Genomic DNA, 126,223 nt, shown 5'->3' with positions numbered 1-126,223 from the left:
TGTCTTCACTGTGTTCCATGGTATACCTAATGCCTTGGAAATTCTTTTGGACCCTTCTCCTGACTGATACCTTTTAACAATGATATCCCTCTGATGCTTTGGGAGCTCTCTGTGGACTATGGCTTTTGCTGTGGGATGTGACTAAGAAAATGTCAGGAAAGACCAACTAGAGCAGCTGAACTTTATTTGGGGTTAATCAGAGGCACATTAAATGATGGCAGGTGTATGCTTTTATTTACCGTGATTTTTAAATGTGATTGCTTAATTCTGAACACAGCTACATCCCCAGTTATAAGAGGGTGTGCAGACTTATGCAACCACATTATTTTAGCTTTTTTTGTTTTCTCCCCTCCACCTAAAAGATCAGTTTATAGGTCACATTAAAGGTGGAAAAAGTTCTGAAATGATTTATCTTTCTCATTTTTTTTTTACAGCACAGAAACCTGACATTTTAACAGGGGGGTGTAGACTTTACATCCACTGTATATTGTAGCCAGTTAAACTGGTTCTCACTGTGTTCAAGCATAAAGCACAACCTTTTTGTTTTGTTAAAGGGGTTATCCAAGGCCTATGATGCTCCATCCCATATGCCTGGGCACCTCACACAGATTGTACTTACCTCGCTTCGCGTCACCCACATCGCTTCTCATGGCGCCACGGTTGTAGTGTGGATGAAAACAGCCAATAGTTGGAGGCAGCCAATAGTTGGCCGCGATGGGAATGAATCTCCCCATCATCACCCGCTTTTTTTTAATCCGATTTTCATCTCCACGATGGGGAGATGTAGCGGCAGCTGTGCAGGCATCAGAAGCGACACAGGTGCTGGGGAGCAAGGTAAGTACTATCTGTGTGAGGGGCATTATAGGTCTTGGATAACCCCTTTAAAGGGGTAATCAAGGATTAGAAAACAGTCCATGACTGTATATCAGTTTTGTTATGGTTTCATAATTGTAATGTTTTGAGTGCAAAGCCTGGTAACCCTTTTATTAAAGGGGTTGTCTGTTTTGGACAATGCCTATTTGTTCAAATGGCTGCTGGGCAATAAGCTGTTAACAAAGTGTCCGCCTCAGGGATCAGCTGCAATCGGTGGTGAAACATTACAGCAAGTGTTCAGTTTTCCTATACCTCCTCCACAGGAGAAATTGCGCATTACAGGGTGCCCATTTATATCGATGGGTCATCTGTGTAATACAGGACAGATCCTCCAGAGCGAGACACTTTTTGTAACCGCACTGGATGCTGAACAGAGGATCTTTCCCACTCTAAATCAGTTTCTAGGGCATATGGAAATTGTTTTTCTAAACTAGACAACCCAGTAAAGTTTTTTTTGTTTCACACTGATGTTTTAGATGCTGTTGTGAGTACAGTATGTGTTTTTACACAGTAGTCAACCTGAACAAGCAGAGCTGCAGTTTAAAGTGGGAAGGACAGAGTGGTAACTTTTGCATCAGGTAAAGAGATGGATGAATAAACCAGTGATTTTAGGAACTTTAACATGAGGGTCCCCTACTTGATGTCAATGCGGGCAAATCTTTCAGTAATTTTCACCTATTAGTTTTGACAAGCTGAGATAAGTTTACCGATTCAATTACTGAAGCCAAGAAGGTACATACATGAATGGCATCTGCAGTCATGGACTATTAAAGGGGTTATCCAACCCCTATAATGACAACTCCCCAGTGCCTGGGCCCCTCATACAGATTATACTTACCCCGCCAACTGGCACCTGTGTCGCTTCTGATCCCTGCACAGCCGCCGCGATGCTAGGGAGGTTTGTCCTTGTTGCCAGATGTTTTAATGCGAGCGGCGGCTGTGCAGGGATGAGGAGTGACGCGGGTGCCGTGGTAAGTATAATCTATATGAGGGGCCCGGGCATTGGGGAGGGTCATTATAGGGGTTGGATAACCCCTTTAAAGAGGACATGCCTGTTTTAATATCTGCATGCATTACCCATGTAATAATGATTCTGGAGCATCTATTCTTACGGCTCTAGGTTGTGCCATTCCTTTATTATTTATTCTAAAAGTCATGAATGAATTGCTATTAGCCTTAAGTAAGGGTATAGAGGGGAGGTAACCAGTTGGGGGGGGGTGTCCCTGCACAGACTGACTATCCAATCAGTGCTGTCATTTTCAGACTGTGCAGGTACACCCTCCCCTCTGTACCCTTACTGCAGACTGCTGGCAATTCATTCATAACTTCTAGTAGAAATAATAAAGGAACGGCACAACATGGAGCCATAAGAATAGATGCTCCAGAGATGTGACCACTGTCGCTTATTAAAATGACACATCCTCATTAATGCAATCCACGTCTGATGTGAATGAACTTTTCATTCTTAGGTGTTAAATACATGATTTCACTTGAATAAAGCTACAGCCAACCACAGAAAAAAAATCCCAACTTGTGTTTATTAACTTGACATAACAAGAAGACAAAGTCAGAAAATGGATCACTCTTAAACAGTTTATTGCACAACTAAAAAGTTGAAAATAAAAACCTAAGATTAAAATTCACAAGTAAATAGTACAATAATAAACAATGTATACAATATCCAAAAGGCATTGTTTAATAATACCACATAAATACAGGCTGTAAAAAGCCTTTACATTTCCTATGCCATAAAGAGTAAAATGAAGAACCTTAAAAAGAAATCCAATTCAGCCTCTCCGTGTAAGCTGTTCAGATTGATTGGTTTCCCTATCTAACGAAGGCAACTCCACATCTAAAAAAAATAATTCAATATTTAGACGTAGGTACTACACTTTATATCGTTTGGCACTGGAGGTAATAACAATGTAAGTGGTTATATATATAAAAAAAATGCTCTTCCATTCAGAAATACATACTGGAAACGGGGGAAAGTGCTAATAATACTGTATAGTCCCTAAGACACCTGCAAGCAATGCTTCGCCGGAGGCATTCCAAACCATAGGAGGAAAAATAGATTGAGGTTTAACATTTTTCCACAGTGGTTATGTGTCACGTACCTTATGTATTTGATGCTGAACACTGACCTAAGGAGAGGGAACTAAACTGAAAAAAGTATGCAGCAGTTTGCCAGGGTGGAAGCATATATCTACCACTGATTCAACCAATCACAATGTAATCTACCATGGCCGTGGATGTCTAGAATTGAACTGTTCCTATTATTACCTATTCTTCCTGTTGGAGAAATAAAATCTCTCTGCCTGTATTTGTTGTATGATAATCATCCAGATACCTATAGACTTACATGGTGTTAAGGGAGAATACTCTACAAAATGGGGCAGAAGGGTTTAATAATATTACTAACCTCACCGATCCCTCACCGCTGCTGTGGTCCTTGCTTTTCTGATCCCAGGCTCAACACATAGGCAATGGCTTGGACGACCCTACTCAGCCAATCCAAGGCTGCAGCTCTGACCAAAAAGTAGAGAGCAGGAGCTCTCTACATGAATGCCTATTATATTCCCAAGGAAAATTCCATTAAGAGCCAGCCACTTATCTTTCCACACATCATGCAAGAGGTGTGGAGACCCGCGGCTATGGCTGGTATTATTTAAAAAAAAAACTAAAGTTAATCTTTAGATGGCTGCACATGTTAACGTGTCCATAGTTCTAGCTAGTCATTGAGGTAAAGCATCTACATTCTACAATGAATAGGGGACAGGACATACATATGAGAACCCAGTTTCCCATAAGGGAGACTTTTAGACTCCCTAAGGTGGAATCACTAATGCAATTTTGTGAGCCTACGCCAAGATCCAAAAATAAGCAAAAGTATAAAAGAAAACCTCTCTTTTGTATGTTAAAAACAATGCACCTATGATTCCAGCCTAATGAATATATATGAACCATACTGCTTAGGACAGATTCACATCTGCAGTGGAGGTATAAACAGTAAGCCTCCTTTGTAGATTTCAGCAAAAAATTTGAACAAAATACTACGGTGATGGTAGAATTGTGAAACCCTGTGGACCCCATTATACGCTGCTTGCAGTGGTGTTTGTCCAGGAGAATCCCAGCACTGGATTGGAATGCTGGAAACAGGACAGATCCCATTATAGTCAATGGGGCCAGGCCGTGCTGCATCCTTTTCAGACTATGCCGGATATAGTGTCTTCTGAAGCCTGGCGGAAGGATTTACCACTAGTGTGAAACTAGCCTTATAGTACACATAATGAATTAGCACCTGATCAATAATACTGATAAACCAACTTTCCCTCTGCAAGTGGTCACCTGGCAAAAGTGGTTGTCATCGTAGTGTAATATAATAAAGGGAATTCTATTCACCTCACCAATCCCCCGCCAGTTTCTGGCCTGTCTCTACATGCAGGATATGACCACTTAGGAATCAGTAAGGCGAGTGATTTATTTTAGTATTTTACACTATGTGGAGCCTTCTCTTAAAAAATTTAAGGACAACCACTTATAGGGGTTGGCCCATCTCATATATTGGGGGCATATCGCTAGGATATGCCCCCAATGCGGTTAGGTGCAGGTCCCACTTCTGGGACCTGCACCCATCTCTAGAACAGAAACCACAAAGTGAAGAAGAGCAGACAGGCGCTCCATTCACTTCTAGTCTTAGGCTGGGTTCACACGAGCGTGTCCGGATGCGTCCCGGTGTGTTGCGGCAAACCCGCGCGAGTAGGAATGCAATTGCAATCAGTTTTGACTGCGATTGCGTTCCGATGTTCAGTTTTTATCGCGCGGGTGCAATGTTTTTTGCACGCGCGTGATAAAAAAACCGACTGTGGTACCCAGACCCGAACTTCTTCACAGAAGTTCAGGTTTGGGTTAGTTGTAGTGTAGATTGTATTATTTTCCCTTATAACATGGTTATAAGGGAAAATAATAGCATTCTGAATACAGAATGCATAGTAGGTGATCAATTGAGGGTTAAAAAAATAAAATAAAAAATTAACTCACCTCCTCCGCGTAGTTCCCGGTCTCCTCTTTAATGATGAACTACAGGCTAGGACCTGTGGTGACGTCAGATCACATGCTCCATCACCACGGTGATAGACCATGTGATCTGACGTCACCAAAGGTCCTTTAGCCAACAGCTCATCAGAAGAGACTGGGAACTACGCGATCAAGAGGAGAAGGCGAGTTAATTTGTTTATTTCTTTTTAACCCCTCCAGCGCTATTTTACTAAGCATTCTGTATTCAGAATGCTATTATTTTCCCTTATAACCATGTTATAAGGGAAAATAATACAGTGAATAGACTGTCACCTAGCAACCATGCGTGAAAATCGCACCGCATCCGCACTTGCTTGCGATTTTCACGCAACCCCATTCACTTCTATGGGGCCTGCGTTGCGTGAAAAACGGAGAATATAGAGCATGCTGCGATTTTCACGCAACGCACAAGTGATGCGTGAAAATCATCGCTCATCTGAACAGCTCCATTGAAATGAATGGGTACGGATTCAGTGCGGGTGCAATGCGTTCACCTACCGCATTGCACCCGCGTGAACGCAGCCTTATAGAATAGAAGGGAGGGCGTCCATGCAGGAGCGGACCACTCGCCTTCACTTTGTTAGCTCCATTCTTGCGATAGGTGTGGGTCCCACCTCTGGGACCCGCACCTATAAGACATTGGGGGGCACATCCTAGCGATATGCCCCCCACAATGTATGAGATGGACCAACCCCTTTAAAACATCAAGAATTGATTCCAATTGCTATACAGACAAGTTATGTAAATAATGCAATAAAGCATCTACTAGTGGTTGTGGATACCACATTTATCACGCTTCTAAAATCCCTTTTATATAAATGGAGCAGATTTGCAGTTTCTTACAACCAGAGCTTGTTTTGGAGTTTCACCCTGAATTTGGATATGGGTAATAGTGAACACCGTACAGAAGAATTTTAGCAAGTTGTACTGAAGTAAGTAATGCTGCATTAACACAAGCAAGCAGAGCAAAGCTTATCCTATGGTAAGTAACAGAATGATCATCAGGAAATACTTATGCTCTAACAGGAGTATTTAATACATATTAAAGTGTCAGTCTGTTCAGTTTAAACGTTCATATTTACGGTATTCACCTTTTGTCCAGCCTTATGCTTGTCAGAAATAAACTATTAAAATTTGCTGCTTCACCAGGCACAAGGATGAACGTTTAACACAAATCCCCCAAATAAAATAGTCATTAGGAACAAAACCTAAGATCTATCAGCACCATGTTAATGTTTTTAAAAGCAGTAAAACTGAGTGCAGATATCGTTGATCCTAATTTAAATGGGTTGGCCCATCTCAGGCATTGACAGCATATTGGTAGGATATGCCATCAAAGTCAGAGAGGTGTGGCTCCTATCTCCAGAATGGGCCCCCAAAGTGAAAGAGAACACATCACACATCCGTAGCATGCTCTCCATTAATTTCTATGGGAGTTCCGAAAATAGCCAAAAGGGCAAGCTGAATGGAGAGCAATCGAGAGTGGCCACTGCTCTATTCACCTCTATGGGACTGCTGGAAACAGCCGTGCCAGTGCTTGGCTATTTTTGGGACTCCCATAGCGGTGAATGAAGAGTGGTTACACTTGCATGGTCCGCTCTCCTTCAGATTGGGGGACTTGTTTTGAAGATAGGTGGGTGTCCCTCATTTTAATGGTATATCCTAATGATATACCAGATGAGACAACCCCTTTAAAAAGGACCTGTTACTGTGAAATGCAGTGCAGTTTGCAGGGAGTATGTTATATAGCAGGAGGAGCTGAGCAGATTGATATATAGCTCTGAGGGAAAATATTCAGTAAAACTTAATTTATACAATTAAATATCTGCCATTTCTCATTTCATTGTACATGGAGGAAGTGTTTATCAGTGATTAATAGCATTCTCTGTGTAAAGCCTCATGCAGACATCTGTGGAACACGGTCCGTGAGATACCGGACTGGCATTGCAGGAGCGCACGGCGTTATAGCAACCAATGAGGCTGTGCGCTCCTGCAATGCCAGTCCGGTATCTCAAGGACAGTGTTCCACGGACGTCTGCATGAGGTTTAAGTGTGTATATAGAGATAGCAGTCAGTCACTGATGGCTGTACACAGTGGAGATGCTATTAGTCATTGATAGTATTCTCTGTGTAAGTGTGTATATAGAGATAGCTGTCAGTCACTGATGGCTGTACACAGTGGAGATGCTATCAGTCATTGATAGCATTCTTTGTGTAAGTGTGTATATAGAGATAGCCGTCAGTCACTGATGACTGTACACAGTGGAGATGCTATCAGTCATTGATAGCATTCTTTGTGTAAGTGTGTATATAGAGATAGCCGTCAGTCACTGATGACTGTACACAGTGGAGATGCTATCAGTCATTGATAGCATTCTTTGTGTAAGTGTGTATATAGAGATAGCTGTCAGTCACTGATGGCTGTACACAGTGGAGATGCTATCAGTGATAGTATTCTTTGTGTAAGTGTGTATACAGAGATAGCCGTCAGTCACTGATGACTGTACACAGTGGAGATGCTATCAGTCATTGATAGCATTCTTTGTGTAAGTGTGTATATAGAGATAGCTGTCAGTCACTGATGGCTGTACACAGTGGAGATGCTATTAGTCATTGATAGTATTCTCTGTGTAAGTGTGTATATAGAGATAGCGGTCAGTCACTGATAGCGGTATACAGGGGAGGTCTTATCAGTCACTGATAACACCTCTCCCGTGAAGAATGAAATCAGAAAGATTTAATTGTATAAATGACAAGTTTTACAGAATCTTTTCCTATAAAACGAAATATCGATCTGCTCAGCTCCTCCTGCAGACTGCACTGCATTTTGTGGTGGCAGGTCCTCTTTACGATAACTGAACACAGCTTCTTGGTGTCAGTTTTACACTAGCAATGCAGGTAAATCCTGTTTTAGTAAAGGATTTAATTCACACCTATTCACAGGCACAGTCAGTTCAGATATTAGATTGGTACAAAGTACATACAGCCATTATTTGCTACATTTACACACTAGTATCTGTGGGTGATGTCAAACAGCAGACAGCCATTTATAGGGTAAACTTAGAGGATTACCAGAGATCAACTCCAGACATGTTCCGTTGGAGCTACATTTATGTCCAGCAAAAGTAAATTCACATTATCAGAGTGGATAGTAATAACAGTATATTCAGAATTCATTAATAGTAGAGGAAGAAGTCCTGTGTACAATAGATCATAGAGCTTCCAGCATCTTCAATTCTTTTGCCTAACCTCCTGTAGGTTCACTTACCAGATACTACTCTGACTCAAAGTCCTAACCGCTATTTTGGAAGCAGTCTGCTATCCCATAGCTAAAGGTCCATCTACAACAAAACAGAGGTGACCATGCTAACATTACAGTCAGACTGAAAGCATTGCAAGTCCTTACCTGCGTTGTAGATGATTAATGAATGTACATTAAAAAGCCATGGGTGCTTTTCTCATCAACAGTGCAGATAGGTTAAAGGGCATCGGTCAGCAGTTTTGTACCTATGAAACTGGGTGACCTTCTGTATGTGCACTTGGCAGCTGAAGGCACCTGTGTTGGTCCCATGTGTTCATATGTGCCCGCATTGCTGAGAACAATGATGCTTTAATATATGCAAATGAGCCTCTCGGAGCAACGGGGGCATTGCCATTACACCTAAAGGCTCTGCTTTCTCTGTAACGGCCGTGTCCTCTGACATGGACAGGCGTGAGGACGTTTTCACTGCCTGGCCCTCTCAGTGAAAGCACAGAGGGCGTAGCAGTTGTAGAGTAAGCGGACACAATGATGCAATGCGGGTACATGATTTGGAATAGGCATATCAAGTGTCCACAAAGTTGTTTTTTGTCCTTTACGAAACAGAGTCTAAACCCCACCACTTCTCAACACTCATAAGGGCTCACATACTTCACCTTTGTTTTATAAATGCATTATTCATGCCTTTTTATATATCATCTGTTAAAGTAGCCCAATGGACCAAGACACAGGCTTCTTTTTCCTCTTTCATAGTGATGATTCTTGTAACATTGAACTTCTAGTTGTCATACATACAAAAGGGCTGTAAGAAAATGGCCCTTTTAATGCCTGCAGTACAAATACTGTGATAATCCAGCAGGGGAACTAGGTAGCATGTTTGTAGACGGATCTTATACATCACCTATGCAAAGAAATGACCTATATATTCCATCATCTACATGCACAAGTGCTAAATGAAATGCAGCATGTCCAGGACTTGGGTACCAGGGCTCCACACCACACTACGAACATTTACAATATACTTCAGTACACGTATCACTAGTACATAAATGCTCAGGCTTTCACAATAATTTCCTCTAATCGGAACGTGTAAGCTTACAAGAACAAATCATCGTAATTAGAGATGAGCAAATTTCCTGTTATCAAATTCGTTTGCGCTTCATTTGGTGGTGAAAGCAGAATTGCTTTATGGATTCAGTTACCACGGACCATAACGCAATTCTATGACTGAATGCAGGAGAGGACCCCCGCCTTACGGAAACGGAACATATCCGTTTTGCAGCCCATAGACTCTAAAGGCATTCCATCAAAGAATTGCGTTATGGTCCGTGGTAACGGAATCCATAACGCAATTCTGCTTTTCCCACCAAACGAAGCGTGAACAAATTTCAAAATATGAAATTCGCTCATCTCTAATCGTAATCAGTACAGGCACTTATAGTCAAAGAGAATCTGTCTGCTCTCCTGACATGTCTGTTTTATAAAATACTTATATTACCCATATAATAATAATACTGGAGCATTTTTTATTTTCTATAGAACTCTTTTGTGCTGTTCCTCTAATATTCATCCTGGAAATATATATAAATAAACCACCAACTGGACATTATCATTTCCCTCGTCAATAAGCTGTGTTCTTACACATCTGCACTTGTTGAACAGTCATACTGCATAGGGACACCCAGCTGTCAATTTATTCATACATTTGCAGGGGTAAAAATGCTGAGCTCTAAGACGATGTCCATCATGGTTACATCAAGTACTTATTAAAATAAGACACTTCTGTCATATCACGTGGAGGCAAATCAATGGGAGCAAACGTTACATCCTGTGTGCTTAATGAATATTATTGTGATTAAAACATTACAGCTGGACCTGCAACTGTACAGACAAGTAATACTGGACCCTTTAAAAGACAAAATTGTTAAATTATCAGGGTTACAAAATAGATACTATCTTAATAAATGTCTAGGTTAAATCCCTAATCATAAGAAAGATCACAGAGTCCCAGCAATATTCTGAATAATGTGCAAACTGAGGCATCATTTTGTCACAGTGATAAAAAATATATAACAAAGGAATTTAAAGGGGGTTTCCAGGACTATAATATTGATGGATAGGTCATGGGTATCATATTGGTGATGTATCCTTCTGGCACCCCAGCTGATCAAAGACAGAAGGGGCTGCGGTGCTCACCCTCATTGTTTAAGAGACATGGCTTTGTACTTTTATTAGTAGCAGTACCTGGTATTGTAGCTCACCTCAACTCAGTCCCATTCAGGTGAATGGCACCAAACTGCAGTAGCATACAAAGCCTGTGCCTTGTAAACAACGAAAGAGAGGTGGAGGGTTGGCCCCTTAATTCAGGTTATGTGGGGTTGGACCTCACCAATAAGGATAGGCGTATCAACTTTCTAGTCTAGGATAACCCCTTTAAAGTTTTTTTTTTTTGACAGTCTTAAACTGACTACCTATACTCAGGATAGGTAATTAGTATATGATCGGTTTGAGTCTGACTCCTGGGACCACTACTGATCAGCTGTTTGAGGAGGCCACGGCACTCTGGAGAGTGTCGTGGCCTCCTCACAGCTTACCAAGCACAGCGCCGTACATAGTATAGTGGCTGTGCTTGGTATTGCAACTCAGCCCCGTTCACTTGAATGGGACTGAGCTGCACCTAGGCCATGTGACCACTGACCACGATGTCACTGATCTATGGCAAGCTGCAAGAAGGGTTTCCCCGCTGTTGGACCCCAACCAATCAAATACTGATGACCTACTGTATCTTCAGGACAGGTCATCAGTATAAAACTGTCAGAAAAACCCCTTTAAAGTTCTCTGAGTAATGGATGAAGTACAATGCTTTTTAAACTGGCAGAAAAGTTTACATATAAGGCAGTGGGGTAAATTAAGATAGTCCAGAGAAACACTTAGAAGTAATACATGCAAATAGTAATACTGATACTGAAGTCTTAAGATGAACCTGCCTAATTATCAAATAAAACCTTAAGAAAAATGTAAGTCCCACATGTCCTTCAGGAAAACAAAAGGTGACCACTATTCCTTAGTTTGTGTTTTCTTTGGTTGTAATGGTGACCAATTGTTTGGCAGCCTTAGCGATGTCATAGGCGCACTGAATGACTTGCTGTGTCACCAGCTGAATGTCGGTGCTCGGACTGGACTCGATCGGCAGGGTCTTTTTGCACTCAGTTTGCAGTCGATAAGCACTGGATGTAAGAAGGCGTAGTGATGTTCTCACCATGTCCGACTTGGGTTTCTAATAAGACAAGAAAGGAGCACAACAGATCATCGTAGAGTTACGTCAAACATTTTTTCCAGGAATCCCATTAAGGCCTAGTATCAACCAAAAGCTTGTTGTCTTTAAGACCATGTACTAGGCACAATCCAATGGTCAGATTTGCTGGAAGTGACAACAGCAGGAACACTTGAAGGAGTTGTCCAGGATTAGAAAAATAGGGCTACCTACTTCCAAAAACAGTAACACATGCGTGGTACTACGGTTCAGCCTCATTCACTTCAGTGGAGCTGAACTGCAATAACAGACTAGACCCATGGATGATATCTGGAAGAAAGCAGCCATATTTTCTAATCCTGGACAACCCCTTTAAGGATTGCTTTATGGATTTACTCCCATTGTACACTAGATGTCTGGTGCATAGTGCTTGCATGTGGGAAATACAAATGAGATTCATGTATGTCTTTCACGGACAAACTGTTCAAAAGAGGAGTTATTTTTCACAAAGACCTAGGCTGCTTAGGATCCGGCGATTTAGTAGTCATGCCCGAATGCAGATAATAAAACAATATAAGGAGCTCAGTATACGTTAATCCTTCACCAGGACGGTGGGTCTTTTTTAGACATAGTAACTTTCCAATGACCAATTTATTTTCCTGGGGATCATATGATGCTGCTGATCACTGAAGGAGAACCAGGATGAAGAAGCAGTGCAACCTGCAGAACAATCACTGGAAGCTAGCACAGCGAATGATCAAAGACCAGGAGGGAATCAAACTTGTTCATGCTCTGGGCTATTTGACCAGACAAGGAGTTGGAGGGAATGTATGTGTACACAGCATTCTCTGTAGAACCATCTAAAGAATCACTTCTGTGAAATATTTGTCTTCTCATGTACTTCACTACAGTTGCCTTATTTTGATTTTTTTTTGTGTAATGTGACCTTACAAGGGGGAGCAATATATTCTTTTACCAAAAAATTATAAAGGTACAGACAGTACTGCCTCTCTGAGTCATGAAACTGGAGACTAACAAAAATGCTGTCTTCTGGTTATGTATCCAAGAGTAGTCAGCAACTAGTTACAATCAGTATTCGGTGAGATTATATTAAAGGGGTTTTCCAATGTATAGATATTGATGACCTATCCTCAGCGTAGGTCACCAATATCAGATCGATGGGGGTATGACGCCCCCAACCAATCAGCTGTGTTGGAAACACAGTGGGTGGATCCAGAAGCAGAAAGCTTGGTCCACTGTGTAGTGGCTGTGCTGGGGTATTACAGCTCAGCCCCCAGTCACTATCTATACCAGGGATCAACAACTTTTGGCACTCTAGCTGCTGTGAAACTACAACTCCCAGCATGCACACTTACTCAGCTATTATTGTAACACCCATAGAAGTTAGTAAAGGAGGAGTCTGGGAGCATCTGTAGTGTCCGGGGTTGCTAATCCATGATCTAGCCACTGGAAAACCCCTGAATTGTGTCATTCAAGGATGCCCAAACTGCGGCCCTCCATCTGTTGTAAAACTACAACTCCCACCATGCCCTGCTGTAGGCTGTCCGGGCATGCTGGGAGTTGTAGTTTTGCAACAGATGGAGGGCCGCAGGTTGGGCATTCCTGGTGTAATTCATATCAACACTATCCTGGTTGACGATATGAAGCATTAGAGACTCCAGAGTATAACCTGGTTGCTCTGGGATGATTATAGAGGTAATATGGATATTCAGGTGTAGACAAGGTTTTTGTGTCATGATCAATACTGTGTTACCAACCTGATATTTGCAGTGCACAGCACTGAGCTCACCTTTGGAAAGAGGGCTGCCATTTCTGTCACTGCAACGTGTATTCTTTCCGAACATGGTAAATAGCTGAAAACACAAAGAATGGACTCTATGAAAACTAGGTCTCATTTACATGGGAGATAACCAGTATTGTCTTCACAGCTGTGCCATCTGCCAAGAGTGGCATATTACCTGGCAATCACACTAAACTACCTTTATGACACTGCCCAATCTTTATCCCACACATCGGTGATTGACTATTATAAGAGCCCATTTAATTTTTTGTGTGAGTGAATACAGGTAGTGTAAAAATGGCACCTACATTTTGTAGATCAGCGTTCCTCAACTACAGTCCTCAGGAGACTTCAAAACATGACCGGAGTATGCATGTGTGCGTATGCATATATAATATATATATATACAGTGGGGGAAATAATTATTTGACCCCTCACTGATTTTGTAAGTTTGTCCAATGACAAAGAAATGAAAAGTCTCAGAACAGTATCATTTCAATGGTAGGTTTATTGTAACAGTGGCAGATAGCACATCAAAAGGAAAATCGAAAAAATAACTTTAAATAAAAGATAGCAACTGATTTGCATTTCATTGAGTGAAATAAGTATTTGAACCCTCTAACAAAAAAAGACTTAATACTTGGTGGAAAAACCCTTGTTTGCAAGCACAGAGGTCAAACGTTTCTTGTAATTGATGACCAAGTTTGCGCACATTTTAGGAGGAATGTTGGTCCACTCCTCTTTGCAGATCATCTCTAAATCCCTAAGGTTTCGAGGCTGTCTCTGTGCAACTCTGAGCTTGAGCTCCCTCCATAGGTTTTCGATTGGATTAAGGTCCGGAGACTGACTAGGCCACTCCATGACCTTAATGTGCTTCTTCTTGAGCCACTCCTTTGTTGCCTTTGCTGTATGTTTTGGGTCATTGTCGTGCTGGAACACCCATCCACGACCCATTTTCAGTTTCCTGGCAGAGGGAAGGAGGTTGTCGCTCAGGATTTCACGATACATGGCTCCGTCCATTTTCCCGTTTATGCGAATAAGTTGTCCTGTGCCCTTAGCAGAAAAACACCCCCAAAGCAAAATGTTTCCACCCCCATGCTTGACGGTGGGGACAGTGTTTTGGGGGTCATAGGCAGCATTTTTCTTCCTCCAAACACAGCGAGTTGAGTTAATGCCAAAGAGCTCTATTTTGGTCTCATCAGACCACAGCACCTTCTCCCAGTCACTCTCTGAATCATTCAGGTGTTCATTGGCAAACTTCAGACGGGCCTGCACATGTGCCTTCCTGAGCAGGGGGACCTTGCGAGCCCTGCAGGATTTTAATCCATTGCGGTGTAATGTGTTTCCAATGGTTTTCTTGGTGACTGTGGTCCCTGCTAATTTGAGGTCATTAACTAACTCCTCCCGTGTAGTTCTAGGATGCTTTTTCACCTTTCTCGGAACCATTGACACCCCACGAGGTGAGATCTTGCGTGGAGCCCCAGAGCGAGGTCGATTGATGTTCATTTTGTGCTCCTTCCATTTTCGAACAATCGCACCAACAGTTGTCACCTTCTCTCCCAGCTTCTTGCTAATGGTTTTGTAGCCCATTCCAGCCTTGTGCAGGTCTACAATTTTGTCTCTGACATCCTTGGACAGCTCTTTGGTCTTTCCCATGTTGGAGAGTTTGGAGTCTGCTTGATTGATTGATTCTGTGGACAGGTGTCTTTTATACAGGTGACTAGTTAAGACAGGTGTCCTTAATGAGGGTGACTAATTGAGTAGAAGTGTCTAACCACTCTGTGGGAGCCAGAACTCTTAATGGTTGGTAGGGGTTCAAATACTTATTTCACTCAATGAAATGCAAATCAGTTGCTATCTTTTATTTAAAGTTATTTTTTCGATTTTCCTTTTGATGTGCTATCTGCCACTGTTACAATAAACCTACCATTGAAATGATACTGTTCTGAGACTTTTCATTTCTTTGTCATTGGACAAACTTACAAAATCAGTGAGGGGTCAAATAATTATTTCCCCCACTGTATATATATATATATATATACACACACACACACACACACACACACACACACTGCTCAAAAAAATAAAGGGAACACTTAAACAACACAATGTAACTCCAAGTCAATCACAATTCTGTGAAATCAAACTGTCCACTTAGGAAGCAACACTGAGTGACAATCAATTTCACATGCTGTTGTGAAAATGGGATAGACAACAGGTGGAAATTATAGGCAATTAGCAAGGCACCCCCAATAAAGAAGTGGTTCTGCAGGTGGTGATCACAGACCACTTCTCAGTTCCTATGCTTCCTGGCTGATGTTTTGGTCACTTTTGAATGCTGGCGGTGCTTTCACTCTAGTGGTAGCATGAGACAGAGTCTACAACCCACACAAGTGGCTCAGGTAGTGCAGCTTATCCAGGATGGCACATCAATGCAAGCTGTGGCAAGAAGGTTTGCCTTGTCTGTCAGTGTAGTGTCCAGAGCATGAAGGCGCTACCAGGAGACAGGCCAGTACATCAGAAGACGTGGAGGAGGCTGTAGGAGGGCAACAACCCAGCAGCAGGACCGCTACCTCCGCCTTTGTGCAAGGAGGAGCACTGCCAGAGCCCTGCAAAATGACTTCCAGCAGGCCACAAATGTGCATGTGTCTGCTCAAACGGTCAGAAACAGACTCCATGAGGGCCCGATGTCCACAGGTGGGGGTTGTGCTTACAGCCCAACACCGTGCAGGACGTTTGGCATTTGACAGAGAACACCAAGATTGGCAAATTCGCTACTGGCACCCTGTGCTCTTCACAGATGAAAGCAGGTTCACACTGAGCACATTTGACAGATGTGACAGAGTCTGGAGACGCCGTGGAGAACGTTCTGCTGCCTGCAACATCCTCCAGCATGACCGGTTTGGCATTGGGTCAGTAATGGTGTGGGGTGGCATTTCTTTGGAGGGCCGCACAGCCCTCCATGTGCTCGCCAGAGGTTAGCTGACTGCCATTAGGTACCGAGATGAGATCCTCAGACCCCTTGTGAGACCATATGCTGGTGCAGTTGGCCCTTGGTTCCTCCTAATGCAAGACAATGCTAGACCTCATGTGGCTGAAGTGTGTCAGCAGTTCCTGCAAGACGAAGGCATTGATGCTATGGACTGGCCCGCCCGTTCCCCAGACCTGAATCCAATTGAGCACATCTGGGACATCATGTCTCGCTCTATCCACCAACGTGACGTTGCACCACAGACTGTCCAGGAGTTGGCAGATGCTTTAGTCCAGGTCTGGCAGGAGATCCCTCAGGAGACCATCCGCCACCTCATCAGGAGCATGCACAGGCGTTGTAGGGAGGTCATACAGGCAAGTGGAGGCCACACACACTACTGAGCCTTATTTTGACTTGTTTTAAGGACATTACATCAAAGTTGGATCAGCCTGTAGTGTGTTTTTCCACTTTCATTTTGAGTGTGACTCCAAATCCAGACCTCCATGGGTTTAAAAATTTGATTTCCATTTTTAATTTTTGTGTGATTTTGTTGTCAGCACATTCAACTATGTAAAGAACAAAGTATTTCAGAAGAATATTTAATTAATTCAGATCTAGGATGTGTTATTTTTGTGTTCCCTTTATTTTTTTGAGCAGTGTATATGTATATATATATATATATATATATATATATATATATATTTTTTATTTTTTATTCCACACTGTATTTTTTGCACCATAAGATGCATTTTTCCTCTCCCAAAGTGCAATGGGGTGAATACTAATGAGCGCTTCCATTATGGAAGCGCTCACTAGTACCGGAGGACCGGGAAACGGTGAAGTCTCTGTGCTCAACACTTCCTGGTCCTCGGCTGTGCACAGCGTGAGGATGTTCTGTGACCTCATGCTGTACACACCAAGTCACAGCACAGCCGACGGCAGGAGGGAGCACTGGAGGAGAGGAGCGTGAGTGTCCGGAGAGTTAAGTGTTTTTATTTTTAGGTGATATGGGGCTGATCTGAGGTCTGAAGGGGGACGCGGTTATTTATTTTGGAGCTCTAATATTGATGACCTCTCTTCAGGATAGGTAATCAATATCAGATCAGTGGGGGTCCGACACCCCTGCTGAGCAGCTGGTTGAAAGGAAGGCTGCGCTCCATGTGAGCGCACCCTTCCCTTGTTTGTTTACCTGCACGCCGTCGAGAGTGTAGCGATGAGCAGGTGTAACTACAAGCTGTTCTATTAATTTCAATAGGACGGCTCATTCTTATGTATAGGAACGGCCGTTCCATAGATGTAAATGGGGCAGCTTCTTGTAATTACACCTGCTCACCGCTGCACTGTCGAAGGCGAGTGCATAAACAATGAAGGGAAGGCAGTGCACGCATGGAGCGCTGCATTCCCTTCAACCAGTTGATTGGCAGGGGAACCGGGTGTCAGACCCCACTGATCTGATATTGATGACCTATTAAATAAGATAAAGCTACTTGCTTAAGAGCTTATGCCCATGACGATAATTTTCATCAGTGTGCCATCTGCATTTTTTTTTGCACACTGACCCATTCTTTTCTATGGGGCCATGCACACATCTGTATTTTTGGCTTTGGCTGTTCCACAAATTATAGAGAAGACTTTGCCCATATTTGCAGATGACATCAGCCCTTTCTATTGATGGAAGTGAGAAAAATATGAAGCGTACATGAATGCTATGCGTATTGTGCAGATCTGTTTTATATGGACACGGCTGTGTGCATAAGCCCTTAATCAGGAGAAGAAAAGCTGTGACTGAAGACGTGTTTCATTACAATCATTTATTGAAATAACAAAAGGAAGATTTCAGTATTTGTAGGATATTGAATAAAGAGATTTTTGTCATATTCAATATCCTATGTATTTTAAACATCATGCATAAAAAGGCATCTAAATAAGTAATTCATTAGATGCAAACACCTCAAACGCATACACACAGTATTAATAGCATAGTACCAAGTGGAGAACTCCAGGGCTATAACATCTGTCACACATTATTTACATTAGGAGTATCAGTGAGCCCAAAAATATATTATTAGGTTGTGGGAATAACCTTTGTAAATTCCCTATCACTTGCTATTAGGATGCTGAAAAATGGCTTTAGGTGAAGCTATGGAGGCTCGTCCCCGTCTGCAATTGGGCTGCCCCCAACACCGGATGTTTTCATCGGTGTGCAGGGAGAAGCAGCAGTACCGTCAGGACCAGGAGCGGCGCAGGGAGCAGGGTAAGTATATTACCTGTGAGGGGCCCAGCACATGGGGGAAATGTTTCTGAAATCAGATAACCCCTTTAAAGGGGTTCTCCGGCCTTTTAATATTGAATGACCTATACTCCGGTTAGGACATCAATATCAGACCGGCGGGGACACCAAGCACCCCCGCCGATCAACTGTATGAGGTGATGGCGCGTACAGTGCGCATGTGCCATCTCCCTTCCTGTTCTCTGCTGCTTTGCCACAGACAGCAACTGTGAGCAAGAAGAGAGAAGCGAGTCGGCACGTGCGCCCTGTGCACACAGTCTCCTCATACAGCTGATTGGCAGGGGTGCCGGACCCCTGCCGATCTGATATTGATGCCCTATCCTGAGGATAGGTCATCAATATTAAAAGCCCGGAGAACCCCTTTAAAATAACATGACTTCTATTTAAAGAGGTCTCCAAGAAAAAAAAATGAAAATACTGAAAAAACATGTTATTATAAATAAAATGAATGCCTTTCATTATTTATAGTGGCTCATTTTGTTTAGGGGAAAGATAACGGATGAATTAAAATGGCTGCTATCAGATTCCTAGTCATGGAATCAGTCCTCCTAATGACATTGCAGGACAGCCTGTGTGAGAATGCACAGAATCTGACTTTTAGTTCCTCCACTGATGCCCCATAAATAAAATGAGCCATTATAAATAAAGGCATTTAACAGTTTATTTATAAAATAAACTTTTGTATTTTCATTTTTTTTTTCTTTCCTCTTAAGTATACTGAAAGTAGGTTAAAGCCTAGGGGCCCTTTTACACTGGCCAAGGATCAGGGCAATTATCGGGAACAAATGCTGGTTCCCAATAATTACTAGTTTGTCAGGTGATTGCAACTTTTGTGTGGCACCAAAAATCCTTCTCTGTTGGCAGCACTTCGCCCTATTTAAGTGGAGATGAGCTGCTGACAAATCATCGTAGTAATGATCATTCGTCTCCATACATTAACGATGATTGCTACTGGGCAGTCAATGATCGCCCATTCTTTCAGCCCTTGTAAAAGGGTCCTTAGGGTACTTTCACACATGCGGCAGAGGATTCCGGCAATCCGGGTGCATTTGTGAGACGGATCCTGCATTGCAATACCGGATCAGTCTCTCCGGTGTCATCTAGGAAAACAGATCCGGTATTATTATTTTTTTGCATTTTTAAAGGTCTGAGCATGCGCAGACTGGAAAGCCGGATCCGTTTTGCCGGAACACTTAATGCCGGATTTGGCACTAATACACTTTAATGTAAATGAATGCCAGATCCGGAATTCCGGCAAGTGTTCAGTATTTTTGGCCGGAGAGAAAACTGCAGCATGCTGCAGTATTTTCTCTGTCCAAAAAACCTAAGAGGGACTGAACTGATGCATCCTGAACGGAATGCTCTCCATTCAGAATGCATTAGGATAAAACTGATCAGTTTTGTTCCAGTATTGAGCTCCTGTGACGGAACTCAATACCGGAAAAGAAAACCGCTAGTGTGAAAGTACCGCTTCCTGGATCTCTCGGATTGTAAGGTGTGTGTAAAATACTGGGAATTAGTCGTTAAACTTGAAGTACTGAGAGATGTTAGGCTCTAAACAGCGCTGAAAGTAGCCGCAATTTTTGTGTGTTTGACATCACAAGTAGCACTCTGTATGAGAACCATCCATAGTTCCATTTACTTAAAGGAGCTAGCCACTCTGTTTTTACACATGTGCTGTAAATAGCATTAGGTGACCTGACACATCCATCAGCCTCTTCACACTGAGATTTTCTCAGGCACAGTGTTCACGGGAGGCTGCTGAAGGACGAATCTGGTCACGCCCCTCCATCTGTGGCCATGTTTAGGGCAGGATCACCATCCAGTCTATGGAGCAAACTGTAATGGTATATACAGCACATCTGAGAAAAAAAAAATCCCTTTAGGGCTCATTCAGACGACCGTATCCATTTTTTGCCGATCCACAAAACACTGATACGGCCGTTTGCGGAACGGCCAGCCCTAGGATAGAAATGCCTATTCTTGTCTGCAATTGCGGATGATAATAAGACATGTTCTATTTTTTGTGGGCCCCACTGAATTTAATGAGTCCGCCCCCGTTCCACAAAATTGCGGAAAGCATGTGGACTTAAATATACAGGCGTGTGAAAGGGCCCTTAATCTGAAAATGCATCCGAAGAAATTATTAACTGCTTAGAGATACAGAAGGAAACATGACTATGCCTTCTATAACTGCACTCTGGGACCTGCAAGTTAAAAGCTATTCATTAATATCTATGGTATTGCGCTCCAAACAATGGGAGCACTTCCAATAACTACTAATTATATCTCATTATATAGCAAAACAACGGCCGACAGGAAAAGCCTGCAATTAGTAACCATGGCGAATAGTATGCACCCGTCAGGAAATGCAGTTATAGCATGCAGTGAGTGTTCAGACCAGAGGTAGAAGAAAAAAACAGGACGCGCATTCATTCTGCCGGTGTGAACAGCAAGATGAAATCCACGTCAAACAGGAAAAAGTACAATTGTCATATTACACTTTCATGTAATCGAGTGTATAGAGGACTGGATTTATTGGTCATTAATTTACTTCCACCAATGGGCATGACAGCTTGCAGCAAAGAGAGACAGGCAAAAAAAACAGAAATAGAGAGGTCACTGTGCCTGGGAAACAGGGACAGAGGCCGGAGTACCAGGAGGTAGAGTCTGGCTGCTGGAGGGTCAATGGCTGCAGTGGGGCTTTCTCTGCCCAAGGAACCAATGTGCTAAAACAACCAAGGCTATGCCTCAGCCTGCGCACACTTTCACGTTCAAAGGGCCTGTTTCAGAATAAGCGGAGGACATGACAGAAGAACAAAATGTCAATATAGAAATGATTCTGTGAAATACTTAACAATTGAGTTAGTATAAAAAAAAAAAAGCAAATGGCAATAACATAGGAAAGCAGCACAACACAATAGATTACATGACGTATTTTGTAGTTGCCATCAGATTGAGGAACCATGTTCATACTCTACATCACAATGGCAGAAATCCGACAATATGCTGCTTGTAGATATTGTAGCATAAAATAAGCTTTTAGACTCTAAATTGTTGTATTCTCCTGTGTAGCACCACCATGACTGAAGTGTGCTAAGAGCTACTACAAGCCGAAAAAGACAAACATTAGCCTTCAGAGGGCAACATAGTTGCAGAACGTACTATTTATCTATTAATGTGGATGGCAAATTATGCTATGTAATGCATTCAGTGCACTAATAATTAGCTCTTGCCATGTGGAAATCAGTTCCAGTCACCACACAACTGCATGGAAGAGTTCCAATCATACCTAAAATGATGGAGGCTAATGGTCTAAAGATATGGAAAGCAGGCCAACATATTACATGCTGTAAAAAACAAAACTAATAACATACTAGAAGGATCTTTTGTGATCTGGAATATACTAGAATAACCAGTGTGTGACGATACACGCTCGTATAGTTTTCACTTGGTTGGGGCTAAGCTGCACCAACAAAACCCATGGGCAAGAAAGGTTTTGTTTCCGCAGACTTTTTCTACTCAAGGATGGATGGAGCAGAGTGTACAAGACAGTATTTTTTTTATTTATTTTTTTACAGCATGTAAAGTATTGTAAGAGTATTTTAAAGTACTGATTGGTTCTCCCCTTTAATTCTGTTTAATACTCTGTGTAATAGTTCCCCTTGTAATTAAGTGGGTTAGAGATAATACCCATCCCCCATTGTGCTGATAAGACCACATTCCTGAGTGATCTCAGGGACATGCGTGCTGCACACTGGCGGAGGGGCTAACCGTTTTAAACTCTGTGACACGCATTCCCTCAGGAGACTTCAGGATGCAAGTATGACTTGCCCTATCTCTTCAACACCCTGGGGTGTCGGTCATGTTATAACGTGGTAGACAGCCATGGGTTATAGCATGATCGACGGAGTCTCCACCTCACATTACATGTTGCATATTTAGGCTAGTGATGTTTATTTACTTTTTATTATTCTGTATGTGATTTGTTTGTGTTATTGTGTATTTAATCACACTTAGTAAATATATTTATTTACCAAGCCTGCGTAAGTTTATTCATTGTCAAATCTTTAGAATTCATGTTACGTTACAAATATGTTGTCCTGCTTTCCATATCTTTAGACAGTTAGCTTCCAGCATTTTTAGGTATTATTGGAACTTTTCCATATTGGTGTGAACCACTACAATTCCTAGGAATCTTTAAACCCTCCCTCCAGAAGTGACAGCACAGTGTCACACACAAGACTTCCATGTTGTTCTCTGGAATCAAATCTAGAAGGTCTGCAGCTCTTTTCCACTTTTGGGTAAAATGTGTGGAGGATCAAATGGATATTAAAGCTTTGGTACATTTTGCTCTGTCTCTTGCTCTGCTTGCTGTATCACACTGAATCAATGTCAAGCCTCAGGTATGGAATTGGTAAATCTGACCATTGTGTACACTTCCCTTCACTGCTACATAGCACCAATCTCCAAGAACTTAGCTTAGTTATAAATACTGAAGTCTTAAAGGGGTTGTCTGGGTTCAGAGCTGAACCCGGACATGCCCTTATTTTCACCAAGGCAGCCCCCCTGAGGCTAGCATCGGAGCATCTCATGCTCCGATGCGGTCCCTTGCCCTGCGCTAAATTGTGCAGGGCACACTCTCTTTTGTTTATCATAACACACTGCCGGGCTGAAGCTTCCGCTCGACAGTGTGTTCGGTGACGTCACCGGCTCTGATGGGTGGGCTTTAGTGCTGCCCTAGCCGTTTTACTGGTTAGGGCAGCGCTAAATCCTGCCCATCAGTGTCTGTGACGTCACCGGGCTTCCTGGCAGCCCCATGGAGAGCCCCAGTACGTCACCGGATCTCTAAAAAATGCCTTTGCCCTGCGAGATTTAGCGCAGGGCAAAGGAGAGCATTGGAGCATGCTCAGGTCAGAGGGGCTGCCTGGGTGAAAATGGAGGAATGTCTGGGTTCAGCTCTGAACCCGGACAACCCCTTTAAGGCTGGACAAAGCCCAGTGACCATGTTGCAATGGCGATTGGAAAATCTGCCCTGGTGACCAGTTTTGCTCCCTCCCATTAAAGCATTTGAAGGCAAGGTGCTTCCGCCCCACATATGTATTTGCATGTCAGCAACAACAATGTTCATAGTAAGGTTTCCATTATTTACAGCTTAAACACATTACATTGATGTCTATATAGTACAGTATATGGCTACATTTTATGGTCCTTTCCTACATTAAGGTCCATCTAAACTCAACTTACCTGTCATGTTTGTTTTCCTGTGCTGCCCTAAGCAGCTCTTGGATGTTTTTGGTGATCTGTTCAGTCTTCCGAATTACATCCTCTGTGCTGGGCAGAGTGGAGCTTATATTTACATCAGGGTCATCTATTTCTGGAATGGAGCCTTCTCCATGCCAGGGCAGGCTTCTCTGTCTCCCTTTTCTACTTGAACTGCATAGAAAAAGGAGGCTTAGAAAATGATTACTGTATAATAAGAGCATGCATTGTATTATATTCTGCTGTGCTTTAAATAATAATCATCATTTCCTCTTCATGACTATCTTTCAAAGAAAAGAAAATAAAGTGAGCAAATATTCAGGCCAGATTCATGTTCTAAATGAAGAACGATTACTTTGGACAACCGTGATTTTTAAATTACATTACTCATTTCCTGTGCACAACTGGATTAGCCACATACACGATGTTCTGAAGCTTCACAGAAGCAGCTTGTAAATGGAATTTGCAAACTTTTGTAATAGATTCACTGCTTCTACAAAGACAAAAACCATCACAATGCCATAATATGGTTCTAGATGACTAAGGGCCCTTTAACACATGCAGATAATGAGGCCAATTATCGGGTACAAACACTCATTCTCAATAATTGGCCTGTGTACGGTAAATGTTCCACCAATCACTCGAAAAATGAGAAAATGCAATGAAGGATGATTTATCCCCTATTCACTTTCCATATGATGTAAAGAAAATACATTTATGTGTATGAGCCCTAAGAATGAGCGAAGCGAGCTTCGAATCCTAGATCCGAAGTCGCTTCGCTAAAAACTTTGGTTTAATGCTGTACAGAGAACAGTCGCCATACAGCATTAAAATGTATGGCCTCCGACGAGGCGAAGTGAGTTATTCTGTGAATAAGTTCGGTATTTGATTTTTAAACTGAAAAACCATTTTAAAACTTGGACCCAAACTTGTGTTGGGTTCCGGGGTACTAGTCGGAACCGAAGCAGAGTTCAGATCCAAGTTTTAAAATGGATTTTCATTTTAAAAATCAAATACCCAAGTTATTCACCAAAGTCTCATGACACTTCGGGGATAACTGACTTGGCTTCGTTGGAGGCAATACATTTTAATGCTGTATGGCAACGGATCTCTGTACAGCATTAAACTGAAGTTTTGAACGAAGCGACCTCGGATCTAGGATCCGAAGCTCGTTTAACTCATTCCTGGGTACGACCATATGGCACGGTTGTGTCACGGCCATGGTGCAGTCGAGTACTGTGCAGTGATCTCCAGTTAATCTAATGAAGACATGACAGTTGGTCTGTATTGTTAATTGTCATCGAGCCGTGCCATGTGGTCATACCCTAAGGCCTCTTTCAAATGAGCGTGTCCTGTGCATAAATCATGGCACATGCATAAGTGTGATTTCTCCTTATGGACACTGCTTGTTTTGCAAGAGTGCACAACATTATAATGCTGTATGTCTTTGCATGACCTTACATCTACAGAATTATACTGACATAATGCTATTAGTATAAGCCCTTATTCACACAGTCCGTGTTCGGGCAGTGATTTCCCATCAGTGATTTTGAGCCAAAACCAGGTACGGCTCTAAACACAGAACAGGAGCAGATCTTTATACCTGGTCTCTCTGTGTAGGCTCCAACCCTGGTTTTGGCTCACAATCACTGATGGAAATCACTGACGTGTGAATAAGGCCTCATGCACAATGCCGTCGTTTGCATCCGCATCAGAGCCGCCGTTTTTGCGGCTTGGATGCGGACCCATTCACTTCAACGGGGCCGCAAAAGATGCGGACAGCACTCCGTGTGCTGTCCGCATCTGTGGCCCCGCTAAAAAATAATAACATGTCCTATTCTTGTCCGCGCTTTGCGGACAAGAATAGGCATTTATATTGCCGGCGCCCATTCCGTTCCGCAAATTGCGAAAAGGCAACACGGGCGGCTTTCGTTTTTTTGCGGATCCGCGGTTTGCGGACCGCAAAAAACGGCACGGCCGTGTGCATGAGGCCTTAGGCGTCACTCTTTAGTAGTAAGGTTATGCAGAGAGACATAGCATTATAGGATCAGAATAATGCTAAGTGCTCCTGCAAAACAAGCAGTGTCCATAACGGGAAATCGCGCTCACACACAGCGTGATCTCCGCACAGGACATGCTTGTCTGAAAGAGTCCTAAGGGCTCTTTCACACGAGTGTGTGCCTTGCAGGAGTCACACTCTCTGTGAGAGAGGGATTGTGCAATCTGGATTTAGGAAGCGCAAGGGACACGCTCAATTGAAAGAGCCCTAAACCTAAGTTACCTATAACTCCAAGTATGCTTTTGGACTGTAGCTGTAGTTCGAATTTGTCAGTAGCACTACAAAAAGTGTCAGTGCAGCCCTAGACTAAAGGGGTTACTATGCTGGTGGCAGAGTTCTTTATTGCTTCTTTTAGGCTAACATATGTTTGCACTACATACCTGTATGCAAAACTGATGTTTAGAGCATAGTGGTCCACATTTACTAAGGGAGAATTCACATCTCTGTTTCATTTTCTGTTCTTCAGTCAGAACAGGGGGAAAAAAACAGATCCTGTGCATCCGTTATGCAGACTTGGCATCCGTTTGAGCCAGTTTCATCAGAGATCCATTATTTTAGATGGAAAAAAGTGTCCTGCATGCAGTACTTTTTTTTTATGGATCTCTGACTGATATGGCTCAAATGGTTGCAGAATGTGCAACATTATAAATTTTTTAAAGGATTCTGTTAAAAAAATTGATTCTGTGCATAATTGATGCGCAGGATCTGTTGTTTTTACATTTTTTTTTACCGTTTTATTTCTTCTGACAGATCAGAAGAATGGAAAATGAAACAGAGATAGGAACTCTACCCTAATATGTGTGCACCTAGATTCTGGCTTAAATTGTGCCAAAAAGTTTTGTAATTTGGTCCATCTAGAGCTAGAGAAATGATCTGTGTATAGCCCAAGAGGAGGTGGCATAATTCACAACATTTTCTGCCAAAACGGTGTGCAAACTAAGGGTACTCTCACACTTGTGTTGTGAAGATCCGGTAGGCAGTTCCATCGCCGGAACTGCCTGCCGGATCCGAAAATCCGTTTGCAAACGGATAGCCTTAGTAGACAGATTCGAATGCGGAACAGTCTAACAAATACATTGAAACACCGGATCCGTCGCTCAGGATCCGGTATTTATTTTTTTGCATTTTTAAAAAGGTCTGCACATGCACAGACCGGAAAACTGGATCCGTTTTGCCGGAACACTTGGTTCTGGATCCGGCATTAATGCATTTCAATGGAAAATAATGTGTTCCGGAATTTTGGATGGAGAAAATACCGCAGCATGCTGCAGTATTTTCTCTGGCCAAATACCGTAAGAGGGACTGAACTGAAGACATCCTGATGCATCCTGAACGGATTGTTCTCCATTCAGAATGCATTAGGATAAAACTGATCAGTTCTTTTCCGGTATTGAGCCCCTGTGACGGAACTCTATGCCGGAGAACTTTAACGCTAGTGTGAAAGTACCCTAAGCCAACCAATAGTTTGTATAAAGTTAGACAAAGGTATCTATCCCTGCATTACATTCATCATCCGGTCTGTGCCACTGAGATAGATCTGGTGCAGGTCTAGCCTGCCTGTATAATTTACACCATCTATAGGATTAATTTAGTGAGTGCTTCCTTTGAACTACAGTATGAATCCCCATTTGGATCACTGTTTTACAGTGGCAGATTTTAAACCTAATCTCCTAACCTTTTTTTAATTTAGGCTCAATAAATGGCTGCAAAGCTACACATAATCTTAAAAATATGTAATAACTACATTTCAGACTTACCTCGTTTCTTCCAGCTCTGCATCATGAAGGGTATTATCATAGTCGCTTTCTTGTACACTGGTTTGCTTTTCTACTTTTGACCCCTGTGAGTGAGTGAGCAGATACTTCGCATAATTATAGATTTCAATAGCTGCTGAAAAATAGCTTCCCCCTATGCTCCGGATACCTAGACAATCAGCTGAGCAAAGTTCTCCAGACCTGCAGGATTACAATAGGCAGCACATACAAATGGCGTAACTTGTATCCATGATCACAATTACTACCTGTACAAAAGGGAGCAATTCAAATGTTCTGTGGCTAGGATTCAAATCTGCTTTTGTGGTGTAAAAATGTCGCAACTGATGCCAGTGTTACATGTTTTTGCAACATTTGGTGAGCCTTGCCGCTTTTAGAAGTGAGGTAAAAAAGTAGGTCAGGATTTCAGGATTAGAACACCTTTAAGTCTCAATTTATGATGTGTAATTTTTAAAAGGTGGCAAAACGTCCCATTTCCATGCCAGGCAACCCCCTGGTGTACTTTTTCAGACATAGGCCTCATGCACACGACCGTTGTTGTGTTCCGTTCCGCAAAATGGGGTTCCGTTGTTCTGTGATCCGTTTTTGTTTCCGTGTGTCTTCCTTTATTTTTGGAGGATCACCAGACATGAAGGAAAGTAAAAAAAAAAGTCAAGTTTGCCATGCAAAAGGATAGGAAAAAAATGGATGCGGATGACAATCTTGTGTGCCTCCGTGTTTTTTCACGGTCCCATTGACTTGAATGGGTCCGCGAACCGTTTTCCGTGAAAAAAATAGGACAGGTTATATTTTTTTTGACGGACTGGAACCACGGACGACAAACTGTGCATTAGCCGAGTTTTCAACGGACCCATTGAAAGTCAATGGGTCCACAGAAAATCACGAAAAACGGAACAACGGACACGGAATGAAACAACGGTCGTGTGCATGAGGCCATAGGCGTACACCACATTGCACTTGCAGCAAATATATTATTAAAAGGGAGCCATTTGATAAATTTGGCACAACCTTACAAAGCAAAGACTTAAAACTGACCCCAAAACCACCGCAAATGATAAATTTCCCCAAAGTTTTGTACATGTCACATACATAGTGGAGGTAATTGTATTCCTAGAGTAAGTTATTAAAACGTGTAACACTAGTGATGCGTCTCCATTTCTAGGATGTTTATAATTAGAACGCACCTATATTAAAATCTAAAAAATCTGGTTTTAAATAGTCCAACTCACGTCACATCAAGAAGCTGAGATCTCTGCCTAAGGCCTCCTGCACACGGCTGTTTTTTTCCCCGTTTACTGGCCGTTTTTTGCGTTCCGTATATGGAACCATTTATTTCAATGGTTCCGCAAAAAAAACGGAATGTACTCCGTATGCATTCCGTTTCCGTATTTCCGTTTTAACATAGAACATGTCTTATTATTGCCTGCAAATCACATTCAGTGGCTCCATTCAAGTCAATGGGTCCGCAAAAAAAACGGAACACATACGGAAATGCATCCGTATGTCTTCCGTTTACGTTCCGTTTTTTGCTGAACCATCTATTGAAAATGTTATGCCCAGCCCAATTTTATCTATGTAATTACTGTATACTGTATATGCCATACGGAAAAACGGAAACAAAAAACGGAACAACGTATCCGTAAAAAACGGACCGCAAAACATTGAAAAAGCCATACGGTTGTGTGCAATAGGCCTAAGGCCTCGTCCACATTTCTGTTTTTCACTGACGTGTGCTGTCCGCATTTTCCACGGACAGCACACGTACCCAAAAATATTTAAATGTGTCTGTTCACATTTCAGTATTTTTTTACTGACCGTGGGTCAGTAAAAGAAAAAAATTAAATCACGGAGACATGCAGTACTTTGATCTGTGATGTGGACCAATCACACACATTGAAGTCTATGGGTCTGTAAAAAATCATGCACACAACACTGATGGCATCCGTGGTGCGTCCGTTTTTCACTGAAGACTAAACAGGAGATTCTTTTGAAATCCATTTTCAGCTGAGCAACGTCAGTGAATTATGGATTACACACGGATGGTAACATGGACCAACCACGGATCCTTCACGGACATCTTCACAGATGAAACACCTACGCTTTTTTTTCACGGACGTGTCACTGACACAGAATGTGGACGAGGCCTAAGGTCCGTTTCAGACGGACGTGTGCGGCCCAGGAAAAACAGTCCGTGTGATGGGCACATTTCCCAGAAAGACTGAGGCTGGTCTAAAACCAAACTGACAGCATCATTTTGATTCATGATGCTCTGATCTCCTGTTTGACCATGTACAGTACAATAGACTTGCGGTCGCGCAGGAACTCACAGCATCATAAGTCACTATAATGCTGTAAGTGCAGGTCAGACGAGCCTTGGTTGGTCACGAAAATGTGGCCATCGCGCAGACTGTTTTTCCGGACTGCACACATTTGTCTGAAACTGGCCTAAAGAAATGACACAGATGAAGCTATGTGGCTTTCAGCTCATTTCTTCTGAAGAGTGGAAAAGTAGCAGCTCTGGAGAGAGATTTATTGATAAATCCTAACAGGTAAAGTCGCTTTCTAGTGCGAGGGGATCATACACTACCTCCTGTCAGCATTCTATAGCCTAAAGCCAGGACTGCTTAAAAATTATTTAACATTTTATTCTTAAATAGGTTGTCCAGGATTTTGATATTGATGGCCATCGATATCTGATCTGCACCATGCACCTCCACAGATCAGCTGTCGCTGACCAGCTGCAGTAACCAGCTCCGTCCACTAAGCTGTGTACTTCCACCGCTACTCTGGAACAGCTGATCAGCATGAGTGGGGGGTGACACGGCACTGCCAGGCAATATAAAAATCCTGGACAACCCTTTTAATGATCGTAGCATCTTGAAGTTCAATACTTAGAATTAATGTTTACAGCTGAGCACCATTTAGGCTACTTTCACACTAGCGTTTAGGTCGGATCCGTCTGGTATGTGCCCAGACGGATCCGCACCTATAATGCAAACGCTTAGATCCGTTCAGAACGGATCCGTTTGCATTACCATGAAAAAAAAAAAAAAAAAAAAAAAAAAAAAAATTATTTTTTTTTTGTTCATGATAATGCAAACGGATCCGTTTTGACTTTACATTGAAAGTCAATGGGAGACGGATCAGTTGGAAAATTGAGCCATACTGTGTCAACTTCAAACGGATCCGTCCCCATTGACTTACATTGTATGTCTGGACGGATCCGTTTGCCTCCGCACGGCCAGGCGGACACCCGAACGCTGCAAGCTGCGTTCAGGTGTCCGCCTGCTGAGCGGAGCGGAGGACAAACGGAGCCAGACTGATGCATTCTGAGCGGATCCGCATCCATTCAGAATGCATTAGGGCTGGACGGATCCGTTCGGGGCCGCTTGTGAGCCCCTTCAAACGGAACTCACAAGCGGAGCCCCGAACGCTAGTGTGAAAGTAGCCTTAGTAAGAGGGTTAACTTTTAGGCCTCATGCACACGACCGTTGTGTGCACCCGTGGCCGTTGTGCCGTTTTCCGTTTTTTTTTTCGCGGACCCATTGACTTTCAATGGGTCCGTGGAAAAATCGGAAAATGCACCGTTTTGCAGCCGCATCCGAAGATCCGTCTGCATAAAAACTTTTTCAAAGCTGAGTTTTCACTTCGTGAAAACTCAGAACCGACAGTATATTCTAACACAGAGGCGTTCCCATGGTGATGGGGACGCTTCAGGTTAGAATATACTAACAGAACTGTGTACATGACTGCTGCCTGGAAGGTGCTGCCAGGCAGCAGGGGGCAGCCCCCCCCCTGTAGTTAACTCATTGGTAGCCAGTGGGCCCCCCCCCCTCCCCTGTAGTTAACTCATTGGTAGCCAGTGGGCCCCCCCCTCCCCTGTAGTTAACTCATTGGTGGCCAGTGGGCCCCCCCCTCCCCTGTAGTTAACTCATTGGTGGCCAGTGGCCCCCCTCCCCCGTAGTTAACTCATTGGTAGCCAGTGGGCCCCCCCCCTCCCCTGTAGTTAACTCATTGGTGGCCAGTGCGGCCGGCCCCCCTCCCTCCCCTGTAGTTAACTCGTTGGTGGCCAGTGGGCCCCCCCCTCCCTCCCCTGTAGTTAACTCGTTGGTGGCCAGTGGGCCTTCTCCCCTCCCTCCCCCTCCTAATTAAAATCTCCCCCCTATCATTGGTGGCAGCGGAGTGTACCGATCGGAGTCCCAGTTTAATCGCAGCTCGCAGGTAAGTATAATGGTTCTACAAATTGCTAAGTAACCATGGCAACCGGGACTGCAGTAGCGTCCTGGTTGCCATGGTTACCGATCGGAGCCCCAGCGATTAAACTGGGACTCCGATCGGTACACTCCGCTGCCACCAATGATAGGGGGGAGATTTTAATTAGGAGGGGGAGGGAGGGGAGAAGGCCCACTGGCCACCAACGAGTTAACTACAGGGGAGGGAGGGGGGGGCCCACTGGCCACCAACGAGTTAACTACAGGGGAGGGAGGGAGGGGGGCCGGCCGCACTGGCCACCAACGAGTTAACTACAGGGGAGGGGCCGGCCGCACTGGCCACCAATGAGTTAACTACAGGGGAGGGAGGGGGGGCCGGCCACACTGGCCACCAATGTGTTAACTACAGGGGGGGCTGCCCCCTGCTGCCTGGCAGCACCTGCCAGGCAGCAGGGGGCAGTCATGTACACAGTTCTATTAGTATATTCGAACCTGAAGCGTCCCCATCACCATGGGAACGCCTCTGTGTTAGAATATACTGTCGGATTTGAGTTTCACGATGTAACTCAAATCCGACGGTATATTCTAACATAGAGGCGTTCCCATGGTGATGGGGATGCTTCAAGTTAAAATATACCATCGGATTGGAGAAAACTCCGATCCGATAGTATATTAACTCCTGACTTTACATTGAAAGTCAATGGGGGACGGATCCGTTTGAAATTGCACCATATTGTGTCAACGTCAAACGGATCCGTCCCCATTGACTTGCATTGTAATTCAGGACGGATCCGTTTGGCTCCGCACGGCCAGGCGGACACCAAAACGACTTTTTTTTCATGTCCGTGGATCCTCCAAAAATCAAGGAAGACCCACGGACGAAAAAACGGTCACGGATCACGGAAAAACGGAACCCCGTTTTGCGGACCGCAAAAAAAATACGGTCGTGTGCATGAGGCCTTATACTGTAAAGTTAAATGAAAAAAAAAAAAAAAAAAAAGCTATTTAAGAGGTTCCAACTTTTCACTCAGGCAACAGTATTTGGACACGAGCTTAGTTTAGGGTAGATTCACATGGACTTCTGCGTTTTTATTGGCATTTTTTGCAGCATTTGTGTGGTGAAAACGTCAGCTCCTGATGTTAGCTGAAGGTATATGGGAAAATATTAAACACAAGCGGTTTGGCCACCGGTGGTTTTGTTAATTAGGTAGGTTTTCTTTGTCTTTCTGGCTTCTTTTCAAAAATGCAGCATGCTGTAGCTCTGTGGTAAGACGCACTTGAAGTCGGAAGCCAGAAAGATCGCCACAAAAAATAAAAAATAAAATAAATAATAATAATTAAAATAGCAGGTGGCCAAAAAAATTGAAGTGTTTAGGCTACGTTTACATTCTCCATTGTGTGGCAACTTTCTGCTTCAGAAATATCAGTATTTGTCTGGCAGGAGCCCATTCATACAGATCCGATTATAGTAATTGGGGAGCCAGCGGTATACGGCTATGCTGGACATGGTGTACTTCAGTAGTCTGTTCCCCTGCCGAAACAGCCTACCGGAGTACACGTCAGAGACGTGAATGTAGCCTTATTCTGGCATTTTTAAGGGGTAGAAAAACCTGTGTCAAATTTATTTGTGTAGGGACTTCTAGGGCTTCAACATATTCTCCAAATCTCTGGCAAATGATCCCATGATTTAATCAGTAATAACCGAATAGCAACTGATATCTCAGGCTCTCTCTGGGAGTGCAGTCGGCGTTCCCATCAAGCTTTCCAGTAATTTGAATAGCCTGAACAGCAAAATCTGCAGGGCTGTTGCTTGGGGTCAGATATAAAGGAACCCCGAAAGCGGTCATGGCCAAGTGCATGGATAGGTAACAGAAACAGCATTTTTTTTTTCTAATGGAAGACATAGAGACTTACCATATGGGGCTTTTCTAAAAATTCAAAAATTATAACAAGAGTGTTGACAAGAGCATCTGTTGACAACCTAGCATTAATCTACTGGTTGTTAAATTCCTGTTGATCCAGAGAGCCAATGGTCATTCCGCAATGTTCTTGAGTAACTCACATCAGGTTTCTGAACTATCAGACCACACTTCAGGTCAGCAACTTTACTGAGAAAGTCTCGCAAAATGTAAGATAGGTGTGATCACTAGCTTACTTTCTTTGATGGGAACCTTCATGCAGAATAATACAAAAAGATGAAAACTGGCCATAGACATGAGGTACATGATGTCCAACATGAAGTAAAGTGCCCATACAACTTCAAATGTGGTCAGCCAAATAACAGCTATTCTTTTAAACACACATTTTCAATGGGGAGAGGTGAATAAGCATCTGGCAGCGGACTATCTCCTTCAAGAGGGATCAGGCATGTTGACATCCCAGACAGATTTCGAGGGACAGTCAGAATAATAGTCGGATGTGTTTAATGTTCATGGACATCTTTAGTAACATCCTTTCTTTGATCTGCTGAAAACGTCATGTGAAATGTTGGAATATCCAGGCATTAATCTTCACTTAAAGGAATATCATTACAACCTGATACATTTTAAGATGTTGGATGCTGGGCTGATGGTGGTGGATGACAAGGGTATTCTCACGTTGGTGATCTATGAATCCCCATGTCATGCATCACTTTCTAAAGGCCCTGCACTAGGGAGAACAGTAAAAGCTTTGCTGGGACTGTTCGTACTAACAGTTGATTGCCGTTTTATTGGACATCATGATTGAAAGTGCTTTAAACAGCCTTCAATATACTGATGCTACTGTTCTTGAGATAAAACTTTTATTTACACTGTTTTGAAAGATGAAAGTGATGGCTGCACAAAATACTGAAAACAAGCATTTTGGTGATAGATCCTTTTTAAAAGGGGTTTTCTAGGACTTCAAACATTGAGGGCCTATCTTTAGGTGGCCCACCGTTCAGAATAGAGAATGGTCACAGATAGGATGAGCTCCAAATCCAGGTACAGCAAGACGAAAAGCACTCCAGACCCTTCACTGCACTTACCAATAGGGTCCCAGATGTTGGCTCTCTACTGATCAAACATTGATTTATTATTCTAGACAACGTGACAACGTTTATATCTTGGAGTCTCTCAATATCATTTTAATTTCTTCAGGGTCCACACAGGAAGGGGAAATCTGCAGCAAAATCATCATTTGTCACAGACTGCTGTGGATTCCAACCTTTGCATTACAAAAGGGTGAATTCCAGTGTGCTAATCTGTACAAATAATTGACATGCTGCAGATTACCTTGTGATTACTTGAAATAATGAAATGTATTAAATAGTAATTGGCAAGATGTGGTTTTAAAACATTGAGGGAGATTTATCAAAACTGGTGCAAGGCAAAAGTAGAGTGGTTGTCTACATCAATCATCCCACCTTTCACTTTTCAGAGGCCCTTTGGCAAACATGGGCAATTGTTCTACTTTTCCATTGCACCACTGTATTTTCAGGCATATCTAAAAAGAGTGGATCCCCCGATGGAGGAGAGATCAATTTCTACCTTGTACTAAAGTGAAAAAAACCCTGCAATTCAAGATTGTGATTAAAGCAAATCTGTCAGCTCCGAAACACTCCCCAAACTAGAGTTCGCGGTGTATAGTGTAGGTGGCTCTAAGGCCTCTTTCACACTACTGTTTTTTTTTTTTCTGTTTTGCGGGCCGTTTTTTGCGTTCCGTATACGGAACTATTCATTTCAATGGGTCCGCAAAAAAAAAAAAACCTGAATGTACTCTGTATGCATTCCGTTTCCGTATCTCCGTTCCGTGCAAAGATAGAACATGTCCTATATTTGGCCGCAAATCACGTTCCGTGGCTCCATTAAAGTCAACGGGTCTGCAAAAAAAACTGAATGCATACGGAAATGCATCCGTATGTCTTCCGTATCCGTTCCGTTTTTTGCGGAACCATCTATTGAAAATGTTATGCCCAGCCTAATTTGTTCTATGTAATTACTGTATACTGTATATGCCATACGGAAAAACGGAACCGAAACACAACGGGGAAAAAAAATAAAAAAACGGATCCGTGAAAAACGGACAGCAAAATACTGAAATAGCCATACGGTGTGAAAGAGGCCTAATTATGTAATCTTTATCTTTATACTCACTTGAATTCCAAAGCTGTGCTCCAACAAACCAGCAGTAAAATGCATTGAGAGGACTCTTCTACGAGTCCTCTCAATTATGTTCGTGAGCTCAGGAGTCCTCTCAATGCACTTTGCGTCCGGTTTGTTGGAGCACAGCGTTGGAACGCAAGTTAGAATGAAGATAAAAAAAAAATATTACATAATTAAACTCAGCACCACTTACACTATACACGCCTTAGTCTACTTTCACACTGGCGTTTTGGCTTTCCGTTTGCGAGATCCGTTCAGGGCTCTCAGTGGCGGTCCAAAACGGATCAGTTTGCATTCTAATGCATTCTGAATGGAAAAGGATCCGCTCAGAATGCATCAGTTTGCCTCCGTTCCGTCTCTATTCCGCTGTGGAGACAGACACCAAAACACTGCTTGCAGCGTTTTGGTGTTCGTCTCACGAAACGGATCCGTCCTGCTCACAATGTAAGTCAATGGGGACGGATCCGTTTTCACTGACACAATCTGGCACAATAGAAAACGAATCCGTTCAGAATGGATGTATTATCTGAACGGATCCCTCCATGACGGATCAGCACAAAACACGAGTGTGAAAGTAGCCTTACTCTAGTTTGGGGGTGTTTCGGAGCTGACCGACTCCCTTAATACAGGATATCTGAAGGAGGCCTTGCAGCCACAGCTACAGTTAAAATATCAAACAGTGTACATGAGTTAAATCTTGCAAGTGAATGGATGCACGACCTTGTGGTGCGAGGATTAATTATACAGAGCATCGTGCCAGTAGCATTACATGGTTGTGAACTGTACATGGGTAGAGGTGAATGAGGTTACAATGAGGCATTGTTGCTTCATGCAGAGAAAGGGCTGTTAGCAAAAAATGGCAAAGGGAGAGAGATGTGGAGCTCTCATGGAGAAAGTAAGGTCTCCACTGAGCAGTGCTAACATAGAAGGTACTTAACCCTTCGTGTGCTTTCATCTCTTGACCAGGAAAGCGTGGAGGGGAAGGAAGGCAGGGATGAAGAGGAGGTCACATATGCACTCCTCCCGATCTGAAGGGAAAAAGAGAAACACTCGAGATACCCAAAATTAATAATAAAAGGAGTAATCAAAATGAATGGGAGTGTGTGTTGTGTGTATAGTACTGTGAATAAGTGAAGAGGTTTTGTTTAATCAATTAACAAAATGCAAAGTGAATCAATGAAAGAGAAATCTAAATCAAATCGACATTTGGTGTGACAACCATTTGCCTTCAAAGCAGCATAAATTCTTCCAGGTCCACATGCACACAATTTTTGAAGAAACTCTGCAGGGAGATTGTTCTAAACATCTTGGAGAACTTCAGATCTTCTGTGGATGTAGGCTTGTTTAAATCCTTTTGTTTCTACATGTAATCCAAGACCAACTTGATGTTGAGATCAGGGCTATGTAGAGCGTCATATCACTTCCGGGACTCCTTGTTCTTCCTTATGATGAAGATAATTCTTAATGGCATTGGGTATGTGTTTGGGGTGGTTGTCCTGCTGCAGAAAAAATTGGAGCTAGTCAGACGCCTCCCTGATGGTATTGCATGATGGATAAGTATCTGCCTGTATTTCTCAGGATTGAGGACACCAAATCCTCAACTCCATTTGTTGAAATGCGTCCCCAAACTTGCAAAGAACCTGCAGCAGGCTTCATTGTTGGATGCAGACACTAATTATTGTACTGCTCTCCAAACCTTTGATGAACAAGCTGCCTTCTGTTTCAGCCAAAGATTTCAAATTTTTAGTCACTTGGCCTTGTTTCCACGTTGAAAGTATGGCTTTTTGGCTGCCATTCTTCCATAAAGACCACTTTTGGTCAGACTTCTCCGAACAGTAGATGGGTTTACCTGGATCACACTGGTTTCTTGCCGGTTCTGAGCTGATGGCACTGCTGGACATCATCTTCTGATTTTGAAGAAAACTAAGCATGATGTGTCTTTTATCTGCTGCACTGAGTTTCCTTAACAGACCACTGCATGTACAGTCCTCAACGTGGTCAGGATTAAAGAGGTTTTCTGTGATTTTACCACTGATGACCTATCCTCAGGATAGTTCAACAGTATCTGATTAGTGGGGGTCCAACACCCGGGACCCCCGCCAATCAGTTGTTGGCAAAAGCAATGGCACTCCAGTCAGCGGCGCAGCCTTCTCCGTGCTTACTAAGCACAGCATCGTACATTGTATAGCAGCTGTGCTTAGTATCGCGCTCAGCTCCATTCACTTCAATGGGGCTTAGCTGCGATACCAAGCACAGCAGCTATAAAATATGTGGGGCTGTTCTTGGTAAGCACGGAGAAGGATCCAGCACTCACAGGAGCATCGGTGGCTTCTTAAATAGCCGATTGGCGGGGGAAAAACCCTTTTAATGGTGTCCTCAATTCTGAGAAATACAGGCAGATACTTCATCATGTAATACCATCAGGGAGGCGTCAGCTTCGCTCCAAATTTATTATGCAGCATGACAATGCCAAGCATACAGCCAATGTCATATCTTTAGCATAAAGAAGAACAAGGAGTCCTGTAAGTGATGATATGGCCTCCACAGAACGCTGATCTCATTATCATCAGTCTCTCTAGAATTACCTGAAGACACAGAAGGATCTGAGCAAGTTTACATCCACAGAAGATCTGTGGTTAGTTCTCCAACTGCCCTGCCGAGTTCCTTCAAAAACGGTGCTGATTTCAAGGCTAAGGATTTTTCTCTTTTGTCCATGCACTTTGTATTTTGTTAACTGATAAAAACTATTAACACTTATTTCTGAAAGTATTCTTACTATGCAGCATTTTTTTTCCACATTGGTCTAAAACTTTTGCACAGTACTGTATATCTATAAAGCTTACAAGCAGTGTGACTGTACCTATTATGTGATAAAACACTTCTGGAATTTGGCATTAAAACATTTGCACCGCTTTGCATATGCAGCTTGCATGTATTACAAGACATAGCAACCTGCTCTATGCCATTCACAGTCTGTTACCTACAGATGGACTCTTTGGTGGCTAGTCTCCAGCTCCTCTCCTGAATGCTCATTTAAGCTTTATTCTGATCAAAACTGAATGATTTGATCTGCATTCAGTTTAGATGAGCAAGAAGCATTGCACAAAAAGATAATAAAAAATTATAGCCCCTAATGTATTATTGGGTATACTTCTCTTATCAGAATCTCTGTGGTGAACCAATAATAGAGTAAGCCATGGGGGAATCAAACTCCCACAGCTTTGTTATCGGTCATTTAGTAGATATCCAGGCTAGACTAGACATCTTGCTGAAAATGGTCTGAGAGGGAGGAACATCATTTCCAGTTGCAGCCGTCTTCTACCATCAAATGGCTTCTTTTCCAGAAGTGGAGGCATATTAAAAGAATTGCTCTACTTGCAATTTCCTAATATACAAGTTCAAAAGAGATATCTTTGCCAGTTTAAGTTCCCTTCTAAAGTTCACTTTTTGCAGTACTGCAAATAAAATGTGTTCACTCATTTCAAGTGTAAAAAGGAAGATTTTAATGAAAACATCTTGTAATGTTTCTAAGGTTGAAGATAATTTGAGGTACATCTCCAAGTACATGATGTCCATGAGTGTTCTACGCAGCAGTATCTACATCTGTAGCTTACCTGCATTACTTTATCATTCTTTAATAAAGAGTATAAAAGTAAAAAAAATACATATATAGAGACATGTACAAGGTCATTTACACAGAAAGGAAAGGCATGCAGAGAGCAAGAGAAGCAATGAATTTACTTACATGGGGTGGGAAAGGCTGTAGTCTTTTAATACCTTCTTCTGGGTAAGTAACTTCTCCCATAGGGAGGTAAGGCTTCTGGGCAGATCCCGTCTCATACATAGACATGGGCCTGCTACCTCGTCCTGAAGGCCGCCTCTTTAATGAAGGTGGGTTGGCGAGGTCTGTGTATTCTGACCCAGTTGGGACCTGATACAGGTTAGTTGTGGCCTGTCTCCTGAGGTTGGTATTCTCACATTGCAGTGTTTGGAGCTGAAAGAAAGTTTGTAGTGGGACTTTGCTTTGAAATTTTGTTGCAGGGAAAGTAGGGTGACAAACAATCAGCTCTTGTACAGTAGATGACATGTGCACAGTACTAGTAACCAAACAGGGCTGTACTTCTCTACACTAACTTATCATGTTCAACAGCTTTGATGGGTAGACCACTGAGGCAGGGGATTGTTAGGGGAGTACAAAATTCCACGTTCAAATTCTCTCATCTAACTGACCTGGGAAATGAAACTATTTACTTATATAGGGCCAACCTATACTGCAGTGCTCTACAGAAGAGACTGCCATCCCTCACACTGGGGAGTACCCTATTGATGTAGAATTATCCAAAGCTACATCCTCAGTCTTTTACGAACCTTATTTCCAAGTCTGCCAAGCAAGCAAAGCATATTTAATTAATGCAAAAAATATACATAGTGCTACATGAAATATTGCTGAAGCCCCCTAGAATCTTGGCAATACAACTACAGCTGAGCATTTGACTTTGTATGAAATGCGAGGACAACATGGCGTAGAAATGCAAAGCAACAAAAGATGGTGCAAATGGAAAGGACGGTTTAACTGCAATTCAGGCATAAATCTTTCAAATATGTTTATTAAAATGTATACAGTTTGTACATAAAAAAGAGAAGTTGTAATTTTCTACCGAAATATACTTTTATGTTCAAGTCCCCATAAGGCAAGGAAAAATGACCACCAAAATGCCTGTACTGTCTGATAGTAGTAAAGTTTTACAAAGTAGTTCCACTTATTTTCACTCTAACATGCCTAACAAACAATGTCCTTCTATACTATTATCATTGGTAACTTCCTCCTGTAGAATTTCAGAACACTAAGAGTGGTCTCAGACTAGCGTGAAACACTCAGTGAACATGCTCGTCTGAAACTACCCTTACAGATTCAGGGCTGTAAACTAGTAAAAAACAAGAGCTCCAAAGTAGAGTCCTCTTTAAGGTTAAAGGGGTATTCCCACATGGGACATTTATGGCAGATTGATAGGATATGCCATAAATGTTGACAGGTGCGGGTCCCACACCTCTGCTAGTGCTTGGCACCACACGTCCCATAGTGGTGAACGGAAGGTGCTCGTGCATGCGCCACTTTCTCTTCATTCACTTGGGGGCTTCATTCTGGAGATAGAGGTGGGAGTCTGTGGGACTGGCACCTGTTGAGGCACATCCTATAGATACATACAGATGTGAATACCCCTTTAAAGCAATCTCCTTTTATAGGTCAACATATGTTCTTTTTAAGCCAATGGTGCGCCAGCATACTTATTGTAGGATTTTTTTCATTAGTACATGCATGAAACTTTGTAAAGTGAGTTATTATAGGAAAGAGGCAGCTTCCCCAATTTCAGCAGCCCGTCGCTCCCTTTAATTGGCTGTATGTAAACAATCAAAAAGCTCCTTAGTAATATAGTGAATAGCAGACAAGGAGAGGAAGAGAGGACAGAGTGGGTTTGCAGCTGCAGCTTCTCTTAGGCCTCTTTTACACAGGCGAGATTTCCGCGCGGGTGCAATGCGTGAGTTTAACGCATTGCACCCGCACTGAATCCGGACCCATTTTTTTCTACGGGGCTGTGCACATGAGCGGTGATTTTCACGCATCACTTGTGCGTTGCGTGAAAATCACAGCATGCTGTACTTTGTGCGTTTTTCACGCAACGTAGGCCCCATAGAAGTGAATGGGGCTGCGTGAAAATCGCAAGCATCCGCAAGCAAGTGCGGATGCGGTGCGATTTTCATGCACGGTTGCTAGGAGACTATCGGGATGGGGACCCGATCTTTATTATTTTCCCTTATAACATGGTTATAAGGGGAAAATAATAGCATTCTTAATACAGAATGCTTAGAAAAATAGGGCTGGAGGGGTCTTCATCTTTGCTTTGCACAGGAAAAGGACCTGTGGTGAGGTCACTGCACTCATCACATGGTCTGTCACATGATCCATCACCTCGGTGGTGGATCATGTGATGGACCGTGTGATGAGCACAGTGATGTCATCAAAGGTCCTTTACCCAGGTCCTGAAGAAAGAAGAGAAGTCGGGCGGCACGAACATGTGGATTAAGGCGAGGTATATATATTTTAATTTTAACTCGCCTTAATCCACATGTTCGTGCCGCCCAACTTCTCTTCTTTCTTCAGGACCTGGGTAAAGGACCTTTGATGACATCACTGTGCTCATCACATAAGCATTCTGTATTAAGAATGCTATTATTTTCCCTTATAACTATGTTATAAGGGAAAATAATTACATCTACACAACCTTGAACCCAAACCTGAACTTCAGTGAAGAGGTTCGGGTCTGGGTACCACAGTCAGTTTTTTATCACGCGCGTGCAAAACGCATTGCACCCGCGCAATAAAAACTGAACAACGGAATGCAATCGCAGTCAAAACTGACTGAAATTGTGTACCTACTCGCGCGGGTTTGCCGCAATGCACCCGGGACGCCTCCAGCCCAAATCCGTGACGCCCGTGTGAAAGAGGCCTTAGGTGTTTTTGTGAAACTGCATGCTGTGAGAGGAAGGAGGGAGCAAGCGTGGAGAAACATCCGCCTGTCTCAGGATGTTGTGCACAGTACTATGCGATTTGGACAAACATCCCACAAGAAGGAGCCTAATCACATGTAACGAGATGAAAAAGAATGCAAACATCCACAGGCTACAGTATGTCCACAATGTTTGGTGTATGCGCTGGGAAGGCATCCAGTAAATAAACTGTATACCAATGTGTGTGCAACTTTTCTCCAACAGAAACCTATGCAGAATGCATGCCACTGGCTGTGAATACAGGCATATTCCTGCGGGAGATGTGAACATAGCCTTAGTTTAGAAGTTTCTGTCTGTGCTGTATCTGATGCACATCTAGGAGTTGTGTAAGCAGGGATTGCAGTTTTGCTTTTGTGACAATTGGTGGGCTTTAAGCAGCAAATCAAACCCAAAGGCCAGCAGGTAGAAACACTAAGGCCTCTTTCACACGGGCGTTGCGGGAAAAGGTGCGGGTGCGTTGCGGGAACATGCGCGATTTTTCCGCGCGAGTGCAAAACATTGTAATTGTAACATTGAGTGTTTTGCACTCGCGTGAGAAAAATCAACATGTTTGGTACCCAAACCCGAACTTCTTCACAGAAGTTCGGGTTTGGGTTTGGTGCTGGGTAGATTGTATTATTTTCCCTTATAACATGGTTATAAGGGAAAATAATAGCATTCTGAATATAGAATGCAAAGTACAATAGGGCTGGAGGGGTTAAAAAAAAAAAAAAAATGTAACTCACCTTAATCCACTTGCTCGCGCAGCCCGGCTTCTCTTCTGTCTTCTTTTTTGCTGTGTGCAGGAACAGGACCTGTGGTGACGTCACTCCGGTCATCACATGATCCATCACCATGGTAAAAGATCATGTGACGGACCATGTGATGACCGGAGTGACGTCACCACAGGTCTTGTTCCTGCACACAGCAAAAAAGAAGACAGAAGAGAAGTCGGGCTGCGCGAGCAAATGGCTTAAGGTGAGTTTAATAAAAATAAAACCCCTCCAGTGCTATTGTACTATGCATTCTGTATTCAGAATGCTATTATTTTCCCTTATAACCATGTTATAAGGGAAAATAATAATGATCGGGTCTCCATCCCGATCGTCTCCTAGCAACCGTGCGTGAAAATCGCACCGCATCCGCACTTGCTTGCGGATGCTTGCGATTTTCACGCAACCCCATTCATTTCTATGGGGCCTGCGTTACGTGAAAAACGCACAAAGAGGAGCATGCTGCGATTTTCACGCAACGCACAAGTGATGCGTGAAAATCACCGCTCATGTGAACAGCCCCATAGAAATGAATGGGTCAGGATTCAGTGCGGGTGCAATGCATTCAACTCGCGCATCGCATCCGCGCGGAATACTCGCCCATGTGAAAGGGGCCTAAGAATCTTGCATTTACATGTATAGCAGATTGTCATTGGCAAGTATAATGCAAGCCATTCGTGTATACATTTTTACAAGCACAAATGGTTGATGTTGAATTGTATGTAAGAAAATTACAAAGGCCAACGTAACCAACATAGGTCATCAACGAATGTCTTGTAGGGTATCCAGTGACTGTATGAAAATATAAGTATGGAAAATTAGCCAAGATTGTCCACTTGTGCTTTTCAATGCTGCGTCATCAAAAATCTTTCCAGGTTAAAAAAAAATATTTAAAATTAAAAAAAAAAATTGTCAAGCTTCATAAGCAATTGAAAACATTCATGTCACTCATGCAAATGGCAAACGGAGTAAAAAAAAAAAAAAAACTGCAAATGTGCAAATTACAAAGTGTTAATTTTCTCTCCTTTTTTTGTTTAGTGACAATAGGACTACATTAGTTGCTTTGGCATTTCTTCTTCCATCCCAATAAAACTGTAAAAAGTGAGAACTGATGGCACTAACTCCAGGCTCTATACATTCCTTTGTGAGGGATCAGTCTTATTTTTCCCCAAACGGAACCACCATTTAATAATTAGATAAGACTCATCCATTGCAGATTATTCTGGCAGCAGGAAAAGCGCCTCATCTTCTTCACTTAGTCTCGTTTGCCAGTAACTGTGAAAGATTAGATACAGATCATGCTACCAGTACATCTACGGAGGAGTATGGCTGAACATTCTCATACAAATCACAGTCAAACGTGTTCTAGTGCTTTTCTGCTATGGAGGTCCATTAATAGATCGTTAATTTACCTTTTAGTAGATCTGTCAGGTCTCCTATGCTTATCTATCTTATGGTAGCATAGGCTAGAGCAGGGGTGCACAATCTTTTCTGGTTGGGGGCCACATTGTCAGCCTGAACCAATTCCAAGGGCTGAAAATAAAACTTAAAGGGGTATTACCAGCTGAACTACTATATTTATGGAATATTAAACATACAGTATATGTCATAAATGTCTAGTTACACTCTAGTACGCCCATGTAATGGGGGAATACATGAGATACATGTGAGCAGCCACAAGACATAGACAGACATGTCTGTTACCTGATGGTTGGGGCCGCACAGTATGGTATTGAGGGATGCATGTGGCCCCCAGGCCGTAAGTTGCGCACCCCTGCGCTAGAGGGAAATATACTGCGCTTAAGAATACCGTTTTCTATCATGATTCAGTATTTTCAAGAAAAAGGTTGTTTTCATGCTGCAAGGATTCAAGTCTAGCTTCCCCACCCACATGGAGCAAATGACAATATTCCCTGTTGATTTGTTTTCTGTATAGGCTCTGGTAGTATGTAAAAGGAGTGTATCGCCCAGATTTGGTTTTCTAGTTTTAGAACCAATTGAAGTCAATGGGCTATTCTCATGACAAGTTTTTTTTTTTTTTTTTTAACAGCTAGCGAATAGTGTCCTTCAAAAAATAGGACATGTCCTATGTTTGGCCGTTTTTACAGCTAGATGTACCCCATTGACATTATTAGGATTGTTTCTAACTGCTGACAGGGGTGCACCCATATAACAGCAGTTACAAATGGGGGCTGAAAAGAAATGAATAAAAATTATATCTCATCCACTTGCACGAGCAGAGGCAGTTGGTCCTCTCTTGATGCTGAAGAATCTGCGATCATGCTGGGAGAGCATGGTATCATCATCCTGGCAGCACTGTGCAAGTGGATGAGGTGAGTAATTATTTTTTTTTGTTGCCATACAAAATGCTAATTATCACTGCTGGGGGGCACTATGGGGTACATTATCTATAGCAAGTTGGGATATAAATAAAAAATATAAAAAATTAAATTAAAAAAAACATAAAAAATTAAAATTAAAATCAGCCATTTTTAACAGCCAGAAAATGGATGCAAGAATGGCTGAAAAATGGGCATGAAAGACTGAAACTGTCAGTTTTCACGGCCATTTCTTGTGTGTGTTTTGTGCATGTGGCCTAAGTGTTTGATCACTGGGGGTGGTGCGCATGCACTTCTATGGGACTGCTGTGAGCACTGTTCTCGGCAGGCCCCATAAAAGTGAAAGAAGCGGTCGACGTGCATGCGCACTATCACTCAATTCTCACCAGGCAGTTTAGTAGCACTTGTGGACCCTGGTTCTCGTGTTTGCTGGGGGCACCAGGGGTGGGTGATCAAACATTTATTCCCTATTCACTGAGCAGGGGGTGTGTTCTTATTGGCACAATCCCTCTAAGGGTACTTTCACACTTGCGGCAGGACGGATCCGACATGCTGTTCACCATGTCGGATCCGTCCTGCGGCTATTTCGCCGTGCCGCCGCTCCGTCCCGAGCTCCGGCGCAGCACGGCGAAAGGCCGCCGGACTAAAATTACTGCATGTCAGGCTTTTTAGTCCGGCGGAGCGGCGAAATAGCCGCAGGACGGATCCGACATGGTGAACAGCATGTCGGATCCGTCCTGCCACAAGTGTGAAAGTAGCCTAATAAAACCAATCATTAAAACATTTTTCTAATTTGTTTTTGTTTTCTCATGGTATTTTTTTTTTTTTTCTGTCTGCTTTCAGGACATGATCATGGGGGCAGCCATCTTGCCTGACTTGCTGCTCTGCTTTCCTTAACAGCATTCAGAGATTTTGTGACAAGGACACAGGAACCTGTATTCTGGAGATGGCTCATTGACCTCTACGTTTTTTTTTTTGCATATGCCCTCTGACCTGTGGGGATAGCGAGGTTGTGTGCATCATGTATATGAACAGCGTTATATTGGGTATATATATATATATATATATATATATATATATATATATACATATATATACATATATACACATATACATATACATATATACACACACACACCGGTATATGTTACCTTTCAATGTAGTCCTGCCTGTAATGATAATAAGTTCACTGCCAAGGTCTAGGGTGATGTTTGCTGCTCTTTTTTTTTTAGCTCTTCTCCAGTCATTGGAGCTAGAATGGTCAGCACTACTGATTGCAGGACAGTCACTGACTCCACAAGCACTGCCTACACGTTCTTTTCCCAAGTGGCCTCAGTGCATCAGATGGCCTCTCTCTTTAAGACTATATCAAATACTCACATGGTTTGACTGTTCAGTATGGCATAGGATCAACACATTCTTTTTATGGAATCTATCATTACAATAAAACCAACACAAAACAAGCAAAAAAAAAAAAAAAAAAAGTTTTTTTTTATAAAAACAAACCCAATCCCTATTCTTGTGGTGCGTTTTAACAATTTGTACCAACAGTGTCTTGAAATGCAGCACATTAAGCGGATTATAGACAGAATCAATGACTGTGCCGCCCCCCTGCCCTCCTAAGTCTGAGCAATGGCAGCTTTTGTATGTGCTTGTATAGAGAAGCTACTGTCACTCAGCACTGGGAAGGGTGGAGGGACCGACACGCTCAAGAACATGGTGACTAGCATGCTAGCACTGCTTAGGAGGCTGAGAAAATATGTCCAACTCTACAGATTGCAGGCAGTGGTTGTCCCTGAACAAATGCAGTTATCGACAGCTCATACAGGAGAAGCGGTCAGTTACCATGTGTGGCATCCTGTATAAATCTGACATTTAGGCCTCATGCACACGACCGTTTTTTTTTGCGGTCCGCAAAACGGATTTCCGTTGTTCCATGATCCGTGACCGTTTTTTCTTCCGTGGGTCTTCCTTGATTTTTGGAGGATCCACGGACATGAAAAGTGAAAAAAAAAAACTAAGTCAAGTTTCCATTGAAAATGATAGTCATCCGTGTCCGTTTTTCCTATCTTGTGTGCATCCGTCATTTTTCACGAACCCATTGACTTGAATGGGTCCGTGAACAGTTGTCCGTAAGGACAGGTCTTATTTTTTTCACAGACTGGAAAAACGGATCACGGACACGGAAGCCAAACGGTGCATTTTCCGATTTTTCCACTGACCTATTGAAAGTCAATGGGTCCGCGAAAAAAAAAACGGAAAACGGAACAACGGCCGCGGATGCACACAACGGTCGTGTGCATGAGGCCTTAAAGTTGTTGTATATGCCAAACTAGGCAAAAAGAAGTTCCATTAGTTATTTCTCTAGTTTTATGTAACAAAAGCTAACTTCCATAGGGCTGAATGGAGTGGCAGTGACACATGCAGACCACAACTTCATGCATACCTGTGGACTGGGAACCCACCTCATGATCAGTGGGGGTCCCAGCAGTCTGAGCCCCTGTGTTCATACATTAGCTATCATGCAAATCACTGATAATCCCTTTAAACAGATACTATTTTTTTCATTAAGTTATGCTATAAAAACTTCATAGTTTATCATTTATAAGGATTTTCCAGGTTTTATAAAAATAAAGGTCTGGCTCCTAGCAGCCAACACCACTTACTGAAGATGGATTTTTGGTGGTGGTGGTTGCAGGCTTTTAATTTTACTGGCTCATACAATGGCCAAAATACACTTCTGTATAAGCTCTAAGACCTACTGAGAGATCATACAGCACTCAAACTTCTATGGACCTTAATGTACATCTCTGTAGCTCTCCTACAGAATCCAACAAAAAACGGGAATTTTTATGGCATCCTTCAGACACTACCTTATGGATCCAGAATAGGTACCGTTTAAGCCATAAAAAAAATGATCTGATGATCTGTCAGGTTTTCTATGCCACCCAATCAGATGGCAGCACTGGATAAAAGTGTAGATCAGAGATGCCCAACCTGCGGCCCTCCGGCTGTTGTAAAACTACAACTCCCACAATGCCCTGGCTGTTTAGGCATGCTGGGAGTTGTAGTTTTGCAACAGCTGGAGGGCCGCAGGTTGGGCATGCCTGGTGTAGATGCTAGTTCTGAAAAAACAATGCTGTCACAACTCAAGGCCTGCTTCTCATCGCCCACACAGGGTAAGGCTAAGTTCACACGAACGTGTGTGATCTGTGGCCGTATTGCGGCCCGCAAATCGCGGGCCGCAATACACGGCCACAGTTCTGTGTGAATTCCGCATCACGGATGCGGACCCATTCACTTCAATGGGTCCGCAAATCCGGAATCGCGGAACGGCCGCACGGGACGGGACCCCTCGGAAGCACTTTGGAGTGCCTCCGTGGGGTTACGTCCCGTACTTCCGTTCCGCTAAAAGATAGAACAAGTCCTATCTTTTTGCGGAACGGCCGGATCGCGGACCCATTAAAGTGAATGGGTCCGCGATCCGATGCGGCTGACCTACGGCCGGCGATCGTGTATTGCGGCCCGCTATTTGCGGCCGCAGCACAGGCACGGGTCACACACGTTCGTGTGAACTCGGCCTAATACTTGCATACACACTCCTGCAGGAATACCCATCACTCTGTGTGGGGCTCAGGACTCAAAGGCTCCGAGTCTTGGCAGCATTTAAATAACTGTTTACTTAAAGAGGTTGTCCAAGACAATAAACAATCTTGGACAAGACCCTGACTGGCATAAAATACTAAATAATGCTATATTTACCTCTTTCTTTGGCGTCATATTCTGTACTGCCGGTCCTGCCACTGCTTGCTTACAGACCGCCCCGCCCCAGTGACATGCAGGTATACAGCGGTAGACTGCTGAGGACAGCAAGGGTCCATTCAGACGTCCGCAAAATGGGTCCGCATCCGTTCCGCAAAAAAATAGAACATGTCCTATTCTTGTACGCAATTGCGGACAAGAAAAAGCATCTTCTATAAGAGTGCCGGCGGCTGTGCGGTCTGCAAAATGTGGAATGCACATTGCCGGTGTGCGTGTTTTGCGAGTCCGCAAGACACATACGGACGTGTGAATGGATCTTTATTGGCAGCTTTGATGTGCTGCGTGTCAGTTTCAGTGGCATTTTTTTTTATTCTACACCAATCAGGGACTTTTTATCTCGGACAACCCCATTAAAATATGGAAGTAACATTTTTTTTCCAGCCCCAAATGTCAGGACCATGATGCTTTTCACCAAGGTGTCCATGATACTTATTGTAGCCTAGAAGATTTCTATTACCCATCAGAGCTTTACAGAGGAATTGAAGTAACAACAAAGGAAAACTCCCATCAACCTGATCTTCAGATGTGTGACAGAACAAAAAATAAAAATAAATCACATAACAAAAGTTTAATCTCAGACTACCCCAGATTTCCAGAACAAAAAGGCTCTATAAAAACCTTAAACACTTTTGGTTCTGGTCTAAATTCTCTACACTGGAAATCTCATAAAATTCTGGGTACGTGGTCACTGATCTGAAGGGTCTTATACTTAAAATATTATGGCACAGGTTTTCTGGATTTCCCCTTATATATTGTAGTTTTTTCAAATAAACTTTAACATCTCTATCATATCTGACAAAGTTTGTTAAAATTTAAAGTGTACCTAAACTTTTAAATATAAGAAAAAAAAAGGGATTTCAGCTCACCCACCGTCCTCCTTCGCCGTGCACAGATCCTGGACCAGGAATCAATCAAAAAGTAGAAAAAAAATCCAGCAGCAGGCTCAGGATAAAATCCAATTTCTTTATTTCTTCATTGTAAAATTCATAGGCTGACCAGACAGGCAAGGTCTACACGTTTCGACTGTACGTCTTAGTCATGACCACATTGTGTTAACACATACTCTGGTTTAAAAATCCTCTATTGCGATGAGGCACGCTCCCAGCCTGGTGCCGAATAATAATCAGCTCCAAGCTAGAGCTGCCTCCAATGGCTTTCTTAATCCTTTCCCGACATATAACGTAATAGTACGTCATGGCGGCAAGTGACTTGCCACATTTTGACGTACTATTAAGTCATGGTAATCGGGCAGGCACCAGAGTGGTGTGCGCCTGATCACTGCAGGGGCCCAGCAATCCCCGATAGCCGGGCCCCTGCTGTATCTGCCGGCATCACTGTAAAAACCGATGCCGGCGGATTAACCCCTTCTATGCCACGGTCAGCACTGAGGCATAGGAGGTACATGTGGCAGATAATTAAAACTGCAGTAGCGTCTTGGCTGCCATGGTAACAGATCGGAGCCACAGCGATTAAACTGGGACTCCGATCGGAACTCTCCGCTGCCAGCAATGATTGGGGGGGGGGGGGGGTGATTTTAATTGGGGGGGGGGGGGGGGGAGGGGAGGCCGCACTGGCCACCAATGAATTTAAAACTGGGGAGGGTGGGGGATCTGGCCCCTGCTGCCTGGCAGCACCTGATCTCTTACAGGGGGCTATGATACGCACAATTAACCCCTCAGGTGCGGCATCTGAGGGGTTAAATGTACGGATCACAGCCCCTTGTAAGAGATCGAGCGCTGCCAGGCAGCAGGGGGCAGTTATGTACACAGTTCTTAGTATATTCTAAATTAAAGCGTCCCCATCACCATGGGAACGCCTCTGTGTTAGAATATACTGTTGGATCTGAGTTTTCACGATGTGAAAACTCAGATCGGAAAAAGCTTTTTATGCAGACCGATCCGTTCTGAACGGAAGCAAGCGTTTGCATTATAGGTGCGGATCCGTCTGTGCAGATACCAGACGGATCCGCACCGAACGCAAGTGTGAAAGTAGCCTTACATCCCACGTATTGAACGCTGCAGGCAGCCAAATAAATGCCATTATTTGTGTTACAGTTGATATATGATCTGATATTAAAAGCACTTGTCGGATATCAACTGTAACACGAATAATGTCATTTATTTGGCGACCTGCAATGCCTGCAGCGTTCAATACGTGGGATGTAAGTCTGAAAGTGAGAATAAGAAAGCACTTGTTGGATGTCTTCAATCTCAAACTGCTGAACATCTCTGTGCTATCTAGACATTTTAGAGATATTCATCAGGGTGACCTGAAAAGCCTGAGTGTCATGGGTATAGAAAGGCTATTTAAATCCGCACGAGGAGGAGACAAACAGGCGATTGCTGAATAGAGAATCCTTTTTGGATTTTTACACTGAACACGCGAAATCCGAAGGGTATGAATAATCGATATGATTTGATTTAGGAGTACTGACTCGCTCCAGTTTTGTTTGGTTATAATTGAGTAGCATTTTGCATGCATTTTAAGAAAGCTATTGGAGGCAGCTCTAGCTTGGAGCGGATTATTATTCGGCACCAGGCTGCGAGCGTGCCTCATGGCAAGAGAGGATTTTTAAACCAGAGTATGTGATAACACAATGTGGTCATGATTAACCACCTCAGCCCCCATGGCTTAAACACCCTGAAAGACCAGGCCACTTTTTACACTTCTGACCTACACTACTTTCACCGTTTATTGTTCGGTCATGCAACTTACCACCCAAATGAATTTTACCTCCTTTTCTTCTCACTAATAGAGCTTTCATTTGGTGGTATTTCATTGCTGCTGACATTTTTACTTTTTTTGTTATTAATCGAAATTTAACGATTTTTTTGCAAACAAATGACATTTTTCACTTTCAGTTGTAAAATTTTGCAAAAAAAAACGAGATCCAAATATAAATTTTGCTCTAAATTTATTGTTCTACATGTCTTTGATAAAAAAAAAATGTTTGGGTAAAAAAAAAAATGGTTTGGGTAAAAGTTATAGCGTTTACAAACTATGGTACAAAAATGTGAATTTCCGCTTTTTGAAGCAGCTCTGACTTTCTGAGCACCTGTCATGTTTCCTGAGGTTCTACAATGCCCAGACAGTACAAACACCCCACAAATGACCCCATTTCGGAAAGTAGACACCCTAAGGTATTCGCTGATGGGCATAGTGAGTTCATAGAACTTTTTATTTTTTGTCACAAGTTAGCGGAAAATGATGATTTTTATTTTTTTTTCTTACAAAGTCTCATATTCCACTAACTTGTGACAAAAAATAAAAACTTCCATGAACTCACTATGCCCATCAGCGAATACCTTGGGGTGTCTTCTTTCCAAAATGGGGTCACTTGTGGGGTAGTTATACTGCCCTGGCATTCTAGGGGCCCAAATGTGTGGTAAGGAGTTTGAAATCAAATTCTGTAATAAATGGCCGGTGAAATCCGAAAGATGCTCTTTGGAATGTGGGCCCCTTTGCCCACCTAGGCTGCAAAAAAGTGTCACACATGTGGTATCTCTGTATTCAGGAGAAGTTGGGGAATGTGTTTTGGGGTGTCATTTTACATATACCCATGCTGGGTGAGATAAATATCTTGGTCAAATGCCAACTTTGTATAAAAAAATGGGAAAAGTTGTCTTTTGCCAAGATATTTCTCTCACCCAGCATGGGTATATGTAAAATGACACCCCAAAACACATTCCCCAACTTCTCCTGAATACTGAGATACCAGATGTGTGACACTTTTTTGCAGCCTAGGTGGGCAAATGGGCCCACATTCCAAAGAGCACCTTTCGGATTTCACTGGTCATTTTTTACAGAATTTGATTTCAAACTCCTTACCACACATTTGGGCCCCTAGAATGCCAGGGCAGTATAACTACCCCACAAGTGACCCCATTTTGGAAAGAAGACACCCCAAGGTATTCGCTGATGGGCATAGTGAGTTCATGGAAGTTTTTATTTTTTGTCACAAGTTAGTGGAATATAAGACTTTGTAAGGAAAAAAAAAAAGAAAAAATAATCATCATTTTCCACTAACTTGTGACAAAAAATAAAAAATTCTAGGAACTCGCCATGCCCCTCACGGAATACCTTGGGGTGTCTTCTTTCCAAAATGGGGTCACTTGTGGGGTAGTTATACTGCCCTGGCATTTTCCAGGGGCCCTAATGTGTGGTAAGTAGGTAAATGACCTGTGAAATCCTAAAGGTGCTCTTTGGAATGTGGGCCCCTTTGCCCACCTAGGCTGCAAAAAAGTGTCACACATGTGGTATCCCCGTATTCAGGAGAAGTTGGGCAATGTGTTTTGGGGTGTCTTTTTACATATACCCATGCTGGGTGAAAGAAATATCTCGGCAAAAGACAACTTTTCCCATTTTTTTTATACAAAGTTGGCATTTGACCAAGATATTTATCTCACCCAGCATGGGTATATGTAAAATGACACCCCAAAACACATTGCCCAACTTCTCCTGAATACGGCGATACCACATGTGTGACACTTTTTTGCAGCCTAGATGCGCAAAGGGGCCCACATAATTGATCACGCCCCTGTAAGGCTCCATTCAGACGTCCGTATGCGTTTTGCGGATCCGATCCATCTATCAGTGGATCCGTAAAAATCATGCGGACATCTGAATGGAGCTTTACAGGGGTGTGATCAATGACAGGGGGGTAATCAATGACAGGGGGGTGATCAGGGAGTCTATATGGGGTGATCAGGGGTGATCAAGGGGTTAATAAGTGACAGGGGGGGGTGTAGTGTAGTGGTGCTTGGTGCAACATATTACTGAGCTACCTGTGTCCTCTGGTGGTCGATAAAAACAAAGGGGACCACCAGAGGACCAGGTAGCAGGTATATTAGACGCTGTTATCAAAACAGCGTCTAATATACCTGTTAGGGGTTAAAAAAATCACATCTCCAGCCTGCCATCGAACGATCGCCGCTGGCAGGCTGGAGATCCACTCTCTTACCTTCTGTTCCTGTGAACGCGCGCGCCTGTGTGCGCGCTCTCACAGGAAATCTCGCGTCTCGCGAGAGGACGCGCCGGCGCGTCCACCCAGAAGAGCAGGGCCGCCGCAAAGACGCAATCCTGCGTACGGCGGTCCTGAGAAGGTTAAGACGTATAGTCGAAACGCGTAGACCTTGCCTGTCTGGTCAGCCTATGAATTTTACAATGCAGAAATAAAGAAGCCTGCTGCTGGATTTTTTTCTACTGTTTTGATTTATACCTAAACTTTTAAGTACACTATATTAAAACTTATAGCATATGGTAAAAAAGAATATTTGTACTTCCCTTTGATTATTTTGGGCCTTTTTCAGGTGCCTATTTGCTGTGCATGGGAGTACAGGCTCTCTCCCTGCGGCCGTACTGTAAGCGGTACACAGGCAGGGAGATGCTCCATAACACAGCGCTGCTCCTGTTTGTACCAGCGTTGCTCACTAAAGCCTAGCATACAAGTGCTATGTCAGACTTCAGCAGAGCAATAACAGACAGCAGGAGCGATGTCTTATATCAGCTTCTGCCCTGCGCTCGCTCAGCTCTGCTAATTATTACAGTCCCAAAACACTGCAGAGGGAGAGTAGTAACTTGTACTACTGTAGTGAATGGGTCAATACAAACCTCAGAAACTATTCAAGCATTCTAAAAAGGGAAAAAATTTATATATATCCATGTACCAATGCACATATGTCAACAACTTTAGAGCATTTGCAACTGGATCAATATAATATAGAACAACTGAAGGCCAGGGACCAGAAGTGAACGGAGAGCACACTGCACATTGTCCTCTTCATTCACTGCTATGGTACCTATGAAAATAGTTGAGCGAACAAGCTTGGCTATTTTAAGAAGACCCAAAGCAGGGAATGGAGAGCAAGCTGCACAAGTGCAGCCACACCTCCATTCACCAAAAAAGTCAAAATGGATCCAGCGAATTAAATCTATGAATCTTTATTTCTTCATTTAAAAAATAAAAAAATATGTATAAAACAAGTAATCATCCTGCATAAAATTAACGCGTTTCAACCATAAGACAGGTCTTCTTCATGGATTCATAGTATAAAGTATTCAGATACAGGCATATATACAGTTGCAAGAAAAAGTATGTGAACCCTTTGGAATGATATGGATTTCTGCACAAATTAGTCATAAAATGTGATCTGATCTTCATCTAAGTCAGAACAATAGACAATCACAGTCTGCTTAAACTAATAACACACAAAGAATTAAATGTTACTATGTTTTTATTTTAAAAATGGAAAGATAGACCAGGCACTCTATATATGTAGCCAAAAATCGAGATATTTATTGGATATACATATAATCAATTATTAAAAAATATCTATTGTGACATAGCAGCATATAAAGTAGCACAAAGTAAATTGCAACAGTATCCAATGTGACATAAAAATGTAGCAGCAATGGGTAAATAGTGCAACAATATATCAAATAGCAGCAGTAGTTAAAGTCCAGCCATAAAAAAACTCAATCTAATTGTGCGTTTTTAAATCCAGTATTCCTCCTAAATACGGCAGGGAATGTGGGAGTGTGACTAATAGCAGCACTAATTAAAATCCAACCATGGGGAAACCGCAAAAGTCTTTGCATATAGTGATCTTCCTATGTTCCGGATCCAAATGTCTTAATATTCACAGTTCCACTCCTGGCTCACTGTACTAGCGCATGCATATAAGTCACCAATCTTTTCAATATGACAGGAGAGACCAGCAGGTACAATGCGGTAAGCACCCGCGGTGGTGTCCCATCAACTTGTAATTGCTGATTCAATGTTACCTTAATCTGGTCGCTTCACCTTTCTAAATGCGGACTCGGTGATTTGTAATAGAGCAGATGTCAGCTGACTCTGTGTCCAGTATCGTCGGCGGGTTATGCGCTCAGTGAAGACAAACATCGCCGGAGCTTTCGTTTCAGAAACTTAGTTCTAATCCAGGGGAGACTCTTTGCCAGCATGCCGGTGCAAGGTGTAGCCCATACGCGTTTCGGGGATGTGGCCCCTTCCTCAGTGGTAACTTTGCAGTGTTTCCCCTCCTCCTTTTAGATTCTAATCCAAGTGAGTATAAAAAGCTGTACCGGAATCACACAGTGTCCCACAGGTAAAATGTAAAACCCGGGTTTACCATGGTGCAGCTCCTATGCGTTTCCTATGCGTTTTTTATTATCAAGTTGCGTTTTTTATATACCATAACTGCTTAAATACAATATAAAACACAATGGATATTAGATAAATGTCAAATATATTCAATTTCACTAAAATATACAATAAAATCGTCATTTATTGCCCAATGCAGCCAAAAACGTTGAAAAGGCTGTACCGGAATGTATTCAATTTCACTAAAATACACATTTAATCCTCAATACAGCCACAGACGTAGAAAAACTGTACTGGAATCACACTCGTCGAACAGGTAAATGTAAAACCCAGATTTCCCATGATGCAGCTCCTATGCGTTTCCTATACAGTTTTTATTATCAAATTACGTTTTTTATACCAAAGAGTCCGGCGATGTTTGTCTTCACTGAGCGCATAACCCGCTGACGATACTGGACACAGAGTCAGCTGACATCTGCTCTATTACAAATCACTGAGTCCGCATTCAGAAAGGTGAAGCGACCAGATTAAGGTAACATTGAATCAGCAATTACAAGTTGGTGGGACGCCACCGCGGGTGCTTACCGCATTGTACCTGCTGGTCTCTCCTGTCATATTGAAAAGATTGGTGACTTATATGCATGCGCTAGTACAGTGAGCCAGGAGTGGAACTGTGAATATTAAGACATTTGGATCCGGAACATAGGAAGATCACTATATGCAAAGACTTTTGCGGTTTCCCCATGGTTGGATTTTAATTAGTGCTGCTATTAGTCACACTCCCACATTCCCTGCCGTATTTAGGAGGAATACTGGATTTAAAAACGCACAATTAGGCTACTTTCACACTTGCGTTAGGAGCGGATCCGTCTGGTGTCTGCACAGACGGATCCGCTCCTATAATGCAAACGCTTGCATCCGTTCAGAACGGATCCGTTTGCATAACCATGAACAAAAAAAAATAATTTTTTTTTATGATAATGCAAACGGATCCGTTCAGACTTTACATTGAAAGTCAATGGGGGACGGATCCGTTTGAAAATTGAGCCATACTGTGTCATCTTCAAACGGATCCGTCCCCATTGACTTCCATTATAAGTCTGGACGGATCCGCTCGCCTCCGCACGGCCAGGCGGACACCCGAACGCTGCAAGCAGCGTTCAGGTGTCCGCTCACTGAGCGGAGCGGGGGCTGAGCGCTGGCAGGCGGATGCATTCTCAGTGGATCCGCCTCCATTGAGAATGCATCAGGGCTGGACGGCTGCGTTCGGGACCGCTCGTGAGCTCCTTCAAACGGAGCTCACGAGCGGACACCTGAACGCAGGTGTGAAAGTAGCCTTAGATTGCGTTTTTTTATGGCTGAACTTTAACTACTGCTGCCATTTGATATATTGTTGCACTATTTACCCATTGCTGCTACATTTTTATGTCACATTGGATACTGTTGCAATTTACTTTGTGCTACTTTTTATGCTGCTATGTCACAATAGATATTTTTAAATAATTGATTATATGTATATCCAATAAATATCTCGATTTTTGGCTACATACACTGCGTGCAGAATTATTAGGCAAATGAGTATTTTGACCACATCATCCTCTTTATGCATGTTGTCTTACTCCAAGCTGTATAGGCTCGAAAGCCTACTACCAATTAAGCATATTAGGTGATGTGCATCTCTGTAATGAGAAGGGGTGTGGTCTAATGACATCAACACCCTATATTTGGTGTGCATAATTATTAGGCAACTTCCTTTCCTTTGGCAAAATGGGTCAAAAGAAGGACTTGACAGGCTCAGAAAAGTCAAAAATAGTGAGATATCTTGCAGAGGGATGCAGCACTCTTAAAATTGCAAAGCTTCTGAAGCGTGATCATCGAACAATCAAGCGTTTCATTCAAAATAGTCAACAGGGTCGCAAGAAGCGTGTGGAAAAACCAAGGCGCAAAATAACTGCCCATGAACTGAGAAAAGTCAAGCGTGCAGCTGCCAAGATGCCACTTGCAACCAGTTTGGCCATATTTCAGAGCTGCAACATCACTGGAGTGCCCAAAAGCACAAGGTGTGCAATACTCAGAGACATGGCCAAGGTAAGAAAGGCTGAAAGATGACAACCACTGAACAAGACACACAAGCTGAAACGTCAAGACTGGGCCAAGAAATATCTCAAGACTGATTTTTCTAAGGTTTTATGGACTGATGAAATGAGAGTGAGTCTTGATGGGCCAGATGGATGGGCCCGTGGCTGGATTGGTAAAGGGCAGAGAGCTCCAGTCCGACTCAGACGCCAGCAAGGTGGAGGTGGAGTACTGGTTTGGGCTGGTATCATCAAAGATGAGCTTGTGGGGCCTTTTCGGGTTGAGGATGGAGTCAAGCTCAACTCCCAGTCCTACTGCCAGTTTCTGGAAGACACCTTCTTCAAGCAGTGGTACAGGAAGAAGTCTGCATCCTTCAAGAAAAACATGATTTTCATGCAGGACAATGCTCCATCACACGCGTCCAAGTACTCCACAGCGTGGCTGGCAAGAAAGGGTATAAAAGAAGAAAATCTAATGACATGGCCTCCTTGTTCACCTGATCTGAACCCCATTGAGAACCTGTGGTCCATCATCAAATGTGAGATTTACAAGGAGGGAAAACAGTACACCTCTCTGAACAGTGTCTGGGAGGCTGTGGTTGCTGCTGCACGCAATGTTGATGGTGAACAGATCAAAACACTGACAGAATCCATGGATGGCAGGCTTTTGAGTGTCCTTGCAAAGAAAGGTGGCTATATTGGTCACTGATTTGTTTTTGTTTTGTTTTTGAATGTCAGAAATGTATATTTGTGAATGTTGAGATGTTATATTGGTTTCACTGGTAAAAATAAATAATTGAAATGGGTATATATTTGTTTTTTGTTGAGTTGCCTAATAATTATGCACAGTAATAGTCACCTGCACACACAGATATCCCCCTAAAATAGCTAAAACTAAAAACAAACTAAAAACTACTTCCAAAAATATTCAGCTTTGATATTAATGAGTTTTTTGGGTTCATTGAGAACATGGTTGTTGTTCAATAATAAAATTAATCCTCAAAAATACAACTTGCCTAATAATTCTGCACTCCCTGTATATAGAGTGCCTGGTCTATCTTTCCATTTTTCTATCATTTGCCTGTGGCTGGGTGGGCCACTAAGACCAAGAGCACCTGTTCCATATTGTCCAGCTGGAGTGATCCAGAGATATTTTATCTATGTTTTTATTTTAACACACCATGTAAACATTCACAGTGCAGGTGGAAAAAGTATGTGAACCCCTGGATTTAATAACTGGTTTAACCTCCTTTAGCAGCAATAACTTCAACCAAACGTTTCCTGTAGTTGCAGATCAGACGTGCACAACGGTCAGGAGTAATTCTTGACCATTCCTCTTTACAGAAATGTTTCAGTTCAGCAATATTCTTGGGATGTCTAGTGTGAATCGCTTTCTTGAGGTCATGCCACAGCATCTCATTCGGGTTGAGGTCAGGACTCTGACTGGGCCACTCCAGAAGGCGTATTTTCTTCTGTTTAAGCCATTCTGTTGTTGATTTACTTCTATGCTTTGGGTCGTTGTCCTGTTGCAACACCCATCTTCTGTTGAGCTTCAGCTGGTGGACAGATGGCCTTAAGTTCTCCTGCAAAATGTCTTGATAAACTTGGGAATTCATTTTTCCTTCGAGGATAGCAATCCGTCCAGGCCCTGACACAGCAATGCAGCCCCAAACCATGATGCCCCCACCACCATACTTCACAGTTGGGATGAGGTTTTGATGTTGGTGTGCTGTGCCTTTTTTTCTCCACACATAGTGTTGTGTGTTTCTTCCAAACAACTCAACTTTGGTTTCATCTGTCCACAGAATATTTTGCCAGTACTGCTGTGCAACATCCAGGTGCTCTTGTGCAAACTGTAAACGTGCAGCAATGTTTTTTTTGGACAGCAGTGGCTTCCTCTGTGGTATCCTTCCATGAAATCCATTCTTGTTTAGTGTTTTACATATCGTAGATTCGCTAACAGGGATGTTAGCATATGCCAGAGACTTTTGTAAGTCTTTAGCTGACACTCTAGGATTTTTCTTCACCTCATTGAGCAGTCTGCGCTGTGCTCTTGCAGTCATCTTTACAGGACGGCAACTCCTAGGGAGAGTAGCAGCAGTGCTGAACTTTCTCCATTTATAGACAATTTGTCTTTCCGTGGACTGATGAACAGCAAGGCTTTTGGAGATACTTTTATAACCCTTTCCAGCTTTATGCAAGTCAACAATTCTTAATCGTAGGTCTTCTGAGAGCTCTTTTGTGCGAGGCATCATTCACATCAAGCAATGCTTCTTGTGAAAAGCAAACCCAGAACTGGTGTGTGTTTTTTTTATAGGGCAGGGTAGCTGTAACAAACACTTTCAATCTCATCTCATTGATTGGACTCCAGTTGGCTGACACCTCACTCCAATTAGCTCTTGGAGATGTCATTAGTCTAGGGGTTCACATACTTTTTCCACCTGCAATGTGAATGTTTACATGGCGTGTTCAATAAAAACATGGTAACATTTCATTCTTTGTGTGTTATTAGTTTAAGCAGACTGTGATGGTCTATTGTTGTGACTTAGATGAATATCAGATCACATTTTATAACCAATTTGTGCAGAAATCCATATCATTCCAAAGGGTTCACATACTTTTTCTTGCAACTGTATGCCTGTATCTGAATACTTTATACTATGAATCCATTGATTTTACTCGCTGGATCCATTTGGACTTTTTTGCTCCATCTACGTTGGGTGTGAACACAGCCCGGATCCGTGCAGAGCAGGTCACAGCACCTTTACCACTTGAGAGCTGGACTTTGTTCTATCTACAACCCCTCCATTCACCACTGTGGGAATTCCAAAAATATATGCAAATGAGCCTCTAGGAGCAACAGGGGCGTTGTCGTTACTCCTAGAGGCACAGCTCTCTCTGCAACTGCTGCATCCTCTGCACTTTAATTGACAGCACCAGGCAGTATAAACGTGATAACGTCTTGCTGCTTTCAGCTGAAGGTAGCAAGAAAACTAAGATAAAAAAAAAATACAAGAATACATTCTCCAGTTAGTATGTATTCCAGGAACTAACGGCAATGGAAATTTAATGTCCATACACATTAGTAAATGTCATGTTACAAACCTGAAATAAATGGTGCTGTGCATATGCATTGGATACACACTGGTAGGATACTATGCTTCTATGTATACTTGTATGCAGCAGTAGTACATAATAAACCAGTTACCTTTTTCCGCATTATCCGAAGCTCATCGCTGAGATTGTTATTCACTTTCATTAACTGTTGTATTTTTGCTTCCGATGCAGTCAGGGCATTTTTAACTTCAAGAAACTCTTGTACTGTAAATGTACCATCAGATAACTCGGATTCCAAGCTCTAGAGGCAAAATACATATATAGAAATAGGGTTATATATCATAGGAGTTGTAAATGGCAAAATATGGTTCATTCCAAGAGAGTATTAAAATGAGACACACAATTTCTTAGAAGTGAAAAATGAAATGTAGTGGGGTCTAAGTAAAAGTTAGATCTTCTCCTGGCTTCTCCCTTACCTACCATAGGCCCGAGAACCGACCCTTCCTTCTAGATCTCTTGCTTCCTAGTGAAAGATCATACTATAAAGGAGGGGGGGAGTGAAGGATGAGTAAACCAGGCAAAATTATCTATTCCTTCTAACAAGAATCCACCTAAACTGTTATTTCCACCTGATGGAAGCGATTCCTATCTCTTCGTAAAGCTGCCACACACACACAATACAAAATTAAATACCATAAGCTACATGTAGTTGTAGATCTGTTCATTTAAACATCTAGGCGTGACATTTACTGTGTAGGGGAATTTGCCTCCAATGACTAAGAATAGTTGCCCCATCCACAACATAGGTGACGAAAGTATGTTTGCTGGGGACCCAACCATTCACTAGAAAGGGTGTCCCAAATTTCCATTTCATCCTCAATGCATGACCACGGTGAGGTGGAGTTTAAATGGAGCAGTGTTTGAGTATGTGTGTTTTCTCTATTCAAAGTCTAGTTTGACTTTGAGGTTGGGCGCCTGACAGAGAAAGATAAGTACAGTGATTGGCTGTTAAACATTGTAGTGCCCTGGAGAAGGGATACTTTGAAGTCTGGACGTTTGTGGACATTTGCCCCCGTTTCCCTTATGCAAAGTCATCAACTCCCTACTTTACTTTTACAGGGTTAACTTGCATTAAAGGGAGTCTGTCACCACAATTTGCCCTTATAGACCACTTACATAGCACTATAGCATAACTATAGATCAGTCAAATGGTACCTTTGTCTTTTTGTTTGGATGTTCACCAGGGGCAAAAAACGGAGTTTTATTCATATGTAAATGAGGGCTCGCAAGTGCCCAGGGGCGGCGTTCGGGCTGTAAGTGCCCAGGCCGCTCTGCCTTCTTCTCACATAACCCCTCCCCAGCCTGTTGCTTGGCCCACCCTGTAAGCCTCTTACGTCATCCAGTGTACTGGCCGATATCCCGCATGCGCACTTCATGGAATGATGCTGCTGCCCACAATGGTCATCACAGTGCGCATGCGCGGGCGGGATATCGGCCAGTACACTGGATGACGTAAGAGGCTTACAGGGCGGGCCAAGCAACAGGCTGGGGAGGGGTTATGTGAGAAGAAGGAAGAGCAGCCTGGGCACTTACAGCCCAAACGCCGCCCCTGGGCACTTGCGAGCCCTCATTTACATATGAATAAAACTCAGTTTTTGCCCCTGGTGAACATCCAAACAAAAGGATCATTTCACTGATCTATAGTTATGCTACAATATTATGTAAGTGGTCTATAAGGGCAAATTGTGGTGACAGACTCCCTTTAACTTATACTGTTTAATACTGTGCAACTGCATGTAATTTCATTTATATGTATGTTGTCATATATATATCCTGCTCATTTGCACTATATTTGCACAGCACTGAGGAAAGAGTTAATGAATATTTTTGGAACTTTCTAGATAATAATTAGGAGCTGGTAATTTTCTATATCTACCATAAGGTTTAAAGGGGTTATCCAAGACCTATAATGCCCCCCCATACGCCTGGGCCCCTTACAGCGGTTGTACTTACCTCGCTCCCCGACACCCATGTCACTTCTGATGCCAGCACGGCCGCCGCTGCGCGGGGTTTGGGGGGTTAATAGCAGGCCGTGAAGGGGACTAGCCTCACTAGCATCACCCGCAAATACTTTATCATGAGGATAATATTTGAAGTCGGTTTTGCTTTAGTCTGCGTTGGAGTACTTTATGCCACATTTATCAAATATCGTATGATGTTTGATAAATGCGTCTCATCCTTAAACCTAACACTTTTGTCTAGAAAAGCCAATCCAGTTTTCCTACTCCATCCTCCTCCTGGAGTTAGGAGTTAAACTTTTAAAAAAAGCCAGAATAATTATTTAGAATTATTTTGGGCTACAAACATTTTACAATAGGTTTTTTGAAAATATTTTGCTTCATTTTGGCTTCAACAGCTTCTGTATTACACAACACTCACGCTGCAAAGTGCCATTGAAGTTTGATTTGTTCATAAATAAGCTTAGAAGACTGATCAGTAAGGCGATCGTGTTATGTCCGTATCTGGATGCTTCTGGGTCCGTGGGACTGTACAACAAAATAAAAATAAAAAAAAATAAAAAAAAAACACAGGACATATGCTATCTTTGTCCGCAACATGTGGATCTCAGGCTCATTGAAGTCAATGGGTCCACACTGCGATGTAGGGTGCACACGGCCGGCACCCATGTTCTGCGGATCCATACATAGCCTTTAATCGTGAACATAGTTATTATTAGTGTGTACAATTCTTTGCCATTTTCAGTGGCTTGAATTTGGAATCTGAACATTCTTTTCTACACCAAGAGGCAGAAACCACATCCAACTTAAAAGGATGGTCATGGAGTAATTAAAAAGAACAAAAAAAACAGCTGACACTCACCTGGGCAATCCTCCACCCTGACGTTCCGACGGTGCCCAAGTCCCGGTTGTGCTCCACTTCTTGCTGGCGTATCAGCATAACAGAAAATGTCAGGGAATGCTACTCTGCCTAATCAGCCTTCACAGCCATTTCCCGATGTGTAGAGACAGGAGCAGGAAGTGGAGTGCAGTGACCCGGTCCCTGTCCAGGGGATTGGTGAGGTGAATATAATATTTTTTATTTTTTAACCATTTCGTTGCCATTCAAGATCTTATTTTTATTTCTACTGGAATACTCCTTAAACTGTTTCTTATAATACATCCAGCCTATACATCCCTCTGGAAGCAAAACACACGGGCAACACAACTCACAGTCCTGACAATTTGTTTTAGTGTGTAACTGTGCCCTCTCCATTATTTGTCTTTCACAGTCAAATACTGTATAATATTAAGATGAATATACATAAAATATACCTTTTCCCTATTAGAATTGGGTGGAACATTCTCCAGATCTGTTTCTTCATCAGATGCGACACTATCATAGTCAGGCTGGTCGTTATCTTGGCTTTCGTTGCTATGTTGATTGCTTATACTTTTTAAGACCAATTCCACATTATCTATAATTGATGACATACAAGATAATATTAAGAATCATTGAGCTCGAGAAAAAATATAGAAAAAATATTCACTTCCCCTGGATGAAGACAATCTTAATGTTAATTATATATAGCACACATTTCAGGCAATTCAATGCTATGTTCAGAATTCACACCAAAGGAGTTTGATAAAAAGTGCAAGTCCACCCAGGAATAGCCTAGTTGTCACAAAAATCTAGTATTTATAAATGTCATTTTTAGGTCTTCTGCAGATACCACAGCATGGATTGACCAAGGTTTGTGCTGCATGCCAATCAAATAGGGAAGGATAACCAGAACGTAACCGTCTGCTCGGCTCCCGTAGACCATACAGGATCGACTTGTAATCAATAGGAGCCGCAGTCCGAGCCTCAACAGATCTTATTGATTTACATTAAGAGCGTTGCAACAGTCGATTCTGTGCAGTGCACTAGAGTCTAGGAGAAAGGACACGGTTTCCTCTCCATTATGTAAGCGCCGTACAGACTGGGCTGCAATATCTGCGGAAGACAGGTAAATAAATGAATTGTACTACGAAAATATTCAGCATGGCATATTTTTTTAATACACTTACAGGTATGCCTTGAAGTTCTCTAGTTACATTTATAGAGATTGAGAAGTTCTGGCAGGAGCCGCCATCACAGATTCCAAAAAAAAAAAAAAAGGGACAAAATACCACTGCAGGCAGAGGTATTTTTTCTTGGAAAATGCTGGTATCCATGCTAGAAACTTGATGGATCCCATTATAGTGAATAGGATCCGTCAAGCACTAGCAATGTCTGGCATATGCCGGATTGTGCACTTAGCCTAAAAATCTTATTTTACATTGTTGGATCTTAACAAGGTTCCAAGTAGAGCTTCAACATGCAATAAGAAGAAATGAGAGCGAGACAAAAAAATTTTGAGCATTCAATTAATTAAAAAGAACTATTAAACTGAAACAGGTTGTTTTTCAGCTGATCCAAATTTTAGGACCACATGCCTTTAAAAAGGCCAAATCTGTGTAAAGATGTGAATTCATTGTCATTTTCTGTCAGGTAGTCACACGTTGTGATGGCAAAGGCAAAAAAACTCTCCCTTTTTGAACGTGGTCGGGTTGTTGAACTGCATAAGCAGGGTCTCTCACAGGGCGCCATCGCTGCTGAGGTGGGACGCAGTAAGACAGTCATTTGGAATTTCTTAAATAATCCTGAGGGTTATGGAACAAAAAATTTCATCAGCACTGAGCCGGAGGATCCAATTGGCTCTCCGTCAAGACACTGGACGATCCTCGACCCAAATTAAGGCCCTTACTGGTGCTGACTGCAGCCCCATAACCATCAGCCGGCATCTGAGACTGAAGGGCTTCAAAAACAAAAAACGTCTTCAAAGACCTCGTCTCCTTGAACGCCATAGAACTGCTCGTTTGGACTTTGCAAGAGAGCACCAAACATGGGACATTCAAAGGTGGAAGAAGGTTTATTCTGATGAGAAAAAATGTAACCTTGATGGTCCTGATGGTTTCCAACGTTACTGGCATGACAAGCAGATCCCACCTGAGATGTTTTCTACACGCCACAGTGGAGGGGGCGCCATAATGGTCTGGGGTGCTTTTTCCTTCAGTGGAACAATGGAGCTTCAGGAAGTGCAGGGGCGTCAAACGTCCGCTGGCTATGTCCAGATGTTGCAGAAAGCATTCCTCATGACTGAGGGCCCTCGTCTGTGTGGTAACGACTGGGTTTTTCAACAGGACAATGCTACAGTACACAATGCCCGCAGGACAAGGGGCTTCTTCCAGGAGAATAACATCACTCTTTTGGCCCATCCTGCATGTTCCCCTGATCTAAAGCCAATTGAGAACCTTTGGGGATGGATGGCAAGGGAAGTTTACAAAAATGGACAACAGTTCCAGACAGTAGATGGCCTTCGTGCGGCCGTCTTCACCACTTGTTCCCACTCACCTCATGGAAACGCTTGCATCAAACAAATTTTTGAAGTGATAAACAATAACGGCCGAGCTACTCATTACAGAGTTCATGTTTGGAAGTTGGATTTCTGTTTTTTGGGGGGGGGTTAGTTTTTTTTTTGGAGGTGTGGTCCTAAACTTTTGATCAGCTGTTTCAGTTTATTCGTTGTTTTCATTAAATTGAATGCTCAAAAAATGTTTTGTCTCACTCCCATTTCTTCTTGTTGCATGTTGAAGCTCTACTTGGAACCTTGTTAAGATCCAGCTATATAATATTATATAATAATATATATATATATATATATATATATATATATACATATACACACACATACACACACACACACATATATATACACACACACACACACACTCACCTAAAGAATTATTAGGAACACCTGTTCTATTTCTCATTAATGCAATTATCTAGTCAACCAATCACATGGCAGTTGCTTCAATGCATGTAGGGTTGTGGTCCTGGTCAAGACAATCTCCTGAACTCCAAACTGAATGTCAGAATGGGAAAGAAAGGTGATTTAAGCAATTTTGAGCGTGGCATGGTTGTTGGTGCCAGACGGGCCGGTCTGAGTATTTCACAATTTGCTCAGTTACTGGGATTTTCACGCACAACCATTTCTAGGGTTTACAAAGAATGGTGTGAAAAGGGAAAAACATCCAGTATGCGGCAGTCCTGTGGGCGAAAATGCCTTGTGGATGCTAGAGGTCAGAGGAGAATGGGCCGACTGATTTAAGCTGATAGAAGAGCAACGTTGACTGAAATAACCACTCGTTACAACCGAGGTATGCAGCAAAGCATTTGTGAAGCCACAACACGCACAACCTTTAGGTGGATGGGCTACAACAGCAGAAGACCCCACCGGGTACCACTCATCTCCACTACAAATAGGAAAAAGAGGCTACAATTTGCACGAGCTCACCAAAATTGGACTGTTGAAGACTGGAAAAATGTTGCCTGGTCTGATGAGTCTCGATTTCTGTTGAGACATTCAAATGATAGAGTCCGAATTTGGCGTAAACAGAATGAGAACATGTATCCATCCTCTGATGGCTACTTCCAGCAGGAAAATGCACCATGTCACAAAGCTCGAATCATTTCAAATTGGTTTCTTGAACATGACAATGAGTTCACTGTACTAAAATGGCCCCCACAGTCACCAGATCTCAACCCAATAGAGCATCTTTGGGATGTGGTGGAACGGGAGCTTCGTGCCCTGGATGTGCATCCCTCAAATCTCCATCAACTGCAAGATGCTATCCTATCAATATGGGCCAACATTTCTAAAGAATGCTATCAGCACCTTGTTGAATCAATGCCACGTAGAATTAAGGCAGTTCTGAAGGCAAAAGGGGGTCCAACACCGTATTAGTATGGTGTTCCTAATAATTCTTTAGGTGAGTGTATATAATAAATATATATGCAGTTTGCTCCACAGCTTTAGGCCTCATTCAGACTTGCATGTTTTGGCCAGTGTTTTTCAACAGCAAGAAGCAAAAGCAAATAAACAGGAGAGGTGCAAATCTTTGCCTTATACTTTGTGTTTGGGTCCCACTTCTGGTTTTGGCTGACAAATACTGACCAAAATACAGACCACGTGAGAGTGGCCTTACACAGATTTTATATGTTTTAAAACCAAACACATTCAAGCGAGTACTTTTTTCGAATTACCTTTGGGTGCTACGACTGAATTTCCTTGTTGTCGCCTTTTGGCGTCACTTAAAATGTCGATTACCAGGGTGGCAAATTCATGGGCATTGAAACGGGCCAATTTCTGCCTTCCCTAAAATACACAACGGGGTCCGATAGTAAAAACTACAATGAGCGAGTAGGTGTTTTAAAAATAGCTTGAAACCTGTGATATGTCATTTGGCTGTCAAACTACAAGCGAGGAGCACAAGCAAGATGTTAATATCAAACGTTACCTGGTTACGCGTCGAGGAATACTCAGGATTCACAGGAAGGAAAGGTACTACAGTGGTCTCTGTGACAAGTGTGCTATGGTTCTGAGTAGCTATCCAAACTGTAAGAAAATTAGGCAAATTTCAATCGAAGAAGAAGGTGGAATTTGCTATATCCTACTATCACATGTATACATGCACTTTCAGGTTTATTTTGGTGGAACAAAAGAAAAAAACATTAATTCTTTAATGTTTAAAAAAAAAAAAAAAAAACACCCACAAAGGGCCAGAAGCACTGCTTTGAGCACTCTGCACCTTAAGCTTTCATCAACTCTGTTCTGCTGTCCAAGCGCGTGGCGTACAGATCCATAAAGTATCCGGGATCCGTACTCCATGCGCTCAGACAACCAAGCAGAGGGTGATGAAAGCCTACAGTGCACAGTGCTCAGGGCAGTGCTTCTGCTGGTCCAGGTACCCTTTAAGAGGATCCACATTCTGTATTTTTGTTTAAAGCGGTTTTCTGAGATTATGATATCACTTACTTATCCTCAGGAATCAGCGGTTTGAGGTGGCTATGCTTGGTATTGCAATGCAGCCTCATTCACTGCATCCAGACCATGCGACTGATTAATAAGAAGTCACTGGCCTAGGAAGAGGTTGCAGCTGATCTGCTCCAACTCCCAGCACCCCTGCCGATCCGATATTGACAACCTATCCCGAGGATAGTTCATCAATCTCAAAATCTCAGACAAACGCTTTATTTGCCTTTTTCTTGATAAACAATGTGAAAACTACATTGGTCGAACTGATAATGGACATTGTTAATCAACTTAAAAGTGTCAATAGAATATGGGGAGTGTTGAACCACTGAGACCCCATACAGATCAAGAGAATGTTTCCCCAAAATCAAGCCAGTGTCTATAGAGAGTGACAAAAACAGAAAGCTTTGCTTATTCTTTTAATCTCCATAAACTTTTCTGGCCATCTCCTCCTACTTGACCTGGCTTTAGGCCTCTTTCACACTTGCGTTGTCCGGATCCGGCGTGTACTCCACTTGCCGGAATTACACGCCGGATCCGGAAAAACGCAAGTGTACTGAAAGCATTTGAAGACGGAACCGTCTTCCAAATGCGTTCAGTGTTACTATGGCACCCAGGACGCTATTAAAGTCCTGGTTGCCATAGTAGTAGCGGGGAGCGGGGGAGCGGTATACTTACAGTCCGTGCGGCTCCTGGGGCGCTCCAGAATGACGTCAGAGCGCCCCATGCGCATGGATGACGTGATCCATGTGATCACATGATCCATGCGCTTGGGGCGCCCTGACGTCACTCTGGAGCGCCCGGGGAGCCGCACGGACGGTAAGTACACTGCTCCCCCGCTCCCCGCTACACTTTACCATGGCTGCCAGGACTTTAGCGTCCCGGCAGCCATGGTAACCACTCTGAAAAAGCTAAATGTCGGCTCCGGCAATGCGCCGAAACGACGTTTAGCTTAAGGCCGGATCCGGATCAATGCCTTTCAATGGGCATTAATTCCGGATCCGGCCTTGCGGCAAGTGTTCCGGATTTTTGGCCGGAGCAAAAAGCGCAGCATGCTGCGGTATTTTCTCCGGCCAAAAAACGTTCCGTTCCGGAACTGAAGACATCCTGATGCATCCTGAACGGATTACTCTCCATTCAGAATGCATTAGGATAATCCTGATCAGGATTCTTCCGGCATAGAGCCCCGACGACGGAACTCTATGCCGGAAGACAAGAACGCAGATGTGAAAGAGCCCTTAGAGGAGCAGCTGAAAACAACGGACCACATATGCTTACATGTGTTGAATGAAATTCCCCTTTAACTGTAAAATTTGACAACCTAAAAGGAATTAATCATAAAAAAAATTAAAAAAAAATAAAAATAAAAAATCTAATTAATCTAAATCAATGAATCTATTTTGTTTCACATTACGATAAAAAAAAAAAATAAAAAAAAAAGGTTCTGGCTGTAAGACAGCCACGTGTAGCCTGTCTGCAGTAGAGCACAGAGACTGTTAAACCATGTCACTTTGCCAAGTCATGCCATCTCAGCTGTTCCCCAGCTAAAGCTAGTTTCACACCTGTGGCGGACAATGCCAGGAATCGACTGGACCTAAACTGCAGCAGTTTGTGTCCGGCTAATTCTCTGCACTGGAATGTGTCCGGATCTCCGCCGGGTCGCAATTATAGTTAATGGGTCCGATGGGCATTCCATCTGCATCCAGCAAACTCTTCTCTGTCTGAACAGCATGCCGGAATGTACACCGCAGGTGTGAAACTAAGGCTGCATTCACATCAGGTTTTTGTCCCACGTTTAATGTATACACATGACATGTGTTCAACGGATGCCATACAGTGCCATCTGTCACCATAACTTTACAAAAAAAAACAAAAAACCAAAAGTACCTGTAACCTGCAGGAGTCTCCAAGATGGAAAAGCATAGTATGCTACACTTTTGCATCCCCCCCGATGTATGTGTTAAAAATGGGACAAAAATGTCATGTGAACACAGTCTTTCTGAAATCCTGCAGACGTTACCTCTGCTGACCAATTTTTAGATTGTCAGTAATTAACCTGTACCTGCACTTAAACTTAAGAGATAAACAAGTCCAGTTATCTTTCATTTCTAGGTTTACTATTCCTTTAAGAGGCCATTGTTACACAGTTCTTCAAGTTCAGTTATTTGTATATATCTGGTGTTCCTCAAAATATAAGGTCACCTTTGCTTCCAATAATAACCTGCAGAACTGTGAATTCTCTACAAAACAACCTCCACACCACTTTAAGGCTACTTTTACATTAGCGGCAGCCTTCTCCAGCAAGGCTGTTCACCCGCCGGATCCGTGCTGCTGCTAGTGCACGTGTGCCGCCGGAAGTCAGCTCTGGCCCCATTCACTATAATAGGGGCGGTCCGGAGGTCCACCTCAGCATGGCAAACATGCCGGGAGGCAGTCGGAATAAAATTACAACATGTCCCTGCCCTCCTTAAAAGGTAGTGTGGTCTCCTTAGTGCCCCCTTACAGTAGTAAAGCACCTGCACTGTTAATATAAAAAAAAAAAAAAAGAGCAATACTCACCTAGCCCTGATCCTCCAATCAACGAAGCACATCATGCTCTCTCCAACAACAGGCATGATGCAGTTACATCATCGTGCTTGCATGCCAAAGGGATGATCCTGGCCTATGTGCTCTACTATAGCAGTGGTATATATATTATTCTATTATATATATATATATTAGAATATCTGCTAGAAACTTAAAATTAGTTACTAATGAGGTGTCTAAAGATTCAAACCATACAATTACATGATTATACTGTATCGTTCTTTCTGATTTCACTTACCTGCATCTGTTTCTCGTCTGTCAACTTCATCATAGACATCCATTGCCAGTTCTTCAAATAAGTGATTGCTTAACTGCAAAGAACGCATACTTTAGAAATCTCCTATGAAACCCCTGTACATGGTGCTAGTTGACACTACCTATACTCACAGATTGCAGTTTTTTCTTGGCAGCTTTAGCCAGTTCTGATAAGTCCAAACTGCTGAACACAGTAAAAAGAACTGTCATGAGTAACTTTAAAGACAAGCATTCTTTGTTATTTTCCAAATCTGTCTAAAATTAAAAATGAAGTAACACTGCAATATTAATTAAAATGTCCTACTGTTTTGGGTCTACAGCTCTATGCAGACCTATTCATCTCATGGTAACAGACAACAAACCCTGTGTAGTCTGAGCATGCCGTTATACTTTGTTCCATCTGTTCTAAATGCAACTTACACAGGTCTTGTTTGTAGCAAAGAAGATGCATAGGTCTGCATAAAGCTGTAGGCTAAGGTGGACATAGATATGCACAAGGAGTATTCCTATCCAAACATTTATAACATATCCAAAGGATATGCCAAAAAATGTCCAATCAAAGGGTGTTTCAGCAGTGGGATCCACACCTATATCAACAATGGGATCCCACTGGGCGCTGCAGTGAATGGAGAGGTGGCTAGAAGTAGAATGCAATAGTGGCTCTCTCCAGTCACTGCTAAGGGACTTCTGAAAGTAGCCGCCTCTATAGCAGTGAATAGAGAGAGCCACACATGCGAGTCCACTGCTCCATTTGCTACAGCGAGTAACAGGGTTCTGTTCTTGAGATAGTAGCAGGTCCCCGAGGTGGGATCCCACACCTATCGGACATTTACAGCATATCCTAAAGATATGCTGTGAATGTCCAAATGTACACATGAAACCAAAGTGGAAAATGTATTGTAAACAATCTTCTTATATATCATATGTACATATTGGTACAGTCTGTGATTCTGGTATCACCATCAATTTTGGTATCCAATCCATTTCCGTATGGATCATACATTTCCGGAAATCTGACATGAGATTCTAAAACAATGGCCTATCCAATTTAACCACTGTGTGCATAAAATGTTATGTCAGACCAATAACAAAAATCAGGTGCTGTCAGAGCTTTGAGCTCTCCACAGAGCCCCTTCATTTAGTACTGGCCTGAGATTACAGACTTCACCAAAATGATTTTCAAAAGATCTTTTGACTAGATTTCTCATTCAAAGGGGCTGTGCCAAGATAGCAATTTATCTCTTATTCACAGGTCGGATCCCCACTGATCAGATGCGTATCTCCCCTTCCCTATGGATGAAGAATAAATTGATATGTTCTCACAACTCTATTGTACAGGTGCATAGGACCCTCGTTCTCATGATCAGCAGTTGCCTAGGGAAAGCTGTGAGAAGGCTGCGGCGCCACTGTTAGTGCCGCTACCTTCTCAAACAGCTGATCGCAGGGGTCCCAGATGTCACAGTAGGTCATCAGTTTTAGGATCTCGGAAAACCCTTTTAACAGCTCATATATTGGGTACTCTATGAAGGAGTCCCCAACTTTACTAAAACAATATCAAACACTCAGAAAACTGAAATCCACCTACATAACCTATACCTGTCAGATCACTAGGATGTAGAACCAATTAAAAACCCCTAGGAACCCCATCTATCCTGAATTACTGCTGTGGACCATTTTTCTTGCACAACGGTGTTCCCGGTCACCCAAGGCCCAGGCAACATGTTGTGAAGATGTTACCACAAGCAATGTGGGGCCCATGCCTTCCATATTGTTCGATAAAAGAATCGGTTCACACTTTGGTTACTGTACACCATAAAATGAACTGCTACAATAAAGGGCTGTCCACCTTTTATTAAGTTAGGGTCAATCCAGAGACCACATCACCCCCCCACCAATCAGCTGTTTGGCAATAGCTATGGCATGGGAAGCATACAGCTCCATCTACTTAAAAGTGGGCTAAACTTGTCATTCTAGCACTGCTCCCATAAAAGTCAGCTGATTGGTGTGGGTGCGGGGTGTCAGACCCCAATTGATCAGGTAGTAATGGACTATCCTGAACATAGTAGACCATCACTTAATAAAAGGTGGACCACTCCTTAAGACTGATAATTTTACAAGACAGGCAAAAGATTGCCTTTAATTAAAGGCACATTTTTTTATGATTGCATTTTACTCATTTTGGGCTAAAAATCATTTTTTCAATTGGTCTTTATTAAAAATATTGAGCCTGTGTGTCACAAAGGGTTAACTGTGTCTCGCTGTGTGAATGGTACTTTCAACTTGTGCTGGTCATCTAATAAACCTCATCTCTAAATTACTAAAGGTCATAAACACTTATTTAAGCCACTTTCTTATCAGCAAGATAAGGATTGAGCTATAATGAGCATTTATAAAGGTCAGAAATCAGAGATAAGGAGCCTGTCAGCAGAGCTGCCTGACAGAACAGAGTGAAAATTCAGATCTTCCTACTAGAGAAACTCAAGGCTGCACAAAGACAGTGGTTCAAAATTTTTAATTTAAAGACTACGGTAAATGGAAAAAAATAATTTTTACCTCAAAATGAGTACAACGCAATAATAAAAAAATTGGTGTACATATCCTTTAATGACCTATCCTTAGGGTAATGTCATCAATATCAGATCAGTGGGGTTCTAGTCCCAGCACCCCCACCAATCAGCTAAAAGAAGATGCTGCAGCGTGCTGGATCTAGCAAAGCTCCATACACCATGTCGTGGCCTGCAAATATACTGGCCCCTACAGTACTTGAATGTGACGATCTGATCTTGATCACCTGTCCTAAGGAAAGGTGATCAATATTTAACTCAAGGAAAACTATTTTAAATAAAAGGTTTATCAACACACTGACAAGAAGAAACTACAGCAATAACTGTGTATTATAACATAATCAGAAAAGATTCTTTACTTACAGCCTCCTTTTTCCAAATGAACAGCCACGGAACAAAAAGGAAAATTAACATTATGGAGGCATATTAACCACCTCAGCCCCCAGTGCTTAAACACCCTGAAAGACCAGGCCACTTTTTACACTTCTGCACTACACTACTTTCACCGTTTATTGCTCGGTCATGCAACTTACCACCCAAATGAATTTTACCTCCTTTTCTTCTCACTAATAGAGCTTTCATTTGGTGGTATTTCATTGCTGCTGACATTTTTACTTTTTTTGTTATTAATCGAAATTTAACGATTTTTTTGCAAAAAAATGACATTTTTCACTTTCAGTAGTAAAATTTTGCAAAAAAAACGACATCCATATAGAAATTTTGCTCTAAATTTATAGTTCTACATGTCTTTGATAAAAAAAAAATGTTTGGGTAAAAAAAAAAATGGTTTGGGTAAAAGTTATAGCGTTTACAAACTATGGTACAAAAATGTGAATTTCCGCTTTTTGAAGCAGCTCTGACTTTCTGAGCACCTGTCATGTTTCCTGAGGTTCTACAATGCCCAGACAGTACAAACACCCCACAAATGACCCCATTTCTGAAAGTACACACCCTAAGGTATTCGCTGATGGGCATAGTGAGTTCATAGAACTTTTTATTTTTTGTCACAAGTTAGCGGAAAATTATGATTTTTTTTTTTTTTTTTTTTTTTCTTACAAAGTCTCATATTCCACTAACTTGTGACAAAAAATAAAAAGTTCTATGAACTCACTATGCCCATCAGCGAATACCTTGGGGTCTCTTCTTTCCAAAATGGGGTCACTTGTGGGGTAGTTATACTGCCCTGGCATTCTAGGGGCCCAAATGTGTGGTAAGGAGTTTGAAATCAAATTCTGTAAAAAATGACCTGTGAAATCCGAAAGGTGCTCTTTGGAATATGGGCCCCTTTGCCCACCTAGGCTGCAAAAAAGTGTCACACATCTGGTATCTCCGTACTCAGGAGAAGGTGGGGAATGTGTTTTGGGGTGTCATTTTATATATACCCATGCTGGGTGAGAGAAATATCTTGGCAAAAGACAACTTTTCCCATTTTTTTATACAAAGTTGTCATTTGACCAAGATATTTATCTCACCCAGCATGGGTATATGTAAAAAGACACCCCAAAACACATTCCTCAACTTCTCCTGAGTACGGGGATACCAGATGTGTGACACTTTTTTGCAGCCTAGGTGGGCAAAGGGGCCCATATTCCAAAGAGCACCTTTCGGATTTCACTCCTCATTTTTTCCTGAATTTGATTTCAAACTCCTTACCACACATTTGGGCCCCTAGAATACCAGGGCAGTATAACTACCCCACAAGTGACCCCATTTTGGAAAGAAGACACCCCAAGGTATGCCGTGAGGGGCATGGCGAGTTCCTAGAATTTTTTATTTTTTGTCACAAGTTAGTGGAAAATGATGATTTTTTTTTTTATTTTTTTTTTCATACAAAGTCTCATATTCCACTAACTTGTGACAAAAAATAAAAAATTCTAGGAACTCGCCATGCCCCTCACGGAATACCTTGGGGTGTCTTCTTTCCAAAATGGGGTCACTTGTGGGGTAGTTATACTGCCCTGGCATTTTCCAGGGGCCCTAATGTGTGGTAAGTAGGTAAATGACCTGTGAAATCCTAAAGGTGCTCTTTGGAATATGGGCCCCTTTGCCCACCTAGGCTGCAAAAAAGTGTCACACATGTGGTATCGCCGTATTCAGGAGAAGTTGGGGAATGTGTTTTGGGGTGTCATTTTACATATACCCATGCTGGGTGAGAGAAATATCTTGGCAAAAGACAACTTTTCCCATTTTTTTATACAAAGTTGGCATTTGACCAAGATATTTCTCTCACCCAGCATGGGTATATGTAAAATGACACCCCAAAACACATTCCCCAACTTCTCCTGAGTACGGCGATACCAGATGTGTGACACTTTTTTGCAGCCTAGATGCGCAAAGGTGCCCAAATTCCTTTTAGGAGGGCATTTTTAGACATTTGGATACCAGACTTCTTCTCACGCTTTGGGGCCCCTAGAATGCCAGAGCAGTATAAATACCCCACATGTGACCCCATTTTGGAAAGAAGACACCCCAAGGTATTCAATGAGGGGCATGGCGAGTTCATAGAAATTTTTTTTTTTTGGCACAAGTTAGCGGAATTTGATATTTTTAATTTTCTCACAAAGTCTCCCGTTCCGCTAACTTGGGACAAAAAATTCAATCTTTCATGGACTCAATATGCCCCTCACGGAATACCTGGGGGTGTCTTCTTTCCGAAATGGGGTCACATGTGGGGTATTTATACTGCCCTGGCATTCTAGGGGCCCTAAAGCGTGAGAAGAAGTCTGGAATATAAATGTCTAAAAAATTTTACGCATTTGGATTCCGTGAGGGGTATGGTGAGTTCATGTGAGATTTTATTTTTTGACACAAGTTAGTGGAATATGAGACTTTGTAAGAAAAAAAAAAAAAAATTCTGCTAACTTGGGCCAAAAAAATATCTGAATGGAGCCTTACAGAGGGGGGGGGGGGGGGATCAATGACAGGGGGGTGATCAATGACAGGGGGGTGATCAATGACAGGGGGGTGATCAATGACAGGGGGGTTGATCAATGACAGGGGGGTTGATCAATGACAGGGGGGTTGATCAATGACAGGGGGGTTGATCAATGACAGGGGGGTTGATCAATGACAGGGGGGTTGATCAATGACAGGGGGGTGATCAGGGAGTCTATATGGGGTGATCACCACAGTCATTGATCACGCCCCTGTAAGGCTTCATTCAGACGTCCGGATGCGTTTTGCGGATCCGATCCATCTATCAGTGCATCCGTAAAAATCATGCGGACATCTGAATGGAGCTTTACAGGGGGGTAATCAATGACAGGGGGGTGATCAGGGAGTCTATATGGGGTGATCACCACAGTCATTGATCATGCCCCTGTAAGGCTTCATTCAGACGTCCGGATGCGTTTTGCGGATCGGATCCATCTATCAGTGCATCCGTAAAAATCATGCGGACATCTGAATGGAGCTTTACAGGGGGGTGATCAATGACAGGGGGGTGATCAGGGAGTCTATATGGGGTGATCACCACAGTCATTGATCATGCCCCTGTAAGGCTTCATTCGGACGTCCGGATGCGTTTTGAGGATCGGATCCATCTATCAGTGCATCCGTAAAAATCATGCGGACGTCTGAATGGAGCTTTACAGGGGGTTGATCAATGACAGGGGTGTAATCAATGACAGGGGGGGTGATCAGGGAGTCTATATGGGGTGATAACCACAGTCATTGATCACGCCCCTGTAAGGCTTCATTCAGACGTCCGGATGCGTTTTGCGGATCTGATCCATCTATCAGTGGATCCGTAAAAATCATGCGGACATCTGAATGGAGCTTTACAGGGGGGTAATCAATGACAGGGGGGTGATCAATGACAGGGGGGTGATCAGGGAGTCTATATGGGGTGATCAGGGGTGATCAGGGGCTAATAAGGGGTTAATAAGTGACGGGGGGGGGGGGTGTAGTGTAGTGTAGTGGTGCTTGGTGGGACTTTACTGAGCTACCTGTGTCCTCTGGTGGTCGATCCAAACAAATGGGACCACCAGAGGACCAGGTAGCAGGTATATTAGACGCTGTTATCAAAACAGCGTCTAATATACCTGTTAGGGGTTAAAAAAAACACATCTCCAGCCTGCCAGCGAACGATCGCCGCTGGCAGGCTGGAGATCAACTCTCTTACCTTCCGTTCCTGTGAGCGCGCGCGCCTGTGTGCGCGCGTTCACAGGAAATCTCGCCCATCGCGAGATGACGCATATATGCGTGACTCTGCGCAGGGCTGCCACCTCCGGAACGCGATCCTGCGTTAGGCGGTCCGGAGGTGGTTAAAAATGTAGAGAAAAAAATATAAAAATAAAAACCTTCCACATTACCATAAAAGCAGTCTACACAACAAAGATGCCATTTACAGGGCTCTCCGCAGCTGCCTTGCAGCTGTCTGCCTCTTGTACAACATTAGAAAAAATTAATAAAAAATAACAGCTGAACTTATTGCTTACAAGGACAGCCGCTTGAGGCGCTTTGAAGTTAAACGGTTGCTCATAATTCTGCATATTATTCAAAGGCAAGTATTTTGTCACCTCAAATGATTGGTAAAAGATAATGTAGACACTGACAGATCTTTTCTTTCAACGTGTAATTTGTGATCTATATGTGGAAGTTACATATTAACTAAATCTAAGGCTAGTTTCACACTAGCGGCAGCCTTCTCCGCCAGGCTGTTCCAAAGGGACAGGTCATAGTTTTATTCCGGCCACCTCTCGGCATGCTTGCCGTGCTGCAGTCGGCGGCACGCGTGCACCGTCGGAACAGCCTGCCGGAGAAGGCTGCCGCTAGTGTGAAAGTAGCCTAAAACAGGTCCTTACTTAATTATGCATTTTCATTTCAATGTATGCTTGGGGGATATATAGTTAACGCATATATAAAGTTGCAAGTTTTCTGTCTGCTGAGAATTGTTTTTAATTGGTAAAAGATAATAACCTAGCCTTACCTATCTGCCATGTGTGGTATAATGAAGTGCTGTCCGTTTCTGTGCTCTGGAATTAAGAGAAGGAAAAAATTGCACATTTTGATACCTTAATTAATAAAAGGTGTTTTTGTTTTAACTGATGACCTATCCCCTTGGCATCAGTATCTGATCATTGGGGGTCTGACACCCAGGACCCCAGCAGATCAGAAACTGATGAACTATCCAGAGGTTAGGTCAGTTAAAGAATCCTGGAAAACTTATCAAAATTCCTAATTTTTGCTTCCTTTGCTGCTTACCTGGTTTCCTTCCACAAAGGTAGAATGCTAACCGGTCTGTCAATTCATGTTGAATTTCTACAAGACGATCTGCCAATTCGTGGTGGCCACCTTGCCTGTTGAAAGGAAAACACAGCTATAATAATGTGGGGGTGGGGTGACTGTCTGGCTGATTTTTTGTTTTCTTATAAATCATAGGATTAGAATAGTGTAAAATAATAAAATAAGTCATACTCGACTCACCAATCCCCTGCTGCTCTCTCATTCTTAGACAGGAAGTGACTGCTCAGGCAATCACTGCAGGCAGCGCCTTCCTGTATGCTGACAGGGACCAGGAAGTGTCGGATTAGAAGTGGCAGGGGTGCGGGTCAGCCTTTTCTATTTGACACCATTCTGAGCCTTTCTTTTTTTTTTTTTTTTTTATAAAAATGGAATCTGCTGTACAACCCCTTTAAATGTTGCAAAAAAGCAGCCCAATTGACAAGATATGTACACTGCTTTGTGGCAATAATCAACACAATAAGAACAGGAGAGGTAGGTAGACAAATGATCCTCTGTGCTTTCCTCCAAACTTCAAAGCAGTTTTACTAAGCCTGTAGAAGATGGAGCTATGCACCAGATTTATCACAGTGGGTCAGGCTGGGTGATCGTCTGACTTTATACCAACTACTGGTTGGCTTATTTTGTGACTGAATTTTATGTTAGCATTGTGGTGCAATTTTGATGCAAAATGGCTTATACCGGTAAGCCCTGCACCTCGGGATAGGCACAGATAAAACTAGATTTGCCAAATTGTGCCACATTTTGGAACAATCTATGCCAAAATCTGGGAGCACTCACTGAAATAAATGTGGAGGTATGTTCAGACTGCTGCTGGCCCTTCTGCAGCACAATCAAAACAGAAACCCCAACGGAACCCATTATAAGATGCCCGAGTCAATCAGGTGCAATTTGGATCCATCCAACTATGGGTGCAGCTGAGCATTATGATGTCAGTTCTAAAAGTTGTGAACAGAGTCATACACATGCGGCAACTACAGTCCTGATCAAAAGTTTAAGACCACTTGAAAAAGGCAAAAAAAAAAAAATAATATTTAGCATGGCTGGATCTTAACAAGGTTCCAAGTAGAGCTTCAACATGCAACAAGAAGAAATGGGAGTGAGACAAAACATTTTTTGAGCATTCAATTTAATGAAAACAACGAATAAACTGAAACAGGCTGATCAAAAGTTTAAGACCACACCTCCAAAAAAAACGAAACCCCCCCCCAAAAACAGAAATCCAACTTCCAAACATGAACTCAGTAATGAGTAGCTCCGCCGTTATTGTTTATCACTTCAAAAATTCGTTTCGGCATGCTTGATGCAAGCGTTTCCATGAGGTGAGTGGGGACATTTCTCCAAGTGGTGAAGACAGCCGCACGAAGGCTATCTACTGTCTGGAACTGTTGTCCATTTTTGTAAATTTCCCTTGCCATCCGTCCCCAAAGGTTCTCAATTGGATTTAGATCAGGGGAACACGCAGGATGGGCCAAAAGAGTGATGTTATTCTCCTGGAAGAAGCCACTTGTCCTGCGGGCATTGTGTACTGTAGCGTTGTCCTGTTGAAAAACCCAGTCGTTACCACAAAGACTAGGGCCCTCAGTCATGAGGAATGCTCTCTGCAACATCTGGACATAGCCAGCGGCCGTTTGACGCCCCTGCACTTCCTGAAGCTCCATTGTTCCACTGAAGGAAAAAGCACCCCAGACCATTATGGCGCCCCCTCCACTGTGGCGCGTAGAAAACATCTCAGGTGGGATCTGCTTGTCATGCCAGTAACGTTGGAAACCATCAGGACCATCAAGGTTAAATTTTTTCTCATCAGAGAATAAAACTTTCTTCCACCTTTGAATGTCCCATGTTTGGTGCTCTCTTGAAAAGTACAAACGAGCAGTTCTGTGGCGTTCAAGGAGACGAGGTCTTTGAAGATGTTTTTTGTTTTTGAAGCCCTTCAGTCTCAGATGCCATCTGATGGTTATAGGGCTGCAGTCAGCACCAGTAAGGACCTTAATTTGGGTCGAGGATCGTCCAGTGTCTTGACGGAGAGCCAATTGGATCCTCCGGCTCAGTGCTGATGAAATTTTTGTTGGGTCTTCCACTTCACTGTTTTGTTCCATAACCCTCAGGATCATTTAAGAAATTCCAAATGACTGTCTTACTGCATCCCACCTCAGCAGCGATGGTGCGCTGTGAGAGACCCTGCTTATGCAGTTCAACAACCCGACCACGTTCAAAAAGGGAGAGTTTTTTTGCCTTTGCCATCACAACGTGTGACTACCTGACAGAAAAAGACAATGAATCCACATCTTTGCACAGATTTGGCCTTTTAAAGGCATGTGGTCCTAAAATTTTGATCATTAAATTGAATGCTCAAAAAATGTTTTGTCTCACTCCCATTTCTTCTTGTTGCATGTTGAAGCTCTACTTGGAACCTTGTTAAGATCCAGCCATGCTAAACATGATTTTTTGCCATTTTTTAAGTGGTCTTAAAGCGAACCTTTCACCTCATTTTCACTTTTTAAACTAGCCACAGTACCTTATAGATTATATTGAATGTGTTGTTATCCATGTTAGTGCCGCTTTCCTGCGCTTTTTATTCATTAAAAAACAGTCTTATAAAGTTCTGATTTCTGCTCCAACAGTCAGGCAACAAGTCAAGGGGGTAGCCCTTCCCTCTCCTCTGGCCGTACCTCCCCTGCCCTAACGCCGCCTCTATGCTTTGTGATTGACAGCCGGCTCAGTCGCCGGGACGGCGCTTCTGAATCCTGCGCATGCGCCGTCCTCCTCATTCGCCGCGCGATCCCGTCTTTCTGGCACTCGCGATGATCACTGGCTTGCAATCTGCGGCAAGTCTACAGTGATCACGTGGGGCACTTGGAGCCTGAAGATAGTGGAGCGCGCGCACGGGAGGGAGAGCAGACAGGCAGGCATCGCGTACGGCGCATGCGCGATCCTGTTACATGGTCGCGCTTCTGTCCGCCAGAAAGACGGGATCGCGCGGCGAATGAGGAGGACGGCGCATGCGCAGGATTCAGAAGCGCCGTCCCGGCGACTGAGCCGGCTGTCAATCACAAAGCATAGAGGCGGCGTTAGGGCAGGGGAGGTACGGCCAGAGGAGAGGGAAGGGCTACCCCCTTGACTTGTTGCCTGACTGTTGGAGCAGAAATCAGAACTTTATAAGACGTTTTTTTTATGAATAAAAAGCGCAGGAAAGCGGCACTAACATGGATAACAACACATTCAATATAATCTATAAGGTACTGTGGCTAGTTTATAAAGTGAAAATGAGGTGAAAGGTTCGCTTTAAACTTTTGATCACGACTGTATTTCAAATGCCATTTGGAGGTTGCTGATGCATTTATGTACATGTTCTGCTGATGCGGTATGCCAGATCAGCGAACAGACAAAGAAGTAATAAAAATATCTTTAAAAAGAAACCCATCGCATTGAACATGGTATCTGAACTGCAGGCAGCATGTTATAGAGCAGGAGGAGCGGAGCAGATTTAGATATAATTTTGTTGAAAGATTCAGTAAAACTTGTAATTTATACTTTTATATTCCTGCTCATTCTGGGCTTTAAAGTCAAGCAGACGGTCCTATCAGTGACTGACAGCCTCACCGCTATGATTGTGTATACAGAGATAGCTGTCATCACAGATAGGACCGCCTTCTTGACTTCAAAGCCCAGAATGATCAGGAATATAATTGAATGAAATACAAGTTTTACTGAAACTTTTTCCCATAAAACTATATATCAATCTGCTCAGCTCCCCCTGCTCTATAATATGATGCCTGTATCTTACATTGTAATTTCATGGTGACAGGTGCCCATTAACCAGCTCAGGACCGCCGTACGCAGGATTTCGTCCTGGCGGCAGCCCTGTTATTCTGGGTGGACGCATATACGCGTCCTCTCGCGAGAGGCGAGATTTCCTGTGAACGCGCGCACACAGGCGCGCGCGTTCACAGGAACCGAAGGTAAGCGAGTGGATCTGCAGCCTGCCAGCGGCGATCGTTCGCTGGCAGGCTGTAGATGCGATTTTTTTAACCCCTAAAAGGTATATTAGATGCTGTTTTGATAACAGCGTCTAATATACCTGCTACCTGGTCCTCTGGTGGTCCCTTTTGCTTGGATCGACCAACAGAGGACACAGGCAGCTCTGTAATAAGTAGCACCAAACACCACTACACTACACCGCCCCCCCCCTGACACTTATTAACCCCTTATTAACCGTTGATCACCCCATATTAGACTCCCTGATCACCCCCCTGTCATTGATCACCCACCTGTAAGGCTTCATTCAGACGTCCGTATGTGTTTTGCAGATCCAATCCATGGATTCGTGGATCCGCAAAACACATACGGACATCTGAATGGAGCCTTACAGGGGGGTGATCAATGACAGGGGGGTGATCACCCCATATAGACTCCCTGATCACCCCCCTGTCATTGATCACCCCCCTGTAAGGCTCCATTCAGACGTCCGTATGTGTTTTGCGGATCCGATCCATGGATCCGCAAAACACATACGGACCTCTGAATGGAGCCTTACAGGGGGGTGATCAATGAAAGGGGGGTGATCAGGGAGTCTATATGGGGTGATCACCCCCCTGTCATTGATCACCCCCCTGTAAGGCTCCATTCAGACGTCCGTATGTGTTTTGCGGATCCGATCCATGGATCCGTGGATCCGCAAAACACATACGGACTTCTGAATGGAGACTTACAGGGGGGTGATCAATGACAGGGGGGTGATCAATGACAGGGTGGTGTATTCAAAGGAGAGACGAAAGGAGACAGCGGCACTCACCAATTCCAAGATAAAACGTCCAGTTTATTATGCTTCCATAAAATAGGGTACAGGCAGGTCTGTGCACATAGATCAAATTGAGGTACAGCCGTTTCACGCTAAACGCGCTTCATCATGCCTTTGCGCACCTAGGCTGCAAAAAAGTGTCACACATGTGGTATTGTTGTACTCAGGAGAAATTGGACATTGTGTTTTGGGGTGTCTTTTTACATATACCCATGCTGGGTGAGAGAAATCTCTCTATAAATACAACTTTTTATAAAAAAAAAAAATGGGAAAAGTTGACTTTTAGAGAGATATTTCTCTCACCAAGCATGGGTATATGTACAAATACACCCCAAAACACATTGCCCTACTTCTCCTGAGTACGGCAATACCACATGTGTGACACTTTTTTGCAGCCTAGGTGGGCAAAGGGGCCCAAATTCCAATGAGTACTTTTAGGATTTTACAGGGCATTTTTTACACATTTTGATTTCAAACTACTTCTCACACATTAGAGCCCCTAAAATGCCAGGGCAGTATAACTACCCCACAAATGACCCCATTTTGGAAAGAAGACACCCCAAGGTATTCCATGAGGGGCATGGCGAGTTCCTAGAATTTTTTATTTTTTTAAGTTAGCGGAAAACTATGATTTTTTTTTTTTCTTACAAAGTCTCATATTCCACTAACTTGTGACAAAAAAAAAAAAAAACTTCCATGAACTCACTATGCCCATCACGAAATACCTGGGGGTGTCTCCTTTCCAAAATGGGGTCACTTGTGGGGTAGTTATACTGCCCTGGCATTTTAGGGGCCCTAATGTGTGAGAAGTAGTTTGAAATCAAAATGTGTAAAAAATGCCCTGTGAAATCCGAAAGGTGCTCTTTGGAATGTGGGCCCATTTGCCCACCTAGACTGCAAAAAAGTGTCACACATGTGGTATCGCCGTACTCAGGAGAAGTAGGGCAATATGTTTTGGGGTGTATTTTTACATATACCCATGCTTAGTGAGAGAAATACCTCTCTAAAAGTCAACTTTTCCCATTTTTTTTTATACAAAGTTGTCATTATAGAGAGATATTTATCTCACCCAGCATGGGTATATGTAAAATGACACCCCAAAACACATTGCCCAACTTCTCCCGAGTACGGCGATACCACATGTGTGACACTTTTTTGCAGCCTAGGTGGGCAAAGAGGCCCACATTCTAAAGAGCACCTTTAGGATTTCACAGGGCATTTTTTACACATTTTGATTTCAAACTACTTCCCACACATTAGGGCCCCTAAAATGCCAGGGCAGTATAACTACCCCACAAGTGACCCCATTTTGGAAAGAAGACACCTCAAGGTATTTCGTGATGGGCATAGTGAGTTCATGGAAGTTTTTATTTTTTGTCACAAGTTAGTGGAATATGAGACTTTGTAAGAAAAAAAAAAGAAAAAATCATCATTTTCCACTAACTTGTAACAAAAAATAAAAAGTTCTATGAACTCACTATGCCCATCAGCGAATACCTTAGGGTTTCTACTTTCCGAAATGGGGTTATTCGTGGGGTTTTTCTACTGTCTGGGCATTGTAGAACCTCAGGAAACATGACAGGATCTCAGAAAGTCAGAGCTGCTTCAAAAAGCGGAAATTCACATTTTTGTACCATAGTTTGTTAACTAGTTTGTTAACGCTATAACTTTTACCCAAACCATTTTTTTTACCCAAACATTTTTTTTTTTATCAAAGACATGTAGAACAATAAATTTAGAGAAAAATTTATATATAGATGTCGTTTTTTTAAAAAATTTTACAACTGAAAGTGAAAAATGTCATTTTTTTGCAAAAATTTAGTTAAATTTCGATTAATAACAAAAAATTTAAAAATGTCAGCAGCAATGAAATACAACCAAATGAAAGCTCTATTAGTGAGAAGAAAAGGAGGTAAAATTCATTTGGGTGGTAAGTTGCATGACCGAGCAATAAACGGTGAAAGTAGTGTAGTGCAGAAGTGTAAAAAGTGGCCTGGTCATTAAGGGTGTTTAAGCTAGGGGGGCTGAGGTGGTTAAAGAGCACTGGTCAGCAGGATCAACCCTATTAAACAAGGCATGTTGGCTACTAGGGTTGATTGTGCTGATGTCAGTCTTGGCTACTAGGGTTGATTGTGCCGACGTTACTGAGAAGAATATGAGGGCTTTAGTGCACTGGCGCAGGCTCTAGCCCCTCAGTGCACTTCAGTTCCTCAGCTTTCCAGTGCTGGCCACACCTAGCTTTCCTTTGCATATAGCATAAAAGTATTATTTCTCAGGGGCACCACAACAGATTTTTACATATGGATGATGCTGCTGACAGGTGCTCTTTAAAAGGGCCTTTGAAGTCAAGGGAGAGCAGACGTGCCGGCAGTCATCCTCCATTTACTGCTATGGGAGTTCCAAAAAGAGCCAAGCTCTGCCAGTGCCATACCAGTGAATGAAGCGGTGACCAAGGTTGTGCAGCTTGCTCTTCATCCACTCCAATGGGACCTCCATATGACTGGTTTAATAGCCGAGTGCAGCTATTATATAAGTCTCACAGCAGTTAAAGGAGAAAACACTGCAGTCCCAGTGGTGGGACCCGCACCTGACATTTGTATAATATCCTAGCCATATAACAGGGCGCATTCTAGGCCTGTCACTCCACCAGAACATGGGACCCCTGTTCTCGGGATCGGTGGGGGTCCCAGTGGTCGGATCTCCATCGATCAGGTTAGTTATCCCTTATCCCATAGGGGATAACTTTCATACTTGGCACAACCTCTTTTACTCACAGGGCGCAAAAGAAAATGTGCAGCATAAGTAGACCTCTGTTGTGGATTTTAAACCTGCAACCTGTGAATTTATGCTGCATATGTCACCCAAGGTTTCCACCCTTTGCAATGCATAGAGTGAAATACACAGCAAAATCCGCCCTATGTGGCCATACCGTGTACAGTGAAGAGTTTTTGATCTGCTATATCAATAAGAAAATGCTTTATTCCGTTTTACAAAAAGCACATTAAATCCTGCATGCGTGATAGTGCTTTGCTGCATAGTCAAACCCTATTAGCGAATTCAAGGTTAATAGACATGGGTCCTTATTGCATCTACTAGATTGAGCAGAAAAAGTGCCAGAAATTCTCCCACTCTGGACCCCTTAATTTGTACATACAGCCCCTACAATTAATTTGTACACACAGACATATCATGTATGAATATACCCTTAGACAATATAGCAATAATTCAGATAACACTGACGATAACAAATAGCAGGTATTTCTCACAGATGTCAACATATAATTACCGAACATCCACTTCAACCACATGAAGTACTATTGAATTTTGCCTCCAATCGCACACCGGCATTCAGCCATCCATCTTGCACACATTTCTGGCATTCATCTCATTTGTCATCAATCCAACATACAAGCATGAGAGGAATGTGGAACCTGATATGTTTGGCATGGAGAAACACACAATGGCGCCTCCCTATTAACGACACTTGCTATACATGTAATAATAATAATAATAATAATAATAATAATAATAATAATATTCCCCACTGCAGGAATACAAGGAAATTAAAGAATGGAGATTACGAGCCAATAATTTGGTCCTGGTCAGAAAAAAAGTTGCTAGTGATATTTATTTTATGAAACTCAATTTGTCTGACTGAAGATTTGCACTGGGGACAGTGCCTTCAAGCACCACTGTATACGGTGATTATACAGGGTGGCCCACAATAAAGTAGCCCACCTCCAGCATTAGTACGACAAGATGAACAAGCAAGTGGAGTTTTTTTTTTTTTTTTTATTACCCACAAGTCACAAAAGATGCCGAAAGTGGTCCCCGTTCACCTCTATGCATCTTCGGGCACGTCGGATTACGTTGGCCGATGCTGCAGACAGTGTTTGTGATGTTTTCCTTGACTTCATCCAGAGTATGTGGATTGTTAGCGGACACGTCCTGTCCACAGATAAAAATCGTATGTGGACCAGTCTGGGGAACGTGATGGCAATAACCCCTTGCTCCCAGTTCACTCCTCTGTAATCAGTTCATGGAACTCACTGGCACGGGTTCATGAGGTGCGGCACGTTGCCCCATCTTGTTGGAAAAACCAGGACAGTTTTTCTTCTGCAGCATCACTGTTGAAGAGCTGCAAGCAGCATCAGCCAACATAATCCGACGTTCCTAAAGATGCATAAATGTGAACGAGGACCACTTTTACCATCTTTTGTGTCTTGTGGGCAATAAAAAAAATCCACTTGCTCGTTCATCTTGTCATACTATCGCTGGAGGCACGCTACTTTTTTCTGGGCCACCCTGTAGAATTACATGTTGATAACATACACATGGCTTAGTCAAAGATATAAAACTTTAAAAGGGGTTTCAAGACAGAAAAAATATACTGCAAATGATGGAATAATATATAGGAATGTACCCTGTTGTATGCCGTACATACAGTAATGTGCACATTGTAATGTACCCTGTTCAGAAATTTCAAAGCCTTCCACCAGTTCTTGACCTGTTCTTGAAAAGTTCTTCTTTTTGGACCAGAAGTTCTACAGGTCTTTTTGTCCAGGGATCCGGAGCTGTGGTCATGTGACTATGTAACAAAGGTAGAGGACAATAGCAGGCTCGTGGGGAGGAAGACCCTACTGAGGGGCAGGACCCAAGGGGGTGCAGCTTGGAACCCTGAAAGGAACCATTTTCGCCACATGGTATGCTCACTTCTTAACACAGAAAGGAGGAAGGAGCAGTTTATCGAGAAGGCCTACAGGATTACTGATTCAAAAACAAGGGGGCCCAAGAACTGATGGAAGGTTACGGAATTTACATAGAAACATAGAATGTGTCGGCAGATAAGAACCATTTGGCCCATCTAGTCTGCCCAATATACTGAATACTATGGATAGCCCCCGGCCCTATCTTATATGAAGGATGGCCTTATGCCTATCCCATGCATGCTTAAACCCCTTTACTGTATTTGCAGCTACCACTTCTGCAGGAAGGCTATTCCATGCATCCACTACTCTCTCAGTAAAGTAATACTTCCTTATATTACTTTTAAACCTTTGCCCCTCTAATTTAAAACTGTGTCCTCTTGTAGCAGTTTTTCTTCTTTTAAATATGCTCTCTTCCTTTACCGAGTTGATTCCCTTTATGTATTTAAAAGTTTCTATCATATCCCCTCTGTCTCTTCTTTCTTCCAAGCTATACATATTAAGGTCCTTTTAATCTTTCCTGGTAAGTTTTATCCTGCAATCCATGTACTAGTTTAGTAGCTCTTCTCTGAACTCTCTCTAGAGTATCTATATCCAAACAATGTACATGACAAACCTGTATATTGTGCTAGAGGCATCACTTGCAACACATTTTTTCTAGTGGACAAGCTCTGTAAAATCACACTCCCCACAGTTAATATTTTGAGAATGTTTAAAATGTACAATGATATAATTATGAAAATACAGAAATTACAGCCTTTGTGCTAGACTTTGTTCACACCACATTTGTGATGCTTGCTTCAGGTGTATGCTGTATACATTTAACATGTCCACAGGCCAGGGGTCAGCACCTTCCAGCATGCAAGCTGTTGTGAACTACAACTCCCAGTATGCTTCATTTACTTCTACAGGAGTTCCCAAGTGCAGCCAGGAGCGCCACGGCCTTCTCACTGTTTACCGCAGGCCAAGTGACGTAACGACTAGCATCAACTGGCCTGGGCGCGGCTAAGCTCCATTCAAGTGAACAGAGCTTAGCCGCGCCCAGGCCAGTTGATACTAGTTGTGACGTCACTGGGCCTGCGGTAAACAGTGAGAAGGCCGCTGCATTCTCAAACAGCTGATCGGCGGGGGTCCCGGGTGTCGGACCCCCGCTGATCAGATGCTGATGATCTATCCAGAGGATAGATCATCAGTTTAAACAAACTGCAGAACCCCTTTAAAGATAATACAACCGGATCCGTTAATAACGGAAGCGTTTTTGATGAACCCTGCCGGATCCAGCAAAAACGCTAGTGCGAAAGTAGCCTTATGCTGTTTTGACTGGTGGACCTGCATTTTTTGATAAAATGGGAAAGACAATGTAGTAATTAAGATGAAAGGCCAATATGAATTTCAGGAAAAATGTGGGAGCCGGTCGGAGGACAACCTTGTCTTGGTAAAGCACCAAGAAGGGCGATTTACACGAAATGACCGCCAGTTCTGGAACTCTACCGATAAATGTGATGGCGACAAAGAAAGTTACTTTGAATGAGAGAAAGTAAAATATCCTGTAAGAGTTCAAAAGGAGACCTCTGCAGAACGCCTAGGACAAGGCTGAAGTCCCATGGAGGTAAGGGACATCAGTAAGGGGGTGCTGCATGTAAAAAGGTTCAAACCGCCAAATTGGACGTTAGAGGCCATTGAAACACAATAGACAACACAGTGACTTGTCCCGTGAGGGAACGGAGTCCGAGACTCAGATCCAAACCAGCCTAAAGGAAGGATGGTTTGATAGGCAGGGAAAAAAAGCATGGAAGAATGGTGCATTTGTTTGCACCATTTAAAAAAAGGACTTCCACGTGGTAGATATGGGACGAAGCAGGTTTCCTAGCTTATATCATGGTCTGGATGACAGCCTCTGAGAATCCCCTGGCTCTAAAAAACAGTGATTTCAACAGTTATGCTGTTAAAGGCAGAGAAAGTAAGTTCGGGTGATTCAAAAGGACCATGGGAAAGAAAATCCTCCCGTAGCAGATTGGTGAAAAAGCTAATCATACCACAATGGGAATGAGATAAAAGTGAAAAAAATGCCTAGAGTCAACATTTCATGGACATACGAAAGGTGTTGTCTAGCTAGTATTTTTTATTTTAGCAAGAAATGGTTAGAATGACATAAAAAAGCAACTTAAGTGATACATTACAGATTCCATGGCGCTCCTGTTCAAATGATTCCCAGTCCCCATCAGTCTCTGCTTTCTGGTCCCTCTTGACACAATGGAAATGACAGCTCAAACGAACCTCAGTCACAACAGTGACCAGCCTCAGCCAGAGATTGGCTAAGCAGTCATATCCTGTGTGTCAAGCGGGAACAGGAACTAGAGACTAGTGGGGACCCAGGAAGTTTCAGAACGGGAGCAGTGAACCAGTGTGATGAGGATTACCTCTTTTTCTTTACTTTTTTTATTTTATTTATTTTTTAATACTGCCCAGAACTAGGGGTGTTTTCAATTTCGGAGTACAGGGTTCGCGTTATCTAAGAATTCAGTTATGGATTCCGCTACCACGGGCCATAACTTATGGCCCGTGGTAGCAGAATCCATAACGGAATTCTTAGATAACGCGAACCTTGTACGCCAAACTTGAAACCACAAGTTTGCTCAACACTACCCAGAACATGAAAGCTCTGAACATGAAAGAACTATGTTATCCCTACCTTGCATAGTCAATAGGCGTTTTCCCAGCAGAATCAGGTGTGCCTGGGTCTGCACCATAGACCGTGAGGAGCTCAGCCTGTAATATCTGTCCTGCTTTTGCTGCCACATGAAGAGGTGTACTTCCCTTTTCCTGAATAAAAAAACATTATCAAAATTATACATTATCTGTTCAATAAGTAGGTTAAATATAGAAGATAGACTTATTGAGGAAGAGAGAGGGCAGTTTTCAGAACAAACAACAAAACTACAAAGTGCTACCTCTGCCTCAAATCTTATATCTCCACACCCAATTACTGCCTACAAACTTATCAAAACTATCACAGAGAAAAAGTGGTCTTGCAGCGCTTGGTCTTCAATCACAGCTTCCATTACATTAACAACAGGTTTCAAAGATAACATGCTGAATGTCTTCAGAGAGCTACTGGGAACTTATTTTAGTCATGTGCTATTGAGACACCAACAGTGGGATATGTTGAACATGCAGAGTATCCCTGGTTGTACAACAGGACCACACAAATGTCACACTATGGCAAGGGGTGGACTGAGAACTTAATGTACCCCTGAAAAAAATAAAATAAAAGTGGCACCATATTTTAGGCGGGTCCAAAAAGAATGAAGGCGGGACAACACAAGTAGGTAGGGACAACAGAAGTAACCAAGCCCAGCAATAACATAGTGCAGCACAAAATACTGCATCAGCAGAACCAAATTCCAGCGCCATACAAAATATTGCCGCCCACGCTATGAAACTGTATCATGCTCCTGAGGACAGCAATACAGCTAAATTCAGAAGGGCACCTGCGGCCACTGGCCTGGTGCATAATCAAAAAATATATAACATACTATAGAACATATACTAGTGCTAATTCTATGCTAATTATATAAATGGGAGATTCTTGGCAAATACATTTTGTACAAAATCATTTGTGCCTGTCCGCCCCAGGAAGGCGATCTCTATAGGACAGGAACCTACGCTAAATGCTACCTTTTTTGTTGCCAATTGGCCCCTATTAAATTCAGGGGATGCAGGTTCCACATGCATGCTGAGCCCACTCTATATTTTACCTCTCCCGGTACCAAATGGCCTCCAATGAATACAGGGAGAGCCTACCCCAAATGTTACCTATTTTGGTGCCAAATGGCACCCCCCTTCTTTTTTTCTTTGTATTGATGATGCCCTTGATTAGTATTGTGGGTTTGGGATTGTCACACCACATACCAACATAACTACCTGGCCCAGTTTGGCATGAGCAGTAAAGATCAGAGATGGGACATTTACAGTTATATGAAAAAAGTTCTAATAAAATGTGCTTTGTTATTTAGGCTGCTTTCACACAGTGAGATTTTCTCAGTTTCGTAAATAATTTGTCCAACCCAGGATTCATGTACACCCAAGTATTTAGCAATGCTTCTGGAGCATTTTAAAACCTAGGTAGTCACTTACTATGTTGAAATTCAGGCACAGATAGTTGCGCCACTATCTGCGACTTGACTCCGCTCACACCAGGTCTAAAATTATGGGCGTAGCGTGTGCGGGGAGGGATACGGGCCAGCAGGTCCATCTCATTCACCATTTTCTACACCTGTTTTAGGCGTGGAAAAAAGTCTAAATGTAAGACAGCTCAGAAGCGGTCTTACACTTAGAACTGGCGCTGAATGTGCCGAAGTTATGGAGAGGCCCGCGCCTCTTCATAACTTCGGTGGATCCACCTCCAGTTTAGGGCTTTATTAAGACTGGCATCTAAAACACCAGTCTTAATAAATGCGCCCCTTAGTGTGTCTCTATAGCAAATATTCTGATATCCTCAAAGTTGTTTGCATGGGGGCATTTTGTACAAAATCATTTGTGCCTGTCCATCCCAGGAAGGCGATCTCTGTAGGACAGAAACCTACGCTAAATGCTACCTTTTTTGTTGCCAATTGGCCCCCCATTAAATTCAGGGGATGCAGGTTCCACATGCATGCTGAGCCCACTCTATATTTTACCTCTCCCAGTACCAAATGGCCTCCAATGAATACAGGGAGAGCTGGCTTCGTTTTTTTACTGGAACCTACACCAAATGTTACCTATTTTGGTACCAAATGGGCCCCCCCCCTTTTTTTTTTCCCCTTTGTATTCTATGGATGATGCCCTTGATGAGTATTGTGGGTTTGGGATTGTCACCACGTATACGGATATCCTCAAAGTTGTTTGCATGGGGGCATGGTTTACACTAACCAAGATTTCTTGAAAAGATCAGCTTTGTCAATAACCAGGCTTTATGTGCCTGGTCACAAAGAGTTTGTGAAACTTTACACTTACAATCTCATCTCCTTAACTGGCACACCTTTTGCCAATTAGCTTTTGGAGAAGTACAGTATTTTCTGCTTTATAAAACACTCTTTTTCCCCAAAACTGCGGGGAAAATGGCAGTGCATCTTTTAAAGCAAATACTAGTGAGCACTTTCATTATGAAAGCACTAGTCTGCAGGAGGCACAGGGAGCAGTGACTGTAGCTCTGTATTCATCGCTCCCTGGTCTTCCTCTGGGCACCACGCTACACGGTCCTGACTATGTACAGTGTCAGGACCTACTGCAGCACGGGCCCAGAGAAGACCAGAGAGCGGTGACTGCCCAATCTGCAGAGTGGCGGCCGGGCAGGTGAGGTAAGTTAATGTATTTCATCTCTGATGGGGGTCTGATCTGAGATCTAACATGGTGTTCTGATCTTAGGTTTGATATGGGCATCTGATTTGAGGTCTGATACAGGGGGTTGATCTGAAGTCTGATCAAGATTAGGGGTCTGTTCTGAGGGAAATATTTTTTTCTTATTTTCCTCCTCTAAAACCTATGTAAGTCTTATCAGGTGGGTCTTATAAACACAGCAGTTTACTTACTTTGTCGCCCTGCACTGTGGATATTTAACTAATATGCTCCATACAAGAGACACCACTGACATAACTGTCTGTGTGTTATTAGTTTAGTTAAGATTGTTTGCCCATAATTGTGACTTGGATAAATCAGACCACATTTTATTAGTAATTAATGCAGAAATCCAGGTAATTTCCTTATTCTTTTTTTGCAAATGTATCTTCAGATCAGCACCATAAATCATACGTTCCGACCCAGACTGCCACACACTGATATAACCAACAGGAACACTATAGCAGCAGTGGATAATAATTCCTTAACGTCGATTATGCAGATTACTAAAAGCATTAGCTGCCAGTGCGCATAATCCTATTTGAGTGGCTTCAGTCCAAAATTGCTTAAACACTAGCACTTAATATACAAGCAGGAACTTACCGGATTAAAAAAATTTGCTTGTGCTCCTAGGGATAAGAGCCGCAGACAGGTCTCTAGGTTACCAGTCCTAACACTTGAATGAAGTTGCTGGATAAAAAGGGGGAAAAAAAGGGAATTGAAGAGATAATCAAAATGATATGTAGACAGTTAATCTTAAAGGGGTTTTTTCGGGTTCTAAATACTGATGACTTATGTTCAAACCAGAAAGGATTCCACAACCAGCAATCAGCGGTTCCCCGATCGGCACCAGAAAAAAATTAAATAAACTGTGGATGGAGTCGGAACGCTCAGTCCACTGTGTAGCTGCGGTGCCAGAGTACTAAAGCTCAGCTCTAATTCAAGTAATAGAGGGTTGCTTGGGAGTTGTGATTCAAGAAGAAAATGCAGCTCAAAACTTAGTACAAGATATGTCAAGACAAGTATTTCTGGAGTTTCCTAAACATTGTACATAGATAAAATAGGGAACGGAGTAGCTTGTTCTTCAAGAGTGAACTTTTCCCTTTACAGTGCATTCAGAAGGTGCAATTAAAACTGCACCACAAAAATGCATTAAAATTTTTTGCTGGAGTTTTTGATGTGGTTGTAGCTTTACGGTCCATTCACACGTCCGCAGTGTTTTCCGGTCCTGCAAAACACCTGGCCGGCACCCCAATAGAAATGCCTATTCTTGTCCGAGTATAGGACATGTTCTTTTTTTTTTGCGGAGCTGCGGACCGAAAGTTCGGGGCTGCGGACCAGAAATGCGGATGTGGACAGCACACTGTGTGCTGTCTGCATCTTTTCCGTTCCCATTGAAAATGAATTGGTCCGCACCTGAATGGAACTTTTACAGGTGAAACACATTTAACATGTTTCAGTTTTTTTTATGCGGTAAAACTGACCTGTTACCTTTATTCTCTGGGTCAGTAAGATGACAACAATACCACATTTATATAATTTTTCTTGTGTTTTAATACTGAAAAAAAAAAAACTTTTGATGTTTTTTTCCCATTACGCCATTATGTTTTGGTTTTTTTAATTGCTTTATTATTTTTATTTTGGGGAAAGGGAGGCGATTTAATTATTATTATTTTTTTTTTTAAAGCTCCCTAGGGAACTTAAACATGCGATCATTAGATTGCTTCTCTTATAGACTCCAATGCATTAGCATTGGAGTCTATCAATATTTCACCATGTTCCTATAGAGCCTTGCCACAGGCAGGGTCTCCATAGGAACATAGCTGAGACAGCCTCGGATCCTTCAGGGAGACCGATACTGCCGCAGCGAATGAATGTCTCCCCCGATCGCCACTAGGGGGAGCCGTTCCAGCCCCTGAAGCGTTGCGCTTTCGGGTTTTTGGCTCTCATATTTTACCACTGCATCTAAAGGGTTAAATGTCTGCAACTGGCTTTATGGCAAGTCAGAGACATTAGCCCTGGGTGTCGGCTGTTTAAAAGAGCAGGCACCCGGTGGCTGTGAAGCCCACTGCGCTTGTGAGCAGGAACCGTATTTAAATACCCGACTTCCTCTGTGAATTTACAGTGGGCAGTCGGGAAGGGGTAAAAGAGGACCTGTAACCTCTCCTGATATGTGTTTTAGCAACTACTTATATCCTCCTTGGAATTCTGAAGCATCTATTCTTATGACTATAATGTGCCGTTCCTTTATCTTTCCTACTGGAAGTTATGAAGGAAATTCTAGCAGTTTGCAATGAAGGTCCAGCTGGATGTTACCAGTTGGGGGGCGTGTCCCATCTGAACCTTCATACCAAACTGCTGGTTAATCATTGATAATTTCTAGCAGGAATGATACAAGAATGGCACATCTTAGAGTCATAATAGATGCTCCAGAACTGTTATTACGTAGGGCATGCAAATAGTTACTAAAATAGACATGTCAGGAGAAGTTACGGGCTCTCTTTAAAGAATACCAGCCTCATGTAAAACCTGAATGTGCAATATTCGGCAATGTAAATGCAGCAGATATTCAGAACACATCTTGTAGCGTACATTATGCTAAACATATCCTTTCTTCACAGATCACTGAGCAAGAGATCAGGATATTTGCGATAACAAGACCGAACTGGCCAACCGATTTTTTTTTTCTTTTTTTGCAAGACAGAAGAATGCTGAATGAGGAAGAAAATGTTTACCTTACTAAGATCTTTGGCTGTGACACTATCATCATCTCGACATGGTAAACGGTGAACAAATGCCAGCATTTGATATTTCGCTCTTATAAACTCAGCTTTGTTTGGGCTGTAAGCAAAAATTACAAGTTTAGGGACTTCTTCCCAAAGAAACAAGCACAATGACATTACTGTCCTCTGAATTCTTACTTCCTTTCTGAGAAGTACAAAGTTCTAGCATTATAAAATGACATGCAACAAATCTACTTTCATCACTGTACACATAGAAATCAATGGTCTTCTGCACAACTGCAAAGGAAACCAGTCATTTTATGCCATAGATATCTATTTCCAATATACAAGAACAGCTTGTAGTAATTCCAGGAATGTGTACAGGTATTTGCCTCGGAGGTTCAATACATACAAGATACAGTATATGCGTAGCTGTATCATGGAAAAGGATACAACTGAATGCAATATATACCTATGGCGTTGTCAATATGTAACAAGCATATGTCACCAGTATTCGAGTTGCAAGCGAGGGGTTGTGTCTGGCAAGGCAGGTATTTTCCTCCCAGCATGTGCGGCTGGGCTGGTTTCCAGCCAGGTGAGGTCAAATACCGGACCGGAGTTTAAGTGCCAGTCCGGGTTTTGGCAGCACCTGGCTGTCCTTAAATAGGCAGCTGGGCTCAGCAGAGAGTTTTTGGAACCTGAGGCTTTGTGCCGTGCTGGAGAGCTGAGAGACGCATGCTGTGGAAACAGGCCCCCGAAAGCCTGCTGTGGACTACTGGAGGCAGAACTGCCAGCAAGGTGACTTGTGTTATATGAACTTTCCATTGTGTGTGAATGAACACCAAGACTGCAAAGTTACGTGCTGTTTTGTGCAATTGCCTCAAGTGAGAATAAACACTGACGTTTTGAGTTAAGAACTTGTATTTTGCCTCTGTACTGCGCCCGCTTACCCTATCTACCAGAGTGAAACCCCACAATATAGTATGGCCTACTAAAGGGAATGTCTCACCACATATTAATTTAAATGCCTTTACAGATGTGTGCTTGCCTGCTGACTCCAACATACTTTGCCCCATCTGGATTGGTGGCCCCATTGCAAAGAAATTCATGTTTTTATTTTACACAAATTACCTGTTCGGTGCAAAGAGGGAAACGCCATTGCACCTAAAGCTCCACTCCCTTTCCATGTTGGCCGCGCCTCCCAGCTTCTAGTGACATTGCCATGCGGTGTTGATGTAATCATACCTGGCTCTGAACTTTCATACCTATGCATTTGCCTCGGGAATCAGTGCATGAGCAGTACAGACCAGAAGCTTGCAGAAGGAATCTGTACTGTGCCCGTGCTGAGGATGTTTGTGTTTTCAGGCAATATCACTGGCCACACCTAAGTAAGAAACCACTCTAAAGCAGCGGTGGACTGGCCATAGACCATACAGGGAAATTTCCTAGTGGACCCATACCCAGGGGGCCACCCAAGGCTCATGGCTGTAGCCAGGTACATAAAGATGCTCTCAGTACTAATTAATGTAGGAGCATCAGGTGCTTATGCCCCTGACCAGCGTCCACAGTTGCCCTTCTGGATTCAACTGTATTGCTGCCCTCAGGACAATGATACAGTTTCATACTGTGGTGCAGGTGGCAGTATTTTATGCTGCACTGAGGTATTTAGTTCTGCTGGGGCGGTATCTTGTGCTGCGCTGTGGTATCTGGTTCTGCTGGGGCAGTATTTTGTGCTGCGCTGTGGTATCTGGTTCTGCTGGGGCAGTATTTTGTGCTGCACTGTGGTATCTGGTTCTGCTGGGGCAGTATTTTGTGCTGCACTGTGGTATCTGGTTCTGCTGGGCCAGTATTTTGTGCTGCACTGTGGTATCTGGTTCTGCTGGGGCAGTATTTTGTGCTGCACTGCGGTATCTGGTTCTGCTGGGGCAGTATTTTGTGCTTCACTGCAGTATTTGGTTCTGCTGGGACAATATCTTGGGCTGCACTGTGATATTTGGTTCTGCTGGGGCAGTATTTTGTGCTGCACTGTGGTATCTGGTTCTGCTGGGGCAGTATTTTGTGCTTCACTGCAGTATTTGGTTCTGCTGGGACAATATCTTGGGCTGCACTGCGGTATCTGGTTCTGCTGGGGCAGTATTTTGTGCTGCACTGCGGTATCTGGTTCTGCTGGGACAATATCTTGGGTTGCACTGTGATATTTGGTTCTTCTGGGGCAGTATTTTGTTCAGCACTATAGTACTGCAGGCCCTATCTACACGTGCTGCCTACTTGTGTTGCCCTGATCTCTGTCAGTTTGGACCCACTTACAACAGAGCCACTTTTAGTTTTTTCCAGGGTCACTTTAGGGCAGAGGCAGACTGGGAACTTAAAGGGGGTGTTCAGGACTTAAAGCAGTATACTCCAGGACTATAATCTTTTCTCTATGTAACCGGAGGTATACTAACCTACAGAATACAAACATCAAAGAAGTGGAGTTAGAAACAAAGTAGAAAACAACTTTGACTTACTGCAACTTATCCTGGGGATTGGCTTTCCGTTTTCCACTCATTATGGATGCCGGGTCCAGCAAAGAATGTTCCCATATTGAATTCGCTCCATTACTATACAAGGTCTGTACCATCTATATGCCAACATAGAACACCATATAAGCATACATTAGTGCAACATAATCTAGTTGTCAATTATGGACAAGTAAATAGTTAACTCTATTACTTGCTACAGACGTCCTGAAGAAGGGATCTCCCAAAAGTAATATAAAAAGGTGCCTTAAAGGGGTTCTCCAGGAATTAAGAAAATGAAAATACTTAAATATTACTTTACAATAAATATATTCCCAAATACCTTTCATTAGTTAGAGTGGCTAGTTTGCTCCGTAGACAAATCACTAGGAGAAATAAAATGGCCGCCATCCTACCAGTACACACATAACCTGTCCTAATCACACAGGAGGACAAATTACTTCACAACACTGAGCTGAAGAGCTGCCTCATCCTTCTCTCTCCTCTGTGGGAATGGAAATGATGAGGAGACATGAAGTACAGAGAGGAGGGTGGGGGTAATGAGCAGCAGCACTTGTATGCAGTCTCCATTACCACAGCTCCATATCCCCACAGCCTGTCCTGTCCGTCCTCTCTGTACTTCATGTCTCCTCTGAACTAAAATTCCCCAGATATTCAGCTAAAGATATTATCAGCTGTATTCAGGATTATAATCACTGACAAGTAGAGCAGAGAGGAGTTGTGAAGTAACTCGTCCTCCTGTATGATTAGGACAGGTTCTGTATGTACTAGCAGGACAGCGGCCGTTTTGTTTCCCCTGATGACTGCTCCCCCGACAAAACAAGCCATTATAACTAATGAAAGGTATTTGGAAATATATTTATTATAAAGTAATATTTAAGTATTTTCATTTTCTTTTTCTATTTATGCAAATTTTAAGCATCATATAATAAAAGTTTAGCAACTTACTAAGGCTACTTTCACACTAGCGTTCGGAGCGGATCCGTCTGATGTTTCATCAGACGGATCCGCTCCGATAATGCAGACGTTCGCATCCGTTCAGAACGGATCCGTCTGCATTAAAACTTAGAAAATTTTCTAAGTGTGAAAGTAGCCTGAGCGGATCCGTTCAGACTTTACATTGAAAGTCAATGGGGAACGGATCCGCTTGAAGATTGAGCCACATTGTGTCATCTTCAAGCGGATCCGTCCCCATTGACTTACATTGTAAGTGTGGACGGATCCGCTCGCCTCCGCACGGCCAGGCGGACACCCGAACGCTGCAAGCAGCGTTCAGCTGTCCGCCTGGCCGTGCGGAGGCGAGCGGAGCGGAGGCTGAACGCCGCCAGACTGATGCAGTCTGAGCGGATCCGCATCCATTCAGACTGCATCAGGGCTGGACGGAAGCGTTCTGCTCCGCTCGTGAGCCCCTTCAAACGGAGCTCACGAGCGGACAGCAGAACGCTAGTGTGAAAGTAGCCTTAAAGGGGTTGTCTCACTTCAGTAAGTGGCATTTATCATGTAGAGAAAGTTAATACAAGCCACTTCCTAATGTATAGCGATTGTCCATATTGCGTCCTTTGCTTGCTGGATTCATTTTTCCATCTTATTATACACTGCTCGTTTCCATGGTTACAGACCACCCTGCAATACATCAGTGGTGGCCGTACTTGCACACTATAGGAAAAAGCATCAGCCTCTCTGGTGGCCAGGACCATGGGAGCTCACATAGGATAGTGTTTTTTCCTATATTAAGCAAGCACGACCACCACTGCTGGATTGCAGGGTGGTCTATGACCATGGAAACGAGCAGTGTATAATGTGATAGAAAAAGGAATCCAGCCAGCAACGGAAGCAATATGGACAATCACAATACATTAGGAAGTGGCTTGTATTAACTTTCTCTGCATGATAAATGCCACTTACTGAAGAGAGACAAACCCTTTAAAGGGGTTGGCTCATAGTCTGCCAGAGTGAGAGCCCTTCTTTGTTCTCTCCGGCTCCCAGAGACTGGTCTATAAATAGGCCGTGTCTGATTTAAGCTTATGTTCAAATGTGTTGGATTTGCCTATGGCAAAACAGACATGTATTTACAGGATTCACGCAGAAATCTGAGGCGGACACTCTCATTTCGGCTGCAGACGTGCAACAGCTGAGCTGGCAGGTGTGCATGAGAATTGGCCCCACTGAATGAGGTGAATCCATGGCTTTTCTGTGCAGAATACTTAAGATGAGTGAACATGATCATCCTTTTCGCAGATAATTTTTTCCATGGTTCAGATCTTTTCTGCTGCAGGTTAATGGGATATAAAATACCCTATTCACTAGCATTCGATGTAGAGTGTAAGCAGATCTGACAAAAGGTTAGGCACAGAAGCTTAGAATTTGTTACAACTATACCTAGTTAAAGCAACCCATTGTGGGCTAAATACACATTAAAGAGGACCTTTCATGTATTTTTTTTGTTTAAAGAGGACCTTTCATGGGTCCAGACGTTATGAAATAACTAGCAGGTTATATAGGGCATAGTGCAGGGATGTAATATCGCTTACTAGTTTGTCTGGGCGCTGTGTCCCTCATTCACTTTTGTGGCCTGGTATGCTAATGAATAGCATCGGTGCAGGGAGGAGGAGATGCCAGGGTTTCTCAATGGGCATCTCTTTCTCCCTGGCTGTAGCGCGGTCCAATCGCAGTGTACAGCGTCACAGCCAGGGAGAAAAAAATCTCACCTTCTGCCTGGCTGTGACACTCTCCTCTGTGATTGGACAGCGCTACAGCCGAGGAGAAGGAGACGCCCACTGAGAATCAGGGCATTCCCCTCCTCCCTGTACCGATGCTATTCATTAGCATACCAGGCCACAAAAGTGAACGGGGGGCACAGCGGGCAAACGGAGCGGCGCTCAGACAAACTAGTAAGCGATATTAAATCCCTGCACTATGCCCTACATAACCTGCTAGTTATTTCATAACGTCTGGACCCATGAAAGGTCCTCTTTTATTAAATACCTTTACTTGCAGGGTACGCTCCGCTGATGCTGCCATCATTGGTCTTTTTTTCCAAATACCCCTCTCTCGCCCAGTCGCAGTTTTCGCGCTCAGTATGTCAATACTGAGCATCGATACAGGGAAGAGGAGACGCCAGGGTTTCTCAACGGGCGTCTCCTTCTCCCTGGCTGTGCCGCTTTCTACTGTGATTGGACCGCGCCACAGCCTGGGAGAAGGAGACGCCCATTGAGAAACCCTGGCGTCTCCTCTTCCCTGTACCGATGCTCAGTATTAGCATACTGGGCGTGAAAAACTGCAGGGGGGCACAGCGGGGCATGCGAGATGTATTTGAAAAAAAGAGCATACCCTGCAAGTAAAGATACAGTACTTAAAGAATATATATATACATGAAAGGTCCTCTTTAAAGCGTTGTGCAGTATTAGGTTACTGATGACTTCTCAGGATAGATCATCAGTATAAGATTGGTGGTGGCCTGGCTCCTGGCGTCACGGCACTTGTGCAACCTTTAAAAATATTTATTAGCAATTAGTAATTACACCTTACTGTACCAGTCAAATGAACTGGAGAGGAATGTGTAATTTCACTGCAAAGCCACGACAATGTTGATAAAGTGCAGGTAGACCTTCAAGAGGATGCAGCACTTGCACAAGCGCCACAGCCTCTTCAGCCAGCTTATTGACAGGGGGTCCCGGGAGCCAGACCCCCACCGATCTGATATTGATGACCTGAGGATATGTCATGAATAGCCTGACACTGCATAACCTCTTTGAAGGAAGTGTTTACAACAACTTATCCTCTATGGACAGGATAGTGGGCAAGTGCCCGATTGACTGGTGTTCGACCAATGGAGCCTCTGTAGATCACTAGAATAAGGGCTCATTTGAATGGAGCGACAGACATGCATGTGCCACTCCATTAAACTATACAGTATGCGACTACCAGAGATAGTCAAGTACAAGCACTCAGCTATACAGAATCTCAGAAAATCCCTTTAAAAAGGTGAGTGACCCCCTGCGCTTACTGTGTGGTAAACAATGTCACTGCAGTCCCATTTTAATGGGCAGGGGTGCAAAACAGTAAGGACCATACTTCCCCATAGCGAGCGTCATTCACCACCATAGGAAGCAGGTGTGCAGACCTTGATGTACAGTCTCTATGCTCCAGTCATGTTATCACATGAAGGTCAAAGATCTCCAGTCCAGACGGGTGTTTGTCCCTACGAGTGTTTACATGTCTTAACGCCAAACTGTACATTTTATTTATTTTGGCAGTCGCTAAAGGGCTTTATTCCGCTACATATGTCTTTTTATGGTTCTGCTACAAAAGTCTAGTATGGGTGTCACATGGGGGGGTGTAGCGGATGCTTGGCTATCTAATATCAGGTTTTCAAAGGTAGGGGCTCGCTCTGTCACCAGATCACACTCCCCCGTGTGGCACGAGGGGCTAACTGTGACATCCAGATCTGCTAATTACATGAGCCTCAAGCAGGAGGCAGGTTCTAATGGGGTTTATTGCCATGTATTACTGAAGAGATCAGAGGATTGCCTATTTATGACTCCTACTCGGGCTGAAAAAAAAAAAATACAGAACAGTACAGTTTTGAAAAAAGTTAAAAAGAAGAAATACAAGAAACTACATATCAGTTACAACAACTAGGGATGAAACGTCCGAAGTCGATTCACATAAAACTCTGTTAGAATACTGTACGAAGCGAGCGCTCCGTACAGTATTAGAATGTATTGGCTCCCATGAGCCGAAGTTATTGTTTCGGGTAATAACTTAAAAAATTAATTTGTACTGTAAAAAAAAAAAAAAATTTTATTCTCCGAACTCTGGTTCGGTTCCAAGTGGAAGTTGTAACTTACAACACGAGCCATACAAAGTTATATTATTTATCAAATATGCCAGAATTGCTGCTCATTGTTTATTCTCCTCCTAAAAATGGTATAAACTGCAATCAAAATTGGAATCAATAAAGATACAGTGCAAAAGTTGTAAAGCATTGCATTAAAAAAAACTGTACACATTAGGAATTGCTAGAATTCTACTGACCTGCACAATACATCAATTATACCATTAAGTCAATGGCAAAAAATAAAAATCGCAAGAAAAAAAAAAAAAAAGCGAAATAACCCATTCGCTGTTGATCACATGAACAAGGACTACCTAGCCAGACCATAACACCTCTCTGTAGTAAGCTTGAACCATTACCTGTAGTAAGGTAGGAGGCCATGGCGTGTGTTTAAGATGTCTCACTTGTGAGATATGTCGCCCCAGGCTCCGGTGTACACTACAGCATTCGTCACATATCAGTACACCTCTGTTAATAGATGCCCAGCGAGGATCTGCAAAGAAAAACATAATATGCAGTAGTACAGAATTTCCATTAAAGGGGTTGTCTCACTTCAAGTGGCATTTATCATGTAGACAAAGTTAATACAGGGCACTTACTAATGTATTGTGATTGTCCATATTCAGTGTCAGACTGGGGTGCCTAGGGCCCACCAGTAAAATTTATTTTTGGGGTCCACCGTATGGATACATTCAAATATTACCGGCTCACACAGGTACCAGATGATTAAATATGGGGGTCCCTGCAGAAACTTTGAGAAGGTAGGTCTTGGGGAAAAGAGGACACTGGTGGCTTTCCTCTATACCTAGAAGTCATCTCAGCTCTGATCGGGTCTATAATAATATACTGGTAAGTTTCTTTAACCCCTTAGGGACTCAGCCCTATATCACCTTAAGGACTTGGCCATTTTTTGCAAATCTGACCAGTGTCACTTTATGTGGTGATAACTTTACGCTTTTACTTATCCAGGCCATTCTGAGATAGTTTTTTTGTCACATATTGTACTTCATAACACTGGTAAAATGGAGTAAAAAAAAAATTCATTTTTATTTATACAAAAATACCAAATTTACCAAAATTTGGGAAAAATTTGCACATTTCCAAGTTTCAATTTCTCTACTTATATAATAAATAGTAATACCTCCAAAAATAGCTATCAGTTTACATTCCCCATATGTCTACTTCATGTTTTGATTATTTTGGGAATGCCATTTTATTTTTTGGGGACGTTACAAGGCTTAGAAGTTTAGATGCAAATCTTGAAAATTTTCAAGGGCTCCCTCCCTCTGTCACCCCATCCTGTCCGGGGGCTGCAAAAGCACAGCAGCCCCCCGATGGGAGAGGGAGGGAGCTCCCTTCCTCTTCACCTCTTCCATACAGCGGTCCCTACGGACCGCGGCATGGACGAGGTTAAAACGGCGGACATCTGCACAGATGTCAGCCGTTTGAATCGGAGTATCAGCAATGAGCTGACACTCTGATTCAACCGCTCGGCCATCCTGAAAACTGCCGCCCGCCTCTCGCAACGCCCGAAACTTAAAAAATATGGGCACTTTGAGGTTTCTGATCCCTACGGTCACGGACCACAGGGATCAGAAACTTGCATAAGCGCTAAAAATCGCAGGTCTGAATTGACCTGCGGTTTGTAGCGATCGACAATGCGGGGGGGGGGGGGGGGGGGGGGGGGTCACAGGACCCCCCTAGGCATTGTCACAGGGTGCCTGCTGAATGATTTCAACAGGCACCCTGTTTCGATCACTGCCAGCCGTGCGGCAGTGATCAAAACTACACAGGACGTACCGGTACGTCCTGGGTCCTTAAGGACTCGGGAAACAGGGCATACCGGTATGTCCTAAGTCCTTAAGGGGTTAATAATCTATCAAGTGTTTTCTATGAACATAGGCTGGTTGAGGTGCTGTACATTGTATATATGTATGTAGTGCAGTAAATCTAATGTGTTCTGTGCCACTTGTGCAGGCGGTGGGAGAATAGGGGCCCACCTTACTCAGGGGCCCAGCCTGTCCATATTGCCTCCTTTGCTGGTTTGATGCATTTTTCCATCACATTATACACTGCTCGTATCCAGGGGTTACGACCACGTTGTAGTCCAGCAGCGGTGGCCGTGCTTGCACACTATAGGAAAAAGCGCCGGCCTCTCTGGTGGCCAGGACCGTGGAAGCACACATAGGATGGTGCTTTTTCCTATAGTGTGCAAGCATGGCCACCATTGCTGGACTGCAGGGTGGTCGTAACCCCAGGATAGGAGTAGTGTATAATGTGACGGAAAAATTAATCCAGCCAGCAACGGAAGCAATATGGACAATCACAATACATTAGTAAGTGCCTTGTATTTACTTTCTCTACATGATAAAAAGCCATTTGCTGACGTGACACAACCCCTTTAACGGAAAAGTGTCCATATTTTTTTTTAAAAATCCTAAAATCCCTCAGTTTTCACACCAGTCACTAATAATATATCAAGAATCCATGTTGTGAACAGATTCCTTTTTCAGCAGCCTTTTCATTTTCATCACAGGAATGATAACAATGACAGGCAACACGTATACACAGATAACTCAGGATTCACAATTTGCAATATGTGATGTCACAACTTATCTATCCCCTTGCCAACCCTCAGACCATAGGTGACACATTTACTTTGAAGAGAACCTTCCTCTACTTAGGAGTCCAGTAGGTGGTCCTACCCTGTGACTGACAGCTCTGTATAAAGGCTACCAATCACTGATAAGACTGCCCACATGACTAGTAAGCTCAGAATGAGCACAGATTTATCCAGGAGCCGTCACCTCTCCTGACATGTCTGTGATATTAACTACTAGTATTCCCCATGTAATAATTCAGAAGGATTGATTCTTATGGCTCTGTGTTTCTCCATTATTTCTTTTAGAATTTATTAAAGTTATCTGGCCTTGAAATTGACAACCCCTAGGGTCCTCCTCTGTCCACCTGAACATAAAAACTCCACCCGCCTGTCTGTGGTCCCGCCGCAGCTCTATTCCAGTGATGCACTGGACAATTTCAGACTATGCAGGTGCACACTCCCAACTGGTAACGCCCAGATGGAGTTTTACTGAAGACTGTTGGCAATTCATACATAACTTCAAGAAGGAATAACAGTCATAAAAATACACGTGGCCTGAACTGTTAATACATAGGCAATGCCAATGGTTACTAAAAAGGCAGCAGAGGTCCAAAAAAAAACAACGTATTCGCTAAACAGATGATGTCATGCAGTGGTCTCCGTTCACCATAGAGTTCCATTGTATCCTTTTTTCTTTTCCCTAACGTAAACGTCAAACGGAGGAATAAAAAGTGATGTGAACCCTCCCTAAGGCTACTTTCACATTGGCGTTTCTGGTTCCGCCTGTGAGATCCGTTTCAAGGCTCTCACAAACAGCCCAAAACGGATCAGTTCAGCTTCAATGCATTCTGAATGGATAAGGATCCGTTCAGAATGCATCAATTTGGCTGCGTTTGATCTCCGTTGCGTTTTTTTAGACGGTCACTAAAACACAGCTTGCAGCGTTTTGGTGACCGTCTGACGATGCAGAGCCAAACGGATCCGTCCTAACTTACAATGTAAGTCAATGAGGACGGATCCGTTTTTCACTGACACAATATAGTGCAATTGAAAACGGATCCGCCCCCCATTGACTTTCAATGTAAGTCAAGATGGATCCGTTTTGACCACGACTTTTTTTTTATGAATAATGCAAACGGATCCGTTATGAATGGATGCAAGCGTCCGCATTATTGGTGCGGATCCGTCTGTGCAGATACAAGACAGATCCGCACCAAACGCAAGTGTGAAAGTACTCTAAATGACCATATTAAATCTTTTCCCACAATACTCCCGCTCTATAACATGCTGCCTGCAGGTCAGACACCAGGCTCAATGCGACATGATTCTTCCAGTTACACTACATACGGGAAGTTTACGCCTGCAATTGTACTGCTCTGGTTTATTCAAATATACATCTTTGTTGTAATTTGTGCATTTAACCCACACTACACACAGATACCATCATAAAACACGACCACAGCGCCAACAAATTTTAAGCAACTCCTCCACGCAAAACATACAATTTGCTCATGAATTTGGGCTCCAGAGCTGCTCTTAATAGAGTTAGTGATTTTTTTATTTTTAAACCTCGACAAAAATGCTGAGGTTTTAAGACAAAAAATAAATAAAAAATACATAAGGCCACACATTCCCTTTTGTGCTCATGCACATGGCTGTGTCTGTATTTCGGTGTGAAAAAAAATACAGATCCGCAAAATATGGACATTTTTCTCACTCCCATCAATGGAACGGGCTAATACAGACAGGAATAGAACCTGCTCCTATGGCCATATAGGAATGGGCGAGTTGGCTAGCCAAAAAAATTAATTAAAAAAACTAGACTAGCACATGGCTGCTGAATGTGCATGAGCCCTTAATGCAGGAAATCAAGGACCAGTTTCGTGAACCCTTATTAGTAACTGTACACTTGCACGTGTTTCCCCTAACCATTGAGATTATGTAGCAAGATGTGAAGAACAGAGGAAGTTGATGCATTCAGGGACACTGCAAAGAATAAAAAAGGGTAACATGAGAAAAACATTAAATAAAACTGTAATAAAAAGGTGGAGATTCAGGGGACTGCACAGAGCAAAGCTCGCAGTGGACTTCACAGCAATACACTGGTTATCCTTTCACCGGGATTTTGGGTATAGAGCTGAGGACAAGGGTTGCTAGATGGCCGCTAGCACATCCACAATACCCAGTCCCCATAGCTCTGTGTGCTTTTATTGTGTAAAAAAACAACAACGATTTGATACATATGCAAATTAACCTGAGATGAGTCCTGTATGTGAGATTAATTTGCATATGTATCAAATTATTGTTGTTTTTTAGACAATAAAAGCACACAGAGCTATGGGGACTGGGTATTGCGGATGTGCTAGCGGCCATGTCCTCAGCTCTATACACAAAATCCCGGTGACAGGTTCCCTTTAAAGGGGTTGTCCAGGAATACATCATTTCCACCAGCTGCCTTCAGCCTGCTTCCCATACTTGCCTCTCTGGTCCTCCACTCTGGCTGAAGAGGATCAGGTGACTAGTCCCATGTCAGGGAGGAAAACAAACCACGGACCAGAAGATGGATACGAGGGAGCCAGCGCAGAGAACCACAGTAGAGTGGAGCAGCCAAGTATGATCCTTTCAGTACGGGAGGCAAGCAGACAGCACCTGTTAGAAATTATGTATCCCCGGACAATCCCTTTAAGCTTCTTTCACACTAGCGTTAAACTGTTCCTGCCAGAGATCATCGTATCTGGCACAGACGGATACTACCTTTCCCCGTCGGAGCCCATTGACTATAATGGGACCCGACGGGGATCTGGCCAGTTTCCAGCATTAGTGGCAGGATTCCACTGAAAAAAATAAAAAGCCTTTGCCCGGCCGAACCTCAACACTAATGCTGGAAACAGGCTACTCCCCATCCCACCCCCGGTCCCATAGTCAATGGGGCCTGACGGTGCTGTGGAACAGTTTAGCACTAGTGTGAAACTAGCCTTAGAAGGATAAAGATTTGTAATAAATGTATAATAAAGATCTAACGTGTCTACAGAAATGAGATCTTGGTGCATTACAATCTGTCATGGCTGGGGCGGATCACAAGTCTAGCCACTTTATAAAGGATGTACTGGTTAGTGTCGCTGCCACATATTCCATACAGACATACCCTGGTATTTATGATCAGCTGGTGCTCTTATATAAGAGGACTATGGGAAGACGGAAGGGACAGTGGTTTCCCTGCTGAATCGACTGCCTTGCACAAGAGGAGGACTTCATCAAGTGGATTCAGGCAGAATGGCTGAGCGCCAAAAAAACAGCACAGAAGGATACAAAGCCCACAGGGTACAACACACAACAAACGTCATTGCTTTGGACTGTCCAAGGACAACAACAATGTTGACAAGGACAATGGATGAGTCACATCACCGTCCTCCACTACCACGATGGCAAGATGCCTAAGACAAACAAAATGAGAGTGCCTGTTCTCTTACTGAAGGCTATTTTCTTCCCATGTAAGGCTCCTGATCTTGTATTTTTGCTGCTATTTCCATAAAGGAGACACGTTATAGCTGCCACGTTTCACTATTGTTGAGGCATGACTGTCACAATGTCACATTCTCTTTACAACTGAAAGGAGAACACACTCTCCTCTACAGGACCCAAGATCACCTCTACATGCATTTAAAATCAGTGTTGTGTGGATCCCTATGAATGAGCTGAAGGAGAGCGGAGCCGTAGCACTATCCAGGAGGTCCCAACCAATGAACAAGCTCTTTACTTTGGAGTGCACAAACAGCTGAGTGCCGATTCTGAACAAACTGCGGGAATGACTGCTAGTTAACAATGGCGCAATAAGCATCATTTCTCAGTTAATAGACAGAGAGGGAGATTTACCAAACTGGTGTAAAGTAGAACTGGTTTAGTTGCCCACAGCAACCAATCAGATTCCACCTTTCATTTTCCAAAGGCGCTCTGAAAAATGAAAGGTAGAAACAGATTGGTTGCTACTCCCCCAGAGTGTGTCACTGTGCATTCCTGTACCAGGGTCCCAGTGAGACAGAGAATTACTTTAAAGGGAACCTGTCACCGGGATTTTGTGTATAAAGCTGAGGACATGGGCTGCTAGATGGCCGCTAGCACATCCGCAATACCCAGTCCCCATAGCTCTGTGTGCTTTTATTGTGTAAAAAAAAAAAAAATTGATACATATGCAAATTAACCTGAGATGAGTGCATCGCAAGATTACAGCGCTCTAGCTATGTGACGTCGGGTAGCAAGGAGGAGATTCGGAGGATGGGGGCGGTGCTGGGCTCCTTCACGCTGGACTCATCTTAGGCACAGGACTCATCTCAGGTTTATTTGCATATGGATCAAATCATTTTTTTTTTCACACAATAAAAGCACACAGAGCTATGGGGACTGGGTATTGCGGATGTGCTAGTGGTCATCTAGCAACCCATGTCCTCAGCTCTATACACAAAATCCTGGTGACAGGTTCCCTTTAACATTGCATAAACATGTGTAATATTGAGGACAAGTTCACACTTCAGTTATTTCATTTTGGCTAACAACCACACAACCACGGTGGTGCCCCCTTCATTTTGGGTTCTTCAGCAGGGTATATGAGCAGGGTCACAGTAATACTGGGTGGCATCTCCCCTTGCTGTGATACAGGCTGCCCCTCTGACATGGTAACAGTCATACAGATACTGGATGTCCTCCTTTGCTATGTCATTCCAAGCTCTTTCATCTAGGACCCATAGTTCAGGTCATTGTTGTCCACTGTGCATGGGAGATCCGTCACCCCATCCAGTCTCAGACATTCTCAATAGGGAAGTGGTCTGGCAATCAAGCTGGCCAGGGGACCCGATGGATACCCTGAAGAAAACATTGTGTAGCACAGGCAGGGTGTGCGCAGTCATTATCTTGTTGGAACACCACGTCGCCCGAGTCAAAAAAGGCAGCAGAACTGGTTCTACGATGTCCTGGACATACTGAAGGCTGGTCAATGTTCCCTCCACAAATACCAGATGGGAATGGACATAAGATCTAATGGCGCCTCACACCCTGAAACCTGGCATTAGTCCTGTGTGTCTCTGCCCTATGCAAGATGGCTGTAGGCCAGGGATCAGCAACCTTCGGCACTCCAGCTGCGGTGAAACTACAACTCCCAGCATGCAAACGTTCTTGGCTGTTCTTCTAACTCCTACAGAAGTGAATGAAGCATTCTGGGAGTTGTAGTTCCTGAACAGCTGGAGTGCCGGAGGTTGCTGATTTCTGCTGTAGGCGCTCTCCAGTCCTCCTGTCCGTGGTGATCAAGGGCAAACAATAGTGTTCAGTGATGAAAGCAAGTTTTGTCTTGGTACTGATGACGACCACATCTGAGCGGGTCCCACCTTGAGAAGGAAGTTCCCCAACCCCTGCCTCACAGCTGCTGTGGATGGAGAGGTAAAAGCACATTCATGGGTCTCCAATCACTTCGATGGCAGTTGCGAAAAAAACCAAGCATGCTTCATCAGTTATCTTCATAACTGCCATATAAGTGAAAGGAGACAGCAGTGCACGAGCAGCTACCCCTCCATTCACAGCAGCTGCCAGATGGAATGTTATGTGATCTTTGTTCTTCTCTATTAATAAAGCTGATCAAGATGAACCCCAACGTTTTATCCAAACTTAGGCCACTAGATTTCCTCACAGACCAACAGCCCTCATTTCGTACTCAGATTTCCATCTTAGCTAGAAACAGTTCTAAGATCTGCTGACTTTTAGCTGATACGGCACATCAGTTGTAGATATGTACCCATATGATGCACTGTAAGTGTGCCAAGAGACATTTCTCAAAAACACACTCTTGTCTACGGTTTCCATCTGCCAGTTATATAAAGTCTTTGCCTGTCAACTCCTAGACAATGGGGCACATTTATTAAGACTGGCGTTCTAGACGCGGGCCTTAAAGGGGTTGTCCGGGTTCAGAACTCCGATGCGCTCCCATGCCCTGCGCTAAAATCGCACAGGGCACGGGCTTTTTTGTTTTCAATAACACACTGCTGGGCGGTAACTTCCGCCTGGCAGTGTGTTCAGTGACGTCACCGGCTCTGAGGGGCGGGCTTTAGCTCTGCCCTAGCCGTTTTACTGGCTAGGGCAGAGCTAAATCCCGCCCATCAGTGCCGGTGACGTCACCGGGGTTCCTGTCAGCCCCATGGAGAGCCCCGGTACGTCACCGGAACTCCTAAAAATGCCTTTGCCCTGTGCAATTTAGCGCAGGGCAAAGGAGAGCATCAGAGCATGAACTGCTCCGATGCTCATGTCAGGGGGGCTGCCGGGGTGAAAATGGAGGGATGTCCGGGTTCAGCTCTGAACCCGGACAACCCCTTTAATAAAGCCCTGCACTGACGGTGGATCCGCCGCAGTTATGTTGAGGCGCAGGGCTCTCCATAACTTTGGCTTACCCAGCACCAGTTCTAAATGTAAGACCGCTTTCTTGCTGCCTTACATTTAGACCATTTCCTACACCTAAAACAGGCTTAAAAAAAATAATTATATGTAAATGAGACAGACCGCTTCCCCGCCACATCCACTTTTTTCGACCTGGCGTGAGCAGAGAAAAGTCGCAGATTGGCTGATCGCATACATCGCCGCAGGTCTCTGCTGTTTGAAGCCGCAGAAACCCCTCGTCTATGGATTCCACTGCACGTGCCATCTTTAAAGTGCAGACTTCTGCCATACATGGACGGCGGAGGTCATGAAGGGGATAAACGAAACCTGCCACCACAAAAATTCTATATAAGCTACAGGTACCATGTTATAGAGCAGGAGGAGCTGAGCAGACTGATAGAAGGTTTTACGGGAAAACATTCACTAAAACTTGTAGTTTAGGCTAGGGCTACACAGCGACAATAAGTCATGCAACAAAAAGGATACAACCACACTGCAACATTCATGTCATGAGACATTTGTTGTAATGACATAGTTACATAGTTGATACGGTTGAAAAAAAAGACAAGTCCATCAGGTTCAGCCAATGGATTCGTACTGCGACATGCCAGTCGCAAAAAAAATAAAAAATCCAACTCGGATGGATTTTTTGCAACTGTCATGTCGCAGTGAGAAACCATTGCCTATCATTATAAAAAATGTTGCAGAAAAGTCACGCGTCAAATGTCGGCAATGTAGCCTTAGCCATTTACAATCTTGTTCATTCTGGGCTTTGAAGTCAAGAAGGTGGTCCTATCAGTGACTGCCTTCCCTCTATGACTGTGTATACAGATATAGCTGTCAGTCACTGACTGAAGACAAGCAGGAGGTCCTATTAGTGACTGCCTTCCCTCTATGACTGTGTATACAGATATAGCTGTCAGTCACTGACTGAAGACAAGCAGGCGGTCCTATCAGTGATTGACAGCCTTCCCTCTATGACTGTGTATACAGATATAGCGGTCAGTCACTGACTGAAGACAAGCAGACGGTCCTATCAGTGACTGACAGCCTTCCCTCTATGACTGTGTATACAGATATAGCTGTCAGTCACTGACTGAAGACAAGCAGATGGTCCTATCAGTGACTGACAGCCTTCCCTCTATGACTGTGTATACAGATATAGCTGTCAGTCACTGACTGAAGACAAGCAGATGGTCCTATCAGTGATTGACAGCCTTCCCTCTATGACTGTGTATACAGATATAGCTGTCAGTCACTGACTGAAGACAAGCAGACGGTCCTATCAGTGACTGACAGCCTTCCCTCTATGACTGTGTATACAGATATAGATGTCAGTCACTGACTGAAGACAAGAAGGCGGTCCTATCAGTGACTGACAGCCTTCCCTCTATGTGTATACAGATATAGCTGTCAGTCACTGACTGAAGACAAGCAGGCGGTCCTATCAGTGACTGCCTTCCCTCTATGACTGTGTATACAGATATAGCTGTCAGTCACTGACTGAAGACAAGCAGACGGTCCTATCAGTGACTGACAGCCTTCCCTCTATGTGTATACAGATATAGCTGTCAGTCACTGACTGAAGACAAGCAGGCGGTCCTATCAGTGACTGCCTTCCCTCTATGACTGTGTATACAGATATAGCTGTCAGTCACTGACTGAAGACAAGCAGACGGTCCTATCAGTGACTGACAGCCTTCCCTCTATGTGTATACAGATATAGCTGTCAGTCACTGACTGAAGACAAGCAGGCGGTCCTATCAGTGACTGCCTTCCCTCTATGACTGTGTATACAGATATAGCTGTCAGTCACTGACTGAAGACAAGCAGACGGTCCTATCAGTGACTGACAGCCTTCCCTCTATGACTGTGTATACAGATATAGCTGTCAGTCACTGACTGAAGACAAGCAGGCGGTCCTATCAGTGATTGACAGCCTTCCCTCTATGACTGTGTATACAGAGATAGCTGTCAGTCACTGACTGAAGATAAGCAGGCGGTCCTATCAGTGACTGACAGCTATCTCTGTATACACATTCATAGCTGTCAGTCACTGACTGAAGACAAGCAGACGGTCCTATCAGTGATTGACAGCCTTCCCTCTATGACTCTGTATACAGATATAGCTGTCAGTCACTGACTGAAGACAAGCAGGCGGTCCTATCAGTGACTGACAGCCTTCCCTCTATGACTGTGTATACAGATATAGCTGTCAGTCACTGACTGAAGACAAGCAGGCGGTCCTATCAGTGAGTGACAGCCTTCCCTCTATGACTGTGTATACAGATATAGCTGTCAGTCACTGACTGAAGACAAGCAGACGGTCCTATCAGTGATTGAGAGCCTTCCCTCTATGACTGTGTATACAGAGATAGCTGTCAGTCACTGACTGAAGACAAGCAGACGGTCCTATCAGTGATTGACAGCCTTCCCTCTATGACTGTGTATACAGATATAGCTGTCAGTTACTGACTGAAGACAAGCAGGCGGTCCTATCAGTGACTGACAGCCTTCCCTCTATGACTGTGTATACAGATATAGCTGTCAGTCACTGACTGAAGACAAGCAGACGGTCCTATCAGTGACTGACAGCCTTCCCTCTATGACTGTGTATACAGAGATAGCTGTCAGTCACTGACTGAAGACAAGCAGACGGTCCTATCAGTGATTGAGAGCCTTCCCTCTATGACTGTGTATACAGATATAGCTGTCAGTCACTGACTGAAGACAAGCAGACGGTCCTATCAGTGACTGACAGCCTTCCCTCTATGACTGTGTATACAGAGATAGCTGTCAGTCACTGACTGAAGACAAGCAGGCGGTCCTATCAGTGACTGACAGCCTTCCCTCTATGACTGTGTATACAGAGATAGCTGTCTCTGGATCAGGAATCCTCTGTTCTCAGGATCGTGAGGGATCCCAGCAGTTGGACTCCCCCCGATTTATTCTTCATCACTTATCCTGTTGATAGATGATCAATCATTTTCATGATATAACCCCTTTCAAAATTGGGGCCCAGTTGATTGTCCTGGGTCCCACTCCTAGTTACCCCAGTTGCAGCCAGTCAGGCTGCAGGGGAAACGCAGTACTAGCGGGCAGTGTAATCTAGGGACAGCTGAAGTCCGCCAGAATGGCAGCCACTCGTACAGATCAGCTCTCTCTTCTGCTTCCTTGGGACAGGGATTATTTTTCAGGAGAAATTTCCACATACAACATAAAATCACAGCAGCAATAAATATATTACAGATCTACGTATAGTTCCCTTCCACCAAGACCACAGTCTTCAGGCTGTGATTAATAAAATTACATTCTACAAATCTGGCGTTGAGCCGGGACCCAGAGAGCACCAGAAAGTGAGTTGTTTTTTGTTTGTTTTTTTAACTCTTTAAAAAGGCCTAGCTATGTGACCAATTCCCTAAAATTCTTATAAAAGAGAATATCAATAAATCAAGATATGCTTATCCAATAACTGTACAACTCCTTTATGTGGCAAACAGATTTCTGAACTTCTAAGGATTGTCCTTAGCCTATCCTTACTACCCCCCCTCTTTCGATCTAATATTGAGATTCCTCAGGAATGTTAAAGTCCCGGATAACCCCTTTAATTTATTTCTGACCGACCGATACCATTTGACGGATCTGGCAGGCTGTTCCGGCACAGAACAGAATGCTGGACTTCACAGGATCCGGCCCAGTTGACCCTATTGACTATAATGGGATTCAGACACGTTCCAGCATGAGCGCCGGGTTTCTGCTAGATAAAAAATGCTGCATGCACCCTTAGGCCACCTGCCCACGTTGCGGAATACGTAATAGAGGATAAACTGTGCATGGGGTGATGAAAAAAAGAGTGACCAGACCCAACCAAAGGAAAATATGCAACACTTTTTTCACACAACTACAGTAAAAAATTATATTTTTATGGCCACGGGAAACACTAAACTGTATACAATAAAAAGTACACAATGTAAACTTGTTTGATGACTGAACAGGAACTTTACGGAAGAATATAACAATAACTTTAACCAGGCCTACCTGCAAAAAAGAAGCAGCATCCAAGGATGGGTAAGATACAATTTAGTGGCAAACACTAATATTTCACAGACAAAGGCTACCTGCACATAACGCGCACTAGCATGAAATGCTGTGGATTATAAACTCCGCATGGCAGGTCAATTGCCGCACATAAATATGCAACGTCTACACGAAATTTGTCAATGCTCCAGTCCAGCAGCCATCACCTGTACATCAAGAGCAGCAAAAAAAAATAAAAAAATGTTAATGCTCCTCATTAAATACCCATTTGTATTGTATTGCCTGTTCCAAACTAGACTGAAGTCTAAGGCCTCTTTCACACGAGCGAGTATTCCACGCGGGTGCAATGTGTGATGTGAACGCATTGCGCCCGCACGGAATCCGGACCCATTCATTTTCTGTGTACATGTGCGTTGGTTTTCACGCATCATTTGTGCGTTGCATCAAAATCGCAATTTTCACGCAACGCTGGCCCCATAGAAGTGAATGGGGCTGCGTGAAAATCGCATCGCATCAACAAGCAAGTGCGGATGCGATGCGTTTTTCACGGATGGTTGCTAAGAGATGTTGTTTGTATACCTTCAGTTTTTTATCATGCGCATGCAAAACGCATTAAAATCGCATTGCACCCGCGCAGAAAAAACTGAATGCCCTTGCTTGCGAAGTCGCACATTTTTCATTGAAGGCATTCGCAACGCATCTGGACCTAATCCGCTCACGCTCGTCTGCAAGGGGCCTAAGTGTGGGTTCACACTTCCGTTTCACTGATCCGGTACAGAACAGAATGCCGGAGTTCACTGTATCCGGCCCAGCAGGATTCTACCATTCACAGCCTGACCCTATTGACTATAATGGGATTTGGACGGTTTCCAGCATGAGTGCCGGCTTTCTGCCAGACAAAAAGCGTTGCGTGCACCCTTGGGGCTCATTCATGAGGTCGTTGTTCGGTCGTTCCAGGCATTAGGGGACACAATTTGAGGTCCCCAATTCACGGGCACCATCTTTGGCTCTGGATCCGTCACGGCAGCCACATTCAACTTGAATGGGTCCGTGATCTGTCTGAACCGCAAAAAAAATAAAAAAATTTTTTGCTCCTGCTCTATGTTTTTGACGCATACCTGGTTTTGGATCACAAAGGCCTCATGCACGCGACCGTTGTTCTGGACTGCATCGGAGCCACAGTTTTTGCGGCTTGGATGTGGACCCATTCACTTCAATGGGGTCGCAAAAGATGCGGACAGCACTCCGTTTGCTGTCCGCATCTGTTGCTCCGTTCCGTGGTCCGCAAAAAAAAAATAATATAACCTGTCCTATTCTTTTGCGGACAACAATAGGCAGTTATATCAATGGCTGACAACACGCCATCCGGATCCGCAATTTGTGGACCGCAAAACACACAACGGTCATGTGCATGAGGCCAATCACTGATGGAAATCACTGACCAAATCACTGAAGTGTAGACTAGGCCTTAGACTCCAGATCTGTCCTCTTAGGGTCCATTCACACGTCCGTTGTTTCTTTCCTGATCTGTTCCGTTTTTTGCGGAACAGATCTGGACCCATTCATTTTCAATGGGTCCTGAAAAAATAAAAATAAAAAATCGGACAGCTCAATAATCAGATTTTTTTTCAGGACCCATTGAAAATGAATGGGTCCAGATCTGTTCCGCAAAAAACGGAACAGATCAGGAAAGAAACAACGGACGTGTGAATGGACCCTTAGTTTGGAACAGACAATTCAGTACAAATGATCATTCAATAAGGAGCATTACATTTTTGGGGGGGGAAATGAAGGCTGCGCATGATGTTCACGAAGACAAACCACCAAATGCTACTATAAATTGGCCAAATAAAAAATATATAATCTTTAATCAGTACATCTGAAGAGCTCATGAAGCAACAGAGATTGAAATGTGAACAGCAGAACTTCATGTGTAAAGACTTCTGCAATCTTCTTCCTGTCTTGACCAACAATGGGCCGTATGTGCCACTTATCTGAGCACATAAGCAACTGAAAATGATGTTATATTGAGAAGCGCCACTTTTTCTCTGCCCCGACAGAATCATTTGCGCCTTCTGAATAAAAAAATAAACATTTGTGGCACTTGCTGTGAAAACATGAAGAAAAGCGGCTGCAACAGGAAGACCGGATGTAGAGATGTCACCAAGATTTCTGGTGCAGGCCAAGCAGACGGTGACTTGTATCCTTTCTCGGCAGGGGGTTGTGTACAACCTCCAACAGTTACACAGCACTTCTATCTCAATATGCGTGCAACCTGGAAAAACTAATCGCACTGCATAAAACACATTATACGAGGGTTTATGCCACCCTCGTCAATGGTGTGATCTTGCCAGCCTTGTGCAGACAGTTTTCACCTGTATTTCCCCCTTGCAACAATGTAACTAAATCTCTATATTACTTAAAAAAAAATAAAAAAAATAAAAAACATCTCCAGTAAAAAATAAACATGTGAAACTGCAAAACCAAAGCCATTTCCTATATATCTGTGGCCTTCATCTACCACCCTACTCGTGCTCTCCGTTCTGTTAGCGACCTAAGATTAATAACCTCCATAATGCGTACCTCTCACTCCCGTCTTCAAGACTTTTCTCGAGCTGCACCTACTCTCTGGAATACTCTGCCCCGTAATACTAGGTCAATCCACAACTTCTCCACCTTCAAATGTGCCTTAAAAACACATCTTTTCAGTCAGGCTTATTAAGCTACCTAAACTGACTATTCCCCGACTAAACCTCTCCCCCACCAAGTCCTCTGGCCTAAACTCGATCCTCTAGTAGTCCCGAAGCAGATCGGCAGGCACCACTCCTGTCAGTTCAATAGTGGCTCAAATCCTACTTATCACAATCAACTACCTTATGTGTCACCCCCAATTCCTCATAGATTGTAAGGCGTTTAATGACATTGGGCTATGAGCCAGACATCAAGCTACAGGTGTTCCGTTGACCTCATGTCACCACTCTCAAATGCTATCATGCTGCATAGCAAGACAGCAGTGGAGGTCTATGCTCTTCAGAGATGAACCCCGATTTTGTCTCAGATGCAATGACAGGTGGAGTTTTGTCAGAAGACTACATTGGCAATGCCATAAAGAGGCCTACACAAGGGAATGTCACACCGGTCCTACTTCTGGGATTATGGTGTGGGATGGCATACTTGTATGGTAGCTGGACCTCTCTAGTCTGCACCTCACGCACAATAACAACTGAGCTTTAAACGGATTTGGTCATGGAAACGGTGGTACATCCATTTCTCCAAAGTGTTCCAGAAGCCGTTGTTTAACAGGACAACGCCAGGCTGCATGTTGCTCTAGCTACTATGAACAGCCTGCATGGCCTAAACGTGCTACTATGGACTGCATGGGACATCATTGGTAGGCAATTACAAAGAGAGCTACCAGCAGTGCATCTTGATGATTTGGTGCCCAAGTACATTCAGAGTGGCAGAACATTCAGACAACCATTAATAACCTCATTGATAGCATGCCAAGGAGTATAAGTGTGTGTATTGCTGTATGTGGCGCTCATACTTGATATTTACGGGCAGCTAAAGGGTATGTGCCGGATAACATGCAATACAGCCAATATAAAAAAATATATATAAAAAAGTTTCAGAACAGACCAGGAGAAACAAGAGTAACCCTTTAAAGATGTTGTCCGGGTTCAGAGCTGAACCCGGACATACCTTCATTTTCACCCAGGCAGCCCCCCTGACTTGAGCATCGGAGCAGTTCAGGGCAAAGGCATTTTCCAGAGTTCCGGTGACGTACCGGGCTCTCCATGGGGCTGCCAGAAAGCCCAGTGACATCACCGGGACTGATGGGCGGGCTTTAGCACTGCCCTAGCCAGTAAAAGAGCTAGGGCAGCGCTATAGCCCGCCCATCAAAGCTGATGACGTCACCGAACACACCGCCCAGCAGTGTGTTATTGTAAACAAAAGAGCCCGCGCCCTGCGCAATCTAGCGCAGGGCAAGGGAGCGCATCGGAGCATGAGATGCTCCAATGCTAACATCAGGGGTGCTGAAATGGGTATGTTCAGCTCTGAACGTCATCGGCTCTGATGGGCAGACAACCCCTTTAGTGGGGCAGTGATTCACATGTGTAGCAGCACACAGGGCAGCAGCCTGTGCCAGAGATGACATGTAAACATGCCACTGCCTGGGCAACAACACAACAGGTCACTGCAAAGTGGAGGCTTCCTGGCAAGTGTGCCCACATCTAGTGTCACCAGCCCTGTGCCACAGGACAGGGAGCCACCGCAGAACACACACCAGCCTCCTGACCATATCCCAGAAATACATCATCTCCAAATAAATCAAGAGGTTTTTTAATATTTTGTTTCCATATCAATCGATCCTGTGATTTCCATAATTCCACGAGGTTTCCTTCCTGGTGGTGCAGATTCAGAGTTGAGGAGTGTATGTGCACATATCACAGCTGTCTGCATGAGGCCTAACCCTGCACAACTATGTAGATTTGTTTTTTTTAAAGTCTGAAGAATCCAGTTGACAACCCTATAGGCGCTGTAGTCCTATCGACTTGTCCCTGAGCTGGACCAGAAGAAGCTGAACAGAACAGCTCACAGGTTCTTATCTGCTGGTGATTTCTTTCTACATCGAAACATGACCATTGCAGGAAATCAGATGGTGTGGGACTTCTGGTGCCTACCACATGACTGATGGCCCAAGGCAGCGGAGAACTGTGGTTTTCAGCAACACATCATCTTGTGATACTACTTGTGACAAATCAGGACTAGGTCTAGGATAGTAAAACTACCACCCAACCATGTATGGTTGTGGTGCCATTATTATGGTTATGCATGGACTAGGTCTACCAGGACTCATGGCATTAGGTCCCTCATGAGCAAATAGATGACATTTAGGTCAATGTGGAATATTAGTTCACTGCAGACCTAGCTCTTTAAAGGGGTTCTTCCATGATGTGTCTGACCGCTGTGGCCCCCTAGAACAGGAACCCGAGCTCAGCTATCTCCGGATGGACATAGGGCTAAATGGAAAGGAGGACATGCATGCGTGTCTGCTGCTCCATTTAAATGGGGGAACACAGGCCCAGATTCTAGTGACCATCTATGATAGAGGGGAGAAGCTGAGTAAGGGTCCCTGTACACGGGCCAATATATATCAGGCACTTACCAGGAACAAATTAAATGTTCCTGATAATTGACTAATTGTCAGAAGGGATGAGAGCTGTATTTATATGCAGCAATCACCTCCGCTGTACAGGGACAAGTGACTACTAGAGTGATCGCTTGTCCCCATAGAAAGTCCTTGTTCCTGGGCAGTTGATCACTGTTTTCACAGCACAGAAACGATGATTATTGGTGGCGGCCAAAAGACACAATCACCTTTTAGACAGGCCGATTATCAGGAACAAGCATTTATACAAGTACTCATCCCTGATAATCAGCCTCAGTCCGTGTAAAAGGACCTTAAGGGGGTGTCCAAGTTATATAAAAACTCAACCAACCCCTGTAAACTGCCAAAAACAACAGATGGATGTATACGCACCCATTTCCTTGCACTGAGCTCCGGCCTCACCACTGTTCTTTGTTTTTCTGGCTACAACGGTCACTGCTGGAGCCAATCACCGGCCTCAGCAGAGACATCCTGTGCTCAGGTAAGGCCAGTGATTGGCTGCAGTGGTGACCTGTGGATGGAATGTCACTGCCACAGCCAAGATGACATCAGCAGCGGGAGGACCAGAGCACAGAGCTTGAAGAAACAGGGAGAAGAAGAAAAAAAGCAGAGTATCCATTCATTATTATTTCAGGCCATTTACAGGGGTTGCCCAAGTTTTTCTATAACTGGGACAAGCCCTTTAAGAGTCTGGATTAGCCACACACAGTGATTGACAGATTTCTGTACACTCACTGATACAGGGTCAGCTGTCAATCAGCACGCAGTCAGCAGGACTCTCACGGTCTCTCCTAGGAGTCCTGAAAGGATTTACTCAGAAATCCCACCCCGAACACATCACCAGGCTCAGCTTCTGCCCTCCTACCAAATCCTGATCCCAGGGCGGCAGAAATCAGGTTCCCCTTACGGGTCACAGAGGTCAGGAGCTGTGTTTGGTGACGGGATCCCCACTAGGAAGGAGCTGCGCCACTCTGTGCCAATGATGTTTACGGGCAGCTAAAGGGCATGTGCCCAGTAACACGGGGTACAGCTAACAATATAAGAGAAAAAGTTTCAGAACAGACGAGGACAAACACAAGTAACCGCCTAACTGTATGTAATATACCACAGAGGTCAATACTATGGTGGACGCTGTGCCAAGTCAGAAACTGGAAGATGGGGGCATGATGAGGGTCAAATTCAGGGTACACCTCAGCGTTAGTGGGGCAGCAGCCTGTGCCAGGGCTGAGCACTGCCTGGTCCACAACAGGTCACTGCAAAGTGGGGGCTTCCTGGCAAGTGTGCCCACATGTAGTGCCACAGGACAGGGAGCCACCACAGAACACACACCAGCCTCCTGACCACATCCCAGAAATACATCATCTCCAAATATGTCCCCATCTCCACCCCCACCAGCCTGGGATATCCTCCAGCACGTCACCCGGCCCCGATCTCCTCCACAGATGCCCACCGCGGTGACCCCAGCGCCCCCCACCACCCGGTGACAGCCGCCCGCTTACCCTGCACGCTGCAGTCCGCGCAGACCTCCAGGCTCTTCAGCCGCTTTGACATAATGCACAGAGCCGGGGGCCCGGGCCCGCGTTTCGGCTCTGAGGAGGAGCGGTGCAATGAATGAGGCGGAGATGCGACGCTGCGGTCCCGGGACACAAAGCCGGGCGTAGGGCTGAGCTATACTAAGCGGCGCTACACAGCCCGGACCCGCAGACTGACTGCCTGGAGCCGCCCACACGTCTCTGCCACGCCCCCTTCCACTTGATGCGCGTACTGAAGGACTGGCTGCGGGGGCGCGCGCCCTTCCCCCACAGGAATGTGTCGCCGGTGTAAATATAGCGAGTGACGGCGGGATGAGAGTGTCCTCTCTGCAGCGTGTCACCTCACACACATCCGCTCATATAGGAGTTCCTGTATAGCCACAATGGCTGTGGTATCTGGGGTGTCATTGAGGTGGCAGCTGTACCTAGGGCTCCCTTACAAGCAGCTGAATTTGCTAGGAAAATCCAAATGTAGTCTGTCAGCAGGAGCTCCGTACAGTATTAGAATGTATTGGCTCCGATGAGTCTCGCGGGACTTTGCGTAATAACTTCATAAATTAATTTGAACTGTAAAAAAAACTATTTCCCGAACTCGGGTTTGGTTCCAAGTGGTACGTTTCATCCGAAGTGGATTCGCTCATCCCTAGTAACTACCATAGCGGCATACCATACGACTGCTATGGGGCCCAGGGCAAGAGGGGCCCAGTTGGGATTGTCTCCTCTTCTACTGGGGGTGAAAACTTGGTGAGGACTCTACCCTCTAAAGGAACTTTTAGTAAATGAGGCAGTAGAAAAATGGCCCAAGGGTCTTTGAAAAGGGTTCAGCCAAAAACCCTTCTGTCCTGTGTAGGGGGCCTGGTCTGATTCCTGCTATGGGGCCCTTACTTCTCATATCATCTGAATGGCCCTCCATGTAATACAAGGACAGCTGGGGTCCACCAGAAAAGGAACTGCTCTCTCAGCGCAATTCTCCATCCTGTCTCATTGATAGGTTTCCCCCGGGGAACCCCTCTGTAATGTCCATATGGCTTGAGGCTGTCTTCCTGACACAACCCCTTTAAAGGATTTCTGTCATGACATTTTAGGCCTATAACCTAAACATATGGCCAGGTCCGTCCAAATACCCTGAATCCGAAACGGACCTTATTAAATGTGCCTGTGGCTCTAATAGCACATAAAACAGGTTTTTATAACCTGTCGCTTCATACAGGGTGCCCGGCTGCAGCCATCTCCGTCTGGTGCCCAGCGCCGCCTTCCCAGTAGAAATCGCCGCCTTCATCACCTCAGCCCCGCCTC

The 126,223-nt window shown here is 43.5% G+C and overlaps 1 protein-coding gene across 6 annotated transcripts; it reads right to left on the bottom strand.

The window, feature by feature from the left end:
• Positions 1-10,648: 10,648 nt before the first annotated feature.
• On the bottom strand, positions 10,649-125,126 carry GIT2 (GIT ArfGAP 2). Of its 6 annotated transcripts, XM_040416582.1 has the most exons (21): positions 124,895-125,126; positions 105,528-105,661; positions 100,320-100,432; positions 97,825-97,930; positions 95,693-95,779; positions 92,406-92,536; positions 80,168-80,262; positions 79,893-79,938; positions 72,531-72,582; positions 72,382-72,454; positions 69,043-69,140; positions 68,789-68,900; positions 64,996-65,138; positions 61,815-61,964; positions 39,698-39,946; positions 36,891-36,980; positions 27,603-27,685; positions 23,772-23,960; positions 21,182-21,307; positions 13,273-13,336; positions 10,649-11,486 (listed from the first exon to the last, which is right to left on the bottom strand). In XM_040416582.1, exons 1-21 carry the CDS (start codon positions 124,944-124,946, stop codon positions 11,274-11,276), a joined length of 2,406 nt encoding a protein of 801 aa, XP_040272516.1. In that variant the 5' UTR covers positions 124,947-125,126; the 3' UTR covers positions 10,649-11,273. The 6 variants fall into 6 exon arrangements, with proteins under 6 accessions (XP_040272516.1, XP_040272511.1, XP_040272512.1 ...); XM_040416577.1 differs by lacking the exon at positions 21,182-21,307; XM_040416578.1 differs by lacking the exon at positions 21,182-21,307 and having other exon boundaries at positions 72,531-72,579.
• Between the last annotated feature and the right edge of the window lie 1,097 nt (positions 125,127-126,223).

Source organism: Bufo bufo, chromosome 2 (genome assembly GCF_905171765.1).
Source record: "Bufo bufo chromosome 2, aBufBuf1.1, whole genome shotgun sequence".
Lineage (NCBI taxonomy): Eukaryota > Metazoa > Chordata > Amphibia > Anura > Bufonidae > Bufo > Bufo bufo.
The sequence above is the reverse complement of the archived record's forward strand: the minus strand, read 5'-3'. Positions and strand labels throughout refer to the sequence as shown.

What these genes read in the sequence shown, in the direction of transcription:
- GIT2 (XM_040416582.1), bottom strand. Translation starts at nt 124,946, where the DNA reads ATGTCAAAGCGGCTGAAGAGCCTGGAGGTCTGCGCGGACTGCAGCGTG. An exon ending in CGCGGACTGCAGCGTGCAGG is followed by an intron (nt 105,662 to 124,894) that starts GTAAGCGGGCGG and finishes TTTTCTTTGCAG; the next exon opens with ATCCTCGCTGGGCATCTATT. An exon ending in CAGCCAAAGATCTTAGTAAG is followed by an intron (nt 95,780 to 97,824) that starts GTAAACATTTTC and finishes CTTTTTATCCAG; the next exon opens with CAACTTCATTCAAGTGTTAG.